Raw genomic sequence first — 144,179 nt, 5'->3', positions numbered from 1 at the left:
AGAATAGTAACATTGTCTTTATACATTTCTGATTTGGCGAGTGATTTTCTCTCAAGAATGTAACCTCCTCCTACAGTCATTACACTGATATGGAGGGCCATTTGGTGCAGAGAGGTTTGTTGCTCCACGATACTTCCTAGTATTTGTGAAAGAGTAAAACATATTTATTAGAACATGTATCATTAAACAAGAATTACAAATAAACTAAAATGTGCACATCCTTATTGGTATTTTTTTTCTTTCTGGGTCCCCTGATCACGGGTTAATCTTTCTGAAGGTGGTGCAAACCACTTTCTAATTTTTGCGATGAAAGGTTTCAATTTTTTTATGAGTACTATTTTTGCTTTTGAAGCTGAAGACCTTTTAATTTCAAATTTTGAGGATTTCCTTTTGATTTTAGCAGGGTTGAAAAGTAAAACTATCTCCTTGAGAAAAAGAACGGCTATTAGATTTTAGGTCATACTTCTTTTCTGACAGTCAATGGCTTTAAGCAAGTTTTCACGGGCTATTTCATGCATGGTCCAAATTTCAGTCAAAAGGTCTTGTGTGTAATCGGTCACTACCTGACTCTATGAATAAAGAGAATCGACAAGCAAAATAGGTTCACGTTTAAACAACATAACCTGTATGTAAAACAGAAACTTAAGCACATGTATCAATTGAGGTAACTCCCTGCTTTCTATTTTATCTAAGAAATTCTGTTAAAATTTTGTTTTCTCTACAGAAACACATCCCAACAAAAGAAAAAAAAACAAAGAAAATGGGGAATAATCAAATTTATTTCACTAAACCAGCTGCCCATCATTGAACAAATAGGCATACCCACTGTTCTATGTTGACTGTCTTTGAGCAATCTCACTATCGTGAGATATCATGAAAAATACTGTAAAACAGGATATATATTTTTTTAAAAAATGTGCATTTAATGAAACCAGCAATTATCTACATGATCGACCGCTATTGATCCAAATTTATGTATCATTAAGTGTTGCAGTTGCACCCTTTAATAATAAAAAAAAAATTAAAAATGGCTGCCTGTCTGTAAGAGACACAGATGTGTCAGACTCTGTATTGTCCTTTATTTCGAGTTTAAAGGGATATATCAACCAACGCAAGAATGAATATGAATATTGCTTATAATAGACAAATCGTCGTCGATTTATCTAAATGTCAAAAAGAAGGCCACAGCATGAAACTCCTTCTAGTAACATTAAATGGCAATTTACATGTAATTTTCAATCAACAACCTTTTCTTCGGTAAAATTTTGTATAATCTGAGAAACAGTATGACAAGGTATTATTTATTATATGACAATGGACATGTTCGGAGACAATTCTGTGCAACAAGTACATCTTGTCAAACTACTGAAGTAAGTTCTGTTTGTTATATATTCTTCTAAAAAATTTCTTTAAGTATTTAATATTATTATTTATAAACCAAATGAACCCATTTTCTCTTATATTTATAGATTTTTCCCTTCTTACTTCGAATTAATCAAATCAGTCTTCTATTTTTCAGGAAGGTATGCAGAATTCATTTTATTTGTTATTTACATAAGAAATATCGCAATTTAAGTTTTTGATCAAAAAAATATAAAATAAAAAATACTAATGACATTTCAATAATATTGAAAGTTGTTTTTTTTTTATTCGGTAATATATTTTTTAATTGTTTCTTTCTCCCTCAGAAACACAATGTAATTAGGCTGAATACATTTAATAAAATATTAAAATATTTAAAGAGAACGGTGATTAATCTAAAAAATAAAAACATACAAATCTGAGAACAGGGCATAAAACACAGATCCGTGGAACTTCCAGATGTGTGATCAGGTGCCCAGGAGGATTTTTTACTTTCCCGGGCGTAGAAAATCAACACAACATTTGTTTTCTTTGGGAATAATTTGGTTAAAACCTACAGATGTAATGCAATTTCAAGAAGCTGGTTTCATTTTCTGCTATTACTGATATTGAATAAACTGCATTTTTCGAAAAAAGACGGAGCCTCTCACAACGAATCTTTTGAACATGGGCGAAAAGGCGTGGAAAATGACTATAATTTCCAATGTATAAAAATCAAATTTTATTTGTGAGTTTATTATTAAGAGTCACGTTCTTTTTATGAGAGGTATGAAATTATGACACAAAATTCATTTCTGGGGAGAATTCTTTCTTAAAAATTCATTTGATGGTTTAAAACAGTGCGATTTTCATTGGGTTTGAGCCCAAACAATAAAAATCCCAAGCATAAGTTTTTCCTCAGAGATTGATACGTTAACCACTATACAACAAAACTTGTATCAGAAAATGTATTTAAATATTTTTGTGATACGACCCTTGATGAACTGGATTTCAAATATTTCTTAGAAAGATCAGGATGTTCTGTCATAAAAGTATATTTTCAAGATATAATGGGCCCTTTCTCAATGTTTTTGTTAAAGATATATACGCTATAACTTGTGTTAGTTAAAAATAAAGTTAAAAATTTATTTATTTTGTTACCGAATAAAGTTACGAAAATACTGTAAATTACACAATTGAAAATGATTGCGTTATAAAGTTGTCAAATTATAATTATTTATTTTCCTGCCAGGAAAGTAATGCTTCTATTTGTATTAATGCATCACATGACACCGTCGCTACTTTTTGATTGATAAACAAAAATGGCATCAGGAAATCGAGGTAGGCCGTAACTTTGGACGTGGATGGCAAACGTCTAACACTTAAAGATACTTATCTTTTAAAGCAACCAGTGTTAACCATCTACTCTGTAATGACAGATATAAACCTTTTTATTCATAATCGTAGTCAAAATACAACGTACCTCGTTGTCTATGATTTCCCGCGGACATCAGTGTCTATATGTTGTTTATGCTCTTCCTTCATCAATATTCATAAAAAGCTGAATTCTCAATTGCACATTTTGCTTAATTGTTTTGTAATTACAACGACTTATTTAGTTAAACTTTGTAGAAAGTTTCATTTTTTCATTACACATCATATTTTTCAAATCATTTAATCATTTTGTTTCAAATCAAAAAAATCTGCGTTTATATTGCGTGTATATCTGTAACCAAAAAATGTAGTTTTCACGCATACTTTGACGATGTTCTTTATGAAAATGACCCACTCATAACAAAAAAATAGTGTCCAATTTTGACGAATTGATCATTTTTGGTGTTACACGCTATTTCATAGTCGAATAAGTTCAATACTTGTGAAGTTTTTTGCAAATTGTAGAGATTTTACGTAAAGCAAACTTCAATGTTAACTGACATTTCAAAGAAAAGATTTAAAATTTCTCTTTCTTCTTTCAACATGAGTATATTTTAGGCTTAATAGTATATCTCCTTAAATTAACAGTTTTATTTGCAGAGTACGATATTACAAAGTTAAAAAAAAAAGATGCTTGGCGAAAACATTTTCACAAAACTTCTCTCTCTCTCTCTCTCTCTCTCTCTCTCTCTCTCTCTCTCTCTCTCTCTCTCTCTCTCTCTCGTAAATGGTCATGAGAGAAAATAGACCCTACACAATTGCATTTCTTTTCTTATTTTTTAAATTTATTATCAATCCATTGATAAACTTCAGAAGCCTGCATATCACATATAGTAAAAAATAATTTATAAAATTAATATCTTGAAATGTAGCATTTTGAAAAAATATTTGTTACATTTCCATTATCTTTCTAATGCTGAGGGAAATGTCTTGCATATTGTGATTCCATTTGTAGCATCAACACCTCTCTTTCTAGAAGATACAAGTATAAGATTCAGTACAGAAGAACTCTCTAGCTAAGTTAAGCTGCAATAATAATCGACAAAGACTGTGTTTATGTCTATCATTTTTTAATTATAATTCAGACTGGTATAATTTCGTGGTTTTGGCACAGTTTTCTATTTCGTTGACCTTTGTGGTCAGTTTCGTTCTATTTATAATTCGTAAAACTTTGTAAATCTTTGATCATTTTATTTCGTGATCACTCTCATTTCCTATCATTTAAGACCTCTATATGATGTTAGTTTCAAACACACTCGGAATGGAACACCCCATCTCATGCAATCATGCTGACATCGTTGTGACCAGGAAAGACCAAGGATCTCCTCACATTTTCCACACACGGAATGACAATGTATCCCACTTCTTTTGCTCATCTGGGTCATGTTCGTTTGGTGGGAGTTAGTCAATTTTGACATATGTTTAAAACTTGATTTTTGTACTTCTTTTCTATCAGAAAATCTATGTTCTTTAAAAAACAACGTTTTGGAGGAACATATTTGAATAAATAGTGTAAGCATCATTGCCATTGCCGAATATTTCATTTTGCTTCAAGGCAAGCTTCTATATTACTGCAGCGTCAACTTCTGAAATTAAAGTAAATAAGAAGGTATATTTAATTCATCTAATAAAAACACCAATATCAAACATTAAAAAAACACTTTCAGTCATATATACTTACGATTGATATGATATGGTAGAGGTGTTTTTCTCAATTGTAAAATTCTTTGGCGAGAACACATAGTTTTATACCTGCGTAAAGGTGTAAGGAGATGAAGTGAATACAATTAATGGCATAAAAGGGTGTTAATGAAGATAGAAAGTTGAAACCACCCACATGTTTTAATGATTCACCAATAATTATTGTCCATGGTTCAAAATATTTATGTGGCACTTGGAGAATGCTACACGTCAGAAAGCTGAATAACTAATCAGATAAGTTTTATCGATGGATCTTATATTTTAAAGTAAAATTGTAAAAGTGAAAAAAGAAGCTCTCAGTCATACTAAGTAGGTAAAAGTAAATTAAAACGTGGTAGAAAACTTGTGTGGAACATTTTTTGCTTTGCAAATAAATCATAATGGATTTAATGCTTTATTTTGTAAGATTTTTACCATAACTTTAAGTATATATAATAGCAATTACAAGTAATTTACAAACATAAAGTCAAATGCTGACTGACGTTTTTCATACTCATTGTTAGGCCATTATGTACACACTGAATTGCCGACGGATTTTTCCGTAATTACCCGTTCATGACAAGGAGTACACGTTGGGTGTGACCGGTCAGCAGGGGATGCTCACTCCTCCATGGCACCTGATCCCACCTCTGATGTTTTGGCGGTCTGCATTTGCTGTGCTCCAAAATTTGTATTGTTTAATGGACTTCTGAGCTTGAATACTGTTCGTTATCACCATACATTTCACTCACCAACACACTTTCACAATGCACTTTCTTTGTAATACAATAATGTACATGCCCGGGTGGCGCAATGGTTAGAGCGTTTGCTCTAGAGTCGCGATGTAAGGAGTTAATCCTTACGTCGCAGGTTTGAATCCACTGCTGGACGTGAAGGCCGGTCCTTCAGATGAGACCGTATAAACCAAGGTCCCGTGTCGCAGTAGGTGCTGGCACTAAAAAGATCCCTCACCGCTCAATGGCCCTGAGTGCCCAGTATAGGTCAAAATGTGCAGCCCTCCAACGGCATCTCCATATGAGTGTAATATTCTCGAGAGGGACGTTAAACAATAAACAAACAAACAACAATGTACATGTAAGCTAAATATTTGACAGCCAATCATATAATTTATCAACAAACTAAGAAATCTAAAAAAAAAAAAAAAACTCAAAATAAAAGAGGAAATGTTTGATTTATCATCACTTGTATACAAATATAATATTAAGTCCCGATGTACTGAGTATTTTGTCCCTATACTGAATAACATTTTCATAATACTTCTCTCTTTTTTCTGTAATACATAAATAGATTCAGTGCATTAATAAATTTGGCTAAAAGGTTGTGATCTGGATTAATATATAAATGTTTTGGTAAGTTATATGAGGAAATTCTAAACAACTTTCCTCTGTATTACTAAGTAAAACATTTTTTTAGATTCTGTGTAATTGCATTGAAGCATTGTAAAATTAATTCAAAAATTAGGTCAGATATACACAGTCATAGAATAAGTGAAGTATTCTCTCAGTTTCACTTGGACAAAATGTACGTTAACTACCACGTATTTTCTGAGAACATAATGGTACTAGATTCGCATGAAACTCTTCAAGCAGCTGAATGAGAGACAGTGTAGGAATGCAGTTGGGTATTGGAATGCTTCAGATTCAGATCAGTGAACTCGAAATGAGATAAATTGCAGTGTCTGCCACTTTCGTTTCTTATTTAGATTTATTGCTGATTGAAGACATTGAACGCTTGATTATTATTTTTTAAAACGAAGCTGGCGAATGACAAATGAAATATGGAGATAACGAAAAGTATTAAATCATAAAGTCCATTATAACAATACAAATCGGGAGCAGAGCAAACACAGACCTCCAAAAAACATTACAGGTGGGGTCAGGTGCCATGGAGGAGTGAGCATCCCCTGCCGACAGGTCACACCCGCCTTGTGCTCCTTGTCATGATCGGGAAGTAACGGAAAAATCCGTCGACAATTCAGTGTGTAAATAATGGCCTAACAATTAGTCTGAAAAATGTCAGTTAGCATTTGACTAAATGATAGATTGTATTTGCTGACAAGGTGACAAGGTGATTATATCGACCATAGAACTTACGAAACGATGACCTTAAACGAGACTGTTGATATTCTTGTTTCATCAACGTGTTTGTCAATAACTTACCTCGTTTTAGAAATTGTTCATAAGTAGAGCATGCTCGAATCAACTGAGAGATACACACCCCATATGCAGGTGATAAGGGTATATTGCTGCATAAGTAAGGGAAGTTGACGATTGAAAAGTTAAAGTCATCACGTTTATCATAAAGCTTTTTTAAAATCTTTTTTTTAGTAAAATATCCAAATATTAAACAGATGTGTCGGACTCTGTGGCATCTTTTATTTTAAGTTCACTGGGATATATCAAGTCGACATATTAATGAAAGTGCATGCAACTATTGTTAATTAATAATAAGTCGTCGATATATTTAAATGCCGAGTTGAAGTGTTTTCTTCTTCTTGTATAGAAGTTTTTGAATAAATTCTGCTTCCTATGAATATAGAAATAGGTCTGCTATCAATGGGGTGCAATTGGTACACATTGTAATTCCAACAGATTGTTGAAAGACCTGGCTTCGGGGCCACCAACGTATAAAAATCTCAATTCAAATCTCAACCTCAAATCTTAGATTTCTGCCTCACCTGAGATTTTCCTAAAACACCGTGCCACCAACATTTCTGAGATTCGTCTCACGTAAGCTGAGATTTGAGAAAAATCTTAGATTTATTCTCGTTGTTATATGAGACCTTTTTTCTTATAACGCACGAAATTGTTGAATCAATGATAGAATTTACCTTTCCGTTAGTTGTTTATGCAATATATTTTGGTGTATATAATCACGAAAATACACAGTCTCCACTTCCTTTTATTAGCTGTTTCGTGCCATTCACGCAAAGGATTCCATTACGATCTTTGCGACAATAAATAGTCACAGAGTCCCAAAAAATATCCCTACAGAAGAATAACACAAAAATATCCGAACTTTATAGTCTTGGCTCGTCTGTCGACATAAACACACAAAAATATACACCGAGGCGTCACTTCCGCCATTGTGACGTTACGTGTCGAAAGATTAGGCCTACATAGAGTAAATAGGCGGATCAAGACTATAGGCCTATTTACAGGCCGATTACACATTTTTTTCTTTTATTTTGTTTTGTAAACTGTCAGATATATCTATTACATTTTACTCTCCATGGCAAAAATATTTTAGATATATAGGGAGTTTTTGTCCCTATTTAGAATAATTAAAAAAAAAAATCATTTAAGGGGTCAAAGATAATACCGCCGAAATGATGCTTTTAATACTTCAAACTAGGCATTAACAGTGATTAAGAAAACTCCGAGTAATTTTTTTTTTCTAGCTGATTAAATGCTAATTTTCTCACATCATAATTTTCTTGAGTGTTCCGTAAATTTTGAACATAATTAAGACAGAAAAAATGTCCAAGGCGAGTACCCTAAACATGCACATATATGCTTGGTTAAATTTTACATGAACCCAATTTATCAAGAAAATTTCGATACAAATTGTTCAATTGTCAGGTAATTTCAGGTTCACACCCCATCCCTTGAAGAAACACAAACCTGAAATTGAACTACGGACATGTATGTAGGGACGAGGCTAAATGTAACTGGTCGTATTAAAAAAAAATACTTTAAGTTCTTGAGGTGATTTATACATGTACTTTAGAATGGTAATAAGTCAGGCTTATTCTTACAAAAAAATAAAATATAAACGGTCAGGGATTTTTGTGTGCGATGCATAGTGAGTATAAAGTAGATCACGCGGATCTAGAGGGGGGTCGCCCCCTGGAATTTGCGGAGTTATTAAAAGTATATATTGAATCAAATAAAAATTGATTTTGGACCCTTTGAAAACGTGGACCCCACCACCACGACAACGAAATAGGTTTTATCGCGATTTTGAAACGGATATTATTATTATTATTATTATTTTTTTTTTTTTTTTTTTTTTTTTTTTTTTTTTTTTTGCTTCTCAAGAAATTTTTTGGGGTGTGATACGTTTGGGAAAGCAGTTTTGCTAGTCAATAAATTTCTGGGTTGGATTTTTTTTTTTGACTTGGATTGAACCCCCCACCCCACCACCACGACTTGAGAGAATTCCTGGATCCCTATTCTCAATAAAGAATTTTATAGATTTAGTGAAGAACCAAATTGAAGAGATTGCTATCATCAGTGATTAATAAATGGTGATTTATAAATTATTTCGAAAGCATAGTACGGAAGCCGGTAGGTGCCAGGTAGAAAAAAATTTTATCTGGCGGCCGCCAGATAAGATATATTTTCTACCTGGCACCAACCGGCTTCCGTAGCATAGCTTTATTTGTACACAGAATTTTACACAGTGTTCTTTTAATATTTGCGTATAACGTATATTGTACAAGTAAAAATAAATACCGGAGAAAGATCAAAGAAGAGGCCATGGAGGTTTAATACTATCTAGTCATATTTCCTTTTCTGATATACATGTATATTGTGAATTAATAAATTTTCCTGACCATAAATAGCACACTTAAATATGAATTTAATCAATAAATTAAAATAATTCATATATGAATGAAGAAATACATGTTTATAAAACGTGTCACAGGAATATTGCTTTTATTCTTTATTTTCTTTTGATATAATAGTTTCAAGTTCAATATTTCAATGCGTGGACAATATTATAATATTTTTAACATGTCCGTAAGAATCCATCCCCCCTTTCTTAAAAACGTATATCACAGGATGATCTTGTTTTGGGGGAAATTAACATACTATCTGTGCTTGCATGTTAATTTCGTGTACTCATGGATTAAAGTATGCACTGTCATAAAATTTGCAACCATTTTAACTTAAAATAAATTCCGTGAGATTTTATTTGAGACTACTATGTACAAATCTCAGGATTTTCGAGAAATCTCAGGATTTTTTTCTCCGCTGAGTCGGAAAAAAAGTTGCTGGCACGCATTTTAGAGAAAAGTCTCAGATTTGAGAAAAATCTCAGATTTGAGACAAAACTCAAAAGATAAGTCTGAGTTTGAGAAAATATTTATTTGGTGGCACAGTTTGGTGAGAAAAACTCAGATTTTCTGAGAAATCTCAGATTTGAGAAAATCTCAGCGTTGGTGACCCCGAAGCCTGATCTCCAAAAACTACATAGATATTGTCAATCAGAAACTCATCTTTTTAATATCAACTTCAGAGTACTTGTGTGTACAATCAGAATGTTTTTTAACAAAATAATTTTGCAAATGACCAGTGACAAGGTAAGAAATTTTACGGGTTCCATTTTTATTGAAAAAGCAGCTGTCAATGATGTCAAAAAGCCTTGACTTTAATTTATCGTAGGGAATGGTTGTATAAAGTGTTGAAAAGTCGTACGTTTTGATGTTATTGATTTGGATTTTGATTTTGATATGGCAGTAGCATACATGTGCTGATATTTGGATAATTGAATATAAATAAAAGCAAAGCTTCATTTAGCTGTTTATGCTTACCTCAACACTTTATTAAGAACCACTTTTCGTATTGCCTTGACATCATATTTAGATTTTAAATATAACTATTTGTGTGAATATTCTCTCTTTTATAAGTCGAGTTTTATAAAGAAATGACATGATTATGTTCTTCAGTCTCTCCCCAACAAAAAAATTGTCTTCATTGTCCGACCTTTCTGTATTGTGCAGTCTTCAATAAATAGCGGTCGCGTCATCAAGATAAGCTAACTTTCATCCTAAAGATTTCCACATATGGAAATCAATAATGGTTTAATTGCTAAAATAGATTTCCAAGGGAGCAAAGAATTAAAACAAACTGGGGATTTTCTAAAATGATACTCTGCAAACAAAAATCAAATGAATTTTTTTGGAAAAAAAGGACATTTTTCACAATTTTACCGTGTAAATAATTATAGAATTTACGCATTTTGCTCATGTTAATGACTTTGAATCCTTGAAAATGTCGAATGACTTAATTATGATCACCGATCAAAAGAAAAACATTTCATTTGAATAAGCATACTGTTACAATCTCTTAATAAAGACGTAAAACTTATTACTTACTCAAATTTTACAATTATACGTCTTTTTCTCATAATCAAAGTTCTGCCCTAAAATTTTAACCCCTTTTTCTTGAAGATGACAAAATATTCCGATTAAATATCAGACTGGAAATAAATATTATATTACGATTCAGATTATCTTCAGTTAAATCTTTTTTAACATATCTTTCAATGAAATATATGGAGATAACGAACAGTATTCAAGCTCAAAAGTCCATTAAACAATACAAATTTTGGAGCAGAGCAAACACGGACCTCTAAAACATCAGAGGTGGGATCAGTGCCATGAGGAGTGAGCATCCCCGCCGACCGGTCACACCCGCCGTGTGCTCCTTGTCATGATAAAAAAAAACGGAAAAATCAATAGACAATTCAGTGTGAATATAATAGCCCGTATTCAAGCAACGTCGCAGTGAAACATGTCTATTTTTTATATTGCGTATTTAAAATCTATTTGCTGACAAGGTCATTGTATCGACCATAGAACTTACGAAATGATGACTTTTAACGAGACTGCTGATACTATTGTGTCATCAACTAATAATTAGTTAATAGGTTAATAATAAGTTAATAACTTACCTCGTTTTAGAAATTGTAGAGCATGTTCTTGCGTATCGAATCAACTGAGAGATATAAACCCTCTGTGCAGAAAATGATTGATTGATTGATTGTATGTTGTTTAACGTCCCTTCCGAGAATTTTTCACTCATATGGAGACGCCACCACTTGCCGGTGGAGAGCTGCAAATTTTGTCCTATACTCGGCACTTACGGCCATTGAGCAGTGAGGGATCTTTTTCGTGCCAGCACCTACTGCGACACGGGACCTCGGTTTATACGGTCTCATCCGAAGGACCGGTCTCCACGTCCCACAGTGGGATTCGAACCCGCGACGTAAGGATCAACTCCTTACTTCGCGACTCTAGAGCAGACGCTCTAACCACTGCGCCACGCGGGCGACTGTGCAGAAAATGAAAGTATAATCCTGCATAAGATTGGTTGTTAGATTACCATTAACGTCTTTTTCTAGTAAATTATCCAAATATGAAACAAATGTGTCAGACTCTTTGGTATCTGTTTCGGCACGATAAAGAATTTTCTGAGTACGATCAATTTTTAAACTGAAACAATTTACTTACAAATAAGTTGATGTTACAAGGATTTAAACAATTTAGCTTGAAGTCAGCAAATTCTATGGTCTTCCTTTCTTAGGAGGAAATTCTTCAAAATCATTCGTCAGTTTTGAATATGTTTAATAATCCCCACAAACACATTGAATTTGAATTACCATACTTATACTGCATTCCTAGACTGTATTAATATCCTTTCAACAAAGACACATAAGTGGTTCTAGTAAAAAATCTTTCTTTACTCCTCACAAAAATATTAAAAGCAGTGAAGAGGAAACTTCAGGGGTACATTTAAACAATATATTCGAGAAGTGGTGTCTTAATCAGATGTGGATACCTCGAATCACAAAGGAACGTTTTAAAAATTTGAAATTACAAAACTTTACCAAATAGAGTAGTATCAAAACAGATGACCTTTCAACACTTTACACAAGAATCCCCCACTTTAAATGAAACACAATTACATACTATGTCACTGGTCATCTACAAACAGACAATGTATTTTGTTTTTAAAAATTCTGATTCTACACACAAGTACTCTGAAATTATCAAAAAGATGCCCAAGTGTCTGAGTGACATTATCTATTTTTTTTTTTTTTTTTTTTTTTTTTTTTTTTTTTTTTTTGATGAAGCAGAATATATTCAAAACTTCGACAGGAAGTTTTTTTTGCCCTACATTTAGATACTAGTATATCGACAACAGTTTATTAATTAACAATATTCATTTTCATCCCTACGTCGATTCGATATATCCCTTTGAACTCGAAATAAAGACAAAAGAAGGAAATTTCCCTAGAGAACGACATAAATAGCAAAATATTTTCTAAACTCTTTGATAAACGTGATGCATTTAACTGTTCAATGGTCAACTTCCCTTAAATATGAAGCAATATATCATTATTACCTGCATATGGAGTGCATATGACTCCCAGTTGATTCGATACACAAAAACATGTTCTACATACGAACAATTTCTAAAAGGAGGCAAGCTGTTGACAAATAAGTTGATGATAAACGGATATCAGCTCTCTCCTTTTAAATCAATATTTCGTAAATCTATGGTCAACAAAATGACCTTGTTAGGCCTGCGAATTTACTCCGCTATATCCGTAATTCGTTATATCCGTATAACGAATTTCTAAAGTATACATACAGTGTAGCAAATTCGCAAAATAGATTTTTTTCATCATGACTACCACAAATGTATTTAGGCAAGTATAAAATATAAAATTTACATATATATGTACCATGGAGTTCAATTTTTTTTTTCGGATGATTTCAGTTTCATATATAAATACTTACAAAATGAACGTCAGTTCAACAATTCAAAAATTTAGATCTTTGAAAATTCGCTATAAAAGATGTAATTTCCGTTATTTTAAACTTCTAGGGAACAAAAAAATCAGTTCGCTATAATCGTAAATTCGCTATATATCCGAGTTTGTTATATCCGTAAAATTTTGCAGTGAATTGTTAAGAATTTCGCCAGGGATTGCAATCGACTTTGCTATATGCGTAAATTCATTATATCCATGTTCGTAATAAACGAGTTTTACTGTAAATACATCTAAAAGAATTAGATCTGCAGTTGAACTTTAGTATTTCGAAAAGTGATATCTCGAATAACCAAGCAATATGTCGAAGTGATTTGGAAGTCTTAACTATTTTTTTCTCTCTATGTATTTTAACCTTAATATTTTTCCCCTGTTTCTGAGTTTAATTATAAACTGTATTCGCCTTGGTCAATATTGATATTTTTCTTTTGAATAACACACCATAATCACCACCGAAAGAGTCCATAACTGTATATGAATTTGCAAGTGACATTAAACTTGCCAATCAGATTTATTGAATTACACAGCAAAATTAATTCACATTTGAATAGTAAAATAAATCCAATCAGTAAATACATCACTATATTACATTGCCACATTATTTGCGTTTGAACTTACGTCTACCCATGATATAAAGAGGATGTGCTAGGTTTGCTTGTTTGTTTTTTTAAATAGTCGAATATATTTTTGTATGATACGTTTCAGACTTCAATATATCGATGGGTTCTATCATTATAAAAAAGGAAAAAAAATATTTTGCATAATATATCTTTTGCTGCAATTTTTATGTAGTGTCTAGAGCTAGGTGCTAGACAGATTCATTGAATGTCCTGACTCACCCTTGACGTATAATATAGGATTGCCACAATGTAGTGTAGGTGTGATCATTACCCGTCAACTAATTTTCTCCATATAAGATTAATTTGTTAATATTTTCAAAATTTCAAGAAGTAATTTGAATTAATCCCCCCTTTTAAACCATTGATTCAATGTCCAAGATTAACTTTTTACCGATGGGACCAACACAGATGGAATTTGGTCATCATTTTAAACGGCAGTTAGTAGACGTCAATTGTAACTTATCATGAAAAGGGCCCGTATAGTCAAATGTGCATACCAACAGTCTCATTTAAAATCAACATTTTGCAAATTCTGTGGTCGATGCAGTGGCCTTTTCGTGAATTTAATCTTAAGTAGAATGCTGACTGACGTTTTCATACAAATTTCATAGACCATTATTTTCACACTGAACTGTCTACGGATTTTCCCGTTTACCCGATCGTAGCAGGGAGCGCATGGCACGGTCGAGAGGGGATGCTTTCTCCTGCATCGCACCTGATCCCACCTCTTATATTTTTTAAAGTCCCTATCTGCTCTGCTCCAACTTGTATTGTTTCAATGGACTTTTACTGTTCGTAATCTTCGTATTTCACTTGAAAAGAAATCAGTGTAAAGGTTTGCGAAATTTGAATTTATTGAGAATTTATTGGTAAAGGATTCGGATTTCTTTTTGGGTTTTCTTTATTGGTAAACGGTTTTGGTTTCTTTGATTTATTCAGTACTTCTAGTGCTGTCCGGGAATACCATACACTGCATATAAAATCAAGGAATAATTTTTCATTTCAATGATCTATTATTTTGTGGATAGTGTACCTACCCAGCACAGTCTCAAAATCATGTGTTGGAACTCTGCAGCTAATGCAAACTAAGTCTTTATTGCCCCAGTGAATGTATGAATAAGTATGTAATCACGTACACATTCATAAACTCATCATATTTGGATCTTTTCCTGGCTTTTTTTTTAAGGTTTGATTTCGATTATAACTATGAATATCGTTATGATTTTTCATCATGTTAAAGAAATCTGATTATGACGAAAAATGAATTTTGATGTCAAAGCGGAGCAGCGGACAAACAATAATTTCTGTACTGAGGTGAGTAAAAATGTTCAGCCAAAAGACTTACTTAAACAAACACAATGCAGAGGATACGTGTCTAGGATTTTAGTTTATAGTTGATTTTAGCGTCTTTCTGACAAATCATTTAAATTTAACTATAGTGAAAACAAAAGTGTTAAACAACCATCATTTATTTTAAGGACGAATTAACCTCCCCAGTCCTAAAGTTACCAATTGACGCACGTCCGATTGTAATAGAAGGCATTGGGGTTGTAAGAGCACGAACGTTTGTAAAAGACGGTTTAAGAATAAAGAGAATTTTTGCCTTTTTACTTTCTAGAATAACACCAACTGATGACAAAAGAGAAACAGTTGACTTTCCGATCGCTTTAATGTGCGAAAAGTAACTCTGAAGTGACGTTAAAATGACGTTATTATCTCTGCGGAATGCTCCAGGTCAATGGACATATGCAAGTTTATAATTTTACCAGGATTAATCTAATAAAACTATCATCAAGAGATATTGCAGAGTAGTATCATATGTTCTTGATAAAATTCTGGTGAACTTTCACCAAAAAGTTAAAGTAAAAGTCTCAATAATTTCCGAACAGTCTTCTTAAAAAAAGGTCTCAATTAAGTTAACACACATCAAATTTAGTGAACTATAAACATTTGTAAAAGAGTTTAAGAACATTTGCAGAAGGAATGTGGAGTCTTTAATTCGATAAATAGTCAAAATAAAACAGACATAATTCTCATTGAAAAGAAATTATTTTCTTTCTATTTAAACATGATTTTTAAGTTCTGTATTAATCAGACCAAAGAAATACACTTTATCAAAAAAATAAGAATGTTAAATATTTTATCATAAACTAATTATAAAGTGTATGTTAAATATCTCAAATAGCTATAGATAAAAAAAACAAAAAATAAATGTATCTTCGCAAAAAAAAGATCATTTCAAATTATACAAATTAGATTATTTTGTGTAATGACAAAGGAGAATAAATTGAAAAGTCAAGCTATGATTTAATTCAATTTTTACCCCCCCCCCTCCCATTCGACCATTTCATCTGTTGAGTGTTTCAAATGCTTAATCGCCTGTGAAAGTTTTATCGAAAAACTCACAAATAAACAAAAAAAAACTATTGTGTCAATAATTTCAATTGTGTGTTGCGAGCATTTCCAATTGTGTGTTGCGAGCATTTCCAACAAAAAAAAAAAAAACAAAAACAATTGTAACTTATAACGTAAATTAAATAAATTATATTAAAGCATAGACGCATGCCTTCTATGCCTAACCAACAATTTTAATGGAAAAATTAGGTTGATAATTTATCATGTCATGCAAGCAATAAAAATGGGTAATAAAAAATGGGAATGGATACTTTAAAACAAGATATCATATATATTGGTTACGGAAATATCGGTAATGTATATATTTTTACGAGCTTTATCCTATCGTTTAATGTTTTGTTTAATTACTTCACTGTTAATTAAAGACATATTCTATTGCTTTAGTGTATGTCAATTTGATCCAAAACTGTTCTCTTACTTAATCTGTGAATAAATACTAACACGTAAATATAAATGAAATCTATAATCACTGGATTTATAATAAAAGGGGTGCTATGTTTGATAAATGATGAAAAACAGTCTTTTGTAACATTCCATATAATAGCATAGATGTTCCTCTTGTTAACAAATTACAACTTAATCATATTGCATCATTTCAGTAAATTTCAGTACTCAGATTACCTCTGATGTTTTAGAGGTCTGTGTTTGCTCTGCTCCTGACTTGTATTGTTTGAATAGATTTTTGAGCTTGAATATTGTTCGTTATCTTCATGCTCCATTTGTTTTGTTGAACATCAAATTTTAATGTTACATTATTTTTTTTTTATTTGTGACACATATGTGTGAAGGGTGTGATGTTCAGATAATATAGCTAAAATGTAAGAAAATGTTTCTAAGAAAAAGATCTGTATATAATTTCAAGCTTCTCAATTCAAAATAAAAACTACACAATTATCTGAGAGGAAAAAAGTAAATATCGATTTATGCTTTAAAATGTTATCTTCTTCTCATACAATTACAACAAGCAAATGTTGTATTTTAATCAACAACCAACAATGGTTTATATGATTGGCAGAAAATAAAAATCCTTTGAATGAAATATGAAGATAACGAACAGTGATCAATCCAAACGTCCATAGAAACAATACAAATTTGGAACAGAACAAACAGACCTCTAAATATATTAGAGGTGGGATCAGCTACCATGGAGGAGTATGCCTCCCCTGTCGATCGATCACTCTGGTGCTCCTTGTCATAATCGGACAAACAGAAAAATCCGTAGTCAATTCAGTGTGAAAATATTGGCCTAACAATTTATAAGAAAAACGTTAGTCAACTACAGGTAAATGAAAGATCGTTGTCTACAAGGCCAATGTATCGACCATAATAATTTGCGAAATGTTAACTTTGAAAGAGATTATTGATATTCTTGTTTCATCAACTTATTTGTCAATAGCTTGCCTCGTTTTAGAAACTGTTCGTACGTAGAGATTGTTCTTGCCTATCTCATCAACTGGGAGACATAACTCAATATGAAGGTGATAATATTCAATTCAAATGTTTTATTCCTTAAAACACTGTACATTAATTAAAGCGTATTGAGACTATACTTTGAGAATCTGCGGACTATATATGATTTGTAAGCATTAAACTCAATTTGACCCACATGGTGTAAAACTCAATATGTCAAGGTAACAATTCATATTCCAGAATAAAGCATATCACTGGCAGCAGGGATGTTAACAGAGTTTCATGAATATCTAGAATTCTGTTCAAGTTACACATGTATTTGACTAGTCTTTTTCTTTTCTGCAGACTGCAGAGGAAGTTCAGCTGAAGCACACTGTTAATCAACAAGTACCTGGCTTAGTTTATCATTTAAATTTTCAAAGTAGAAGGGTATCCAGAGAAATAATTGACAAGTAAATAAAAACGGGGAAATCGGCAGTTTCACATAAATCCAATTCTTATATCGGGGAAAGGACTGCAGAGGGTTAGTATTATTAAATCGGGAAAAAGACTTAAAAGAGCTTAAACTCAAATTTTGTCGCCAGGAATGAGCCTCAGAATGAAAACTGCTCACCCTCCTCTGCGGAGTGTTCGGAATGGAGTTTTCCGTCTCAACTTCATTTTGATACAAGTGGATCTCATGATTCTGTGATATAAGTATTTATTCTATTCCATTTCTCATGCCTTTTGTTTAAATATACCCAAATCACTCAGAAATCGAATGTGAAAACATAGCTATGGATTTCATCAAAATAAAAGAAAGCATGCAGAATTATTTGCACCGTTAAATGAAATGAGATGACGATACTGCCTCACAAAAAATGAAAGAGAATGCAAAAAATAGTAATTGTAAACGGTTTATTAATGCAAACACTATTACAATTTAGCAAATACCATTCCTTTGAAGCCATTTCAGGAAGCCATTCTGTTTTTCACTTCTTTTTGATACTTTGAATTCTTATCATTTTGTTTTTAAACTGAATTTGACTAGGAATGTTCCGTCTACTTGATCAATACATAGGGCATACGGCGGCTGTTTCAGGTCCACAGGGGATGCTTACTCCTCCTAGGCACCTGATTCCATCTCTGGAATTTCCAGGGGTCTGTGTTCTATACCCTCTTAACAGAATTGTATTGTTTGTAGATTTTTTGAGATCGATCACTGTTCGTTATCTTCACCTTGTCGTTTTTTAAGTAGTAGTAATATTGTTATTTGCGATGAGAAAAGCAATACAGCAGAAATTCATGAACTTTTGGTATTTGTATTTTTATCCACACATCAAATAATAAAAAAAGAAAATCAAGTCGGAAGTGTTTCGTGAATTCAAGTAAAGAATCTCAATTATGCATACATCTATTAACTATTATGGTTGCAGCCTTGAGCATGGACATGTGACCAGTATCCAGCAGTATTGGAATGCCTACAGCCAGCTGGTCCACCATTATGAATTCTCGCGTAACTCTCGCACGAGTGAGAGCAACCACTGAAGCCGATATATCGAGACATGTAAGCTTGAACGCATTTCGATGCGCAAGCCAAGTCGTTGGCACATGATCTCCAGCCTGAAGGAAAGAAGATATTAAGTAAAAATTTAAACATCACTGTATAAAATATATTCACAGAAAGAACATTCCTGTAAAAAAAATTAATTTCAACATTCTTAAATTCAATTGAAAAAGAGGATAAAAAGAAAACCACGATTCAGCAGGATATACCAAAAACGAATCTATGTTCATTTCAAATACTTATAAATTAAAATATAAGGTAACTTTCGGTGTTGCCTGTATGTCTCAGATCGAAAGCGAACTATGATTTAGCTAAAATTAAAAAAACACATATAATTGAAAACGGGGCAAACACGCCCCCCCCCCCCCCGAAACACCATTGGTTGGATCAAGTAAGATATTATTTCTGTTATTTAATCTTATCAGTATATTGTTAACTCATGTATTTAAGTTTACTCGATCCTATTAATTAACTCTTAAAACCCAAATACATGTAGTTATGTTTACTTTAACCTATCTGTTCATTGTTAAAGGTAAAGTTTACTTGATCCTATTAGTGTAAATAATAATGTTTCCTTGTTCCCATCATTTAATTGTAAATAACTTTGTTAACATGTTCCTATCATTTAATTGTAAATAACTTTGTTAACATGTTCCTATCATTTAATTGTAAATAACTTTGTTAACTTGTTCCTATCATTTTGTTAAAAACATTCTGATAGTACACACAACTACTCCAAAAGTGACATTAAAAGATATTTGAGTTGCTTATTGACAATATCTATGTAGTTTTTGGAGATCAAGTCTCCCGACAATCTGTCGTAATTCCCATGGGTACCCATTGCTCCCCGTTATATATTAACAGACCTATTTTCTGACCTATTTTTCTATTTTTTCATATGAAGCCAGATTTATTCAAAAACTTCTACATGAAAAAAGGAAGCCTCTTGCTGTCACCTTCAATTCAATATTTAGATATATCTACAACATTTTATTTATTTACAATTCCTACGTTGATTCGATATGATATACCCATTTGAACTCGAAATAATACACCGTTATCACCTGCATATGGAATTTATGTCTCCCAGTTAATTCGATACTTGAAAGCATGTTCTTATCATTGAACTGTTAACAGTTTATTTGGTCAAATCAGTACTTAACTTGATCCTATCGGTTAATTGTAAATAATTAAGTTTACTTGACCTTTTCAGGGAATTAATTGATTGTATGTTGTTTTACGTCCTGTTCGAGAATTTTTCGCCTAATAGAGACATCACCATATACTGGTAAAGGGCTTCAAATTTAGACTTTTACTCGGCACTCAGGGCCATTTAGCAGTTAGGGATCTTCATCGTGCCAACGCCTGTCGTGACACGGGGACTCGGTTTTTAAGTCTCATCCGAAGGATCCGCAACTTTCACTTCAAAGTTCCGGCCGCTTGGCGAAGGAACAGTTGCTACCTATTTTTTATCGACTTAGGACAGTCGTGGCCGGGGCTCGAACCCCGACCTTCCGATCACCGAGCGAACGCTCTACCGAATGAGTTACCGTGTACCAAGTTTCAGGGAATTGTAAATTATTAAAATAAACGATTCTATCAGTGTTTTTAAATACTTAAGCTTATCTGAATCTACTGTGAATTTTAATTAGATAATTTCTTTGTCATATCAGTTAATAGTGAATAATTACGGTTATGGTTGATGCTATCAGTAAATTGTGAATAGTTTACTTTGTCCTATCAATTAATTGTAAATAACTTTGTTTACTTGATCCTTTCAGTTAATTGATTTCATCAGTTAATTGTGAATTTATTATTTTTACTCAGTCCTTTGAATTATTTCTGAATGATTTTGATCACTTGATCTTATCAGTTAATTAAGAATAGTTTACTTGATCCTATCAGTCAATTATGAAAAGCATTTTCTTCCAATCATTTAATTGAGTTAATCATGTTAACTTGGCATATCACCGAGTGGTGAATTATTATGATCACTTGGTCATATCATTTAACTTTGAATAGTTTACTTGATCTAATTAGATAAATTAGGGTCTCCCATGGTTTGTGGTTGGATACGTTTTTTTATCCAACTAGTTGTGTGTTTTTATCTCCGAGCTTACTTGATCCTATCAATGAAGTGAGAATAATTAACTTGATTTTCTCAGTCAATTGTAAATAATTATAATTTTTAATTTTATCAGCTAATTATCAATAATTATATTTACCTAATACTATCAGCAAATATTAAAGAGTATACCAGATCCTATCAGATACTAGTAACTGAATAGTTCAATTTGTGGTCAGTAAATTGTGAATGGACTACTTGATCTACTTTCAGTGATATTGTAAATCATAAACGGTACCAATTTTGATGCACCAGATGTTCATTTCGACAATTTATGTCTCTTCAGTGATGCTCACTCTGATATGTGATATGAAATGTAAATGGATTACTTGATCCTATCTGTGAATCGTTAATAATTATGTTTACTTGATCCTGGAGAACCACAGTCGTGCCAGTAGCCCTCTTTTATCTGGAAATAACCACAGGAATCTGAGTTGACGTCAAAGTGACAACCGATGGCCTTGCACCCGGATTCCACCTAAAACGTTTGTAGAATAAAAATATATAAAAACATAGCTAAAACATTTTTTCTCATATAGAATAAGAATTTATAGAGATAAAAATATATATAGGGAACCTTATATCTACAGAACAGTTTTAATCATAACACATATGTAGTAGGTTAACATATTCCAGAATTGGCGGATCGCAGATCCTCGCATAAGCTTAAGCCCCGCCCACCATGACAACGGTAAATATGAATTGAAATGCCGACATTCGATGTAAACAATAGCGAATGCAGTACTATGTAATGACATTCAAGACGACTTTTCTATGTTTTATTTATTAAACACAATGTTCCTTTACCTGAAAAAAAGCTTACCTTCAGAAGATGTGTGTAAACCGAGCGTTCTGATCGGCTAATGTTCCTGTCAATCAAAAATTGGCGATCCGCCAATCGCTTGAGCGGAATGGTAATACAATTTTATAAATTTTGCAAATTTTTTTTAATGCAATGCTTAAGCTTTTAAAAGTCAATTCACATCCAGTTCAATTCCATTTACATATCCAAGGCTTTTAATTCAACAATGAACCCAAGACCCTGTTTTGTAAAATGAAATAGGGATGTGCCCTTGCGCCGAAGCTGTTTGTTGATGTAATTTATTACCAAGAGTAGTAAAGAACAGTGAAGTCATAGTATGACGTCAGTGACGTATGACGTCAGTGACGTCATAGTGTGACGTCATAATGTGCACTGGCTATAACAAGTATGTATAATAAGTGAATTTTAACCTCTCTGTATAATAGATATACCTCTTATGTGTTTTTATTAGTTTATTTGCATAAAAACTCCTATACATTGCCTTAACTCACTTGCAAAAGCATTCTGATCTTATATAACTTCTTTGAACCACTTATAAACATAATCAATTCAATCTTTAGAAGGCGTGATGAAGAAGTTAAGCACAGAGTCCATCAAAAGCAATACCATTTCAAAATTTGAAATATTAAATCTTTCCAGCCTTTCCAGCCTTTCACAACGCTATGCGACGTTCAATAGGACCTGCAATCAACATTCTCGAGCATGCTTAGAAACGTTTATAACTTGTTATCATAGACATTTTTCTGAATAATAAGCAATCAGTTCCTACTGTCGAATAATAATGCCAAAGAGTTTAAAACAAATTCTGAGTTAATATTTACTCAATGTTTGGATTATTCGCTGCTCTATATCACTACATTTTTGTAGCCTCATTGTGACGTCACTTTAGCACGAGTTTCACCGTGTATATTTCTACGCGTGAGAATACACAAAAATGACTTTCAAATCAATTTCACAGTTGGCTTAGTAGAAAAACACAGCAAATGTAAATATTAGGTAATGAAACTTGTACGTAATTCTAAAACTTTTTTTTTCTATAAACTTCTTTAATACAATTATCTTTGCCTTCCTGTGCTAAATAAACTTCTTTATAACAATTATCTTTGCCTTCCTGTGCTAAATTTCGAATCCTATTTAGGATTTTATTTGGGCTTAGAACTATAGCAAAAGAATCTGATAATTATAGGATCTCCTATGGTTTGTGGTTGAATATGATTTTTTTTTTATCCAACGGGTTATGTGTTTTTCTTCCCGAGCCTTGGCAAGGGGATAAAATCACACGAGGATCTGGATAAAAAAATCATATCTAGCCACAAACCATTAGAGATTTTTTTTATCACATGTTCTACACATAGCTATTTCATGTTTTACATTGTCTTATACATGTTAGTCCACAAATTCACGCAAAAACCATTGTGACGTCACAATCGTGGATATGAAAACGATATCCTATGAGCTATATCCACTGTATAAAGGCGTAAACATGTGATAATTAAATTTAAACAACGTTAACATGTATATGTTTGACAATTATGTAAAGGAGATGGACGAACAAGGAGTGCAGAATGCCTATAGCTTCAGATATATAAAAATCATATTCAATCTGTGAATATAGCATTTAGAGTAAAGTTCTTATTATTGAAATCTATGAAATTATGATAAACAGAACTTTTCTGAGGAAAAATTACTTGGCAAAAATTATTGTTATTATTAAAATGTGGTATTCGTGGGATTCGAACCTTTGCAATAAATATCCTGAGTATCATTTTCTTCAAGACTAACATGCTAATCACTACGCAACGCAGCTCCTGATGAATAGTGACATTTAAATCATGTTTGTGATATGACCCTTGACTAAATGGACTTAAGAATTCCTCGGAAAGACGCAAATGTTTTATCATAAAAGTGTATTTTTAAGGTATAGTTGACCTTTGCTCCATGTTCTTAACCAAAACATGTATATTTTGAGGATAATCCTTCAAAAAAAAAATGGAGAGAAGACCCACTCACATGGAAAAATTGTGCTATAATATGAGAGAATGATCCTTTTTGTCCTCATTAGTGTGTATATGCAGTTTCTTAGGCCAATAATTTCAATCTTTGTGAGATTTTTGCAAATTGTGGAGATTTTGCATAAAGTATACTTTAATGTTAGATGAAATATCAAAGAAAATTTTGTTATAATTGAAATTTAATTTTTCACCTTCATGTTTGTCGCATTATAGGCATTTCGCTCACCTTGTTCGCCCATCTTCTTTACATTTATTTCGGTTTTACTTTGATTTTTGGTCAAGCGGTACGTTACTTCCAATAAAGATACTTACATTACAAATGCACTGCAAGCAATGTTGTGAAACGATACCTGGAAGGGAACAGACGCTAGAAGGAATCACGGGCAACAGAAACACATTGATTTGAACCTTTTTTTCAGGTAAATTATATTACATATGATTAACTTTATTAAACCCAGAAAATTCACTTTTAAAAAGAATAAACGAACCTACGGTTAAAATTTGAAGTGGAATCCTGAAAGAGTTTAAGTAATTTTCAGTCGAATTCTTTTTTCAACGATATTTTTATCAGACTTACCAGAGGAGAATGATCCAGTGTGTGAGGCACTGGTCAAGCAACATCTTCGGTGTGTCCCTCCTGAACACATCCCGCTCTGATAGTGACCATTATGACAGGCCAGATGGTCATCTTGGCAGTGACCACCTGAGTTAGTGCAAGGGGCATCGCTTCCTAATGACCACAACAGACGGGATAAAGTAGCCATGATAGTGGATAATATCACCATTTACATTGCTCTCTCTCTCTCTCTCTCTCTCTCTCTCTCTCTCTCTCTCTCTCTCTCTGGAGTAATTTATCTATATGTTATATTATTACTATAACTTCTCTATTTACTTACCGTAAACTACACCGACTAACAGTGCAATACCACACAAGAGGGTTTTACTGTCCATTGCTCACAGTTCTGTTACAAAACTAGAATACAATGACTCATATCACTTATCTCTATATATATAACAATAAACGTGACATTCCTTATAATTCCCATATCAGCTTGTTAGGAAGTATTTCAGTTCAAATAAGATTCTTTTCTTATTCACTTATTCCTATCTAAATACTCCTGTCTTTATGTAGTGATCTGGGAAGAATATAGAAATCTATTCATTGTGAAATTCGTATTCGTCACATTTTTTCCTCTCTTTATAATTATATCATGTTTATTTTTTTTTTATTTTCACCCACCTAGGTATATTCATAAATTTATAGATCCATAGTTACATGAAATAGGCTCAGTAAATACAAATTTTATTTAGATATAATAAATTTTTCGGTAAATTGTCCTTAAAAAGCATTTACTTTCGTATAACTTAGAAGATATTTGGTTAAGTCATTTCACACTGAGACAGTTTAAAATTTCAAATTTTATATATTCGTCTCAATAATTATTAAATTTATCAAATTTTTAGTTGTCAGTAAATAGAAATTTTTTGCTTAATTTTTAAGAATTTTATTTCATTACTTTTTTTTATTTGTTCGAAAAAGAGATTTTAGAAAGATTTAAAAGGAAAGATTATAGAAAACTTTTCTTACGAAATACAAAGGACAACGGAACTAATGTTAATAGAAAGATTAGCTTTCTTAAGCATCCTGTAACAAAAATAAACAGTTACAGACACAAAGAAACAAGCCTTTAGATTAGATGTTAGTTAGGTCATAAAAACAAAAACAAAAAGTCAAGGTTTTTTGCACAATTTGTGGATTTTAGTCAAAAAATCTGGATTGGGTGGGGGGGGGGGTGGTCATATTTTTGGATAATTTTATTTATTTCTATTTATGCCATTTTGACTACAGACTACTCCATTAACTTGATCAGTACTGAGGACTCAAGGCGGCTGTGACCGGTGAACAGGGGATGATTACTCCTCAAAGGCACCAGATTCTACGTCTTGTGTTTTCTGGGCTCTGTGTTTTTGCCTTGTTCATGGTTCGTATTCTTTGATTTATTTATGAGATTGATCACTGTTCGTCTTCTTCACTCTTGTATGTTATTTCTTTCTTTATTTTGTTTCTTATTTTATAGACTATTCTTCCGAATTAACTCCTGAGATATTGATTTATAAGAACCTTCGATACATCCGTATCATAGTAAAGTTTCTGCATTATGTTTATAATTTCATTCCCATGGAAACAGATATTTTATAACCATCATATCTCCATCTCTTGTAATATCATATAATTGGAACAGAAACCTTCATTTTAAAACATGTTACTTCCCATTTATTCATGATTTATCAAAACATGGTACAGAGGTCTACATGATTTATCAAAACATGGTACAAAGGTCTACATGATTTATCAAAACATGGTACAAAGGTCTACATGATTTATCAAAACATGGTACAGAGGTCTACATGATTTATCAAAACATGGTACAAAGGTCTACATGATTTATTAAAACATGGTACAAAGGTCTACATGATTTATCAAAACATGGTACAGAGGTCTACATGATTTATCAAAACAAGGTACAGAGGTCTACATGATTTATCAAAACATGGTACAAAGGTCTACATGATTTATCAAAACATGGTACAAAGGTCTACATGATTTATCAAAACATGGTACAAAGGTCTACAAAAATCTTTAATGAAACGTAGTTTTTGACAAAAAAGTAACCATCGGGGAGACTGACAGACTTCATCCATTGAAAAACTTATTACTTTGAGGAATTAATTTACTCAAGTGGAAAGCATGATAAAATAGACAAGATATTCTGGTTAAGTTGTCCTTGGTAATGGTAACCTTACACGTGCCTCACTGATAAACGAAATAGAGGACAATGCTAGCAGTGAGTAGATTAAGAAACAAAAATAGCCGAATCTTACATATCCTGTTTAATGATTGTTTCTATAAAATAAGAAAGTCCTCCTCCTGGAAATTCAGCACGTCACAATTTAACATCCATGAAATAAAGTTTCCCAGTTAGAAATATGAATTTCAAAGTTTATGAATACGCAGTACATGTACTATGCATATTAATAGTTTGACTTGATTTTTAAGAGTATATGTTTGTTTGTTTGTATGTTGTTTAACGTCCCTCTCGAGAATTTTTGACTCATATGGAGACGCCGCCACTTGCCGGTGGAGAGCTGCAAATTTTGTCTTATACTCGGCACTTAGGGCCATTGAGCAGTGAGGGATCTTTTTCGTGCCAGCAACTACTGCGACACGGAACCTCGGTATATACGGTCTAATCCGAAGGACCGGTCTCCACGTCCCACACTGGGATTCGAACCCTCGACGTAAGGATCAACTCCTTACTTCGCGGCTCTAGAGCAGACGCTCTAACCACTGCGCCACGCGTTAAGAGTATGTGGGGAGGGGATTAAATCATGTAAGTTCAATGGTGACTTCATTTCGCTAAATATGGTAGTAAAATTTTGCATAGATAAGTAATTCTAGCTTACTTCTAACAGGTTTTTTTTTTTGCAGAAAGCTTACTCTTGAAGCACAAAAATCAAAAAATGATTTTCCTCAGGAAAGGAGCCCTGGAATGTTATACAGATGTATTTCCTTTTTCAACCTTTTCAGTTAAGAAGTGCAGATAATTGTACACGATTATCTGAACCTAGTGAACAAATGAACTTTTTTCGATATATTTTTATTCATAGGGTTTTTGCTATAAATAAATGGAAAAAAAACTAATCACTTTTTACAAATTAAAGTTAAGCGCAACAATCTTAAAGTATTATATGTTTGGGAGCCCGTGGGTTCAAACCACGGCCGCGTCTGACCTAAGTCAACAAAAAAGGTAGCAACTGTTCCTTCGCAAAGCGCTCTGCACATTGAAGTGAATGTTGTGGGTCTTTAGGATTAGACCTTAAAATGTGAGGCCCCGTGTCACAGCAGGCGTTGCCTCGATAAAGATCTCATATTGCTCGATTGCCCTGAGTGCCGTGTAGAGGTGTAAAGAAGCCCTGAATCAAAATATGGAAAGACGTCATGGCTATATGGCATGAGTGAAAGAATTCTCGAATGGAATGTAAAACAACCTACAACCAATCCAACAATCATCAGTAGTATTAAAGGAAAATTATTGCAAAAGGACAAAGAAACTTGACAAAGTTAAGGCATTAAACAACAAGTTTCGTTATAGTTATACAACTACATAGACCTAAATATTACAAACTAGAATATCTCTCACGTCATGAGCGCTAATATGGTAATATTCTCCCTCTCATTTCTAAACTAACATATCTTTGAAGTTTAAACGTATACATGAAAATGCGATAAAGATAACGAAAAGTATTCGAGCTCAAAAGTCCATTAAATATTACAAAATAGGAGCAGAGCAAACACGGACCTCTAAATATCAAAGGTGGGATCAGGTGCCATGGAGGAGTGAGCATCCCCTGCCGACTGGTCTCACCCGCCGTGTGTTAATAGCATTCATCGAGCAATGAAATATTTTATGCTTTATTAAGCAATTTTGGTTGGAACTCCTTTTGACACACTCCTCTTTACCTTTACTTAGTGCACGTATTTAAAGATTTGTTATTGTCAGCTACTTTAAGTCAGATTGTTTTTATGTTTAAAAGCTTTGTAAAACTACAGATAAGGGATTTTAAAATTGTTACGTATAGGCTTGTTTAATTTTCATTTGCAACCCCCCCCCTCCTTAAAATTATCATCTAATCCTGTTTGGTAGCATTCAACCAGTCCAATCTCTGCTAATTACGAAGTCTCTTAAATGATATCTTAAGATAAGTTTGTAATTACCAAATTATTTATTCTTGACACCAATTCCAACAAAAATCAAGAAATTAGTAAAAAATCAGATTTCAGTGAATATTTATTAGTCCAGTATACTTATTCTTATTACACTATTTGTATCAAAGTTTTATCCATAAAATAAGTCTTTTAGGAGACATACGATTGATTTCAATATTACTGTCGTATCGTTTCAAATGACAGTTTGCCGAAATTTCATTTCTAAAACAACATTATTAAGATTCATACATGTATTATAAAGTTTAGAGTTTACAGATATTGTGATATGTAAACTAATACAACGTTAAAGAGCTATTTAAAAAATCCAGACCTTTCCCTGAAGACTTCTTCACAAGGACAGAAGTCCTGATTCAGCAAGCACCAATCAAATGGGGGGTCTCATTAGTTTACATTAAAAAGAGGGAAAATCAAATGACATATGAATTCATGTATATAAAATACAAGATTTCAAGATTTGTAATTTCCAGAACGACGTCGCTACAATCAAACTGTAAAATCAAATAAAAAAGTTTGTTAGGGGTGCAAAGGCCAAGAGTGGACTCAGAACCCGTGACGTTGCAGAGGATACATTGGAAATGTTTTTAATAAAATCAGTGTATTTCAAAAGCTTACTCTATTTAAGCAGACATAAAGATCAATGAAAAACAAGATAACATAACATGAAATATTCACAATTGTATGGGTATTTTCTTTGCATATTCGACTTTGACATAATTAAGCATCGAATCACTGCAAGTCTTCATTCCTTTTCTGCATAGATTTTTAACATGTATATGATCTTGTTTCAAAGTCTTGCCTCTATAGTCATAAACCAATGTGATGTTAGTATTATATCCCATGTCCAGTCTGAGGTTTATGTTAGTTCCTTTTGCTATTCGAAGCTATTGAAAATTTCGAATTGCATTTTCCTTGGCATACAAATTTGTTGTGGACTTGTTTCAAGGTTGAGTCACCGAGGTCTATTTTATGGGTTCAGGGTAGAAAGAGAAATTTCTGGTTTTGATAAAGCATTGTTCACATGTTAACCTTACAACAAAGCTTTATGATAAACATGATGACTTTAACCTTTCAACCGTCAACTTCCCTTACTTATGTAGCAATATACCCTTATCACCTGCATATGAGGTTTATGTCTCTCAGTTGATTCGATACGCAAGTGCATGCTCTCCGTATGAACAATTTTCTAAAACGAGGCAAACTATTGACAAACAAGTTGATGAAACAGGGATATCAACAGTCTCGTTTGAAGTCATCATTTCGCAAGTTTTATGGTCGATACAATGATCTTGTCAGCACATACAACCTATCATTAAGTCAAATGCTGACTGATGTTTTTCAATTCAAACTAATTGTTAGGCCATTACTTATGCACTGAACTATCTACGGATTTTTCCGGGGGGGGGGGGGGGGTCCCGATCATAACAAAGAGCACACGGCGGGTGTCACCGGTCGGCAGGGGATGCTTAGTCCTCCATGGCACCTGATTCCACCTCTAATTTTTGAGGTCCGTGTTTGTTCTGCTTCAAATTTGTATCGTTTCATTGGACTTTCGGGATTGAATACTGGTCGTTATCTTCATATTTCATGTTAGTAACCATAACTGTGTATGGAAACTGTTTATCGAAACTTGAATAAGTAGGTTTATTATACCTCATTATAATTATTCTACACAACGCGTTATCTGATTGGTTCTAGATTATCACGTGATCGGGCCATAAAACTTCATATTTCACGGTCGTCGGCATGCTTTGCATCATATTCCTCCTCTTCGGAAACCTAGTGCATTTTCCCGCAATAGTTTACCGTTCGTTGAAAGAAAACTCCCGAGAGTAGTAGACGTCACAATAGCCTGGTTTACGTCACAAAATTGATGATTAGTGATGTGTCAAAGGGTTTCAGTAACTTTACGTTAAAAATGAAAGTGAATTTTCGAGCGGTTCCGAATTTGAAAGTTTATGTTTATTTCAAAGTTTTTGCTTGTTTCGGTATAATAAACAATTCATTGCATGAATGTTCGGGAAACATGAAGATTTATTCAGCCAAGAAATATCATATTTCCCTCGGGCGAAGCCCTCGGGGAATATGATATTTCTTGGCTGAATAAATCTTCATATTTCCCTCACTATCATGCAATAAATATATGTATAATATCAGACAGGTGACATAATGAGTCGCCAATTAGAAATCTGCAAAGGTGACTAAAATAACAACATTAATAGCCCCAATCCCTTATACAAAGGCTACAATTCAGTCAACATTATTAGCCCCAGTTACGCAATCATAGGTGACCGTACTATGTTTTTTACGTCAAATTTAACAATTAACATATATATGTATGTTTTAAAACTTTAAATTCCGATGGGTGTGCCTTATATTGATTTGCTGGAAATAAATGAAGGTACTTAATGCTTTTAATGCTTACACATTAGTTTTCCCTTTATAGTCTGATCCCTTGATCTACTGACTATGTGTGATTCTATTCTGGAAACTCGTCCTATCCCTTGATCTTCTGACTATGTGATTCTATTCTGGAAACTTGTCCTCTATTTTGATGGACGACTTCTTTCCTGTTAACTTACCTAAGTTTAGAATAGATAGCAATTAAGAGAATGCACACTTTCATGTATATCCTTAATCTTTCCAGTATCATGTGTGCGGAACTTCTGTCAGTTTCCCTTTCGAAATCGCTGGTTCCGATTCATAATCGAATTTTTTAAGGAGGTTTTTCCTTGCTGTCCTTAAAATAAAAGAAAACTTTGATATCAAAAATTCGAATCTTTGATGTCACTTTTAATTTTTTTTATTTTATTATCTTTTAGTACTTCAAATATAATAAAACTTGGTAACAAAAATTTGAATCTTTGGATATCATGAAATTCCTAAAACATAAAAATGCTAAGAGAGTGTTACACCTATAAATGTCCACAGAAAGATAACAGTTCAAATGTCTATCCTGGGTATGCATTATGTTTTGGGAATATCATCCTATGATTGCTTTCAATATTATATTATATTTGAAGTATTCATACATTTCATTTTTTTAATTAAAAAAATGTTATAAATAATATTTGATATTTGAAATTAGGTTGTTGTTTTTTTTTTTTTTTTTTTTTTTTTTTTTTTTTTTTTTTTGTTTTGTTTTGTTTTGTTTTGTTTTTTTTGATTTGTTTGTTTTTGTTTTTGTTTTTTATTTTGTTTCTATTATTTTTTAAACAGAATAGAGTTTAATTCTTAATATAAAAAAAAAATTACTTCCTCATATCATAATAGATAGTCTAGCTAAAAGTACTTGTAATAAAGTGAATGGCTAATGCAAAATCAAATTGGTGATATCGCCTATCAAATCAAATAGGCGACATCACTAATTCGAATAGATGATATCATCAATTCAAAAGCTAATAGGTGATAACATCAATTCAAAAGATGATTAGGTGATTTCACCAATTCAAAAGCTAATAGATGATATCACCTATTCAAAAGCTAATAGATTATATCACTAATTCAAAAGCCGATTAGGTGATATCACCAATTTCAATAGGTGGTATCACCTAATCGTAACGTTATTTATATTAATATATTGAATATCTCCATTTTATGTGGCTTCAAGATTTATTATGTCAAGACTCCTTTGACCTTAGAAGGGACAGTGTAATGTGGTAAAAATTTCTTATAAAGAAAGTCTGGATCATGATTACTCATGTCTCTTGTCAATCGTAAACATATAAATTCTATGCAACGGAAATCTGAAAGCAGCAGTATATTTTTATTAAACAATTATGACACAAGATTACTTTGTCAGGTCTAGAGAAAAAATGTTATAAATCCTTGCAGCTTATTTGGAATTCCTGATATTAAAATTATTCTTTGGAATTTTTCTTACTGAATTTCTTATAAAGGACAACATTTTGATATTCGAAAGTTGATTTTTTCGATTTGAAAAAAATGCTTAAATATATTAAAAACAGTTTTGTTTCCTGGTATCAACGTTCTCTTTCTTAGACATGAAAACCATTTTCGTATATCATGAATTCTAAAAGAATTGAATTCGAATTTTTACAGGAAAAAAAATTGTTTAAGGCATTTTGAAATATGAAATGACAATTTTTTCTTATTATAATGAAAAAATTCAGTGTTTTGTTTAAATGAGTTTCTTCACCAAATACTATTTATTGTTTTGAAATTTCAATTTGCACATCACGCAAAAATGTTTAATTTCATAAATGCTTATCATATACTTTGAGAATTTTTTATTTATCAACAAAGGCTAATGCGTTCCCAAACTTTTCTTCTTCGTTATACGCAAAATATGTTTATACATGTATCTCTTGAATTATTATACAAAGTATATTTTTACTGATCTTAAAAAACAGACCAGGAACATAACCTAAAAAGCTATCCGTTTTTTTTTTAATGGGTTGTATATTTAGATCTTGAATTCTCACAATTTCCTTATTCCAAAATTACGATTGACACAAGTAGTGCTTTATCTTTGTTCTTACATCGTTCCTATACTGTCATTTAAAAAGGTGGGTTTTAGATTCTGTATAGCTATGATTATTACCAAAGTTAGATTTTTATTACTTATTTGAATAAAATTAATTTTTGTAAATGCATTGAAATACACTTTTGAAATTGTACATGTAACATACGATCTATAACAGTGTTATAGAAGAAAATTAAAGCTATATATGGCGTATCTGAGCTAAACAATAAAAATACGAGATTGAGTCTAGATAAACATGATATATGTTTTTTTTTTTTTAAGTTCAAATTAAATTTTTTACCGAATTTGAACTTGAATAACCTCATGTTTCCATAGTTATATTGACTTTAACTGTGTCTGTTATCTAAATGCGGAGTCGATAAATAAATCGGTTATTGTTTTTAAATTTCTAATATCTTTGAAACTTGATTGATTTAAATTGTGTAATTTACAGGAAAGTCCTAACTTTATGCAAAGTAATAAAACAAATAGAAAGATCTTTTTAATTTTAGTTAGTCTGAACTTTAAAAAAAAATACGCCATATGTGACTTTAAGGAATGAATAGTCACCCAATTTATACGGTATAAAGTGGGTTGGGGCAGTTTACGCTGTATAAATCGCTAAGCGGTTTATGAAAAAGCGTAAACTGTTCAAACCCAGTTAATGTCGTATAGATTTGGAAGCTATTCAATCCATTCCTTGTAATTTAATTTTCATTCATTTAATGTTAGAAAATACGACGATTATCCTTATAAAATGACGTCAAATTATACACAATTTTAATGTAACGTCAGGCGATTGATACGTTTTTGACGCACGTCATTGTGACGAAGGCATCACAGTTAATTCGATATAAAATAATTTTTTTATACTATCAAATGGCGCGTTACAATAGGAATTAGATTATTTGTTAATAACATAATTACTGATTTATTTTGAGTATACAGTGTATATTAGTTTATTAGTTTATTTCCTACCCTTTTTTATAGGGTAAGGTATGAATGGTACATCAGTACAACAATTGGCTGAAAACTGTACACGGTGCATGTCAAAAAGGAAGCATGAATTGTCACCTGATGATAGGATTTTGGAGCTGGATCAAAAAATGGCTTTGACCTTACTTCCGGTCGTCGTATATGTGACAATTTTAATGATACTAGGAATTGTGGGTAATCTTGTCGTGTGTTACATTTATTTCTTCAGATGGAAGAAGAAAACCGTTAAATATTTTATTGGATTCTTAGCAGCATACGACTTGATAACTTCAGTCACTTGCATGCCCATTGAAATAGCAATGCTTCAAAATCCAATTACTCTAGATGACCCATATCTCTGTAGTTTCCAAAGATTTTCTCGTTCAATGACATCATTGGGAGCCGGATTAATGTTAGTCGTCATTGCAGTGGACCGATATATGAAAATTTGCAGATATGCAAGAAGTCATATTCAAATTCCATTAGCAATGAAATTATGTGTATCGACAGCAGTAGTTGCGTTACTATTTTCTTGGCCATGTCTAATCATATTTGGACAGTTCAATAGAAGTGAATGGCCCATTGCAGAGACATCATGTACCATCGACAGAGAATATCGAGATACGCTTTATCCGACAGTGTACTATGGCATGGTTTCTGTCCTCTTTTTGATAGTATCACTGTGTCTTCTCACATTATACTCATTTGTTTTGATCAAATTGTGTAAATTTTCAGCTACAGGAAGAGGAAAGAAAACAAACAAATTTATCAACGAGAAAAATAGTAATAATACATCATCTTCTCCAGAAATTCTGCACGATGACTCCACCAATCTCAACACAAACAATCTAAATAGTTCGGAACACAATCTTTCAACTGTTAATCCTAAATCTGCAAAATCCACCATTTTAAATGAAAATAAGTTAATAGTTTCTGCACATAAGCGACCTTCCATTCAAATACGAATGAAAAGAACAACTTTAATGCTGTTGTTAATTACACTCATACAGTGGACGAGTTACTTCCCTTACTTTGGTTTACTTTTTGGTAGGACACTAAACAAGGATTTCGTACGAAATATGTCAGAAGATGCGCAGATACTCTATAACATAGGGGTGAGATCCCATTTCCTCAGTAGTGGAGTCAATCCCTTTATGTATGGATTTTTCAGTCAAGACTTTCGTAAAGAGCTTCAAAACGCTTTTCGGTCAATGAAGATTAAAATAGTGAATTAGATTCTTTCGAGCAATTTTGGGGGTTGTATTCATGATATTCAATCGGATTTAATCGGATGAACATATCTAAAATCTATAAATAATATGTTGAAAATGTTTGCAAAACTATTTGTACGTGCTTTATTATTGCAAAACACATTTCGGAAGGTTTCCCTTGAAACCATCCATACAAGTATCTAGAAACATACTTGAAAACTCACATTAAGTGTTACTTTTTATGTGAGTACTCTGTATTATGTATTGTTTGTATGTGACCACTCAACAATTTGAATCAATTATAGGTAATACAGTAATATCCATAAAATCTATAAGGACATTTCAGGGGAATTTCATTTTCAATTATTCAAGGTATGGATTTCTGGATTGTGAAAGAAAAGGGTAGTTTGAAGATTCATCTTTATGTCAAATTTGTGTTTTCGGGCAATATAAAGTCCGTACAAATTGGTTGGCATATTTCTATAACATATCTTTATTCTGAGTATTCTGAAAGTGATTGTAATAGACAAATGAAATATGGAGATAACGAAAAGTATTCAAACTCAAATCCGTTAAAATAATACAAAAGGGAGCAGAGCAAACACGGACCTCTAAAAATATCAGAGGTGGGATCAGGTGCCATGGAGGAGTGAGCATCCCCTGCCGACCGGTGACACTCGCCGTGTGCTCCCTGTCATTATCGGGAAAAACGAAAAAAACGTAGAAAATTCAGTGTGTAAATAATGGCCTAACAATTAGTATAAAAAACGTCAATCAGTATTTGACTTAATGATAGGTTGTACTTGCTGACAAGGTCATTGTATCGACCATAAAACTTGCGAAATGATGTCTTCAAACGAGACTGTTGCTATCCTTGTTTCATCAATGTCTGTCAATACCTAGCCTCATTTTACAAATTGTTCTTCCGTAGAGCATGTTCTTGCGTATCGAATCAACTGGGTGACAAAAACCCCATATGCAATTGATAAGGGTACATTGCTACATAAGTAAGGGAAGTTGGCGATTGAAAAATTGAAGTCATCATGTTTATCATAAAGCTTTGTTGTTAGGTTACCATTAATGTCTTTTCTAGTAAAATATCCAAATATGAAACATCTGTGTCAGACTATGTGGTTAAAAAATTCTATAATTTCAGGAACATTATGATTGGCCAAAGGTGTGTCAGTGCGTTATATTTATTTTTTGTTTGTGCTCAAAGGAGCGTCATATGACCGATAAAGAAAGCAATGTTCATAAGAGAGTTCATTATCAAAGTAAACATACAAATAAAGCAAGAACACCTGTGTAGTGTTCAATGCATTTCACACTTTACCTGATCAGTACAGAGTGTTTACGGCGGGTGTGACCGATCAGCAGAGGTCACTTACTCCTTCTAGGCTCCTGATCCCACCTCTGGTGTTTCCGGAGGTCTGTGCTTTTGCCCTGTTCACGTTTCGTATTGTTTAAAAGATTAATGAGGATGATCACATCTCGTTTTCTTCACTTTTTCCACACATGTTTAGTTTGTAACTTCTGTGATAGATAAGTGCTCTTTATCTAAAAGGAAGATTAGTGGAGTTTTAAAGGGGACTGGGGGATTCTTTAAATCAGGGATTAGATTTGTGAATTCGTCATAAGTGCTGTGTGTATTATCTTTTAAAAAGATACTAACTAAAATTAAAAGCTATATGGTGTTTTATTCCTTCTTGTCAACAATATTGACTCTTTGGATGAATCATCGGGAAAAATATAGTAGAATAATAAAATTATTTTGTAAGGTATTTAATAAAGAAAGGACACTTTAGCAATATATTATATTCAAATTTCCCAATCCCAACCTAAAATAAAACATGTCTACAAGGCTCCGTCATCAATCTATTCAGATTATATTCTATTCAGATTGATGACAGATCTTTTTTAATTGCAGAAGCTAAACAAAATTAAATTTAAAAGCATTTTAAGATTACATATATAAGTACAAATAGTTAGGCCTAGCGTAATCAATTCAGAACTTCTTTCATACTTTTTGTAGTTTTCAGAAACAATATTCTATCTGATTCGCTGACGACCAATATATAAAATTACTAAGAAAAAACGGTTAAAGTATGAAAAATTCTTATTGTGTTGGGGGAGTGAATGTCCTATACATAGAACATATTAATGAAAGTGCATTTGGGATACATTTATTTGTATGAAGAAATTGAAAATAGCAGAATATCACCAATATGCTGAAAATAGTAGGTAAAAAATACATTTGAAATTATTAATCTGAAATACTCGCAACATACTCGTTTATCATAGCATTTCTAGGTCATTATATTATCATAAATCACTTACTTCCACCTTTCTAAGAAAAAAATGTTAGATTTATTAGATTAGTTACATGTTTCATTTCATTTTTTTAACTGGTGATGAAGTTTCGCAAAAACAATTCATTCTAGCTGACATCGGACAGCTTACATTTGTAGAACTAAAACAAATATTCATTGTAAAGAAAATTACTTGGAAGCCTATGAAAGATGTATTTCCTCCTTTTCAACTTTTCTAAATCGAAATATACCACAGAATATTACTCAAATATTCAGAGCCTTATGAACGAATGAATTTTCCACTTAAAACCCGCATACAACTTATATTTATCCCTAAACACTGAATAGCAAATTTACTTGACTTTTTTATATTTGCAAATTTAAACGCACTTTTCCCTTCAGAATGAACAGAAGAATCTTGCAAACATAAAGAAAACTTAACGTTGAGTTCAGCCTGTTACTTAGATTCTATAGAGAAAATTTGCTGAAAAATTCTATTTCGTTTAATGGAAATCAAGAGCCCACACCTCCTCCATCCCTCAAGACAGTATTTTGATGTCAATTCAGTCACTTTTCTAACAATATTTTCACACACATAACTTAGAATGGCTTTTTTATTCCACGTACTTATTTTACGTACTTTCAAATATGCGTATTTTTAAACATGTTAGAACGGCTCTTTCATCAATATATTCAGAGTAAGTTCAGCAGTATTTTTTAATGATAATTAATAAAAAAAAAATTTCATATAGACAAATTTAATAAAATGTACTGTGAAATCACTAGGTGATTCTCCTTCAACCATACATTCAAACCCCCCAAACCAGTAATTTTTCTTGATATTCTTTAATCCTTCTATATAGTAACACGGAAGTACATACATGTTAATTACATAGAGGCCTAGCGTGAATAATGCAGAACTTCCTTTATACTTTTTAAGGTTATTATACAACTCTTCATCTGTTTAGGTAAGCACCAATTGTAGTGATTACCAGGAAGAAAATATAACTGTTAAAATATGCAGTTATTGAACTGGGGAGTTAATGCTCTATATACAGAACAAAATAGAGTGCATTCGTCACATTATATAATTGTACGAAGAATTTGAAAAAAGCAGAATATCAGTCATATATGGGAAAAGTAAAAAAAGATGTTGATGAGATTTTTGTTAACGACTTTTTTTAAAATCAACATTTATTTTCATTCCTAAGTTGATTCGATATATCCCTTTAAACTCGAAAGAAAAGACAACACAGAGTCTGGCACAAATGTTTCATATTTCGGTACATGGAAGGCAAATTCACAAAACTAAATTTAAAAAAAAACATCTTGCAAATGCAGTGAAAAGTTGACATTGAGTCCATGCACCTTGCAAGTTATATATGTTGAAAATTCTCTTCCGTACATTTAATAAGTTTATAATTAATGATTATGAAAACAAATACAAGAACCTGTATAGTGGATCCCTTGTATGGGATTAACTGTGATCAACCTCATCGAACTAAAAGAAAAATCATTCAATGAATAAAATGTTATAAGTATAAGAAGTTTTGACTCATTTCTTTGGTGCATATCATTGATTTAAAAAACAAAACTGTATAGTGGATCCCTTGGATGGAATAAACTGTGATCGACCACAACGAACTAATATCGCATATCATTGGTTTAAAAAACAAAACTTTTCATGTTTTATTCAGCAGTTTCATTTAAAAGTACTCGAGAGGCGGAAGAAACATTGCTTTTACTTTGTTTTTCTATTCGTCAATTATAAATACGCGTCCTTTTTTAGAATTATTTTTAACTGAGTATAGTCCAACGATAATAAATGTTGCTATATCACGTGACGATAATGATTAATATCATAGGCAACTAACACAGCGAAGTGAAATTGCGAATTTTTTTTTTAATTCGTTGTACGTTTGCGGTTACAAATGACTTTTTTTTTCACTTCTCGCTTTTCTTTTCACCGTGACATGCACTGATAAGAAACAAAACTGTCGCACAATTCACAAGTGAAATAAATCTTGTTGGTCTTTAATTCATAGGATGTACCATTAAGAGTTCCAAAAATCATTAAAAAGAAAAGATTATTCAGGTCTGCAAAATATCCTTTTTTGCCTAGCGAATGAATGTACTTAGCAGTACAGTACACCTGAACGAATATTTTACATCATATAGCTTGTTCACTCGATCTTCTGACCCATGATTATTTTCTGCAAACTCATCTTCTGTTGTAATGCACATTTCGCCCATATGAACTCACTTTAGTTTAAAATGATTGAAACACACGCCCATTTCCTTGTACTTATCACTATTACGTGACAAAAAAAGCATGTACGTTTCCCTTTCCATCTCGCAGTGGTGCTTGATTTCGTGTTCCAGGTTTTGCCCTACTTTCAACAATATATTAAACATTGAGAGTCTTTTCTTGAACTTAATCTTAGATATCAAAGAAAGAAAATAGAGTTTTTTTTATACAAGAAAATATTTTAAAAACACTAAAACGGCACATGTCTCAACTACCAATAACCACATAGAGAAAAACAGCACAAACCGATACTTATTATATGTAGTTATTAGTGGTGTGATGTGAAAGCTTCCACATTCTGATATCAATTATTTCATATTTGATTTATAAGTTTAATATCATAGAATTATTTTTTGATATCAAGGATCTACAATATCTTATAAGAGATTCATTTTTTATCCACAAGCAAAATATCTGATATGAGAAATTAACTTTCTTTTCATTATTACATGTATAACAAACTGAATTATTGATATTAAAAAGTTATATTAAAATCTCAACAGCAAATTAATGCTCCAGAATTAATTAAACAAATATTTAGATTTTGAAAAATATAAGTAACTAAAATGCAACTAATACAATATATATTATGCGCACTTGGATGTTTCTCTTGCGTATTTGTAGCATGAAACCCTTGTGTTGATGACTTTGGCCAAACACAAAGATTGATTGATTGACTGTTGTTTAACGTCCCATTCAAGAATTTTTAACTCATATAGAGAGGTAGCCGTATGCCGGTAGAAGGCTTCAAATTTAGACCTTTACTCGGCACTCAGAGTTATTGAGCAGTGTGGGTTCTTTATCGTGCCAAAGCCTACCGTGACACGGAACCTCAGTTTTTAAGGTCTCATCAGAAAGACCTATAACTTTCACGTGAAATATTATACAGTGAAAGTATATCATTGAGGGAGTTAGCAAGATTCCAGTTCCCCAAGGCCAGGACTATTTCCCGAGGCGAAGCATTAAATCATTTAATATAATTTCTATTAAAAGAAATTCAATTTTATTTTCTGATATCGAAACAACTACCAACTGATATCAAAAACGTTATTTTCTTATGTCGTAAATTCGAAATATTTAGTAAAATTCAATCTTTTGTATCATACTTTAAGCAAGGACCCATGGTGTAAAAAGGGTTTTTGGGCTACAATCCGTGAAAAATATTCTTTATTATAAAGGGGGATGCATTTATGATTCATTGATTGCGTAGTACTTGTATACAGACAAATAATAATTTCTCTCAGATTGTGCACTTCACATTCATTTCATAAAATAGTATCATTCACAATATTAATAAGTACTTTGGAGGGTTTTTTTTACTACGCTGACTAATACCTTGTCGACCTTTACTTCCTCCTTAAACATAAAAATATTTATATATCTAATGGACTATGAATCATTTATCTGATGCTGCATTATCAGGAATTCCAAAACTTTTTAAAAAAAAAAACAAAACGTGTCTTTTTAAAATTTAGTAATATATGTAGCGATCATTCAAATCTAAAATCATTTTTAATAAGTGACAATTTAAGGGTTAATACCTAAACACTCTTGACACGGAAAACAGTCTTTGTTCAGTCTTTGTGGGATTTTGCTTGAAAAGGTAGGTTTCGGTATTTAAATGTTCATACTGAATTATTGAATTTTAAAAAATGTTCGAAAATTATCAAAATAAAATTGAATTTTAGATGTGTTTTACAACATTCATATTTGCACTTCTGAAAAAGTAACATACAAGATCAACTCAATTTTATAGAAAAATAAACATCCTTCCTTACTATACAGCATATTTTGCCCATATAATTGCTTTTAACTTCCTATTCTTATTATAGGATTAGATATGAATGATTCCTTAGTGCAACGGCATTTTCTAATGGCTGTTAACCATACTCAGAATTTGTCCAAGGGGGAGCAGGAATTGCCCTTTGATAGTAAGAAGAATTTGGAGCTGGACCAGAACATGGCTTTGACCTTACTTCCGGTCGTCGTATATGTGACAATTTTAATGATACTAGGAATTATGGGTAATCTTGTCGTGTGTTACATTTATTTCTTCAGATGGAAGAAGAAAACTGTTAAATATTTTATTGGATTCTTAGCAGCATTCGACTTGATAACTTCTGTCACTTGCATGCCCATTGAGATAGCAATGCTTCTAAATCCCGTGACGCTGGATGACCCCCACCTTTGCAGATTCCTAAGATTTACTCGTTCTATGACGTCATTAGGAGCCGGATTAATGTTAGTCGTCATTGCAGTGGACCGATATCTCAAAATATGCAAGTTGGCAAAAAGTCATATTCATGTTCCACTGGCAAAGAAACTATGTATATCAACAGTGGTAGTTGCGTTACTATTTTCTTGGCCATGTCTTATCATATTTGGCCAGTTCAACAGAAATGATTCGCCCATTGCAGAGACATCTTGTTCTGTCGACAGGGAATATCGGGATACATTTTATCCGATATTATACTATGGCATGGTTTCTGTTCTCTTTTTGATAATTTCATTGTGTCTTCTAACATTATACTCATTAGTTCTGAAAACATTGTGCAAACTTTCAGCTAAAAGAAGGAGGAAGAAAACAGACAAGTTTACCGATGAGAGAAATAGTAATAATATATCATCCTCTCCAGAAAGTTTACCCTATGATTCCGCTAACCTCAACTCAGAAACTAAAGATTGCACGGAACAGAAACCCTCTCCTGTTTACCCAAAATCTGAAAATTCCCCGGTTTCAAAATTGAAAGTCTTTAATGCTAAGGTGTCTTCTCTAAGGGGACCTTCCACTCAAATTCGAATGAAAAGAACTACCCTAATGTTGTTATTAATTACACTCATACAGTGGATGAGTTACTTCCCCTATTTTGGTTTGCTTTTTGGTAAGACACTTAATATTCATTTCTTTAAAAATATGTCAAGAAATGAGCAAGTGCTCTACAATATCGGCATACTGTCTCATTTTCTCAGTAGTGGAATCAACCCTTTTATATATGGATTTTTTAGCCGAGATTTTCGTAAAGAGCTTCAAAATGCTATTTTTTCAATCATAGATTTCATACATGTAGTACATTAGATCCCTTCGGCAAAAAATTCGGAGGGGGTGTTATAAACATTCAATCAGATGAACGTTTCTGAAAGTTTGTATAAAATACATGAAATATGGAGATAAAGAAAAAAAATCGAGCTCAAAGGTCCATTGAAACAAAACAAACTGTTGCAGAGCAAAACCCAGAGGTGGGATCAGTTGACATGGAGGATTGGGCATCCCCTGTCGATCGGTCTTGAACATATCGTTGTAGAGTACTCTATAAGATTCTTTCGGTTGTTTTACTTTTGTACGTGTAACAGATCAATTATATGCATGTCAGTGCATAAAAAAGTATAACAACAAATACTGAAATATCTCCAATAAATATGTCTCTTAAAGGTAAAAGGTGAAGATGATGAACAGCGATTAAGTGGAATAGTATTTGCTGGACCAGGCAATGTATCTTTGTTTGTAAGGATTATGTGAAGATCGTGTTCTCTATCTTTTCGATATGTGAATTATTTCTCATTTTTTAGATTTTTTGGCAATTAACTTGTGTAAATAAGCAATATTTCTACGGCTTGAAATGCAGTTTTAACTTTCTGTAAATCAGAACTGATTAGCTAGAAGAATTTAGTTCAGAAGATGCTGACAGGACAAAAGACCTTTCAGTCCTCGTTCCAAAGCCATAAGTGCCGAACACGAATACAGATCTTAATCTGCAGCCATCCAGCGGCAATTGGTGGAGCCCCAACATTAATGAAATATTCTCAAACAGACGTAACCAACCATTTAAATATATGAATTTATATTATACGTTTAAAAATAAGGATTAACTATTCTTGGTATCCAATAAAATTTACTTTTATAAATAAGCTATTGTTAATTAAAAATTGTTTTGTTTTTTATAGACTTTTATAGTAACAAACTTTTGTAAAAGCTTTAAGAAAAGTTTTATAACCAAACCGGATTCCGGTAATTTTCATGAGCCTTCTATTATTCATCACTGTAAGTACAGTATTAAACTCAGGTCAAGGTCATGTATTTACTGTGTCTGAAATATAATCATAGAAAAATTATCTCATGTGAATTTAGACAGGGAATGAATTGTCTTTAGCCGCCGTTTACACTTACTCCATTTGACTGATTGTGAACGACTCTCTAGTTGAGGAGCTTTAGATGAGTAGCTTTAGATGTCTCATTACATTAATCCCTATCAGCTCAATGACTTCATCATTGTACCAGTGAAGAGTCTTCTCGTGAAATTATTTAAAAGAAACATATGGCTTCAATTCGGAAAACTAATCTCTTAAAAAAATATGAAGTAATGGGTCTTACGTACATTTATTTTCAACAACTTAATATTTACTGAAATTTTTGAATAAATGATTGATGGATTATTTGGTACTCCAGACTCTAAGTTATAATCGATATTGCATCTGATTTCAAGTAGTCTTTAGAATGTCCTTCATTCTTCAGAGGTTTCATTGAAATAAATGTTAGATATTTACCGCCCATTGTATATTGTCAGCTCACTAGGGACAGGATTAATGTTATTTATTCGATTGTAATAGAACAATAAAATGTAAATGAAAAACTCACATTCAAGTTTCTCAGTTAAGCAAAGAGCATCAGTATAAATTGAGTTTACTTATATTTGGACAGATCAACAGAAGTGAATCGCCAATTGCAAAGACATTATATAGCCTATACCGTGACACATTTATCCGTCATTATATAGTGTTTTATCAAATTTTCAACAGTGAAATACTGTGATTTATTTATTGAATAAAAGAGATATTCTGCCACAGTGTGAAAGGATAGTAAAGTGATATTCCGGAGATATTCTGTCACAGTGTGAAAGGATAGTAAAGTGATATTCCGACTTTGTGTGATAGAATATCAAAGTAAAAAATATTTTTGGCATTTCATAAGATATACATGTATAGATAGTATTTAAACTAAACCGTCTTTATTGATAGAGACTACAACTGCCAATGCTAAAATCCATGTAACAATGTTTTCAATCTCCCAATTGCTAAGCTATATGACGTCTCAACGCTCAACTATGACGTCAAAGCCTATGACACTGTGGTAAGAAAAGACAGAAGCAAAGGGAAAATCAAAGAAAATGCAATAAACAGAAAATTCAAATGTTTTGTAGTTGGATATGGAATTTAGTTCACTCGTGAGACAGGACTTTTTTTTTTATATTTTCATATTAAAAAATTCTGTCCCACTCGTGAAATAAATCCCATATCCAACTACAAAACATTGAATATCCTCTATATACACTATAGTGAGTAAAACTATGGAGTTATTTCTATTGTACGCCGTCCATCAGTGAATTACCGTCAGACTCTGGACTGAACATGCTGTATGGTTTTCCTTACCCTGAAAACATTCGGGTTACTCTGTAATCTAAGGATTTCAGTTGACAGATTTCTCATTTAAATAGGATTACAATTTCCAGTAAAAAAAATTATTTAAAAAAGGCCAAAAAATGATGTTGTAAAAAGTCACGTAGCAGCGACTTGCTATAGAATTCTGAAATGCTTTCGGAGAAAAATTCCATAATTAACTCTTTAAAAGGTGGCGGAAGCAGGAAATATCAAAAGTCCGTTATGTAACAGGTTTTTTTTTTTTTTTTTTGATAGAAACTCTGTACCAGACGATGGAAGGACTGTGAGGAAACAGAATATCGGTAAAAATCTTACCAAAAGAGTAATGTCCTGGAATGAGAGGGGCGCTTCTAAGTCCCTGGAATGAGAGGGGCGCTTCTAAGTCCCTGGAATGAGAGGGGCGCTTCTAAGACGTGGATCTTGTGAAAGCAGAGCTACCGCTTTAAAAATTGAGAAAATTGACAAACAAACATGCTACAGGTACCATTACTGGCAAACTAATTCTCAAGAGGTATAGAAAAGTATTAAATAAGTGGGCATGGCTCCAGAATGGGTGAAATGTATAGGGAGAGTAATTTTGAAACTTATGATGTCATGTTTTTGACGTTACAATGCTGCTCAGAGTTCTCCGTGGTAACAAAACATCTTGATTTTAGAATCAAGTAACTTGAGTTCCATTAATTAACATGGAATAAAATTTTGCATGTCAACAAAATAAATATTTTTACTTATGATAATGCATCTTCACAACGACAAGGGTTCCGTGTCAACTCGTTGCCGTGGGACCCTTGATAAATTTCATTTGGTTTTATTTGCGCTTGCTTCTCTCATGACGAAGCACCTATTAAATTGAATTAGACAGATAATGTAAACAGAAAGTCATAATATGATTAGCTTAATTTCTTGAAGAAAAAAAAAAGTAAACTGACAATACCCGCAAACTTGCCAAAAGAAAAAATACGTTAGGATGCTAGTACATGATCATGTGTCTATTATGCAAAAAACTTTTAAAATATACTTTTGTAAAAAAAAAAAAAAAAAAAAAAAAAACTGGAAGGAAGGAACATAACAATAACGTGAAATGGAGATTAATGATGATATATCATATAAATCATTTAATGTCAACATTTCATGGGAGAAGAATCAACATGAAAAATATTCAATTTAACCGAAAAAAGAAAAGTCGCCATTTTACAAGAGAGAACAATAAACTAGAATTCCTACCATCGGCGTTTAATTTAATGCCTACCAAATAACCAACAGGTATCCTTATATACATAACGATTTATTTCCGTTCCCAAATTGTTAAAAAGATAAGTTATGAGCTTTTACTCTTTCAAGTTCTTTTATGTTCCTGGGGATATAAGACAGAAAGTGAATTAGAAATGAAAAGGTATGGTGGCGACATATAAGGATACCGGACAGATGGTGATCACATTTAAGGACGCTGACAGTGTTTAACATGTTTAAAGTTCACTAAAGTATCTCCTCCTCGTCATAGCACTTTCAGTGAATGAGAATGTCCCGAGTACAAGTAACATTTAAAAAATACTTAGTTTTCTGAAGGGATGTAAACGCCTCCTTCTTGAGTACGTTGTAACTCGGTGCATGAATACTTGATGAAAATAAAATGTAAAATACATGCGTTATTTAGCGAAAATAAAATCATCTACGCTTACTGACCTTCCTCTTTAATCTATCTCTAAGTTTGTTTAAAATCTGATAAACTCAAACTGGTACTGATCTACAGCAAATTTTGAATGCTTGTATTTGTGTGTGAAAAGATACCGTCTCTAAAGATAGTGACTCTTCTGCTTAACTTAAATTACATGCATTTACTTTTCAGGTTATCTTAAATATCCACTGTTTTTTATTTAATTTCGTGTTATTTTAATTTTGGAATTCATATCAAAAACTGCCATCTCTGTTAATTAGAAACTTCAGACATACTGTGCTATAGCATATTCTAGAAGTTGTGTAAATCATATGTTGATCCTCAAAAGCTCTCAAGAACCTTTCTAAAATCACCAAATTTTTCAAAAGTCTGTAACATCAAAACCTTTTTACACTTTATGCAACTATTTCTCACGATAAATTAAAAACTAGGCTTTTTGATATCATAGACAAGTGTTTCTTTAAGAAAAATGGAACTCGGAAATTTTCCTATCTTGTGGTTGGTCATATTACAAAATCTCTTTAATTGTTAAAAATCATTCTGATTTACACAGAAGAACTCTGAGCTAGATTGATATAAAAAGAAGATCCCGGAGTTCCTTTTTGACCATATCTATGTAGTCTTTGGAGACCACGTCTTCCAACAATCTGTTGGAATTTCGATGGGAACTAGGTGTGCTAATTTATTAGCCGACTTGTGTTTATATTCCTTTGAAGCAGACTTTATTCAAAAACTTCTATATATGATAACAAGAAAAATCCTGCAGTGACCTTCAACTCCTCATTCAGATATGCTGAGACGTTTAATCAATTAACAATATTTACTTTCACGGCCTTTCTATATGGATGCAATGACAATGTCGATAGTGTTGGGAATCTTTCCAGTCCACAGTGTAGCAATGTAAATGTGATGGGACTTTATAACAATACACAGAGACGTTAGCGTAGTCATGGACTTATATCTTACAATAAACATTTTATACAGGACGTTTCCTTTGATTTTGATTTCTACCTTATGTAAATAAACAATTGGGCCTTCATCATATTTGCACTAAACTTTACGCTGTCCCTTTGAAAGTTTTAAAATAGTCTACTTAAAAAGCTTACGGAAAGTCTATATTTGGATTCCTCTACATCAGAATACAGACTCAAGTCTGTAGTTACGGAGATTGCAAATCACAGGCGTTTTGAACCGCCAAGTTTTCCGGAAGAAAATACAGCTAAAAACCCGTTTTTTCCTTGAACTCCAATATGCCAACAAAAGAATTGATGCGGTTAATATAAGTAATATTCTTAATCACAAAAGGGTCCAGTTTTGTTTTCCACCATATATCATGTTGAAGACTACACAAATATACATCGACTATTGCTTCTAAACTTTTTGATTACAAGAAAACTTTACAGAGCCTAGATATCGAACATCTGAAACATAATCCTCCATCGTGTTCATGTTTTTTTTTTCATCCTATAACTATAGTCCTGCTGGACACGTTATTACTGGTGACGTACATAGAGATAATTAATAAATTGGAATAAGAATTGAATTTTATTTTGAATACACTGAATTTGCAAGTGACAATGACTTTTTTGTACTTCTCAAATTCATATATTTCACAACACTGATCGGCATTATCAGTGACAAATCCAGGGTATCAGCATGTGAGTTTGTCAGTTTTCCTTTTTGTCAGCATTCAGACATTCATGAACATTTTAGATATTTATTGCATTTGTTCTTGAATCAAATATTTTGATGATAACATATTTCTTTCCTTTATCTCAGTCCGATTTTCATATCAATGAATTTATTTTCTTTGGATAAATCTTTAACAATTGATCACTGAAAATTAAAGCTTAAAAATTGCACAAAGTACAGCAAGTATAAAAATTGTTTCATATACTTTTTCTACTCGGATTTTTTTTCTTTGGACTCTTTCTTGTGGAAATACTTAAAAATGATTAATATATTTTTGCAGCCGATTTGATGCTAGCTTGTGAATTCTGTAGAAGATTAAGCAAGGCGGTGGGCCAGACATGAAAAAGAAGACCTTGACACTTAGTCAGAATGGATTAAATGTATCAGATGTATGTTAAAATCTCGCATTAAGCGATTGAGGGGCAATATAAAAACCATCTATCCTACTTTGTTCAATAATTCAGAAATGAAAAAAATAAGATAGATTACACGACCAGTATGTACTGGCCCCAGCTGACAAAGCAGGTAACAACATTTTCTTTGTTTGTAAGGCTCATTATTTTAATTGTATTTTAGAGGAACTGGGATTTAAATCTACAAATGGTAATCCAACTTATACCCATATAGCCCCCTTTCTGAGGAGGAAGTTCTTCAAAATCATATGTCACTTTTGGAATATTTTTAATATTCACAACAACCAAAATGAATTTGAATTACCATATCTATATTGGATTCCCAAACTTCATAAAAATCCTTACAAACAAAGATACATAGTGGGTTCCAATAAATGTTCTACCAAGCTTCTTTCTTTACTCATCACTAAAATATTAACAGCAATATAGGAGAAACGTCAGTAGTTCTGTGCAACAATATATTCGAGAAGTGGTGTAAATCAGATGTGAATACTTTAAAATTCAAAGGAACTTTTGGGAAATTTGAAATCATAAGATTTTACGAAAATCAACAGCTTAAAAACTTACGACTTTTCAACTTTATACACCAATCCCCACGATAAATTTAAGTCCAGGCTTTTTGATATCATTGACAGCTGCTTTTTCAATAAAAATGGAACTTGTAAATTTACTTACCTTGTCATTGGTCATTTGCAAAATTATTTTGTTAAAAAACATTCTGATTGTACACACAAGTACTCTGAAGTTGACATTAAAAAGATGCTTGAGTTTCTGATTGACAATATCTAAGTGGTTTTTGGAGACAAAGTCTTCCAACAATCTATTGGAATTCCCATGGGTACCAATTGCACCATGGGTACCAATTCCACCCCGTTATTAGCAGACCTTTTTTGTATTCATATGAAGCAGAATTTGTTTAAAATCTTATACGTGAAAAGAAGAAAACATTTGCTGTGGCCTTCAACTCGACATTTAGATATGCCGACGACGTATTGTCAATTAACAATGGTTATTTCCATTCTTATGTCGATACGATATATCACGGTGAACTTGAGATAAAAAATACCACAGAGTCTGACACATCTGTTTCATATTTTTGATATTTTACTTGAAAAAGATGTTAATGGCAATTTAACAACCAAGCTTTATGATAAACGTGATGACTTTAACTTTTCAATCGTCAACTTCCCTTACCTATGCAGCAATATACCTTCATCACCTGCATACGGGGTTTATATCTCTCAGTTGATTTGATACGCAAGAGCATGCTCTACGTATGTACAATTTCTAAAAAGAAGTGAATTATTGACAAACAAGTTGATGAAACAAGAATATCAGCAGTCTCGTTTAAAGTCATCTTTCGTAAGTTCTATGGTCGATTCAATGACTTTTTAGCAAATACAATTTATCATTGAGTCAAATGCTGACTGACGTTTATCATACTAATTGTTAGGCCATTATTTACACACTGCATGAATTGTCGACGGATTCCCGTTCATGACAAGGAGCACACGGCGGATGTGATCGGTCGGCAGGGGATGCTCACTCCTCCATGGCACCTAATCCCACCTCTGATGTTTTGGAGGTCTGTGTTTGCTCTGCTCCTATTTTGTATTGTTTAATGGACTTTTGAGCTTGAATACTGTTCGTTTTCTCCATATATTTCATACAACCATTCCCCATGATAAATTTAAGTCCAGGCTTTTTGACAGCTGCTTTTTCAATAAAAATGGAACTTGTAAATTTACTTACCTTGTCATTGGTCATCTGCAAAATTAGTTTGTTAAAAAAACATATGATTGTACACATAAGCACTCTGAAGTTGATATTAAAAAAATGCGTGAGTTTCTGATGACAATATCTAAGTGGTTTCTGGAGACAAAGTCTTCCAAAAATCTGTTGGAATTCTCATGGGTATCAATTGCGCCCCGTTATTAGCAGACATATTTTTGTATTCATTTGAAGCAGAATTTATTCAAAATCTTATATATTAGAAAAAGAAATACTTTCTGTGGCCTTAAACTCGACATTTAGATATATCGACGACGTATTATCAATTAACAATAGTTATTTGCATTCATATGTAGACACGATATATCCCACTGAGCTTGAAATAAAAGATACCACAGAATCTGACACATCTGTTCATATTTAGATATTTTACTAGAACAAGACGTTAATGGTAACCTAACAACAAAGCTTTATGATAAACGTTATGACTTTAACTTTTCAATTGTCAACTTCCCTTACTTATGCAGCAATATACCTTCATCACCTGCATATGGGATGTATATCTCTCAGTTGTTTCGGTACGCAAGAGCATGCTCTACGTATGAACAATTTCTAAAACGAGGTAAGTTATTGACAAACAAGTTAATGAAACAAGAATATCAAAAGTCATCTTTCCGTAAGTTCCATGGTCGATATAATGACTTTGTCAGCAAATACATCATTAGGTCAAATGCTGTCTTACATATTTCATATTAACTGTTACTGTAAGGCCATTATTTACACACTGAATTGTCGACGGATTTTCCCGTTATCTCTACATTATGACAAGGAGCAAACGGCGTGTGTGACCGGTTGGCAGGGGATGCTCACTCCTCCATGGCACCTGATCCCACCTCTGGTGTTTTAGAGGCCCGTGTTTGCTCTGCTCCTGACTTGTATGCCTTTAAAGCTTGAATACTGTTCGTTATCTCCATATATTTCATTTCATTTATATCTCGACTTGATCCCAGTAAACTCGATATAAAAGACACCACAAGTCCACAAAATCTGTTTCATGATTGGATGTTTTACTGACTATAGACGAAATTGGCCTAATAACAACAAAAGTGACAAACGAGATGACTTCAACTTTTCCATGAATGTGAAGATAGCAAACAGTAATAATGTTGAAAAGTCCAACAAAACAATACAGATTAAGAGCAGAGCAATTACTGACTTATAAAACATCGCAGAGGTGGGATCAGGTGTCATGGTGGTGTAAGAGTCCCCGTCGCGTGCCCTTTGCCATGACTAGGTAAACGGAAAAATCCTTAGTGAAATAACAATTTGCATGAAAGCCATCAGTCAACAATCGATAGAACTACAGAATGTATTTGTAAACAAGGTAATTGTAGAATTTGCAAAATCACGACTTTAAGCGATGCAAAGTGTCTGTAAAAGTCATTATACAAAATTGCATGGTTCTAATAAACATCATTCATCAGTTATTATTATTAATATTCGTAGATCGTGACGTTTGCATTGAAAAAAAATTATGACATTGTAACTTCTATCTACACAAGGAACACTATTCAATGCATTTTTACCCTTTTGGTAAAAGTCACAACGGTAATCGGTGACATCAGGAGGGGTTTCCTTTTCAATAGTAAAGCCAATCTGATTGTGAAAATATAGTTACTGTATTACACTCTAAGCAAAAATTTATTTTAATAAAATTCTTAATTTATTCACGTAGTTCAATAAAATAAAATAAAAAATATCGGAAAATATGCTTGCGAGAATATTCCTGTAAAGTAATAGCAAATCAATTCAGTAACTGTGTTCAGTTTTGGTTGTTAATGAACTTGTGTCATTACTAGCTGCACGGGCCATATCATCCTCTAAACTGTTACTTGTGTAATGTGCGCCTTCAAGCGAAATGGTTTTTCCTGTTGTACTAATCTCAGCGAGATTTCGTCGAGACTAAAAACCTTGGAAGATACGTCTGTCCAATTTTAGTCTCGACGAATCTCGCTGAGATTAGATCAACTCCTTACTCCGCGACTCGAGAGCAAACGTCGTTTATATGTTGTTTTTTTTAATCGCTTCAATGATTTAGAAAATCGTTTGTACTATTCATCAGATTTAGACATTAGACATTCATTTACAATTTGAACGATTTAGAAAATCGTTTGTACGATTTTGAAAATAGTTTGAACGATTTGAAGAAATTTACAAAAACAAAAGAAAATGAACGATTTGAAGAAATCATTTATAGATTTACAAAAACAAAAGAAAATACTTTGATATACACATGAAAATGCTATTCTCAAACGATTATTTTGAAACATTTGATCATAATGATATAGACAGAACACCTTATTGGCCAACTATGATTAATCCCCAAATGGGAGGTTTTGAAGACCCCCCCCCCCCCATCAACACAACGTTTATTGAGATCAGCTTCTCAAAATGTTATAAGATTAAAATCAGAGCAGCTGGAGTATAAAGTCAGATTATCTAATCTATTCAAATGTAAGCGAAATGCAGCACGACTGGCTCCTATTACATTACATTGGTGGTTTTTTTTTTCCCTAATTGTTTGTTTGGGATTTTTTGGTGTAGTTTTGATCCCCCCCCCCGTTTTTAAATACTTTTTATACTTTTGTCAAAACTTGCAGTTTTGTGTCTCAACGAAATTACGCTTCACCAACCATACCATCATTAAACCTCACTAAGACACGAAAGAAATAAGTAAAAGTCATGTAAATAAAAAGATGATATAATGACTTGTAAAAATATGCATGATAGTCAAGTACGGGCATTCATTCTTCATTTGCAATGCGTTCAAAACATTGATATGAGTGTCCAGGCACGAAGCATCATTTTCAAAGTGAGAAAAGGGTGTGTGTGGAGCTGGTGCGGATCCAGGAATTTTTTTTTTCAATGCATGTTGTTCCACCCCAGTCCCAAAAAAAATGAAATCCAGTCAATAAATCTTGACAAGCAAAAAAAACAAAAACAAAAAACAAAACAAAAAACAAAAACAGTAGTATAAGCGTCTGTCCACCCCTCAAATATACATAATTAATGACTATTAATTTGCATAATTAATGAATTAATTAAGGTGAATTATCGGAAAATCGATTAATGGTACTCATATTCATTGTTATTTGTTTGAATAATTAATGAAGTTAATTAAAGGTAATTATCGGACAGGTGTTAATTAGAACAGCTGGTAAATGGATATTGTTTTTTTTTAAATGTAAATAATTGATGAAGATGATGAGTGATAATAATAAGAATTCCTTTACATAGAAGACGAAGAAAAAATGGCTGACCGATCCAATCGATAAAAAAGAGTGGGTAATATAACACCATACGACAATTGAGGTCTTTTTTTTTTAAATTAATGATAATTAAAGATTTGTTTTTCCTAATTATTGGGATTGTCATACTCATACGAGAGTAAGAAAGAAGATCTGATAAATACGACTTGAGTTTTTTTTTTTCGGTTTTTGTTGGTTTTGTTTTCCTTTTAAAAAGAAATGACTCCAGTTTTTAAGAACAAACAAATTCTCTTTGTCTTTTCTTTCATTTTTTTTTTTAAAAGAAAAAATATTCTTGAATGATCATCACTAGGTTTTAAATATTTCCTCTTGTACTAATACACTTTTGTCCATGTTTTCAGGTCCTTTTAAGGATCATTATATATGAATATGACATAAAACAGATTTTCCATTTTATTTTTTTTATTTATATGAAAAGAACGTTACATTTATAGCACACACACAAAAAAAATTAAATTCTATTAACTTAGATAAAACTATACATCAGTAAAGGTTCACTAAAAATTACAAACAGACATACAGATACACAAACACAAAATAAGCTAGGAATTTTTGTCATTTATATTATTTCAAAATCACATTTTTTTTCACACGAAGAAATGTCAAAGAAGGTTATATAAAATTACATCAGTAAAAGTTGATTAAAAAAAAAAATTTTAAACAGACAGGCAAACACAAAAACACAAATCACTCCTGACAAAACAAAAGTTGATGGCTCGAAAAATGTTCCAGGCGAGACACAGTATAAACGAGACTTTTGAAAAACATCATTCCAATTAATCCTACCAGTTCATGTATTCGTCCGGATTACAGATGCTACAACGCAACATTCCCATCTGATTTTGGTGGTCATCACGATCGATGCACAATTCCACATCTTTCATTTCTGGTAAATGTTTTTCGATGTCTGGTAACATATCTCGAAAGAGTGTATACTCGGTGGGTCTAAGACAGAGACCCTTTTTTGTAGGTACAATGTCTATATCTTTACTGGGTTTCCAATGTTGCCGTATATCCACACATGGATTGTTTTCCCTTACGTGTACATAAACGTTGTAGCCCAGATGCCAACTCTGTGTTTCGTTCTTCTGAAGTGCTTCTTGAATGTTCTCTATCTTGAATAAGAGATTCTTAAATTGAATCATCTTTAAACTAATACCCTTTTTCGTTGGTATTTCACGTCCGTTGCATAGTTCGTATTGTCTAAGATCCACTCTGGGTTCGCCCTTCCACTCTGATACCTTAACGTATCGTCCATTTACCAGAGGATGAACTGAACGAGTAGACATTGTATTTCTTTCTTCTCAAGTAAGAGTTGAACTGATGAGACGTGATGCTCTGTCGTTTGATTTTATCATAGGAAGAAATTGACGTCATGGAAAATTATTGTGGTTGGACCAAATTGAAAAATAAACATGATGTGATTGGTGGAAAACCCAAAACGAGGTTTTAATGAATTATTAATTATAGAAAATATAGACATAGCCTACCAGATGTTAACTATAAGAAATTTTAATAATTAATGTTCCAATCTTACGAAAGTGTTCTTGTTGAGTAACAAATAAAAGCTGTTTTGTCCTGTGTCCTCCTGTTTTTCCAAATCTATTGAAGAATGTATGGATTCTTAAATCCTTCTGTAGTATCGGGTTCCTCGTAATGAGGAGTCTCATCCACATCGAAATTTATTCTGTAATATAATATATCATGAAAGTATTCACTGTCAGCCTGTTGCCACGTCTCTATCGAGATACTTTCGGTCCTAGCAAGTTTAAGAACTTCCTGTATGCTCAAAGCTTTACCTTTTCTCATTTCTTGGTCGAAAAAAATGTCTTGGGCCATAATCCAAAATCTAGTCATTTTCTTGTCGTCCAGTTCACTTTCCAAGTTCAGACGCACAACGCAATCTTTCTCGTGAACCAAATGGTTTCGTAAATTATATTGTTTTTGACAAAAACGACAGGATGTTTCATCGGAATGATGAAGGATATAGTCATCGATAAGTTTTTTTACACAGGCACCTCGTTGTAGAAATCGAAAAGTATTCATTTCATAACGATCTGTTGGGTCTGGAAAGTCTCCCATGATGTTTTTTTTTAACACTGTTATATCCTAAAGAGAGTGATGCTTGTACCCACTACTAATTACAATTTAAAGACGATATACTCACGTGACCTTCAAAACCACGCCCACAATTGAACATCTGATTCTAACGGACGATGATTGAAATCACCCCAACTACCACAAGCCCCATCAACTTGATTTTGATTGGTTATCATCAGCATTGTAAAAAAAAAACAAGAAGAAAGAAAAGATATTTTTGAGACATGAAATAAAATAAACAATTCTCTTATTTTTTTTTTTTTTTACCATTTAAACCTCACCGAGACAAAATAGATTAGTTCGTCATTTTATTCTGGGAGTTCAGTGCGAGAAGATGTCATCTTTAAACAATAGTCTCAGTTTCCAGGAAACAGACGCCAGTCCCAACATCACATGGAGTGTCAATGTTACGAAATCATTCACTTGTTTACCACCATCATCTTGGGAAATCAATCCTATGTCTACACTGATGTTTTCTATCTTTATATTTATATCGTTAACTCTACAATATCTCAATAAGAGGTATCTCAAGCGTCGAGAGGTACGAGAGCCTACCATTTCTTTAGAAGAGATAGAAGCGGACGCCATTCCAATGTCGGTCTGTACATTACAGACTCCTTGTGAGAGGAGTCATGAATCACTTCTTACCTAACTAAAAAAAAAACGATGAATATATTTTATTTCTTTTATTTTGATTATCACTATCATAATTAAGAATGAAAGTTTCTTTTTTTCATGATTATTAAATAAGATACTATTTGTTTTTTTTTTTTTTTTTCATATTACTCCTGACTCTCATTGTAGCAAGATGTCATCTCTAGACGACCGATCGAATCTTCTAGGAACGGATTCTGATCTGTATAATATCTGGAAGGTTAACGATACGGATTTCTTTGAATGTACACCACCATCTTGGGAAATAGATTCTAATGCTAATTTCAGTTGGAATGTTTCGAATTCCATGAAAAAAACCCACTGAAAGGGGAAAAGACCGAACGGTTCAGATCCAAATGTTCAACTCGATCCGTTAAAGACATAACACCTACTTTTTTATCACCGACAGAAGGTGGGGAATGTAATCACCCAGAATATGTTCATTTTACGGATCGACTTACAACTTTCTTTGACTGGCCAAAGTTTTTAAAAGGACCGAGCAAAGGGGACTTGGCACGAGCAGGTTTCATTTATACTCGAATCGGAGATAAAGTCACCTGTTTTTACTGTGGAATAATTCTGAAGAACTGGGAACCTTTACACGATGCTTACAAGGAACATCTTCGGTGGTCAAAAAATTGTATCTATGCCAAGATGGTGGGAGATGAAAAAGAACTGCAGTGAGACTTTATCGCTTTCAGTTTCATTCTGTTGTGACTCTTATAAATATGATTTGTCTGTCTATTTTTTTTCTTTATTACATGTAACATGACAAAGTTGAAATACAAATAAAGTCGACGAATCTTAAATATACAGTTGTTTTTCATTGTTTGAGAGATTTATTATGTTCGTATATTACAAAAGGGGGTGAAAAAAAAAACAAACAAAGCGAGACATTTCGAGTATAAAAAGAATGAACACGATAATAATTGATCAGAATCGATTTGACACTGGTAATGACTAAAACGATGGAAGAATACTTAAAAGGAATATGGTACGATCCACGTCACCCAGGATCTTTTGCCGGTCCTTCCAAGTTGTATGAAATAGTTAAAAGAGAGGGAAAATTTAAAATTGGTTTACATCGAATCAAGAAATTTCTACAAAACCAAGACGCTTATTCATTGCAAAAAAGAGTAAGACGAAGAGGATTTAAAAGAAGACGAGTGATAGTACAAGGTATAGACTACCAATGGGAAGCTGACTTGGCCGACGTACAAAATCTATCAAAGCACAACGACGGAATCAAATATCTGTTGGTAATAGTGGACGTATTTTCTCGATTTTTATGGGTGAGAACATTGAAAGATAAGAAAGCCAAAACAGTCATTGGCGCTTTTAAAGACATATTGGCAGGTTCACGTCGTCCCAAAGCCCTACGCACCGACAAGGGTACGGAATTCTATAACAGGTACCTGAAACAGTATTTAAAAGAGAAAAGCATCAAGATATTTTATGCATTGAACGAGACCAAGGCTAATTTTGCCGAGCGGTACATACAGACTTTAAAAAAGAGGTTGTACAGACATTTTACTTTCAAACAAAGACATGAGTATATGAACGTTCTACAAGACGTGGTCACGTCTATAAATAATACACCGAATCGTTCCTTGAACGGAAGAACTCCTGCCTCTGTCAATAAAGAAAATGAAGCCGAAGTGAGACTGGACGCTTACCTGGCCAGACAAAACACGCAACATAAGAGAACAAAGATCAAGAAGTCTTCTAAACGAAAGCGTACCCCCTTTACTTTTAAGGTGGGTGATCAAGTACGTATTACTCATCTGAGACGTCAGTTTCAACGCGATTACGATCAGACTTACACCGAAGAAATCTTTGTCGTCGATCAACGTTTCGTCTCACAAGGTATTCCCATTTACAAGATAAAGGATATGATGGACGAGCCTATTAAAGGTAGTTTTTATGCGAGTGAACTACAGAAAGTGTCAAAGAACGAACAGACCACTTGGAGAATCGAAAAGATTCTTAAAAAGCGAAAAATTCGCGGAAAATCGGAAGTGTTAATCCGATGGCTGGGATGGCCAAAGAAATTTGACAGTTGGATTCCAGAGACTGACGTAAAAGACACTTGAATGACAAAGTTCTTTCATTAACGAGAGAGATGTCGCTGAGGATGGTTCTCAAATCTTCGGACAGTAAGTCCATCCAACCCGATAATAAACCCTCGAATTTTAGAGTTCGTCTTCCCAGATCTTTACCTCTGACGGGGGAGTGGTCAGTAGAGATGACGGAATTTTGCAACGACGATATTGGCAATGAATCAAATAAGGAAATATTCGTCTATTGTTCGATTTGTGACGATACGATAGTCGGTGAGCGCCAATTACCACTTCTAAGACGCATTTATGTAGAGGATACAAAAAATATTATTTTTCTTCGACCTTATCGAGTGCCTTTGCGCATCAATGATCTTACAGATCTCCATGTCTATATAAAGGATAAAAACGATCGAGACGCTTCATTTTTAGTTGGAGAATCAACGTTGACGCTCGTGTTTCGACGAATGTGAAAATAATGTCTGGACCGACTTATATTTCTAATCCGGCTGTGTGGGAGCAATTTCAGCACACCGATAAAGGTGAAAACTTCATCCCCTTAATTCGACGAAAAACGCAGAGGGGTGGTGGCATACTAAACAGAAGAAGGGCGTACATGATCCCCGTCCGACCTACCTCTTTGTCACCAAAACAAGAAGTTCAAGAGGTGTCGCCAGTAGCGGCCGAACAAGAGAGGGCCCTGTCTGAATTGAAAGAAACCATGCGTAACGACGAACCTCACATGCCAGTCAAGACGGGTATAAATAGGAAAAAGAAACAGAAATCTGCCAGACGCTCAGCAACCTCAAAACGAAAAGGACGCTTTAAGAAAAAAAAGAAGCAAGGTCGAGAAAGGATCAAGAAGTTAAAAAAGAAACTAAAGAGTTCCAAAAAGAAAACATTGAAAAAGAAGTCCAAGGCTTCTAACAAGAAAAAAGCAAAACAAAAGGGGACACCGATCTTTTAGGAATCATGGCTTACTTAAGTGAACTGAATACGACAATGGCTGAACCTTCCGAACTGGCTCTCTTTTCTGATCCTCCCAATCAAGTGGCGGTTCACAAAATTTATTTCCAGGAAACACGTCCCATCTCGTCTTTTGATTCGGAATTCGCGCCCCTGGAATTTTCCGTTCCTGGAAATGGTGGAGAATACCTAGATCTCAGAAAGAGTCGACTTTACCTCAAAGCCAAAATCACTAAGGCGGATGGTACGGCTCTGGCCGCTTCGGAAAAGACGGGTATCGTCAATTTACCTCTTCAAGCTCTGTTCTCTCAAATCGATGTCTACATGAATGGAAAATGCGTCTCTCACAATGCCAACAATTACCCATGGAAAGCTTACCTTAAAGTACTGCTGTCTACTGGAATAGAAACATCGAAATCTCAGATGCAGACTCAGTTATTCTGGCCCGACGGAGAAGGTTTGGGGGACCCGGATGCTAAGACGAAAGTCTTATCATCGATCGAGAGAGATTTGCAGAGGGTTATGCCATATACGCCTTTGATCTCGTCCCCACCGACCTCGGAGACGGGTATATAAACCTAGTGCATCAAGGGAACGTCGGAGTTTATGCACGCTTTTCAAAGCCCACTACAGTGACTATTAGTGCCATTGCCTACTGTGAATGTCCCGGACTCCTCTTGATCGATCATACCAGAGAGATTAGACAGCTGTAAAAAAAAAAAAAAACTTTGAACGAAGAAACCATTTAATTGTCTAATAATTAGAAACAAAATTTCGTGGAATCTATGCTTCAAACACCTTACCGATGAAAGTCTCACAGTTTCCCTCCGCTTTCATCTGCAACACCGACCCCATGGAAGAAAAAGGTTCTCACTGGATTGCATTTTGGTTTAAAAACGAAACTGAATGTGAATTTTATGACAGTTTTGGAAAATTACCTGGAGATTATGACATTCGTCTGAGGGAATTTATTGATAAAAATACCTTTGTTTGTCTATACAATAACGTTCAGGTTCAGTCGGATTGGTCCTCTACCTGTGGTTTTCATGTTTTATTTTATCTTTATCGTCGTGTGCAAGGGTTTTCCATGTTAAATAGTCTTCAAATGTTAAATGAATATTCTCCTGATGATTTTGTACGTGATTATGTTTTTGCGAAAATGAAGGGAAAAAAATTCTTGTCAAAAATATGAAATGAATAATGTAGTAATGAAAGAAATCTTTGATTCTGGACACCGACGTTTCCGGAGATGAGGAACCGGAGACCTGTGTCTCCGGGGATCTTAGTCTCCGGGGACCTTAGTCTCCGGAGACTTGGATACCGGAAACCTACGTCTCCGGGGACCAAGGTCTCCGGAGGACATGGTTCCCGCGCGCGCGCCCCCTCCTCGGGGAAGGATTCATATGTAAGAATTTTTTTTCATATTTAAAAAGAAAAATTGAAAATATATGTGTTGTGATTATTGATGTTGTAAAATGTAGATGATAGATATGTATGTGTCTTATGAATAAAATTACGTGTAAAATTAAAAATCAAATTCTGTCATGCGTGATGATTCCTCATAAATTCAATCTGTTTGATTCAAAAATCATCATTTCATCACCTGACGTCGATTGGTTAAGAATGAAGTTTAAGACTCCGACCTCATTTGCAGTCATAGGTGGAACCATGTCTGGAAAGACACATTTGGTATGGAAAATATTGAAAAATGGTTCTGAAATGTTTGATATTCCACCTAAAAAAATAATGTATTGTTACATGGAAGATCAAGAAATCGTGGAAGACATGAAATCTTCCTTACCCGACTTCGACACGTATAAAGGCCTACCTAGCAGAGAGGAAGTCAAAGAGTGGTCTGAGGAGTGTCCTCACACGGCCATCATTCTAGACGACATGATTCATTTAGTGACAAAGAGTTCAGATGCCCTTCATCTCTTTCAGACAATGGTGTCACATTCCAAATTGACGGTATTTTTACTGTCTCAGAACCTGTACCCTCCTGGGGTTTATGCCAAGAGTATTTTACTAAATTGTCAACATGTTATTTTATTTAAAAACATGTATTTTTTTTAATAACATCTTGAATAAATATATGATGTTACAGTTGTAGTCTGAATTTCTTCTCTTTTTTATTTCACTTATCAAAGAGCATCAAGTTTGTTACCAAAAAAAATATTCAGGATTGAAATTAATCTATTTTTTCCGTTTGGTTAAAATGTCAACCATGCGGCTTTCTTCTTATTGGATGTACGCATGCCCGGTGGTGATAATGCCTTCCGCTTTCTACTTCCCACGTAAATTAAACCAGATCCAGTTTGTTGAGTCTCGTTATTTTCTTCCTTTTCTTTCGGTATTACGGAGAGCGTCTCTTCGGTATTAACACCTTGATCACGAGTCATTTTTTTCTCTTCTTCATTCTGTTTCTCCTTCATCCGTTCGTAAGTCGTCTTTTTCACGAGAGATATTCCTCCGCCATCCTCTTTAAAGTATGGCTTGAGAATCAAAGGTATCACTTGATCGTTTTTCTGTAGTAACCGTTTGATATGGTTGTTGTTCAATCCACGATCACAGAGAGACTGTATGATATTCTTGTGAATGAACAGTTTTGTTCGATAATAACCGGAAATGACAATCTGTCCCATGTAGAGATTAAGAGTTATTTCCCTGAAGGCATTCATTTGCTCTTCGGTGGCCAACTCGATGATCTTTTTCCTTTGCGTTTTTTCGGCAGTAAATAAAAATTGAAGAAAAGCCTTTTGACGTCTGATTCTTTGTGACATGATGACGTAAATGACAGAGACTCCCAATCGCCTCAAGTATTTATTTCGGTCGATAAACTACAGTTTCCCCTTCCTCTGGTAAGATATTGGTTCGAACTCGTCTCTCCTCTGGACAGTGATTGGTCAAATCTATCAAAATATAACCGTAAGGACGGCCCACGGCTTTTGCATAAGCGTCCATCCAAAACTTTGAACGACCCGTAAATACTTGACTTCCAAAGGTAATAATCTGTCGATTATCCCTCACGTTTTTAAATAAAATAACATGTTGACAATTTAGTAAAATACTCTTGGCATAAACCCCAGGAGGGTACAGGTTCTGAGACAGTAAAAATACCGTCAATTTGGAATGTGACACCATTGTCTGAAAGAGATGAAGGGCATCTGAACTCTTGGTCACTAAATGAATCATGTCGTCTAGAATGATGGCCGTGTGAGGACACTCCTCAGACCACTCTTTGACTTCCTCTCTGCTAGGTAGGCCTTTATACGTGTCGAAGTCGGGTAAAGAAGATTTCATGTCTTCCACGATTTCTTGATCTTCCATGTAACAATACATTATTTTTTTAGGTGGAATATCAAACATTTCAGAACCATTTTTCAATATTTTCCATACCAAATGTGTCTTTCCAGACATGGTTCCACCTATGACTGCAAATGAGGTCGGAGTCTTAAACTTCATTCTTAACCAATCGACGTCAGGTGATGAAATGATGATTTTTGAATCAAACAGATTGAATTTATGAGGAATCATCACGCATGACAGAATTTGATTTTTAATTTTACACGTAATTTTATTCATAAGACACATACATATCTATCATCTACATTTTACAACATCAATAATCACAACACATATATTTTCAATTTTTCTTTTTAAATATGAAAAAAAAATTCTTACATATGAATCCTCCCCCGAGGAGGGGGCGCGCGCGCGGGAACCATGTCCTCCGGAGACTTTGGTCCCCGGAGACGTAGGTTTCCGGTATCCAAGTCTCCGGAGACTAAGGTCCCCGGAGACTAAGATCCCCGGAGACACAGGTCTCCGGTTCCTCATCTCCGGAAACGTCGGTGTCCAGAATCAAAGATTTCTTTCATTACTACATTATTCATTTCATATTTTTCGCAAAAACATAATCACGTACAAAATCATCAGGAGAATATTCATTTAACATTTGAAGACTATTTAACATGGAAAACCCTTGCACACGACGATAAAGATAAAATAAAACATGAAAACCACAGGTAGAGGACCAATCCGACTGAACCTGAACGTTATTGTATAGACAAACAAAGGTATTTTTATCAATAAATTCCCTCAGACGAATGTCATAATCTCCAGGTAATTTTCCAAAACTGTCATAAAATTCACATTCAGTTTCGTTTTTAAACCAAAATGCAATCCAGTGAGAACCTTTTTCTTCCATGGGGTCGGTGTTGCAGATGAAAGCGGAGGGAAACTGTGAGACTTTCATCGGTAAGGTGTTTGAAGCATAGATTCCACGAAATTTTGTTTCTAATTATTAGACAATTAAATGGTTTCTTCGTTCAAAGTTTTTTTTTTTTTTACAGCTGTCTAATCTCTCTGGTATGATCGATCAAGAGGAGTCCGGGACATTCACAGTAGGCAATGGCACTAATAGTCACTGTAGTGGGCTTTGAAAAGCGTGCATAAACTCCGACGTTCCCTTGATGCACTAGGTTTATATACCCGTCTCCGAGGTCGGTGGGGACGAGATCAAAGGCGTATATGGCATAACCCTCTGCAAATCTCTCTCGATCGATGATAAGACTTTCGTCTTAGCATCCGGGTCCCCCAAACCTTCTCCGTCGGGCCAGAATAACTGAGTCTGCATCTGAGATTTCGATGTTTCTATTCCAGTAGACAGCAGTACTTTAAGGTAAGCTTTCCATGGGTAATTGTTGGCATTGTGAGAGACGCATTTTCCATTCATGTAGACATCGATTTGAGAGAACAGAGCTTGAAGAGGTAAATTGACGATACCCGTCTTTTCCGAAGCGGCCAGAGCCGTACCATCCGCCTTAGTGATTTTGGCTTTGAGGTAAAGTCGACTCTTTCTGAGATCTAGGTATTCTCCACCATTTCCAGGAACGGAAAATTCCAGGGGCGCGAATTCCGAATCAAAAGACGAGATGGGACGTGTTTCCTGGAAATAAATTTTGTGAACCGCCACTTGATTGGGAGGATCAGAAAAGAGAGCCAGTTCGGAAGGTTCAGCCATTGTCGTATTCAGTTCACTTAAGTAAGCCATGATTCCTAAAAGATCGGTGTCCCCTTTTGTTTTGCTTTTTTCTTGTTAGAAGCCTTGGACTTCTTTTTCAATGTTTTCTTTTTGGAACTCTTTAGTTTCTTTTTTAACTTCTTGATCCTTTCTCGACCTTGCTTCTTTTTTTTCTTAAAGCGTCCTTTTCGTTTTGAGGTTGCTGAGCGTCTGGCAGATTTCTGTTTCTTTTTCCTATTTATACCCGTCTTGACTGGCATGTGAGGTTCGTCGTTACGCATGGTTTCTTTCAATTCAGACAGGGCCCTCTCTTGTTCGGCCGCTACTGGCGACACCTCTTGAACTTCTTGTTTTGGTGACAAAGAGGTAGGTCGGACGGGGATCATGTACGCCCTTCTTCTGTTTAGTATGCCACCACCCCTCTGCGTTTTTCGTCGAATTAAGGGGATGAAGTTTTCACCTTTATCGGTGTGCTGAAATTGCTCCCACACAGCCGGATTAGAAATATAAGTCGGTCCAGACATTATTTTCACATTCGTCGAAACACGAGCGTCAACGTTGATTCTCCAACTAAAAATGAAGCGTCTCGATCGTTTTTATCCTTTATATAGACATGGAGATCTGTAAGATCATTGATGCGCAAAGGCACTCGATAAGGTCGAAGAAAAATAATATTTTTTGTATCCTCTACATAAATGCGTCTTAGAAGTGGTAATTGGCGCTCACCGACTATCGTATCGTCACAAATCGAACAATAGACGAATATTTCCTTATTTGATTCATTGCCAATATCGTCGTTGCAAAATTCCGTCATCTCTACTGACCACTCCCCCGTCAGAGGTAAAGATCTGGGAAGACGAACTCTAAAATTCGAGGGTTTATTATCGGGTTGGATGGACTTACTGTCCGAAGATTTGAGAACCATCCTCAGCGACATCTCTCTTGTTAATGAAAGAACTTTGTCATTCAAGTGTCTTTTACGTCAGTCTCTGGAATCCAACTGTCAAATTTCTTTGGCCATCCCAGCCATCGGATTAACACTTCCGATTTTCCGCGAATTTTTCGCTTTTTAAGAATCTTTTCGATTCTCCAAGTGGTCTGTTCGTTCTTTGACACTTTCTGTAGTTCACTCGCATAAAAACTACCTTTAATAGGCTCGTCCATCATATCCTTTATCTTGTAAATGGGAATACCTTGTGAGACGAAACGTTGATCGACGACAAAGATTTCTTCGGTGTAAGTCTGATCGTAATCGCGTTGAAACTGACGTCTCAGATGAGTAATACGTACTTGATCACCCACCTTAAAAGTAAAGGGGGTACGCTTTCGTTTAGAAGACTTCTTGATCTTTGTTCTCTTATGTTGCGTGTTTTGTCTGGCCAGGTAAGCGTCCAGTCTCACTTCGGCTTCATTTTCTTTATTGACAGAGGCAGGAGTTCTTCCGTTCAAGGAACGATTCGGTGTATTATTTATAGACGTGACCACGTCTTGTAGAACGTTCATATACTCATGTCTTTGTTTGAAAGTAAAATGTCTGTACAACCTCTTTTTTAAAGTCTGTATGTACCGCTCGGCAAAATTAGCCTTGGTCTCGTTCAATGCATAAAATATCTTGATGCTTTTCTCTTTTAAATACTGTTTCAGGTACCTGTTATAGAATTCCGTACCCTTGTCGGTGCGTAGGGCTTTGGGACGACGTGAACCTGCCAATATGTCTTTAAAAGCGTCAATGACTGTTTTGGCTTTCTTATCTTTCAATGTTCTCACCCATAAAAATCGAGAAAATACGTCCACTATTACCAACAGATATTTGATTCCGTCGTTGTGCTTTGATAGATTTTGTACGTCGGCCAAGTCAGCTTCCCATTGGTAGTCTATACCTTGTACTATCACTCGTCTTCTTTTAAATCCTCTTCGTCTTACTCTTTTTTGCAATGAATAAGCGTCTTGGTTTTGTAGAAATTTCTTGATTCGATGTAAACCAATTTTAAATTTTCCCTCTCTTTTAACTATTTCATACAACTTGGAAGGACCGGCAAAAGATCCTGGGTGACGTGGATCGTACCATATTCCTTTTAAGTATTCTTCCATCGTTTTAGTCATTACCAGTGTCAAATCGATTCTGATCAATTATTATCGTGTTCATTCTTTTTATACTCGAAATGTCTCGCTTTGTTTCTTTTTTTTTCACCCCCTTTTGTAATATACGAACATAATAAATCTCTCAAACAATGAAAAACAACTGTATTTAAGATTCGTCGACTTTATTTGTATTTCAACTTTGTCATGTTACGTGTAATAAAGAAAAAAATAGACAGACAAATCATATTTATAAGAGTCACAACAGAATGAAACTGAAAGCGATAAAGTCTCACTGCAGTTCTTTTTCATCTCCCACCATCTTGGCATAGATACAATTTTTTGACCACCGAAGATGTTCCTTGTAAGCATCGTGTAAAGGTTCCCAGTTCTTCAGAATTATTCCACAGTAAAAACAGGTGACTTTATCTCCGATTCGAGTATAAATGAAACCTGCTCGTGCCAAGTCCCCTTTGCTCGGTCCTTTTAAAAACTTTGGCCAGTCAAAGAAAGTTGTAAGTCGATCCGTAAAATGAACATATTCTGGGTGATTACATTCCCCACCTTCTGTCGGTGATAAAAAAGTAGGTGTTATGTCTTTAACGGATCGAGTTGAACATTTGGATCTGAACCGTTCGGTCTTTTCCCCTTTCAGTGGGTTTTTTTCATGGAATTCGAAACATTCCAACTGAAATTAGCATTAGAATCTATTTCCCAAGATGGTGGTGTACATTCAAAGAAATCCGTATCGTTAACCTTCCAGATATTATACAGATCAGAATCCGTTCCTAGAAGATTCGATCGGTCGTCTAGAGATGACATCTTGCTACAATGAGAGTCAGGAGTAATATGAAAAAAAAAAAACAAATAGTATCTTATTTAATAATCATGAAAAAAAGAAACTTTCATTCTTAATTATGATAGTGATAATCAAAATAAAAGAAATAAAATATATTCATCGTTTTTTTTTTTTTTAGTTAGGTAAGAAGTGATTCATGACTCCTCTCACAAGGAGTCTGTAATGTACAGACCGACATTGGAATGGCGTCCGCTTCTATCTCTTCTAAAGAAATGGTAGGCTCTCGTACCTCTCGACGCTTGAGATACCTCTTATTGAGATATTGTAGAGTTAACGATATAAATATAAAGATAGAAAACATCAGTGTAGACATAGGATTGATTTCCCAAGATGATGGTGGTAAACAAGTGAATGATTTCGTAACATTGACACTCCATGTGATGTTGGGACTGGCGTCTGTTTCCTGGAAACTGAGACTATTGTTTAAAGATGACATCTTCTCGCACTGAACTCCCAGAATAAAATGACGAACTAATCTATTTTGTCTCGGTGAGGTTTAAATGGTAAAAAAAAAAAAAATAAGAGAATTGTTTATTTTATTTCATGTCTCAAAAATATCTTTTCTTTCTTCTTGTTTTTTTTTTACAATGCTGATGATAACCAATCAAAATCAAGTTGATGGGGCTTGTGGTAGTTGGGGTGATTTCAATCATCGTCCGTTAGAATCAGATGTTCAATTGTGGGCGTGGTTTTGAAGGTCACGTGAGTATATCGTCTTTAAATTGTAATTAGTAGTGGGTACAAGCATCACTCTCTTTAGGATATAACAGTGTTAAAAAAAACATCATGGGAGACTTTCCAGACCCAACAGATCGTTATGAAATGAATACTTTTCGATTTCTACAACGAGGTGCCTGTGTAAAAAAACTTATCGATGACTATATCCTTCATCATTCCGATGAAACATCCTGTCGTTTTTGTCAAAAACAATATAATTTACGAAACCATTTGGTTCACGAGAAAGATTGCGTTGTGCGTCTGAACTTGGAAAGTGAACTGGACGACAAGAAAATGACTAGATTTTGGATTATGGCCCAAGACATTTTTTTCGACCAAGAAATGAGAAAAGGTAAAGCTTTGAGCATACAGGAAGTTCTTAAACTTGCTAGGACCGAAAGTATCTCGATAGAGACGTGGCAACAGGCTGACAGTGAATACTTTCATGATATATTATATTACAGAATAAATTTCGATGTGGATGAGACTCCTTATTACGAGGAACCCGATACTACAGAAGGATTTAAGAATCCATACATTCTTCAATAGATTTGGAAAAACAGGAGGACACAGGACAAAACAGCTTTTATTTGTTACTCAACAAGAACACTTTCGTAAGATTGGAACATTAATTATTAAAATTTCTTATAGTTAACATCTGGTAGGCTATGTCTATATTTTCTATAATTAATAATTCATTAAAACCTCGTTTTGGGTTTTCCACCAATCACATCATGTTTATTTTTCAATTTGGTCCAACCACAATAATTTTCCATGACGTCAATTTCTTCCTATGATAAAATCAAACGACAGAGCATCACGTCTCATCAGTTCAACTCTTACTTGAGAAGAAAGAAATACAATGTCTACTCGTTCAGTTCATCCTCTGGTAAATGGACGATACGTTAAGGTATCAGAGTGGAAGGGCGAACCCAGAGTGGATCTTAGACAATACGAACTATGCAACGGACGTGAAATACCAACGAAAAAGGGTATTAGTTTAAAGATGATTCAATTTAAGAATCTCTTATTCAAGATAGAGAACATTCAAGAAGCACTTCAGAAGAACGAAACACAGAGTTGGCATCTGGGCTACAACGTTTATGTACACGTAAGGGAAAACAATCCATGTGTGGATATACGGCAACATTGGAAACCCAGTAAAGATATAGACATTGTACCTACAAAAAAAGGTCTCTGTCTTAGACCCACCGAGTATACACTCTTTCGAGATATGTTACCAGACATCGAAAAACATTTACCAGAAATGAAAGATGTGGAATTGTGCATCGATCGTGATGACCACCAAAATCAGATGGGAATGTTGCGTTGTAGCATCTGTAATCCGGACGAATACATGAACTGGTAGGATTAATTGGAATGATGTTTTTCAAAAGTCTCGTTTATACTGTGTCTCGCCTGGAACATTTTTCGAGCCATCAACTTTTGTTTTGTCAGGAGTGATTTGTGTTTTTGTGTTTGCCTGTCTGTTTAAAAATTTTTTTTTTAATCAACTTTTACTGATGTAATTTTATATAACCTTCTTTGACATTTCTTCGTGTGAAAAAAAATGTGATTTTGAAATAATATAAATGACAAAAATTCCTAGCTTATTTTGTGTTTGTGTATCTGTATGTCTGTTTGTAATTTTTAGTGAACCTTTACTGATGTATAGTTTTATCTAAGTTAATAGAATTTAATTTTTTTTGTGTGTGTGCTATAAATGTAACGTTCTTTTCATATAAATAAAAAAAATAAAATGGAAAATCTGTTTTATGTCATATTCATATACAATGATCCTTAAAAGGACCTGAAAACATGGACAAAAGTGTATAAGTACAAGAGGAAATATTTAAAACCTAGTGATGATCATTCAAGAATATTTTTTCTTTAAAAAAAAAATGAAAGAAAAGACAAAGAGAATTTGTTTGTTCTTAAAAACTGGAGTCATTTCTTTTTAAAAGGAAAACAAATCAACAAAAACCGAAAAAAAAAAAACTCAAGTCGTATTTATCAGATCTTCTTTCTTACTCTCGTATGAGTATAACAATCCCAATAATTAGGAAAAACAAATCTTTAATTATCATTAATTTAAAAAAAAAAGACCTCAATTGTCGTATGGTGTTATATTACCCACTCTTTTTTATCGATTGGATCGGTCAGCCATTTTTTCTTCGTCTTCTATGTATAGGAATTCTTATTATTATCACTCATCTTCTTCATCAATTATTTACATTTAAAAAAAAAAAAAATATCCATTTACCAGCTGTTCTAATTAACACCTGTCCGATAATTACCTTTAATTAACTTCATTAATTATTCAAACAAATAACAATGAATATGAGTACCATTAATCGATTTTCCGATAATTCACCTTAATTAATTCATTAATTATGCAAATTAATAGTCATTAATTATGTATATTTGAGGGGTGGACAGACGCTTATACTACTAAAAACAAAAAACAAAAAATTTCCAAATGTGTAAAACCTTTGTCGGGAGGGGGGTTCCACCTCTTAAACATCATATATATGACGCTTCCTTTCAACTTACTAGGGACCCACGTTTTCGGGGGAGGGGGTGTCCAAAGTTTTTTTTTTTGGTTACCTATGCACATTCAATAACTGCAAATTCCGGACCCCCTCCTTCGACCCCCTCCATGTGCAGCCAGAAAATAAACACGCAAAAAGAAAAAAAATTCTCTGAAAAAATTTAAAATGCAAAGAAAGGGGGGGGGGTTACTTACCAAACTCAGCAATTCTCGAATGTGTGTGTGTGTGGGGGGGGGGGGGGGGGGGGTAGGAAGCGACTCGATCTCCTTTCAATTCAATTTATTGATTCACCAAACTTGTTGGTTCACAACTATATTATATACAGAATGAAAAGTACAATGTGTTATCAGATTACTAAAACACACACTAAAGTACATACGTAAGTATACAATTCGGTGAAGTCAACTATGTTTACAACTTTAAGTTTATACATAATCATTTGGCAAGCAGTATAATACGAACAGAGATAAATTGATCATATAATGTATTAGATAAGTTTAGAACGCAATTCAAAATATTTATGTAAAAAATTCACGTAGCCTTCTGGAATGCATGGAATGGACTGCATTGCCAGGATTACAAAATACTTTACAATGATTTTCCTTCAACATGATATCATCTAAATTACAGATGCTCAACAGCTCAAAGGATAATACTTTTTTCGTAAATCTTTATATGTAGGACATTCATACATGAAATGTATTTCATTTTCTACAACATTGACAGAAACGAGATTCTTCTGGGATACAATGCTTTGAATATCTGCCTTTTTCAATTTTACGGGTTTGCAGAAATTCTCAGTTTTGTTAATTTAGAACGTACAGGTTTAATAAGTAGTCCTGTAATTTCAACCAATTTGTAACATTTTTTGTGTATTAACTGATTAACGTGGGACAGTTTGACAGTACTGCAATAAAAAATGGCAAAGATGGGACAAACCGGTCTTTCATTGAAAATTTCCATCATAAATCGAGAGAAAAAGAATATACTAGGGGGAAATTGGGAACTTATATAATTACATTATAATTTGATGATTATTCAGTCGATCAGATTTATCTGAATAAAATAATCAGATAATGATAAAAATAAATTAATCGGGTGGGGGCTGATATGGGAGTTTCTTCCAATAGTTTAAATACATCAAGAAGGCAAAAATTGGATAGAAAATCAACAAAAATGAATCGAACAAATCTTAATTTAAAAAAGTATGCATGTATACGTATTGATAAATATCCATGTTGGTAAATATCTGTCGTATCAATTATTTATCATCTTCCATGGGATAGAATGTGTAGAAATTGCTTTCCTTATTCATTTAATTAAGAACATACTGTATATACGTACTTAACATAGAAGAAAAGTTTTTAAATATTTTAGATTGTACAAACAGATCTGGCTAGTACTTTCTTTACACCGGATAGGCCTCTTCGATTCTTGAAAGTTACCGCGCTCTTGTGGGTCTTCCTCTATAACCTTATTGTCATCTCCCTCGGGAGATGACACATTAAGTTTGAATCACCGGAAGTAAAGTCCTAGTGTAAGCTGCCATTGATAAACTGGTGGTCTGGCAAAGGAACTGACGATGACACGATTTCTAAATATAGAGATGTAAACAAAATTGACCAAAGTCTGTCTTATTATTATCAAACAAAATGGTCCATCTTAAAGTTAAAGTAAAACTACACCAGGGTTCATTAAGAGTAATAGAGGTAGGATCACTTGGGTGGTGGTGGGTCTTCATTAACGGCTTATATATATATACATAAACATTGTATCTAGGCTTTTGCGTAAAACGATGGTCAGCGCGCAGGGATCAAAATACACAAAACATGGCATATTGAATGTATAAGCCAAGGCGTGGATCCAAGATTTACTGACGAAAGAAAACAGTGAAAACATTTCAATAACAACTCACATTAAATGCATACATACAATGGCAAAAACTTTACTTTTATGTGCACTTTAGTCAATCGATAATTAATGCCGTATATATGAAAAATAAAACAAAACTTATTCAAAAAATAAATAAATAAATAAATAAATTTCGAAGAAAAGAAATTTTACCTAAAAGCACAATTTAGGCAGAAACATAAATGTCTCTGATTTAAGTAACTCGGTGCTGCAGGCATTGGAATAAAGATCATAAAGAATCATTATGAGTATATTCTCGGATGTGTGCACTATATTCTTTTTTATTTAAATTTACCCCTGTAGAAAAGTTTTAGGAAAAGATACAGTTTTCTTTTCCTGGCTCAGATTTTAAGAATTAATAAACAAAGCAACTGTTATCATTTTTCTTTATGCAATTCTAAAGGTAAAAAAAAATAACTCCTCGTATTCTTGAAATAAAGCTAAAATTATAAAATGTGTGTCTCATGGAACAGCCTATAATATCGATGTTGGTAGATTGGGGTTCTTTTCAGTGTGTAAATACTTAATTTTAAATGGCAACGTTTCAATTTTATTACCTTTCTATGCATGATTTTTTTTTCCCAGGAGCGTATACATGTACATGTACTTATATTATACACAATATAGCGTTAGAACATGAATCTGCATGGGCAGCAGAAGGGCATGAAGCAGGAGTTTTTCCCTTGATATTCCCAGTGGCTCGATGGCCAAGTCACTGCAGAGGATACGAATAAGGAAAATAAGGAGAGTCTTGGGAATTAATTCAGGTTCAGATTAATCTAAGTTGGCGCTTTAAAACTTCTTTGCTGCCGTAGTATGCGGCTAAGAACTAAAGTCAAAAGGAACGCTAATTTTTTATCCATCTTCTTTCGGAATAATTGTTAAAGCTATATATGGCGTATCTGAGCTAAAAAATAAAAATACGAGATTGGGTGTAGCTAAACATGATATATGTTATTTACGTTGAAATTAAATTTTTCACCGATTTTGAACTTGAATAACCTCATGTTTCCATAGTTCGACTGATTCAAAAAAATTTAAAACTGTGTCTGTTAATTAAAATCTGAATCGGTAAATAAATCGGTTATTGTTTTAAATTTCTAATATCTTTGAAACGTGATTGATTTAAATTGTGAAATTTACAGGAAAGTCCTATTTTTATATAAAGTAATAAAACAAATAGAAAGATCTTTTTAATTTAGGTAGTCTGAACTTATTAAAAAAAAAAAAACGCAATATTTGACTTCAAATAATTCTTACGAATATTTCTCAGTGGTTAGAATTTTTTTACAGACATTATACAAAATATATTTAAACTGAATAAAGCATATTTACAACAGGTAAAATAATACAGGCACATAGCACCAGGAGGGTCGTCCCCTTCCACTTTTTTCCCAAACATTGAAAAGGCGCACCCTTGACCCCTCTTCCACCTTTTGTTGCAGTATGGTACGTCAAATCATCCCATAAGAATGTATTATAATATAAAATATGGTTGTCGGAAAAGTTGTAATCCCTCCTTCCAAGAAATGAAAATGTTGAGTTTGGAAAGCCCCTTTTTCCCCTTGTCAAAGATTGTTCAGATAAATCGTCGATTTTTTCTTCGGTCCTCCACCCCCCATTTTTTTCAAAAGCGATACTACTGCCTGCATGTAATAGCTGAGAAAATAATATAACATTCCACTGTTTATTCTGTGACATTAATGAAGCCAAAGAGATGACATTTCAGGCTTTCTGGAAAGCCAAACTTGTATTCATTTTTATACAACAGTAATAGATCTATCTATGATAGCTTTGCGCCTTAGTGAAGTTTTCCACTTCCTGAAGTTTTCCACTTCACGAGCCTTCACATTCAAAGCAACACACTTTTACGTTTGGTTTTAAAATTTTCTTTCCTTATCAACTTCCGTTTGGCAAGCGGTAAATCTAGTCTTCCCGACTCCCGATGCCCGACTCCCGACTCTCCCGGATTTTGGTTTTTTGGTGATTTCTTTTTTATCGATGCACAGAAATTCTTTAAACTTTTCAGGCACCTTTTATAAATTTAAATGAATTCATTAATACATAAAAACCTTAATAAATTTACGTATTTAATACTGGATCAGCAGTATCACCTGCCAAAAAGCGGTAAATCTAGTACTCTGTTATAAATGCGAAAACCAAAGACGGACATTGCTGTTCTCGTAGAATCTCGATTAAATACAACAAATTGAAGCATAAATTTTTAAAGAAATAAGAAGAAAACCTCATTTACATGCCACTTAATTTGCATGTACAAAAAACCCACATTCCCCCCCCCTTTTTTTTCTTGTAGAACTTTGCCACAACATGTTTGTGTTCCCAGGCTCTACGACGTGAACGTGGTTCTACCTCAGAGCCCCCCCCCCTTTTTATTTTGATTTTTTTCTCTTCTTTTTCTTTCAAATGTGAATTAACTTTTTATTTAACTATTTTAAGTTTTTCCTTTCTTTTTTTTAACTATAGTTAATAATACAATCGTTTCTTTCTAAATTTAAAAGCTTTGTATCGGAAGAAATTTGTTACATGTATCTAGAACATTTTTTATGCAATATTCTATAATTTTCAATCTAATCAAAATATATTTTATATTTCATTTTAGCCACATCTTTTGGAAATAGTTTGCTTTTAAATTAATTATATGTTTACCTTAACGAAATGCAATAGATTTAAAAAAAAAAAAAAAAAAAAAACATGCATACGATTTATGAATCATCCAGCGGTATTCCCTGGCACAACCAAGTTACTATAAGCTTGGACTGTATATCTCTTCACTATGAACTGTATCAGATGATTAGGAATTTAATTATTTTTACCCAAGCTGACACTGCTAAAATATAGCTTTAGTTACTTAAGTGATAATTGTATTAAATAAATTTTCTATGATTAAAAATGTCTTAAGGAACCTGACTTTAAAATCACTTTGATGTTATGGATTATTATAGAATTAAAATGGGTTTTTTTTTAAATTGATAACACCATGCAATTATTCCCGCATGCACTGAAATACTAAATTCATCTTTTAGAGAAAAAATATCGTCCCAATTAATATCAATATTTTTTTGATTATCTATAATAATATCTACGAAACCTCACGTCTCCGTTATGTATCGATGTCCGTCTTTGGTTTTCGCATTTATAACAGAGTACTAGATTTACCGCTTTTTGGCAGGTGATACTGCTGATTCAGTATTAAATACGTAAATTTGTAAAGATTTTTATGTATTAATGAATTTATTTAAACTTAAAAAAAGTGCCTGGAAAGTTTGAAGAATTTCTGTGCATGATTAAAAAAGAAATCACCAAAAAACAAAAATCCGGGAGAGTCGGGAGTCGGGCGTCGGGAGTCGGGAAGACTAGATTTACCGCTTGCCCTTCCGTTTTAAGTTGGCGCGAAATGGACGTAAACAAATGTGTATATTTCAGCTTTATTTGACACACAAAATCTTCCTACATTATGGTAAGATGACAGATGTTGTAATTTATATATTGTACCGAGACAGCATTTTGTCACCCGATTAAGGTAGAGCGTGTTTTTGTTTCTAAATCAAATCACTCCTCACGAGAAAAAAAATCGAGTAAATTCGAACCAGTGTAATGTCGAAAGCAAAAATCGTCGATCGTCCAGTGACATTGACTTTAACAGGTCTGGTACAAATCACTACATTTTGCTAAGTATCCTGAATACTACCTGAAAAGCTTTATTTGCCTACCTGAAATAGCAGGGGTTGAAATTTTCCTGGAAAACCCACTAACCCAGGGGCTTTTGACAGGTCCAGCACAATCTCTTGATTTAGCTATATAGCTTGAAATGGTAACGGGATGTTTCGCACCTATGCATGGTTCGCCCCCCGATATTTCGCGCCAATTCTGTTTCGCGCTGAGATGGTTCGCCCCACGATGTTTCACAAATAAATGTGCTACTGAGTTTATAGTTCATTTAACAACATTTTAGATTTTAAATATATGTAAATATAGATATTTTTGGAACATTTTTTTTTAAATTTAAGAAGATTTTATTTGAAGCAGAGACGTAAATTATTTATGTCTGTGTTTGAGGTATACATACATAGCATAATTATGAATTATTATAACACCGTGCTAATTACGTATAAGTAGATAATATATTATAATACCGCCATCTAATTAAGTAATTATTGCTGGCTTGGACAACCCACACATCAACTTAAATTCTCTCTTTTTGATTTCCAACTTATTACAATTAAATCCTCATTGAAACACTGTTGAATTGTTGAACAGACACGCTGAGCAAACGGGCACCGTACGATCCTTAACTTTAGCAGACGTTATTAAGTCATGAATCTGAGCACACAAAATATTTATATCCTATTTGAGATAAATAATTTAAAACGGATGAAAATGTGATGAAATGTTTAAAATAAAACGTGAGATGTTTCGCGCCCAAATCGGCGCGAATCATCCTGGCGCGAACCATCTCAGTGCGAAATAGAATCGGCGCGAAACATCCCGGATTCCTTGAAATGGCTATATAGCTTTATTAAGCTATTCAAAATAGCTTGAAAAAGCTATTTATATGCAGTTTTTCAGGAAAATGTTTTTTGTAAGAAATAGACAAAAAGTCGCATGTATTTGACTATTCATATGTGTACTATGGGCTATCAAGACAACATGCAAAATCAAAGATAGCACTAATATTGCAGCATATGAATACTTTTAAGCAAAAGATGAATTTCCATTGTTTGGGTAACTGTACACTGCCTTGTGTGCGGTGAGGCATGGATAAGTATGATTGCCTCTCATTGTACTGAATTATTACCAGTCACTTATCTTGTTGACCATAATTGGCCTCCTTTAAAATTTCATTGAAGAAGTAACTGTATCAGTATTGCTTTACATAGCCCCAAAACTTTTAGAACTTTGAGTACAAAGTCTCTTAAGGAGACGCAATTTGATGACTGATTTTTACATGCATTATTTTCAGAAGAGTTCAAGGTTGAATATTATCACTGCACCAAGGTGCGACTTTTTATGCATGCTGAGAAAATATCACATTTAAGAAAAAGGTGTGATAAAATAGCTAAATCAAGCTATTCTGAAGAGCTTAATAAAGCTATAAAGCTGAATCAAGCTATATAGCTAAATCAAGAGATTGTGCCGGTCCTGTTTGATGAGCAAAAAATTGCACGCTCAATCCTCAAACTAACCAACAATTTGTTTATGCAAAATGAAAACATAACAAGTTAAAGTGTCAAATGCTTTGGTGACAGGAACAAATTAAAGTAGTTCTCAGTCACTAAAAACAGAATATATCATGTATATAGAAAAGTAAAATAAACTGTCAATCAAGAGTTTTTTTTTTCCATTCTGCTAGTCTGACGGACTGTCATTACATTTAAATTAGCTAGCCTGTCAATGAGTCTTAAAATGACTAGCCCCGGGCATCAGGCTACTGTATATTTCAACCCCTGAATAGTGTCAAGGATAGTTAGAATAATCTAACTGTGTCTTGGGACAAGCCCTCACCACAGTTAGAATACTTCCCATATACTTGCAATGTAGCAAATCAGAGTGGATCCACTCCGAAATGATTTTGAAGAATACAAAAGGAGTTGCACTGAAAATAACTACTAAATTAAACATGACAAACTTTTTTGAGATTGTATATGCCTTTTAACCTAAAAATTAATCCATATAAATACGAAAACTCAACTCCTTTTCTCAAAGTTTTTTCCTCGCTTCAAATTTAACGCCATGTTGACATTCGGAATTCTCTGGACTGTTCATAGAAAATGCACGGAGTTCAAGTTATCGCCCGTGTTTATTTTGCAACATTGCCAATACATGGAATGAATTCTATCGTTAAACTGGGTCCGTAGGACAATATCATTTTAATGATAGAACATTCTATCTATGTCAAGGTGACAAGGTCAGAAATATATCCTAGAGTACCCATAAATTGTTCCCTTACAACATTTAACGTCATAAAGCGCATGCAATTATTATTGCATATTATTTCTTAAAAACAAACTTTTTTTATTGCTAGCCATAGAATGGAAATGCTGATTAAATGTTAAAAATCATATTTTCATATCACTGTGTAGTGTACAAGATTTTTAGAGCTTTAAATATTTCTTCAAAATCAAACTTATTCCCAACACACTATTTTCATCCTTCAGATATAAAAACGGCCGTGACCGATTGGTTTATTTGTTTTTCTTGATTTGTGATTTAAAGAAAAGTTGAAAATTAAATCATTAAAATTTATTGTAAATCAAGTTCCATGCGAAAGTTTGTTTTTTTTTTTTTCAAAAAAAAATATCATCGATTTTAAAACACAATGCATTGCTATTACTGACTCCGCTTTCTTTTTTTAGAAATACAAATTTGCTTTCAGGTTTACATTGTCAACGATGTCATTACAATACATGCTCATTAAATTACTTTATATCAGTCTATGCGAAAGTCTAAAAAAAATTTACAGGACATAAGGTCTGGTAAAAATATATATTTTACCAGACCAAGCATTTACTTACCAGACCGACTTTATACATCATTATGATACAGAGATTGAAAGGGGGTATTCTAACTGATTATTAAATCAAACCGTAAATAGATCTAGAGTTGAGATTATAAAAAATGATTTTATTGAAATGAACAAACTTACTGTTAATATTTTTCCTTTTTGAAAGGTAGTACATGTATACAATTGCATACAATTTTCTCTTTTTCTGGTTATTTGACATATACAAACGAAATACACAGTGTCAAAGATTTTTTAAACTTAAAATGCTCTTTAAAATGTATTTTTTTCTTTTCTGAAGTAACTCATAAGGGTTACTTTTATTTAATAATGAAAAAAATTTTCCCTAACCGAATCTACATATGAGCTATCTAGAGATCTATATTCCATGACAGAGGAAATTGGAATTAGAAATAAACGATCATTACAGGGTTGTTATAGATTAAAATAAATCATGCATTACTGCTAAATGGATCGAGTAAAGGATATTTGTGGACAATAAGACCATATGTACATGTAAATTAAGATTTTTAGGCCTTATTTTTTCATCGGACAATCGGTCCTGAATCCTGAATTTTTTACCGGCCCGACCCAAATTTTACCGGTAAAAACCGACGGTCCATTGACTTTCGCATAGACTGTAATATGAGAATTATACAGTGTCATATTTCAGATTTTCCAAAATTCATCGGCCTTAATGCCCTTACTGGCAAAAACCAAAGAAAATCAAAAAATATTTAAACAGTGCAAGTCTGATTGACACAGTCTGGAAGAAAAAGAAAACTTTAATGGTTGGGGTTACATGTACAACATAGACTTGAATCACCTAATTAAAATGTGTGAAATATTCACGTCACATGAATATGGCCGAAGCATATAGAGTTTGTTATGTCTATCCTTCCATCCCGCTTTGCGTATAGCTCAGTTCAAAGTTAAATTTCGAAGAAACTATTCCAGATATTTTTATCAAACTTCATATCTAACAGGTATTGGTGAAGGCTATTCAACTGCATCAACATTTTTGTCCTTGACCTTTCCTTTGACCTTTTGACATCACTTTTCTTAAATTAGTGTCAAACTTCATATGCTGATACATACTGATGTAAGCTATTCAACTGGAATTTGACCTTGACCTTTCCTTTGACCTTGACTTCACTTTTCTCAATTTGTTTAGCAGTTTTAAAGAAACATTTTATGATATTTTTATCAAACTTCATATACTAATACATTCTGATGTAAGCTTTTCAACTGCATCAACATCTTAACTTGACCTTTCCTTTTACCTTAACTTCATTTTACTTAAATTAGTGTTTAGCTCAGTTTTACATAAACCATTCAAAATATTTTTATCAAACTTCATATGCTGATACGTATTAGTGAGAGTTATTCATCTGCATCAAAATAGTTTGACCTTGAACTTTCCTGTGACTTTGACCTCACTTTTTCTTAAATTTGCATTTTGCTTAGTTTTAAAGAAACCATTTAAGATAGTTTTATGTAAGCTAATGCACTTATACATAATTTGGTGAGAATTTATCATCTACCGATATATCCACTTTTTAGATTTCACTTTCAATTTTAAAGAAACTATTCAAGATATTCTCATCAAATTTCATACACTAATACAAATTTTCATGTTGCATTACGAATATACCCTTGGCGGGGCATTCATGTCCTATGGACATACAGTTAAGATATAATTAAAGGACAACCAAAGTACAATCTAATTAAAATTAGATCTTTGATCTACTCCAACTAGATCGCTATTATACACAAAGCGATCTAGTTGGAGCGGATCAAAGATCTAATTTTAATTAGATTGACCAAGGTAGAAAATAAAAACTTCAGTAAGCTGGTATGCAAATAAAGCTTATATTAAAACTGCATTTACAAAGAAAAAGGCTGTGTGTTACTTTCATTTTTGAAGTGATGCAAATATGTAACTTTTCAAACATCTTTTTTACATTACTGCACTAAGCAAGGGAAAATCAAAGTCACATCCATTTTCAACATTGTTTGGGTGTGATTTATACATTAGGACTGCAATTTTCAATGGGTGTCACACCAGGGATTTATCAGTACCTTCTCAGGGGCCGAAATTCGGCCCCATTCCCAATTGAAAATGAGTTCAGTTTTTCCCAATTTGGCAGTATTTTTTCCCAATTGGTGAACAATGCTTTTATTAGCTCACCTGAGCCGAAGGCTCAAGTGAGCTTTTCTGATCACATTTTGTCCGTCGTCCGTCCGTCCGTCTGTCCGTCTGTCTGTCTGTCTGTCCATCCGTCTGTAAACTTTTCACATTTTTGACTTCTTCTCAAGAACCACTGGGCCAATTTTGACCAAACTTGGTACAAAGCATCCTTGGGTGAAGGGGAATTTAAATTGTTAAAATGAAGGGCCAAGTCCCCTCACAAGGGGAGATAATCAAGAGAAGACAAAAATAGGGTGGGGTCATTAAAAAATCTTCTTCTCAAGAACCACAGGGCCAGTAAAGCTGAAACTTATATGGAAGCATCCTGGGGTAGTGTAAATTCTAAATTGTTCAAATCATGACCCCCAGGGGTAGGGCGGGGCCACAATGTGGAATCAATGTTTTACATAGAAATATATAGGAAAAATCTTTAAAAATCTTCTTCTCAAGAACCACTAGGCCAGAAAAGCTGAAACTTATGTGGAAGCATCCTGGGATAGTGTAGATTCTAAATTGTAAAAATCATGACCCCCGGGGGTAGGATGGGGCCACAATAGGGAATCCAAGTTTTACATTGAAATATATAGGAAAAATCTTTAAAAATCTTCTTCTCAAGAACCACTGGGCCAGAAAAGCTGAAACTTATGTGGAAGCATCCTGGGGTAGTGTAGATTCTAAATTGTTCAAATCATGACCCCCGGGGGTAGGGCGGGGCCACAATAGGGAATCCAAGTTTTACATTGAAATATATAGGAAAAATCTTTAAAAATCTTCTTCTCAAGAACCACTGGGCCAGAAAAGCTGAAACCTATGTGGAAGCATCCTGGGGTAGTGTAGATTCTAAATTGTTCAAATCATGACCCCCGGGGGTAGGGCGGGGCCACAATAGGAAATACAAGTTTTACATTGAAATATATAGGAAAAATCTTTAAAAAACTTCTTCTCAAGAACCACTGGGCCAGAAAAGCTGAAACTTATGTGGAAGCATCCTCAAGTAGTGTACACTTTAAATTGTTCAAATCATGACCCAGGGGATAGGGCGGGGCCACAATAGGGGGAATCCCAAGTTTTACATTGAAATATATAGGAAAAATCTTTAAAAATCTTCTCAAGAACCACTGGACCAGAAAAACTGAACCTTATGTGGAAGTATCCTGGGGTAGTGTAGATTCTAAATTGTTCAAATCATGGCCCCTGGGGGGAGGGTGGGGCCACAATAGGTATTACAAGGGGGGAGTCTGTTAATGAACAGCATGGCCAAAGTTACTCAGGTGAGCGATGTGGCCCATGGGCCTCTTGTATTTAATTATCTTGGAAAAACACAAGGAAAATTGTCAGATTGTCTGTAATTTTCATCTATTTAAGTTATTTAGCAAAGATACAGTCATAACACATTTAAAAACACTGTAAAAACATGGCCAACTTTTAATCCGAATTTCCTCCGTTTTTCTGAAAATGGTGATATTGTGTAATTATATAGATTTATTAAGTTATTTCTACATACTCAATTGATCTGCGAGTGAATGGTAAGGACTGTAGGCATTATTTCAAATAGAAAAATGTATTTATAATGCATTAATACATATTAAAAGAGGACTTTGAGAAAATATATACTTGCAGGAGATATATACTTTATATTTTCCAGGAACAGATTCTGTAATGACCTAAATTGGAATCTAATACACACATGTACTACCCTAAGTTGTATAAACACTTTATACTCATTGAAGTCATTTTTATTTTTATTAGTCTGTTATTCACAATTGATCTTGTATTAAGTTGGATCATATATAATTGTCTGTTTGATTGCCCAAATTAGAGTTCATGCTGAAATATTAAATGAATTACACCGAATACATGATTTAAGCAACATTTTTTATTTTTCCCAATTTCATCAAAAAGCCGATATTTTTTTCCCAATTCCCCAAAAATGGCGTTTCCCAAAATAGGCTGATAAATCCCTGGTGTCCCCCCCCCCCCCAACTTTTGGGGGTTACTTTACAACATTATGCACTTTACACATAACTTTATGGTGATATCATACAATTTTGATATGAAATAAAAATATTTTGCATGGGGTAATAGTTAATTTTGCTAAGTTTCTTTGATTGCAAAATTTACCAAATAGGAAGACTTACATGTTGGCATAAATCCTCCAGATATAAAGCAATTTGAGTGTACGTTAGGTTTTTTTTGTGCCTTTACAACATGTAGCAATAAACATAAACAAATTATTATGAGAAACTACTGTAAATTCCTAAATATACGCGAGGAATAAATTATTGCGTAATTACGCGAGAAGCACCACTTGCGAAATAAAATTACTCGCTTTTATTTTTATGGTGCTTTAATGTATGAAAAATCTCTAGATAAATCACCCATTCGCGAATTATTGTTCACGCGATTTGACGCCCTTGAACCATTTCGTGATATTAAGTACTCGCGTAAAATAAGGAATCTACAGTAATTACTTTTGAATTTTTTCTCTTAGATAAATTTGGATATTTGATCAATTTATGTCAATTTGTTCCATTGAATAGGGGAAAAATCCTCTATCAGTCATTTGTTTGCCAATGAATTTTTAAAATGTTGTACTGGTTTTATTTTGTTTTTGTAGGACATAAGAAGTTTTTTCACTGCAAAATCTAGCAAGAAATCAGATGGTGGTAAAGAAACCTTGACAAAACAAGTGGAGGAGTCCAAAAGCAAAGAGACACCTAAAAAGAAAGAGAATACCAAGTCAACAAAGAAAGAAAAGAGTAGTAAAGTAGACAAAAACAGTTCCAATAAAAAACAGTCTCCCAAAAAATCCAACGCTCAAAAAGATACGGGGAAAAAGAAAATCTATGTGCTAGACAGTGATTCCGAGACAGAATTTAATGAAACCTCACAGAGAGGTTCTGGTAAAAATTCTAAAGACAACAAAGCAAGTAGTAAGACGGGAAAGAAGCTTAAATCTGAAGAAAGCGATGAAGAGGAAGTTCAGACAAAAAAAGGCAAAAGAAAACGTCATCAGGTAAAGTGAAAGTTGTGCATGATCGATTGATCATCTTGTTTAATGAACATGTAGGCACTAAATTACCAGGTATTACTGGCATCTATACAGAAGCTGTCAGACATGAAAATTTTGTTAATCATATTGTGGGAAGTTTGCACAAATTTAGATATCCTTATATTCATCCATATCAGTCGCCTACATAAGTTGGTTATCCAGTGTATAATATTAAAGTCAGCTTTCATGCTCAAGACTTACTTAATTGAGAGCTAAGGCCAAAGTTTTTATTTTTTTTTTTTGGTTTACGATTTTCTGTCTCAAAAAAATGCATTGGGTGGTCTAAAAATAAAAATAATTTAGGATTCAACAGTTTATTTTAATAAAAATAATACACGTCAATAGTACTTTTAAGTTTTATTGTCTAGATCACATAACTCTTTATTTAATTTTGATTCATTTCTAACTTAAGACTGAATGTCATTTTCATTTACATATAGTTCTGATTTTTGTTTGTCAATCAGTGCTTGGTTCATGATGTTCAACTTCTTTTTGTGCTCTTCAGTGATATGTGATGTGTTATAAACCTCGGTATCCCCACAAACTAAAAATAAGGATCCAAATTTAAGTTAAATTTAGATTGAAGAAAAATACAATTAAAATTGTTTAACAATATCAAAAGTAATTGACATTGAAATAAAGGTTATAATAATTTGATCATGCAGCTATCAAATTTAATGTTCAACCTGCGGCACAATAGCCTAATAATTTCTCCACCAAGTCCTTCTTTAAATTTTTGTTATGTACCTGCACGGTAGGAAATGCTCATTATTTACTTAGTAATTCAAAGGGCTTTGATCTCAATTGAGTATGAAATTTGCAAAGATTTGTATATTGAATATACTTCTATATAAAAATAACAAATGTTTTATACGCATTTGAATTTATCCAGTGAAATACCGGTCAGCGTTACTTCAACTAAGATGTATCTCTCAACACTAAATTGGCCTAACTATTATCAATGGATTTATCAGCCTATTTTGGGAAACACCATTTTTGGGGAATTGGGAATAAATTATCAGCTATTTGATGAAATTGGAAAAAATTTAAATCCTGTATTCAAGGGTAATTCATTTAACATTTCAGCATGAACTCTAATTTGGGCAACCATACGACAATTAAATATGATCCATCTTCATCATACAAGATCAGTTATGAATAAAAGCTAATAAAAGTAAATAGGACTTCAATGAGTGTAAAGCATTTATACAACTTAGGGTAGTACATGTGTGTATGAGATTTCAATTTAGGTCATATAGTATACGTTTCTGGAGATTATAAACCTCCTGCAAAAAATTATACCAAGTACACATTTTCTAAAAGTCCTCTTTTAATATGTATTAATGCATTGAAAATATATTTTTCTATCTGAAATAATGCCTAAAGTCTTTACCATTCACTCGCAGGTCAATTGAGTAGGTGGAAATAACTATCTTGAAAAAACACAAAGTAAAATTGTCAGACTGTCTGTAATTTTCATCTATTTAACTCATTTAGCAAAGCTACAGTCATAACACATGTTTAAAAACACTGTAAAAACATTGCCAACTTTTAATCCGAATTTCCTCCATTTTTCTAAAAAAGATGATATTGTGTAATTATATAGATTTATTTAGTTAAAAATAAAAGCATTGTTCACCAATTGGCAAAAAATACTGCCAAATTGGGAAAAACTGAACTCATTTTCAATTGGAAATGGGGCCGAATTTCAGCCCCTGAGAAGGCATTGATAAATCCTTGTTATCTATAGGTGTAACCATGTCTGCTAGGTCGATCAGGGTTGGGCATAAACTCTCCAATATTACAGTATGAATTTAGCCAATTCTGACATTGCAGTTGGAGAAAGGGATCATGCATCCAATATTTTATTCACTTTTTCATGCAGGAAAAGTTCTTTAAGTGTGTGTCATTGCTTTGAGTGAGGAATTACCTTGTTACATGACAGAACCGCCATTTTTGGTTTGCACATGTTTATTTACGGTCACCTAAATGTTTGTAAAGGTCTCATATATTTATAAGTGCTTATTCGACTAAGATGCATTCTAAAATTTAAAACCCACCAGTTCAGCTGAGAAAAATCCGGAAAAATATGTCGGAAAAAGACATTATTTTTATTTTCATGATTGGTGAAAATTAGGGTCAACGGAATCGTAAACCAAAAGAAAAAAAAAACTTTGGCCTAAGGTACATATTTTTCTCATCAGCTGGCTTGGATGCACTCATTTTACCCTGTTCCCTCTATTTATGCACTATGACTAAATAATTTCAACCTTTATCATCGATCATGATGCAGGGCATAATTCCTTCAAACACGTGATAGTTGTGAAATATCTTTTTATCATGTATCCCTGTAAAATAAAATACAAAGAAATAGCTATTAAAAAAAAGGTGTTTATTGGATGAACTATATGATATATACAAGAAGTTTTTGCTTCAAAATGTTTCAGACAAATGACATCTAAAATCACCGATTTTTGTAAACATCAGAATTTTCTCATTAACAAGGACGTGTCCATCCTTGAGTCTGCTGAAGCACATGCAGTTTTTAGCAGCATGGTATCCCAAATAATTTTGCTGTGTCCATTACACTTTTATTTGCATTAATGAGAACCCTGAATAAGTGCATAACCCATTATCAACATTGGAAAATACATATCCCTTGTAACCATGCAGTGATCACGCCCGAGGGTTGGACTAAGTTGGTCATATAATAATAAAGAAGATAAGTACATAAATATAATAAAGCATTATTGAAAAGCTTTGCCTTTTCTCATGGATCTCTAGCAGACAAACTGTTTATGTGATGTTATAATAAACACTAGATCTCTACCAAAATTGTTTAATTAATGACACCTTCATATCCTTGATTTACCATTCAGAAAGGAGCTAAGATGGACACATATTATACTCATGGACATGCATCAGACAGACTGTTTGCATGATTGAAATTATAACCCAAGCCAAAATTAAAGAACTGATGACTATGGGGTCTAGGGTTTTGCCCCGGGGGGGGGGGGGGGGGGGGGGGGGGGGCTAATTATAAATTGGTTATATTTTGAAAGTAAATTATATACTGTAGAAGCAGAAATATTCGTTAGGGATTTAATTTTGTTTATTTTGTTGTTAAGAATTATCAACGAAATTAAATCCCATATGAAATTTTTATATTACTATGTATAGAATAGGGTTACTCTTGAAACAATGAAATTTAATGCCCATGAAACCTTCTTAGATGACAAACCAACCAAATTTTATCCCCACTAAATATTTGCTTTCACAGTATGTATCTATATCTTTAGAAATCTCCATTACTCAATACTCATGGATATTTTAAAGCTGGCAATTTATTTGCTTGATTATAATTGGCCCTTGAGTCAATCATATATTGAAATTCATCATAAAGTATTTGATTGTACATATAAACTGTAAAATTTTTGTCACGAAAGTCCAGACCAGATCTACTGCGAGGCAAAAGTGGTCAGTTAGCCTGAGAACCTCATTATCAGTGATTGGGAAGAGTTTGCGCCATGAGCCATAGTCGCATTGAAGTGAAAAATGGCACATTAAATAAAGCATTGGCAGCACCAATGTGTTATTTCTTAAAATGGCCATTCATAATATATAGATGGCCCTTTCATTTTCAAAACGGCCAGTGAAAAATTTTCATAGTAGAGCCATAGTCCCCTTGACTTTCTTGGCCTTTCAAATTACTGCAACAGTGCATTATGCTCAAGTGACTGATCAGGGCCCAAGGAGCTCTCGTAAATGTTTTGAGAATGAATAACATGCATTTTACTTTTAAACAGAAGGTGTATCACCACGACATGTATGTTTTTTTTTTTTTTTTGGACAGGTGAGTAGTGAGGATGAAGAAGTGGCAGTCTCAAAACAAAAATGGAAGTCGAAGAGAAGACTCGACTCCGATTCCGAGGAAGACGTCAAAGAAATCAAAAGGAAGGCTGGTAAAAAGTCCAAAGCACTTCATGTAGATTCAGGTAAGCTGTAGATAGTACTTAAAAATTTTGTGGGTTTCCATTTTTAGCTCACCTTGACGAAGTCGAGATGAGCTTATGCTATATCCCTGGCGTTGGTGTCGGCGTCCCAGTTAAAGTTTTAGGAGCAAGTCCATTCCCAAGTAACTATAAGCCCTACCTGGACCAAACTCATGGATGATGCATCTAGGGATGGACCCTACCACACTTGCTTCAGATGCTGGATCTGACCTAGATTTTCCAGATGAGTGACCAGGTTCAGATTTTGGAGCAGGTCCATTCCCAAGTAACTATAAACCCTACCTGGACCAAACAAGTTGCAGTTATTTTACAGCTTGATTTGGCTATTAGTATTTGGATCATAAGGAAGTTTATACATGTTAAACATGTTAAATGTCATATTTGAATGGGATAGCATTTAGACTTATGAGGTCAAAAGGTGTATGGTTTCTGTTTCTAAATAAAATTTATTTTCAATGACTTAAGAATGGGGGTATTCAACTATTCATAAAACCTTGCCAAAATTTATTTTAGATAGTTCCTCAAATTACTCACAAGAAAAAGAGCCTTTAAAAACAATGAATTCCAATATTGCATCTGGCAGGACATTGTACTACATATAGTTTACTCTGAATAATATATATATATATATATATATATATATATATATATTATATATATATAAAATATGTCCTCATTAAACACAAATCTTTCATTTTTGAATTCTTGACAAAAACCTACAGATGAGGAAAAGCATGTGAAAACCACACTTGATGCATTTTTAAAGACACCGAGTCCCAAGAAACACACGAGTGACAATGGAAGGACGGAGTCTAAAAGTGTGACAAAAACACCAGTCAGTGTACAGGATTTCTTTGGAGGAGAATCCGTGAAGCGTTCAGACAAAAAGGTTGCAGCCAAACGCACAGTGGTCAGTTCACTTAAGTTGATATCCATATAGTAATAAATTGAATAGAAGTATTTTGAATTACAAAATAATATACTTTAGTTTTTTATCCTGAAATATAACAGTGTACATGTATAAGTTTACAGTGTATGAATTCTTTGTAATTTATTACAGTATTTACTTTTTACACTTTTTGAATACTCTATAATGTATTAACTGTGTACAGTATTGACTTGTCAACTCTGCAATGTATGATTGAATACTTTATATTTATACAACATTTAGCCTATTTACAGCCTATTTACAGCATGTTTTCTTCTTACACAGGGCAAATCAGAAGACCCAGTGGTATATGATGTAGAAATGCATGAAGACGACGATTTCCAGAAAACTCTAGACATGGCAGATGAAAGGAAACCAAAGCGAGTAAGGATGATTTTTATGACATCGAGCTCTTGGAGCTCGAATGTCATCTAGCAAGCGCCCAGTTGAAATTGCAACTGGATATGTACACGACCGAATGTGTCAGTTAATGCATCCGCAATAGAAAATAGCAATAGCTATAAACCAATTTCTTTGAAAACGCTCAAAATGAATAATAGCTTGAAAATAAAATTGCATCAATTATATCTGCAATTAATTCTATTGCAAAACAACAATATTATGAGTATTCTCACACAAGAAAAACGTGATGGTTGATGCGGATGAATTTCTACAGAAAGGGTGCATTGAATGACATGAATAACATTTCAGAACGATAACCGTGTAACATAAACAACACAACAGGAGGTAAAATAATTACAAAATTACATAAACACAAATACTACAAGACAAAAAAGATTGAATTTCTAAATCTTAGCTTTAGTTATACAATCTTCTAACCAACTCTATCCTAAAAACTGGTGATATTGACCAGTATTGCTGTATTTCTCCATTTCCTCCATTTCCCAGTAAATCGTATACCACGCCCAATCGTAACTCGATCGTAATTGTAACAGAACAGAGTCTTGGTTGTAATTTAGATGCAATCACTAATACAATGCTTTGACATTGGCAATTAGAAAAAATATTATATTAATTCATGAAATCCTTCATAGCTCTTCAACTGACTGAAAAGAATTTAGCATGAAGGTGTTCGACGGTGTCTGGTCAATTCGAACCCTGTTCCATTCGGACCATGACATAAGGCCCCAGACTGTAATTGTGATATTTTGTTTAAACTATATTTTTTATTATGTCTCCTGAGTCACTCACTTGACTTACTGCTATCTTCAAATTCAAAATGATCTTTTGAAATTGTTTTTCTTCTTCAACGTCATTGAAGCCTTTTAGGCTTTTGATTTTTAAAATCTAAGTGTTAGCTCACCTGAGCTGAAAGCTCAGGTGAGCTTTTCTGATCACATTCTGTCTGTAGTCTGTCTAGCTGTCCGTCCGTCCATACATCCATCTGTCTGTAAACTTTTCGCATTTTTGACTGTCTATAAACTTTTCCCATTTTTGACTGTCTGTAAACTTTTCCCATTTTTGACTTCTTCTCTAGAACCACTGGTCCAATTCCAACCAAACTTGGCACAAAGTATCCTTGAGTGAAAGGGATTCAAGTTTGTTCAAATAAAGGGCCATGCCCTCATTCAGAAATAGTGAGAATTTGGTTGCATGTATTAAAAATCTTCTTCTTAAGAACCACTGGGCAAAAAAAGTTGAAACTTATAGGAAACCTTCTTCACATGGTGTAGATTTAAGTTTGTGCAAGTCATGACCCCCAGGGATAGGATGGGGCCACAATGGGGGATCAAAGTTTTACATAGGAATATATAGGAAAAAACTTTTAAGAACAGAAAAGCCATGTTTCGTCATTTTGAAATAGAAGCATCCTCAGATAATGTAGATTCATGTTTATTCAAATCATGACCCGGGGGTAGGGATGGGCCACAATGGGGGATCAAAGTTTTACATAGGAATATATAGGAAAAAACTTTTAAGAACAGAAAAGCCATGTTTCGTCATTTTGAAATAGAAGCATCCTCAGATAATGTAGATTCATGTTTATTCAAATCATGACCCGGGGGTAGGGATGGGCCACAATGGGGGATCAAAGTTTTAGATAGGAATACATAGGAAAAAATCTTCTCAAGAAAAGAAAAGCCATGTTTAGACATATTGATATGGAAGCATCCTCAGGTAGTGTAGATTCAAGTTTATTCAAATGATGTCCCCTGGGGGAAGGGAGGGGTTACAATGGGGGATAATTTTTTTCAAAGGAATATGTAGGAAAAAATCTTTAAAAATCTGCTGCTCAAGAACAGCAAAACCTTTTGTTATATTGATATAGAAGCATCCTCGGGTAGTTTAAAATTCAAGCCCCCCCCCCCCCCCCCATGTAAACTTTTCAATACTGAACTGATTTGTTCTTTTTTCCTACCCAATGTGCTTAGGTGAGCATTGTGGCCCATGGGCCTCTTGTTTTATTAAAACTATTACATTTTTGAGAGGATTAATATATTACAGAGTTCTGTATCTCTATAACAGGTGTTTGTTTAACACAAGTACAATAGGGTTATACACTTCAGTCAAAGTGGTTCCTATATTTTCCTGCAGCACCATGAAGATGTTTTAAGGTATTAGGGGTGTAATGGTCATGACTTTGAATATGACTAAATTCAGTTTAGTTATAATGGACAACACTTCTGGCAATATTTCCCAAAGTTTCAAGCAATTCTGTCCAAACATAATTTTTCTATACCTATTTCCATGCCTGTACCCTCTAACCACTAATGCACCTTTAATAGATAAAAGGTACAGATGTAATTTTTACCTCTACTCTAGTTAGTCGCAAACAGTTGAATGTTTCATGTATTCAGCTGCAACACTAAGAAGTACAGATTGCATATATGCATTCTTTTTAGTTCAGATTCATCAGGTATGATATATGAATACTTGTAATCGAGAGAACTTGTCTACTTTGAGTGACAATTTTGGCGATTTTTTTCATAAAACGTTTGTAATATTCTGTCAAAGAAAAATGTGGTAGGAGAGATCAATAAACATGATAAAAGAACAATATCAATTTTGTGTAAGGTGTGTTTGTGATAATATAACAACAACAAAACTTTATTCCATCCACAATATTTATCTATATTCTGTATCATAGCGATGTACCCCTAAAAATTTCAGCCATCATTTTTTGTAAATGTCATGAAATATGTGATAATTAATGAGATAATGAACATATATAAACAACAGGTTATTGTCATATTGAATACACTTCACTTTAGTCAGATTCATTTGTTCAGAAGATTGACCTCGTCACAGTGACCTTGTCCCAGACAAAGATTTGCAAAATGACCTACATTTTTGCAGTTTCCGTGCGCATGAAGTTTTTTTGAAGTTGTAAACATATTTACATTCTATTTTTTACTGATATATTTTGAACATCTCAGATATTTTACGTATGAACATTGAACGTCACTTATAAATTGCAGATTCTACAATGCACGCAATGCTACCTATTACGTACATTTTTCCCCTCAAATTGTTTGCTGATATTGAGAGAATCACAAGAAATCGCGATGCGAATGTAAAGTTTTTGAAGAAAGGTACACTTCGTTCGTTCTTCGAAAAGGGTGCTATTTTTAGAAGTTGGAAAAACCCATGAAGTGTGTATTTGAAGGTATCATCGTTTTGACTGCATATTTTGTCTAACAAAATATATTAACGTGTTTTCTACGTAATATCATATTTATTCTCTCCTCCGCTAAGTTATATTCATTTTCTTTGGTGTATGTTTTATGTTAGCGTCCTAGGCCGTCTTGACGACACGCCATTTTTGTTTACGAAGTACAGTGTTCCGAAAACTACCGATGTCAGACACCTCGGTAAATGCCGTCATTTTTACCGGAAATGGCGTATTACACCTCTAATACCTTAATCAAGGAAACCCAACTTTTTGCAGTATGATAATGAACATAAATTCATTACTTGGGTCCAGAGTTCCAGGTGGGGCTGAGTTGGTCATAGCATGAGAAACTCGAGATACCAAGGTGACTGACAAGGCCCATGGGCCTCTTGTTTTATTGGCCTTTTATGGCTAATGTCTGATATTGACGATAGTGTTAATTAAATTCCAGATAAAAACAGATACCAAGCAGGAGTCATCAAGTGCAAGTAAGTTATAAAAATTAATCGTCTTCAAGGTACTTCTAAACAGACCAACCAGTCATTCAAGAACAGTGTGATTTGTTCTTTAGATTTGTTTCTTTGGTTAAGTGAGGTTTTATCACATATTTTTTTGTGTATGGAGATATTGAGAGAGACTGAATTAAAGAGTTATTTTATGCAGTATTTGGTTTGTCAGTCTGTTTCATGAAATGGATACTCTGTAAATCTCATAACAATTAAAGATCAGTTATAATTTTATAAATATAATTGATAACTTTTCTTAAAAAAATTAATTATTGTACTTCAAAGCTGGTCCAAAATTACAATTGTTATTAACTGTACATACTCTTCCCAAATAATAAGTTGTACACCAAACTAGACCCTACAGGCCAAAAAACTGATTGCTGATAGTCATAATATTACACTACTGTAGGTAAGCAGAGTCTGTCGAGTAAGTTAGCTGCCAGGATTCAGGCCAGCGATGAAAGTGATGTCATTCCTGATACACCCACCACAGACAGGGTAAGAACTGATACACCCACCTCACACAGGATAAGAACGGAACACATCCAACTCAGTGTAAGAACTGAACACACCCACCTCACACAGGGTAAGAACTGATACACCCACCTCACACAGTGTAAGAACTGATACACCCACCTCACACAGGATAAGAACTGAACACATCCAACTCAGTGTAAGAACTGATACACCCACCTCACACAGGGTAAAAACTAACACCCCCACCTCACACAGGGTAAGAACTGAACACACCCACCTCAGTCAGGGTAAGAACTCGTACAATCACCTCACACAAGGTAAGAACCCCTACACCCACCTCACACAGGGTAAGAACTGATGCATCCACCTCACACAGGGTAAGAAGTCGTACAACCACCTCACACAGGGTAAGAACTGACACAACCACCTCACACGGGGTAAGAACTGACACACCCACCTCACACGGGATAAGAACTGACACACCCACCTCAGTCAAACTAAGAACTGACACATCAACCTCCTATGCTTAATTCGCATGAGTAAGAAAGGACTGCCATACTTCCCAATGGTCATAGTAAAAACACTGAAACACTCATCTGAGCCAGTTTAGATATGATTTGACACACCCACTTCAAAGAATAAAACACCAATTTCATCCAAACTTGCCACAAGCATCCTTGGGTGAAGGGGATTTAAGTTTGTTCAAATGAAACATCCTCTTTATAGGGGAAATAATTTTCAAATTTAAAAGTGAAAATTTAATGGCATCTTTAAAAAAAAAATCTTTTCAAGAGCCACTGGGCCAGAAAAGTTGAAACTTTTGTGAAAGTTTCACTATGTAGTGTAGATTCAGGGGGTAGGTTGAGGCCACAATAGTGATCAAAGTTTTACTAGGAATATACAGGGAAAAATGTCTAAAAATCTTCTTCTCCAGCACAGCAAAGGTATGTCATATTGCAATAGTAGCTTTCTCAAGTAGTATAGATTCAAATTTTAAATATTGACACCTGGTGGTAGGGTGATGTCACAATAGAGATTGAAGTTTTATTTTGGATTATATAGGGATTATTTTTGTAAAAATCTTTCCAAGAACAGTAGGGCCATGATTATTAGTGATATTTATATATGCAAGCATTCACAGGTAGGGCAGATTCAAGTTTGTTCAAATCATGGAATCCAGTGGTATGGTGGGGCCACAATAGAGGATCAATATTTTAAAAGGAAAATAAGAATTTTATTAATACCCTCTTCAATCAAAGCTTGGGGAGTGTATAGGAATCACCTTGTCTGTTTGTCTATGCAATCTTTTCTGTGCTATAACCCTGTAATTGAGAATCATCGGAAGCTTTTGCTTGGAACAAAGATTGTATATAACCTGAGAAATGAGAATGTGTCATGACCTTGACCCAATGCAAGGTCATTCCAACAAGCTAAAGATCACTTGCAGAAAAGTATAAAATTCTTGTCTGGGTTATAACTTTGACTGTATTGGAGAATCATTGGAAGCTCTTATTTAGTATAAAGATTGTTTATGATCTGGAGGGTGTGTCATAACCTTGACTTAAGGTATGTCACTCGTCAGCCTTTTAGAAAAGAATCTGGGGGGATAAGACGAGCCATGTGCCCATGCCCATTTTTCGGCTATGCAAGAACATTTATTGAAAAAAATCTCTCAATTGTTCGAGTTTACTTAAGCATTTTAATGTTTACCGTAGTTTTCAAAATGATATTTATATTCTAAACAAGCTAAACAGTTGACTTTCATTTACTGTCACAAATGTCTAACATGGGTAAGGACTTCTATTAATTAATCTGCATATTGAGTGTTTACACTTATTGTGGAGATATTATAAAAATGTTAACATCGTATATAATGATAATGGTGATCTAGAAGCGCTTTTATTTAAAATAAATAAAAACGGGAATAAAAGTATTCAAATATCTATTATAATTTTTATCCGGCATTTTAAATAATTTACTGTAAATAAGTTCATTACTACATGTATATATTTTATTTCCAGTGAAAAATATGTTATTCCTATAGACATTTTTTTATGAAGTAAAACAAAATTAAAACCAAAGAAAACAAAAACAAAAAAAAAACAAAAAACAAAACAAAAAACAAAATCAAAAAATCAGAGCATGACTCGAACACTTTCCTCAATAAACGTCCCTTTAAAGAGCTCCTCGCTAACCACTGTACCACGGAGTCACACATACATACCCATTTAAATAGCATACAGTTCTCTATATTTAGCAAGCGTATTTGGACTTAGAATTTTTTAAGACCACGGTGAAAATTTAAGTAAGTTAACTTAATTTTTTATGTAGAGTGGGTCTTCGTACCAAATATTTGCAATTGTAAAAAGCAACATCTTTCCATTGCCTTTCATTAATCGTTCTCAAAAAAATGGTACGATGACCCACTCTATTTAAAAAATGTAGTTATATCATCCAATTTATGTCAGTTTTTGTGAAAATTGAGCGTGATGCCATTTTTTTGTGTTAATCAGAATCATTTTCGCTGTTACAGTATTCAGGTTTTGTCAAATTTGTATGCAAATGGTAATAAGCATTACATTAATTCAACAAAAAGTGAAATTTTTGTAAAATGAATTTATTGATTTTTTATCGATCGTTATGTAGGCATATGGCTCGGCTTATCCCCCCAGTTTCTTTCAGTCAGAACCTCTTACTTAAAAACTATTTATTACAATTCAATCTTTATAACATATTTAAATTAAACAATGTAAAATGTTCAACATTCAATTAAAAAAATGCTCAAAAATTCACAAAGAAGCAAGATTTATAAGGGACTATTTCTTGTGGCGGAAGGATATTTAGCAGAAAATTCTGCAAATCTACACATTTATTAAATTTAATATCTTGGAACTTCAGCCTCACATACTTTTACTCAGAGAATATTTTCCGTTATGATATGCCTGGAATATTAAATATAGGTCTCAATTTATATTTTTATAACAAAATTTACACCTTCGCTCAACAAACATTGCCAAGAAATGAAGATATATCAAGGAGGTCGAGATAAAATTTACACAGTTTTTTGCCTGAAAATCGCATATTTTGACCAATATTGACCCCAACTTTTTCTTTCATTATTTTAAACTACTCGATACTTTTGACCGATCAGCACTTAAGTTGTAAAAAGTTTGATACAAGAAAATATTCTATTGCCTATTTAAATTTTTAATACCCCAAATATGAGATTTTCTAGTGCAAAAAGGTCACACAATAATTTATGCGCATTAATTTGCTTGATTTGTTCAATGATAAATATTATTCAAACTATTTTACGTAAAATAAGATTATGTTTATTGCCATGGTTACATCTTATAAAATATGATAACGGTTAAAGTGATTAACCAAAGAGTTACAATTTAAGTGCAAAAAGGTCAACTTAATTGTACCGTAGCTCAGTTAGATGCACACTGACCCCCCATTTTCTCTGCGATTATGAGTACTTATCCAAAATATACTTCTCAAAAAATCTTTGATATAACAAATTTCACGAGTGACATACCTTAAGGTCATTGTGACAAGTCCATTGTCGCTGGTAAATTAAAATTCATGACAGGTCCATAATTTTCTATTGGAGAAACATTAGGTGTCCATATTTCACTCAAAGATTACTTATGATCAGGGCATGTTTACTTCTGCAAAACAGAAAAATCATGTTAGTGAATAAAGATGGAATTTTTATGACGTCGAGCTCTTGGAGCTCGAACGTCATCTAGCAAGCGCCCAGTATGAAATCGCGACCGGATATGTACGCGACCGAATGTGTCAGTCGATGCATCCGCAATAGAAAATAGCAATAGCTATAAACCAATTTCTTTGAAAACGCTCACAATGAATAATAGCTTGAAAATAAAATTGCATCAATTATATCTGCAATTAATTCTATTGCAAAACAACAATATTATGTTTTATTCTCACTCAAGAAAAACGTGATGGTTGTTGCGGATGAATTTCTACAGAAAGGGTGCGTTAAATGACATGAATAACATTTCGGAACGATAACCGTGTAACATAAACAACACAACGGAGGTAAAATAATTACAAAATTACATAAACACGAATACTACAAGACTAAAAAGATTGAATTTCTAAATCTTAGCTTTACTTATACAATCTTCTAACCAACTCTATCCTAAAAACCGATGATATTGACCAGTATTACTGTATTTCTCTATTTCCTCCATTTCCCAGTATACCGTATACCACGCCCGATCGTAACTCGATCGTAATTGTAACAGGACAGTCTTGGTTGTAGTTTAGATGCAATTACTAATACAACGCTTTGACATTGGCAATTAGAAAAAATATTATATAAATTCATGAAATCCTTCATAGTTCTTCAGCTGACTGAAAAGAATTTTGCATGAACATGTTCGACGGTGTCTGGTCAATTCGAACCCTGCTTCATTCGGACCATGACATAAGGCCCCAGACTGTAATTCTGATATTTTGTTTAAAACTATTTTTTTATTATTTCTCCTGAGTCACTCACTTGACTTATTGCTATCTTCAAATTCAAAATGATCTTTTGAAATTGTTTTTCTTCTTCGACGTCATTGAAGCCTTTCAGGCTTTTGATTTAGATCTTGTGATAATGATGAACAGCAGGCCAGAATGACTCATGTGAGCAATGTGGCCCATTGACCTCTTGATTGTAAAATGTTTCCCTTCTGAAGCATACATTTAAGATATTCTCATGTTTTTCTTGTAGAGTCAGTTTACAAAGATCTCGGAGAAAAAGGGCTCACCAAAGAAAACTGAGCAGAAGAAAGTCCCTCCCAAAAAGGCAACCCCTAAAAAGGCCTCTCCTGTCAAATTCACTCCTAAGAAATCCCCTCCCGTTGTGAGTGAGACTGCAGCCACTCCAAGGTCTGAAACAACTAGCAAACCAGGGGCAAAAGCTAGTCCTACCAAAGTAGTAAGTAAATACTGCAGCCACAAGTCAAAGCAAACCAGGCATAAAATCAAGTCCTACCAAAATACCATGAAATCACTGAATTTCGTGGGGGTTCAATTTTCATTGTTTTGTGGTATGGAGAGACCCACAAATTCATGCTCTACGTGAAATGTAAAATTTCGTGTACTGTAGATTCCTACATGTAAATATAAGCAAGGAATTAATTATCGCGTAATTTCATGAGAAGCAACACTCACGAAATAGAATTACTTGCGTTTATTTTTATGGTGCTGAAATCCATGTAATATCTCTTGATCAACCGTCCACTTGCGGATTATTATTCTCAGGATTTGACGTTAAAGAGCCATTTCGCGAAAATAAGTACTCGCAAAAAATAAGGAATCTACAGTAAACAACAACTCAACACTTCCACAACCAAGAAATCAAGTCCCCACAAACCAATATTTTTCCTTCAAACCCCTTGAAAATTAGAGAGGTTAAGCAGATGACCATGTATGTGTAGCTAGGGAATTCCCTTAAATTACTGCGATTTACGTCATCAGTTTTGCATACCATGTAATTCTTCAAGTTGTACACAACGTGTAGATTCATAAGTACACGAAGGTAAGAACTTGTAGCTTCTTAAACTCAAATTATAGAATATATATTTTTCAGGCAGTGTTTGTTGTGATGTTGAGAGTTTATTACGTACATCTATGTATCTGTTTTAATCAAAGTCATAAAATTATTTGATAAAAAATGGATTGTAAAGTGACTTGTTGAAATTATGTTTTACACGTACAGGTACACGCACAGTTTGATAAACAAAACACGGTGTTAGTTGCGCGTACTTGTAAAAAACACTTCTAGGTTTACATGTACACGTAGACGCACATGGTCAAATGCTTAACCTCTCTATTATGTGATTTTACAGTAGTAAATACTTCAGCCAGGCCTAAATCAGAAGAAACCAGCAAACCAGGGGCAAAAGCTAGTCCTGCAAAATACATGTAGTTAAAAGTAATTACTGCAGCAAGGCCTAAAGCAGAAGAAACTAGCAAACCTGGGGCAAAAGTTAGTCCTGCAAATTAAACAGTACTAAGTAATTACTGCATCTAGGCATAAGTCTTAAGAAACTAGCAAACCTGGGGCTAATGCTAGTCCTTCAAATTTAGTACTAGGTAAATTCTGCTTACATCTAACCTACCTATATAATAGACATAAAAGTAAAGCTGGTCAGGGGGAATGGAATCCCATGCTATTTACATGTGCCAAATAGGAGTCTAAAAATATGGGGTTTCCTTTTGATTGATACAACAACTTGCTGTTTAAAGTGATAGGTTTTGAGCTATGACTGTTTACTTCTGAATGGTGTTTATTTACATACTAGAAACTGACACAGTCAGGCCCTGCTAAGTGTTGTCTTTTTGTTTTTTCAGTCTCCAGATACGCCTTCTCTAGCAAAGAAGGGCAGCATGTATAGGAGTTATCTCAACAGGGAAGGCCCACAAGCATTAGGATCAAAGGAAATACCTGAGGTGTGTTATTTACTTTAATACCTTGTATGGAATCAATGCAATAATTAATATCATCTTTTGTAGAATTTTAGTGCTTTAAATACAGCAAGAATGTACAGTATATATTCACTGAACATGGTGGATGAGGAGAACACAGTACAGCTCACAGCTATTCCCGTTGAAACAGAAAAGAAGAAAAATGTGACAAACCAGACCAGGATTTGAACCCAGGTCCTCTGGATCATTAGTCAGGTGCTCTTCCAACAGCTATCTGGCCACCAGCAATCAAACCTTTCTGACCGCCAGATCCTGAAAGCACAGGGCTCTTGGACTAAAAATCTTCTACATGGAAGTGCACTGAAAAATGTTGGCATATTTGATGTTTTGGCTTCTGTGCTGGCCTTAAATCTTGAAGCCATCTGTGTAACATGGTGTTTACAAAGAGCATCATTGTGCACCATTACAATGTAATGTATGGGTTTCTAAGAGTGTTACAGTGAATTGTATGTACTAGACAAGATGGAACAGTTTCTCTTGTATTTCCATTTCATGGTGTAACAGAGATCATTACTCCTTGTGTTTCCCCTGTGCAGTGGGAATTAAATACTAGTGCAATGTACTTCAGACCTGTTTACTCTTAAGATTTCGCCGTATTTTGTACGGATTTTGAGTCCAAAATACGTCTCAGGTTTTGCTATAATGAAAATACGGAAATCTGTCGTTTGGATTTCGGCAGTTAGTTTTTGTTATGATCTGTCGCAGTTTAACGCTTTTTAATCGCTAACAAAGAGAAGGATTTCAAACACTTCAGTGATGTCGGGTTGCCAAAACGTGGTGGTTTAAAAAATGAAAGAAAGCAAGGTATAATGGTATTGAACCATGTTTTGGTAATCGGAAATTTAGCTGTTCTCTAGTAATATATGTAAAATCGATGGAAAGTGAATCTTAAGGGCAAATGCCAAATCTCACTGACAAATCTAAATAATAATACTGAGAGACAACAATATGGGTAAACAGATCTGGTACTTTCAATTGATGGAAAAAATATTTAAATGATCTTAAAGAATTCTATTTCTAAAAAAAGAAATTTCTTTGAAATACTGTATAGGTGGACATTTTAGCGAGATGCAAATTTAGCGATTTGTCCTTAAAAATCAGTATTTAATTTTAACGAGAAGTAATTTTAGCGATTTTATGGTACATAGAAAGATAACGGTAACCTCTTATGCGCAATGAATTGTTAGCGATATTTATTTTTAGCAATCTCATCACCCTCGCTAAAAATGCCAAAATTAAATCCTTGCTAAAATATCTGCTTATACAGTACATTTAAAATGCTACTCCTCCTTCTGTTTTGGTCTGATTTCAATATAACTTGGTGCACAAGTAGACTACACTAAGTTAGGTAATTCTGTTTATCTATTGTTGATTCCAATGAACAATGTTGCCATGGTTACTAAAAGTAGAAATTTCTGTAAAATTCTCCCAAAAGGCTTCTCCTCCCACAGTTTTAGTGTGATTGCAATAAATCTTGCCACAAAAAGAGATTAAACCAAGGATCATTATTCTATATATCGCTGTTGCAAAGTTTCAAGTCCAAGTGTTAATTTTCTCTTCCATTGTATCAAGTACAAACCAGTAGAGTTACTGTCTTGTCAGAGACTTCTGGTTCTTGTTTTCATTAAATTTCTGCTTTAAAATAAAATTACATGTATGATTTTTTTTTTAGGGTGGAGAAAACTGTTTAGAGTCCTTGACCTTTGTCATAACTGGTGTATTAGAGTCAATGGAGCGTGACGAGGCCAAAAGTCTTATAGAAAGATATGGTGGGAAAGTGACTGGTAGTGTTAGTAAGAAGACAAGCTACTTGGTGGCGGGACGTGATTGCGGAGAAAGCAAACTGGCCAAGGTTTGATAAAAGAATTAATGAATTGTGCGGGTACAATGCATTTGTCTTATTATGACATTTTTAGCTCTACTGGTCAGAGACCAGAAGAGCTTATGCGATAGTAAGGTGTCCGTCCGTCTGTCTGTCTGGCCGTCCATCCGTCTGTAAACAATTTTTCAAAACGCTACTCCTCCTACAGTTTTGGTCTGATTTCAATATTACTTGGCACATAAGTAGACTACAATACATAATTCTGTGTATTGGTTTTTGATTTCAATGAACGGTGTTGCCATGGTTACTAAAAATAGAAATTTCTGTGAAAAACTTTCAAAATGCTACTCTTCCTACAGTTTTTATCTGATTTCAATATAACTTGGCATACAAGTAGACTACACTAAGAAACATAATTCTGTGTATTGGATTTTGATTTCAATGAACAGTGTTGCCATGGTTACTAAAAATAGAGATTTCTTTGAAATACTGTCAAAATGCTACTCCTACAGCTTTGGTCTGATTTCAGTATAACTTGGCACACAGTCAAGTAGACTACACTTGGATACATAATTATCTATACATGTACCAGTTTTGGATTTCAATGAACAGTGTTGCCATGGTTACTAAAAATAGAAATTTCTGTGAAACTCTTTTAAAAACCTACTCCTCCTACAGTTTTGGTCTGATTTCAATATAACTTGGCACGCGAAGTAGACTCTACTAAGATACATAATTCTGTGTATCGGTTTTTGATTTTGATGAACGGTGTTGCCATTGCTACTATAAATAGAAATTTCCTTGAAATACTTTCAAAATGCTACTCTTCCTAAAGTTTTGATCTGATTTCAGTGCAACTTGGCACACAAGTAGACTATACTATGATACAAAATTGTCTTTATTGTTTGTTTAATGATGCTGTCATGGTTGCTTAAATTGAAATTTCTGTAAAATTCTTTTAAAAGGCTACTCCTTCTACAGATTTAGTCTGATTGCATTAAATCTTAATTATACAAAAATCTCAATAAAACAAAAAAAGACTACACCAAGGATCATTATTCTATGTATTGCTGTTGCAAAGTTTCATCCAAGTGCCACTTTTAAGTACAAACCAGTAGAGCTACAGTCTCGTCAGAGACTTCTGGTTTGTCTCGCATTATGTATGATAATTAGATGCCTAATATAAAAGTTATTGTTGGTTCAGGTGCTTCTGGACAGGACTTCACTCCACTAAGTAGTAAATAACCCATTGCTGAAATCAGAGATGGGAAAAATAATATGGAGTGTGGATATATACAATATCAAAATAATTCAAAGGGTTACTCCAGGAAAAAATGTAAAGGGGGGGGGGGGGGTAAAACACTTTTTTGACCTCACCACCCTTATATTTTTCATTACCTTTTCCCCACCAACCATCAAATTCAAAAAAAACTTTATGTACAACCACCCTTCTTCATTTTTTTCTTTTTAAATTATTCATTTTTTTAAAAAAAAATTTTATCACTCTTCAAATGAAATTAAATTCTGGTGCCACCCCACCATATTTCTTTCAAGAATAGTCTTTTAGCAGTAATTAAGTATGAAAATTTTCATTGAAAGGCCTATTGTTGCCTTTGCTTGTCAATAATTCCCCCGCTCCCCCACCCCCACCCCCTGTTTGAAAAATGATGCTACTTTTCTGTTGAAATTTAATTGTATTATTTTTATTTCTTGTTATATTTTGTGAAAGGGGTGGGGGTACACTCTACACTTACTTTAGTTATATAAGGCAATGTTTTATAATGGAAGAATCTACTGAGTAAAAATTAAACCAAATTAAAAAAAATATCTAAAGGAAATCCAGCTAAACAGCTTTAAACATTGGGTACATGATATGTTAAACATGATAGGTTCCCAGGTTAAGGAGTATAATGTAACTGACGTCATACTTTATTGTATCAATAGCCATATACTCACATGGAACGTTAAACATGATAGGTTCCCAGGTTAAGGGGTATAATGTAACTGACGTCATACTTTATTGTTTCAATAGCCATATACTCCATGGAACATTAAACATGATAGGTTCCCAGGTTAAGCGGTATAATGTAACTGACGTCATACTTTATTGTTTCACTAGCCATATACTCACATGGAATGTTTAACATGATAGGTTCCCAGGTTAAGGGGTATAATGTAACTGAAGTCATACTTTATTGTTTCAATAGCCATATACTCACATGGAACCTAAAACATGATAGGTACCCAGATTAAGGGGTATTATGTAACTGACGTCATACTTTATTGTTTCAATAGCCATATACTCACATGGAACCTTAAACATGATAGGTTCCCAGATTAAGGGGTATTATGTAACTGACGTCATACTTTATTGTATCAATAGCCATATACTCACATGGAACATTAAACATGATAGGTTCCCAGGTTAAGGGGTATAATGAAACTAACGTCATACTTTATTGTTTCACTAGCCATATACTCACATGGAACATTAAACATGATAGGTTCCCAGGTTAAGGGGTATTATGAAACTGACGTCATACTTTATTGTTTCAGTAGCCATATACTCACATGGAACGTTAAACATGATAGGTTCCCAGGTTAAGGGGTATAATGTAACTGACGTCATACTTTATTGTATCAATAGCCATATACTCACATGGAACCTTAAACATGATAGGTTCCCAGGTTAAGGGGTATAATGTAACTGACGTCATACTTTATTGTTTCAATAGCCGTATACTCCATGGAACATTAAACATGATAGGTTCCCAGGTTAAGGGGTATAATGTAATGACGTCATACTTTATTGTTTCACTAGCCATATACTCACATGGAATGTTTAACATGATAGGTTCCCAGGTTAAGGGGTATAATGTAACTGACGTCATACTTTATTGTTTCAATAGCCATATACTCCATGGAACCTTAAACATGATAGGTTCCCAGGTTAAGGGGTATAATGTAACTGACGTCATACTTTATTGTTTCAATAGCCATATACTCACATGGAACATTAAACATGATAGGTTCCCAGATTAAGGGGTATTATGTAACTGACGTCATACTTTATTGTATCAATAGCCATATACTCACATGGAACATTAAACATGATAGGTTCTCAGGTTAAGGGGTATTATGTAACTGACGTCATACTTTATTGTTTCAATAGCCATATACAGTGAACCTTCAGATATCCGGACGCTTCAGTTTCCGGACGTTGTTTCACGGGAACGGAATTTTTTAATGTTATTTTGTCATGTTTATCCTGAATTCCGCGTTCCGTATCCAGACGGTCTTTTTTTCACCACAAAATGAATTTTTACGTTTTATTTTGGTTCATTTATCCGGATGGTCCTTTTGTAATTGGTATGTCAACTCTGCTAAAATTTCCTAATAAGGGTATCAATTGTTGTAAAAACACTTACCTGGCTGTTTGTTTTTAAAGATGATCACCTGCGACCTGTTATCAATGGCTTGCGACAAGGTTAATTATAGGTACGCACAAAACTCTCGCTTCTCAAACATATATTTGATACGTATTAATTAAGGAAAATAATTTTATAAGTCTATAATTTTTCGTAGTCGGCAAATATATTTCTTTTACCAGAGCTCCAGATAAGGTGCGTATTTGCAGAAATACGCATTGAATTTTACAAAATACGCATTGAAAATTAAAAGTGGGCATACAGTTACGCATTAGCAATCGCAGATAAGCATTTCACCACTAAAGTATTGCGTACTACGGGTTGAATAATAAAAGTACGACTTAGCTAACGATATGAATTGAGGTAAACTCAGTGTTTGATTTTTCTTAAAACGAAATACTGATTTAAAAGCGTTTTAATAACCAGGAATATTCTAGTTATGGCGACAACGATGATTTCCATTTATGGAGAAATAATCAAAGATATAGATTAAAATCGATTTCTTTGAATAGTAAGACTATGTACTAAGCATAGTAACGTGTTTTTAAGCACACAAAAGCTTGTGTCGTCTACATAAGATGATAGTGTAATACAAATGTTATGTGTACCTAGAAAACAAACGGTAATTGGAGGGAAAAAGTCTTAGCTGGAGAATAAAGTTTAAACTGCAATGTTATCGAAGAAGACATGATGTGTAAGAAAAAAAACCCTGTGAAGACCATATTAAAACCATATATAAAAAACCAGCTCTGTTTAATTTCAAGACCAATTAAATAAATAAATTGCTGTAGTGAGACATTACGCATAACATGTATTTGAATTTACCGATCAAGAGTTCTCTGAGATTCTCTAGAGTTTTCTGTTTAGTAAGACGGTTATACATGGTTTGTACGTAGCTTTTTTTATGATGGGTTCATTGCCAATTTCTGATTTCTCTCAACTTGCCGTTTTTAATGAAGATTTTTTTCTCTCGGTTTACTCTTGTTACCATATAATCTTAAATGGAGGAAAAGTTTTAAGTGCCTATGGTTATTTTACCCACAATATGCTCTTCCTTGTCAAAAACTATTTCAATGAATGCAGGAACTGTCCTTTGTAGTTTTTTTTTTCCTTTCCTCTTCTAAAACTCTCATATTTCGATAACAAGCTCAAAATCAAAATAGATGTCAAAACATTTATATATTAACACAATACTCTTAAATCATTTTGATAAAAATCAAAATCTGCATTGATTTGAAAATCAGAGAGTAAATACACTTTGGGGTAAAAAATTATCTGGAGCTCTGTTTACTGTTAGAATACAGTAGTAACATGGTTTTATGTATTGCTACGTATAGGCATGACATCGGAGTTTTTCCTTATGCACAGTATTTTGTCCGCAAACCGGATTCTGTGATTTGATGACATTTATAAAATCACTTTCATTATTACACAATTGTTAATTAATGCGATCTTGCTTGGGATGATAATGATAAGCATACGTATATATGTGCAGTTAATTTCACATTTAATGATAGGCCTATAGCATTGATGGGCGTTCGTATTAAATAAGACTTGTGCGACAGTTTTTTTCTCTACCAGTTCTACAGACACTTGGCTAGGAGAAGTTGATTCATAGACACTGGGAAGTAGAAATAATTAATGTTTTCACATAAACGACGTTTCATCCAATGTACTTTTTTATTTTATTTAAACAAGTACTGAGTACTGATGTATATTAAAGTATATAAACAATAAAACAAATTTACTATTGCCAATGATATTACATGCCATATGAATAAAATCAAGGCAATTCAAGTATCCGGACGCTTCACATATCCGGACAAATTGACTGGGAACCGAAGCGTCCGGATAAATGAGGCTGTACTGTACTCACATGGAACGTTAAACATGATAGGTTCCCAGGTTAAGGGGTATAAGGTAACTGACATGATACTTTGTTGTATCAATAGCCATATACTCCATTTCCTGGTAGAATGTACGATATTTTGACTTAAGGACCCTCTCTACACCAGTGCAAAATATTTTTTGGACATTGAGAAAAATATATTATATAAAGGTGTTAAAATTGAGCTTTTCTATTTAATTATCACTATATGGTACCTGGCATTTACCCCCAGGAAAAATGTTCAAACTCAACACAGTATCATTGAATAGAAATCACTGTTGTTTACCCCCATAGAGAAAATACATGTAAATAAAATGTTCAATTAATTTATCTTGGCCTTTTAAAATGTTAAGAATACTTGAATTGATTACAAATTGAGTAATATACTGTAAATTTCTATTTTTTAGAATTTAAATCTAAGGGCAGATCATTCTAACTGTAGAAAAACACCATAGAATCAGAACTCTTTAGTGTGCAGTGTAGAGAGGGTTGTTAAATGGAGTATATTCAGTAGCCATGCTAAATGCATTCTTGTCTCTTAGCTACTGGAATTTTTTCTACTTTTGGTTTTAAAAGATTATGATTCTTATACTATTTAATTTGCCAATGCTATAATCATATTATAGATTTGATTAATTTGGTGCGGGGCAGCTCAAGCACTGAGCCAAAGGCACATGGCAACCATTTCTCCCTGTCCTCCACTGCTTATCGCATGCGTTGTTATCTGCCCTTTTTTCCAGTTTGTTCGAAACTACTTTCTTTTTCAGTGGAAACATGAATTATCTTGCAATTGATTATTTTTAACATGTTTAAGAAAAAATACAATAACCCATCTAAAACTTCATCAGGCAAGGACATTACCCATAACTCACCAGCCCCCACTAAATGTAAAAATATATAAAGTGGCATTCAGCCCTCCTGTATAGATTTTCCTGGAATAGCCCTGAGTTCGGTTTGCACAGAAACACAAAAAAAACTACCCAAGACAATTGTTCTCTGCATAGTTTTGGGGGATTGTTGATGGGAAGTACTGCAATGTAAGAGTCTTTTCAGCTGTTTTTATAAGTTGATATTAAGGGCATACACAACATACTTTACCTAATGATAATTTTTCAAGATATTCTTAAATTAGAATTATAGTGCCATCAAATGTTCGTAGACAAAAAATCAGCATGCATTACCAGGAGTTTTGAAAAGATATCAATTCATTATTGATGAAAATTCTGGTATAATTCGAAGAAAAATATACAAAAATTACTAAACATATATTCTAGATGTTTTGTTTATCCAAACTTGTTTTAGAAGAAGTGTACAACAGCATATATAGACATTAAAATGTAGCACACAGTTCCTTTAAGTATCGGAACTCTACAAATCCAGGGGAAAAAGGAAATAAAGTTCAGACTACGTTGCGTATGTCCTTAAAGTATATGTACTTTTGAGTGAAATTAACATTATGCTTTAGTTCTGTAAATTTGGCTTGATGTCAGACACTATGAAGTCATAAATGTAATCCTATGTACTTTGTGGAGTATTACTGGAAAAATCATGTCCATAGAATTTACATCTGAGAAAACACAAATTATCACATCTGTCAGCCTGACAGACTGCGTGAGTTGTTAATCTTCAGGATATTAAGCAAACACCTGTTGTGTAGAAATTGGTGGAAACATCTTTATATTTGTCAGCTTCAAATTGTCTCTTTTGTCATGTTTGTACCTGGAAATCGTGCCTCTCTCCACATGTTTCTCTCTCAATATCAGCTTTGTGATGTTTATTTTCCTCGGGTTAACCATAAAATCATCTGGTTTAGCCCATGAAGAATTCTTCATGAAAGATTTTTTTCCTTACCATTTGGTCCACTTAAAGCATATTTTTCTAATAGATGTACTTTGGTAAAGGGTAAGCTGGAGGTTTCTAACTCAATCATTCATCAAAAATAGGTCAAGGACAACACAAATCAATTTGCAAAAATGCCTTCATGGAGAATACCTTTCAGTGTAGAATTTCATGCATCTGTCTCTCTCTCCTCCCCCCCTCTCTCTCTCTCTTTCTCTCTCTCTCTCTCTCTCGTGTTCTGTACAAAATTATTAAAGTCAAGTTGCACTGGATCTTCATGTACCATATATACTCACCTATTGGTCGGTCCACCTATAAGTCGATTGTATTTTTGAGGTTGTTTTGGAGGGATTTGCCATTGACCAACCTATAAGTCAGTACTATTTTTTGCCAGAATTGGATGACAATTTCAAATCAATGCTCTGATCTTTTAACCTGATTTCAATCAATATTTTGAAAAATAATGCCAATATTTAATTTTAAATCATTAAACAATTATGTAATACACACTTAATCTAAAAATAAAATTATTAAAATGTGTAAATACTTTTACTTTAATGTATATAATCTTTGAATACATAATGATATATCCAGACTTTGTTAAACAATAATCATCAGAAATGTTCATAAAATATTTTATTTCACCATCCAGATAAGTGCAAATTTTTTTATGACTCGCCTTTAAGTCAGACATAGAGTTTTGGACCAAAACTTAACTCCCAAAAAAATGACTTATAGGCGAGTATATATAATGGTAGATTCCATGATGAGTTATATAAGTACGCAAGTTGTCAGGTAAAATCATGGACATTGCATTTTTATAAAAAAAAAAATTATCCATACCTGTGCACTAAGCTGAAATTTCTAGCAAATGTTCATCTATCATACTGTATACAAGGAAATTTTTACCCCTGTTTTGTTTTTGCCCCTTTCGCCTACTCAGATGCGGGCGAATTAAAAACGGGGCAAATTCCAAAAAATACAGTATAATTTCTTAAACAACGGTGATTGGGCGAATTTAAAACAGGGCAAAATTCTTTACAAGTGTGAAAGGTTGAAAATAACATGGGGTGAAAATAACCTTGTATACAGTAATCAAGTATATCTTCAATTTTTTGATAAAATATATATCAAAAAAATAAAGACTTTATTTTACTTGAATATGCTTGTAGGGTTAGTCCTATGGTGCATGATTAAAGAATCTGAGTTTCATCAGAGAATATAGGAGTATTATTTCTTAACAGAAGTATTACTTAGATAATATTTGGGTAAAAGTTGTCATATTTAAGTCACTATTATGTTGTCATTTTGAAAATTTCGAGGCATTTAATTTTCGACACTTTCTGGGTCATTTGAAATGGAAGATGGTAAACACAGCAGACAAAAAATTGCGATGTTTGACAATGTTATGGCACACAGAGAGCTGTTTAGTTTGATGTAGATTTAGTAATGAGGCCCTTACAGTCTTTAGATAATGTCAGATGATTAAAATATATACTCATCTGACACAAAGAAGAAATAAAACATGCAGTTATAGAAACAAATATCTAAATATTTTGATTTAATGATATTAACAGCTTAAGACAGATTTTAACAGTAATAAGAAAAAACTTTTAAGAAAAAAGTTTTTAGTTTTATAACATTCATGATTGATAAAAAATGTTGGATAACATTTTGGTGTTTAGGGGTATCTTGTTATATCCATAATGCATGTATGTATATTGTTTCTGTGATCAGTATTACATTAAAGTGTCTTAGTTACTTTTATAACTAATTACAAATTTAAACATCATTGTTTCTAATTAAGATACACTCCTATGTTAAATCCTGTTGAGATTTTCAGAACTGTTGCTATGAAAATGGCTCTATGGGAGACTATTTATTACACTCTCTTCTCTAACTAATTTAAGAATTCAAAGATGATTTTATGACAATAAATGAAAACTAGAAGGTGACTAAAACCTCTCTGTCTTGAAAAGCTTGTGAAGTTGGCAACTATTTCACCCAAGTCTCTTTTGCATGGATCAAAAGCATGGAAAAAATTAAGGTCAGCGCTGTTAATTAAGGTTGGTTGGAAAAGCCAAAACAAACTTTTTTTTTTATTCTTAGTCTTGGAAAGATGTAGGAAGGAATCCTTTAAATCTTCTTCTCAAGAACAGCAGGACCATCATTAGTCATATTAATATGAAACCATTCCCAGGTAGTGCAGATTCAGATTTGTTCAAATTATGACCCTTGGGGATTGTGTGGGGCCACAGTGGGTGATCAGTTTTACATAAGAATATATAGGGAAAATTTTAAAAATCTTCTCAAGAACAGCAAAGTCATTATGTCACATTTATATAGAAACATCTTCAGGAAGTGTAGATTCAAGTTCTCAAATCATGCACCCTGGGAATAGGGTTGGGCCATAATACGGTATCAAGGTTTCACATGAGAATATATTTTTAAAATAAGCATTTCAAAATCTTCCCCTCAAGAACCTCAGGACCAGATGAAACTTGCATGAAAGTTTTCTTTCTCCCAGGGGTAGTGTTGGCCCAAAATAGAGGATGAAAGTTTTACATAGGACTTAACAAGAAAAACAAATAAAATCTTCTCAAGAACCAAAGTACACCCATTCATTTTCAAACATTCCCAAGTTGTGTTAATTCATATTTTTTTTAAATTGTGGACCCCTTGGTAAGAGTTGGCTGAAAAAGGTATCAAAATATGGGTGGACTTAAGTGTCCAGAAAAAATGCCACAAATTAAAGTGTTATAAATAAAATGTTTTTTTCTTGCCATCATATAAATCCCCAATATTTTAACCATATATTCTTGGTACAGATGAGAATTTAAAACGCTCTTTTTGATAAAAACTAAATAAATATTGAAGGCATGGGACCAGAAGATTTCTTGAATATCAATAGATATTCAGGGTCACACGATTTTTATCATCTGAATACATAGCGCATGTTTGTCGCATGTTCTTAAGAAAACTGTAGTTGTATATTGAACAAAATAATGTCACATTAAAAGGAGAAGAGCCGACAAACTTGCGCTCATACTTAATTCAAAAAAAAAAAACATGTTCAAAATAAACTTCAGATCTGTTACTTTTGTGCAATGAATTATACAAAAAGAGATAATGAGAATATTTTCTTTGCTTACAGGCCAGAAGTTTTGGAACTAAACAAATTGATGAGGATGGATTACTGGACCTGATCAGAACACTTCCTGGGAAACGATCCAAGTATGAAGTTCAAGCAGCTGAACAGGTGAAAAAGGTATAAAGTTCAAGCAGATGACAGGTGATAAAGGTATGAAGTATAAGCAGATTACAGGTGATAAAGGTATGAAGTTCAAGCTGCTGAACAGGTGATAAAGGTACGAAGTATAAGCAGATTACAGGTGATAAAGGTATGAAGTTCAAGCAGATGACAGGTGATAAAGGAATGAAGTATAAGCAGATTACAGGTGATAAAGGTATGAAGTTCAAGCTGCTGAACAGGTGATAAAGGTATGAAGTTCAAGCTGCTGAACAGGTGATAAAGGTATGAAGTTCAAGCTGCTGAACAGGTGATAAAGGTATGAAGTTCAAGCAGCGGAACAGGTGATAAAGGTATGAAGTTCAAGCAGGTGATAAAGGTATGAAGTTCAAGCAGCTGAACAGGTGATAAAGGTATGAAGTATAAGCAGATTACAGGTGATAAAGGTATGAAGTTCAAGCAGCTGAACAGGTGATAAAGGTATGAAGTTCAAGCTGCTGAACAGGTGATAAAGGTATGAAGTTCAAGCAGCTGAACAGGTGATAAAGATATGAAGTTCAAGCAGCTGAACAGGTGATAAAGGTATGAAGTTCAAGCAGCTGAACAGGTGATAAAGGTATGAAGTTCAAGCAGCTGAACAGGTGATAAAGGTATGAAGTTCAAGCAGCTGAACAGGTGATAAAGGTATGAAGTATAAGCAGATTACAGGTGATACAGGTATGAAGTTCAAGCAGCTGAACAGGTGATAAAGGTATGAAGTTCAAGCAGCTGAACAGGTGATAAAGATATGAAGTTCAATCTGCTGAACAGGTGATAAAGGTATGAAGTTCAAGCAGATTACAGGTGATAAAGGTATGAAGTTCAAGCTGCTGAACAGGTGATAAAGATATGAAGTTCAAGCAGATGACAATTGATAAAGGTATGAAGTATAAGCAGATTACAGGTGAAAAAGGTATGAAGTTCAAGCTGCTGAACAGGTGATATAGGTATGAAGTTCAAGCTGCTGAACAGGTGATAAAGGTATGAAGTTCAAGCAGATTACAGGTGATAAAGGAATGAAGTCTAAGCAGATGACAGGTGATAAAGATATGAAGTTCAAGCAGCTGAACAGGTGATAAAGGTATGAAGTTCAAGCAGGTGATAAAGGTATGAAGTTCAAGCTGCTGAACAGGTGATAAAGGTATGAAGTTCAAGCTGCTGAACAGGTGATAAAGGTATGAAGTTCAAGCAGATTACAGGTGATAAAGGAATGAAGTATAAGCAGATTACAGGTGATAAAGGTATGAAGTTCAAGCAGCTGAACAGGTGATAAAGGTATGAAGTTCAAGCAGCGAACAGGTGATAAAGATAATGAAGTTCAAGCAGCTGAACAGGTGATAAAGGTATGAAGTTCAAGCAGCTGAACAGGTGATAAAGGTATGAAGTTTAAGCAGCTGAACAGGTGATAAAGGTATGAAGTTCAAGCTGCTGAATGGATGAAAAATGTTAAAAATTCAAGCAGCTGAACAGGTGAAAAAGTATGAAGTTCAAGCAGCTGACAGGTGAAAAAAGGTGGGCTGCACAGAGTGAAAATTCTTTAATTTGCACAGTACAGCATGTTTACAATGAACAAGAGTACTGTGTATAGGACCTGTTAAAATAAATCGCTCTTAATTGAATATCAGATACAATGTAATATTGTTTATCAACATGCAAGTTTAATTCTAGAACATTAAGTTAAGAAAATATATTTATTTCAAATTTTCCCTCATATTCCTCTCGACATTGCTTGGTTGTTCAGAGACAACAGACGTCTTTTCCAGAGCATGGAATCCCGATTTTCATAAGTTATGTAAATGAAGAGCTTATATAACAAATTTTTGACTATTTTTGCTATATTTTTCATAATTCCCAAGGTGATTCTATCTTCTTTCTTCTAACACGTTAGTAAACACCCATTATGACATCATGTTGTGCTACATAATATTGGTTTGTGAGAGCTTTTTGGAGTAATAATGTACAGATAGTTTGAAGAATTTAAGTAAAGGGAGAAAAAGGTTCCATAAAGTGTGCTTGTGTATTTAACTTGCACAGGTTATAGAACCTGTATATTATTAAAAAATTTGCTTTGTTCAAAATTCATTATTTTCAATGATACTTTTAGAAATTTTGTCCACAAACTTGCCATTTTACCCTGGATATATTCTCAAGAAATTGTTAGAGATTTCTAATTGATGTATTTCGATGCAGTTCTTGGCATTTAAATATTGTGCACATTTTTGGAGGTTTGTCAATTACTTGTATGATGTAAGCCAATAAACATGAAAAAAAAAATTATTTGTTATTAAGGACATTGGCAAGGTTTCTGGCTTTCAGATAGAATTTTTCAAAAACTCTTGAGTAGGTGTAATGGTACTAAACAAGTTACATTCTGGTACATTTAACCCACCAAGCCACCTTTCCTTTTTAGATTTTGTCAAATCAATGTTTTTACAATATTCAATGCTTTTCCTATGTTCATTGTTGATAAAAAGGATATTTACATATTTCACATTAAGTTTTCTCCAAAACCCATTTATTTCACAAAGTTTTTGTATTATATACACTATTGTATCCTCATTTCCTATGACATCTAGATATTTTGGCTGAAAATGTAAATATAGAAACAAGATACATGTACTTCGAAACTTTTGAAACTTTGAAACTTTTATTTTCACTAAAGCCCCCACATGGGGTATGCTAGTACAATAAGAGTGTAACAAATGAACAAACCAACATGTGAACAGTTAACATAATGAACCACAAAAAGAACTTTGATATGGACAGTACTGACAGTTGTATAAAAAAAAAAATCGTTTAATGTTTACATTGTAGGAAGTTCAGGCATGAAATAATTTAAGAACAGTTTTACAAAACTTAGCTAAACCTATTAGTTCATATATATCAGAAGTATTCATGAAATTATAAAAAGATATTGTGTTTGGATTTGTGTAAATATTGCCAGGTATAAATTTCTGTCTTTCATTCTTAAAAAAAGGACACTTAAATAAAAAATGAAACTCATCACCAAGTTCATTGTTATTGCAGAGGTTACAATGTCTCTCAGATCTATCAATACTATAAAATCTACCAGCTTCAATTGGCAAATTATGACTGACACAACGAAATTTACATAAATATAATCTAAGATCATTTGGTAACGTTTAGATAATTTTCGAAACAGATATGCCAGCACCGTTCTTTATTTATGAGTTACTTCCGTTAGAATCTATTATTATTCCTAATGGTAAAGAGGCTGATTTACTGTTTCTATAATGTTATCAACTTTATTGGAAACAAAATTTTTATAAAAATATTGGCGTGGATTTTTGTTCGAAATTACCACATAAGTAGTGGCTCCCTCACAAGACCTAGAAACTGTTCTAAACGTTTAATTGTCAAAACTTTGCCCTTCCCAGTAAATAATCTGTTGACTGTCCGTCCCTTGAGTACAATGTCCAACAAACCATTACTGCTTTTATTTTATGCTGTAGAAATGATTCTTATGGTTGAAGGAAGCATACATGCTTTTGTTTATCTCCATAACATTCACTTTATTGGTTGAATTCTACATGGGAGATCACTCTCAATCAGTTTTATAAGTGAAAAAAAACCATGAATTAAACCTTTTTTCTCTGGATAACTGGGACTTACCAATGTCCTTAAAATGAAATTTATTATTTTTTCAGATGTAAGACTAAACAAGAGGCCCTTGGGCCACAGAGTTCACCTGAGCTCTCTCTTGGCCCACCTGTTCTTCATCACAAAATTTAAGGGAAAAAAATCCATCTTTATTTACACAAAAAATCTTACTCCCATATTCTGGCCCCTCCCTAGCCCCAAAAGATCATGAAATAACCTAACTTGAATCAACTTATCCTGGGGATATTACTAACATGGCCTTGATGTTATTCTAAAGATATAAACATGCAGCAAGTGAATATTGCTCCCTGATTTTAGTCTAACTTAGCTAACCCCAGGAATTTATTATTTGAAGAAACTTTGGAATATTTTATATTAATGTGATTTATTGTTACCATGCTATTTTTTAAAAAAACATTTTGAAAATTAAAACCGTTATTAATTTCCTTTTAAATTGATCCCAATTGTGGCCCCATATAACAAGTGTGTTGGGGGGATGATTTGAAAAACTGGGATCTGCACTACTTATGAATGCTTGCATATTAAGATTAGTAATCATGGCTTGTTGTTCATGAGAAGATTATGAAACACCTTTTTCTTGTATATATTCCCATGTAAAAATTTGTTCCCCGATTGTGGCACTGCCCCACCCCTGAAGGTCATGATTTGAACAAATTATAATCTCCCCTAACTGAGTATGACTGCAGTTTAATATCACCAATCACAGTCCTGCTGTTCTTGATTGTTCCTGTTTTTTAAGACTTTATCCCCAATATTCCCATATTAAACTTTGATCCCCTAAATGTGCCTTCACCCTTCTCCCTGGGCCATGATTTGAACAAACTTGAATCTGCTTTAACAGAGGTGAATGCAATTTAAGGGGAAGAAGGACCTTGAGCTGAAAAAAATACTTGTCATTCAATTTTTTTTATATTTTGTATATTTCTAATTAAGTATGTCCCACATATCTTGAAGCAGAAATATCATTAGGTTTCTGACCTTATTTTCGAGATATTGATTGACAAATACTATGTCCTACAGTATCTAAGTGGAGTTTTAATTCTCCATGTTTCCGGACTCATTACTCTGTCCACAATAGGATTTTTTAAACATTTATAAAAAATATGTAAGTGGACATGTATCTTTTGAAATATTTCAGAGTATGAATAGGGTTTAAAATTCGAAAAAGCAAGTTTCTTCTATCACTCTGCATCTGGATAGGGAAAATTACGTACTTTTTAAGACAACTTAAACAACATAAAACGTAATTTACAAAAAATTCTATCATTCAATATTTTTCAATTTATCTTGAAATGCAAGTCCTTCGTATTATTGATTAACTGTAAAAATTTCGAATGGTGAAGCTGACCTCAATATTGCACAGGACATTGTGAAAGAAGGCATAAGCATGACAAAACCGTGTCATGTTTATATTTCTCGAGTACGGGAAAAACCAACTATGACGTCACGCGTAAGCTAAATAAGCGAAATAAGATATACCTACATCAGATTTCCGTCATCAGCAATGCAAAAATAATTTTTGTGTTCCCATTTCTCAAAATATTTCATCACATACTGATTATGACCTGTTTTTACATAATAATACCGCCCCTGTATTCACCGAGTATGATCTTGCTGTACTAACAGATCGTGTATAACATCACCAACTTGTTGGACGCGCAGTTTAGGGAAACAGAGGAGTGGATCAAACAATTTCATAATTTGTTAATGTTTACAAGAATGTTAAAACTTTTTATTTTTTATACATAAGATGGAAATCAAAGTAAACAAATTGTCAAATATTAATACAAGAACTGATGGTTTACACGTTTTGCACTTATATAAACGGAGACTATGACGTAGTTAAACAGAGTCATGTGACCATGTGTCCTTCATCCCCTTAATATTACTCTTCATGGCCCTGCTTTCTTGAGAAAAAGATTTTTAAACATTTTTTCCTGTATATTCTCAGGTATGATTTTAGGGGGATTCAAGATTGTTCAAATGAAAAGCCATCCCTTTTTCAAGGGGTGATAATTAAGAATTATTGAAAATGTGAAGAAAAAAATCAATCTTCTTCTGAAGAAAAAATGAAACATATATGAAAGTTTCTTGACATTAAGTGTAGATTCTAGCTTGTTTAAATCATGGTCCCTGGGTTTTGGTGGGGCCACAATAGGAGATCAACTTCTTACATGCTGATAATTATATCCAGGGGAAAAATCTTCAAAAATCTTCCTCTGAAGAACAGCAGGGCCAAGGTGACTCAGATGAGTGTTGTGGCCTGTGTACTTCTTGTTTTTTTTCTTTTTTTTCCAACCAATTAAATTTACCTTTGTAAGTCTGTATTTGTCTGAGAAATTTTGGACAGAATATTTTAATCTTTAAAAGAATCAAATCATTAGCTCATATGAGTCGAAAGCTCATGTAACCTTTTCTGATCCAAATTTTTTTGTTGTCTGTCGTTTTGTTGTCGTCGTGGTCTATATTATCTGAAAGAAAATGCCATTGAAAATGGATGTCTTCAACTTCTTAAGAAAATAACAGCACTATGACTATAGATTTTTTTGACTATATATTCCTAGTGTAAATTTTGTCATTTACACTAGGAATATATAGAGAAAATCAGCTGATGAAGAACAGCAAAGCCATAATGACTCAGGTGAGCATCGTGGCCCATCGTACGGTTTGGGCTTTATTGTGCCCTTAATATGTAATGTTTTCAAAGAGTTATGAAATTGGCTTAAATATGACTTGAGTAAATGAATGTGATAAATCATGAGAGAATATGGCATGAAGGAGGACCATTCTGGAATTATGACTTCATTAATTTTGTACATTTCTAAGTTTTTAGCAGAAAAAGCCTCAAAATGACTCATTTCCAGGGTTATTTCTTTCAAGGAAACAATGTCTACAGCCCTCACCCACTTCAATTTTCAGATATCGTATGTAAAATCCTTTGAAAAATCACATTTCTCAAAATCTTTGTGGGCGATGCATGTGCTCTGTATTATCTGAAAGAAAATGCCATTGAAAATTGATGTCTTCGGCAACTTTTTAAGAAAATATGGTAAACTGCTCAAGTTCATGACGCCACAGTCAGCAATTAGGAAGTCATATGAGAAAATGGAGTTGTATGTTCTTACTGCATGGAGTTTCAATAATTCAGAAAGGATGGGTTTTAATATCTTACATCATTTTCATATTTTAGAAAAATACAGGGCCAGATTTGTATTGAAACTGTACCTTGTTCTTGGTATATAGCAATGCAATTCTGCAATTCAACAATAAAAAAAAAATGGGATCATATTGAAAGGTATAAAAATACTTCTTTTCTAAAAAAAATTATGGAAGTGACCCAAAATTTAAATTTGTGAAAAATGAAATAAAATTTTGACATCAGAATTATGTGGTTGCACAGGTAATGAAAGAGAGGAGTATTGAATTTGAATAAAGTGACAAAAGAGAAATGTCTTAAGTTCAAATGAGCATTTCCTTTCTTAATTTCAGTTCAATAAAGCCCCAGTCTAGTCCTGCTTTATTTCTGATTTTAGGAGTCATCATTCTCAAAAAAGACAATACCATCCACACCCCCAGTGAAGTCTATGAAGTCCGAATCTTCATTATCTAAACCCAAACTGGAATCCACCGACTCCGTGTCCCTCCCAAACAATCAATCAAATGGAACTAGTAAATCTACGGAGGACAGTCTGATGTGGGTAGATAAGTACAAACCTACTCAGCTGAAACAGATCATTGGTCAAACAGGGGATAAAAGTAATGCCAAGAAACTACTGCACTGGTTAACCAACTGGCATAGAAATCAGGCAGTGGGAACCAAACCACAAGGTGGGTCAAGTCCAACCAAAAATATCAATGAAATTATACAATATAGAGCGAAAAATGCCTCTAAAAGAGGAGTATATATATAGAGAATATTCAATGTTTTGTACATGGATATGGAATTTATTTCACGAGTGGGACAGGATTTTTTTTTTATTTTCACGAGTGCTAAGCATGAGTGAAAATATCAGAAAATTCTGTCTCACGAGTGAAATAAATTCCATATTCATCTATGAAACATTGAATTTTTAGGTCACCTGAGTCGCTCAGGTGACCTATTGCTATCCGTTTTTGTCCGTCGGCGTGCGTCGTGCGATGTGCGTTAACATTTGAACATTTTTAGCTTCTTCTCTGAAACCGCTCAACCAATTTCAACTAAATTTGGCATATAGCATCTATGGGTGAAGGGGAACAAAAATTGTGAATTTCATGGTCCCTTCCCCCCTGGGGCCTGTGGGGTGGGGCTAAAATCACCAAAATTAATGCAATCTTTAAAAATCTTCTTCTTTTTACTCCTGGACATCAAGCAGTCAAACTGTTGGCATCATTGTAATAAGCATTGAGTCCTCTACCAAAATTGTGAAATTCATGGCCCCAGGGTCAGGGGTTCTGGTGCTAGGGCGTGGCTATATAGATCATATAGTGAAAGTGCATTATTTCTTTGAAAATCTTCTTCTCTGCTCCTGGGTATTAAATAAACTAACTAAGTATATAGTTATGATGAGTAAGAGTGCCTCTTCCAAAATTGTGAAATTCATGGCCCCAGGGGCAGGGGTTCTGGTGTTAGGGCGGGGCTCTATTGATTATATAGTGAAAATGCATTAATTCATTGAAAATCTTCTTCTGTGCTCCTGGGTATTAAATAAACTAACTAAGTACATAGTTAGGATGAGCAAGAGTGTCTCTTCCAGAATTGTGAATTTCATGGCCCCTGGGTCAGGGGTTCTGGTGTTAGGGTGGGACTCTATTGATTATATAGTAAAAATGCATTAATCCTTTGAAAATCTTCTTCTCTGCTCTTGGGTATTAAATTCAGTAACTAAGTACATAGTTATGATGAGCAAGAGTAGCTCTTTCAAAATTGTGAATTTCATGGCCCCTGGGTCAGGGGTTCTGGTGTTAGGGTGGGGCTCTATTGATTATATAGTGAAAATGCATTAATTCTTTGAAAATCTTCTTCTCTACTCCTGGGTATTATTTAAACAAACTAAGTACATTGTTATGATAAGCAAGGATGCCTCTTCCAAAATTGTGAAATTCATGGCCCCGGGGACAGGAGTTCTGGTGCTAGGGCGGGGCTATATAGATCCTATAGTGAAGGTGAATTATTTCTTTGAAAATCTTCTTCTCTGCCCCTGGGTATTGCTTAAACAGACTAAAGTACATTGTTATGATACACAAGGATGCCTCTTCCAAAATTGTGAATTTTATGACCCCAGGTTTAAGGGTTCTGGTGAAAAGGGGGGGGGGGGGGGGGGGCTTCTATTGATTATAAAGTGAAAAAGCAAAATTTCTTTGAAAATATTCTTTTCTTCTTCTGGTTAAAAAAGCAAAGAAGCTAAGTGTATAGTTATGATGAGCAAGTGTGCTTCTTCCAGAGTAGTGAATTTCATGACCCCTGGGTCAGATGTGCTGGTGTGAGGGTGGGGCTCTTGATAATTTAGTGAAAATGCATTAATTCTATTAAATAATCCTGTTTGCTCCTTAGTGTTAAGCAGATAAACAAAGTGATGATGACCAAACATATGGTCCCAGGGTCAGAAGCTCTGGTGTTTTGGGGGGTTGGGGGGGCTCTATTGATAATATAGTGAATCTGTAGTAAAAATGCATTATTTATTTAAAAATCTTCTCCGCACCTGGGCATATCTGAGGCAAACAGAGTAAAAGTTTTTATAAGGAAGGGAATTTTTACCAGATTTTTGAACATCTGGACCATTTGGTCAAGTGTTGTGGTCCTGGCCAGGGCTCTATTAGTTTGTATTCTACTGAGAGGAGTTATTCCCCTTTGCCATTTACTTTTGATAATTTATCACTGTAAATAATGTACTTGAAAGGTAAATAGAATAAGAGAATTATGCAAAAACTTTTATTGTATAATACAAAAAGTACTTTCATAGTTTTAATGATCAGATAGACTTGTAAGTAATAGATAAATAAAAATGAGACAAAAATAACTTGTCTTATTAAATATTCATCAAAGACCAAGAGATGCCAATGTAAGAGATTTCAACAAAGGATTAAAATAGTACAGAAGCATTGATAATTTGTTAATATACTGTATAGTGATAGTGATAAATGAGGAACAGATTAGAACCTAATTTATGAACTGTTAATGAATATTAAGACCAATTATTTTGTTGATCATGATCACCCTATTTTTCTTGCTTTTGGGCAACAAAGCTTCACCTTTCAGTTCATTTTATACTCTATGCATCCTTGAAATTGTTGTATCATACTCAGGTGACCGTTAAGGCCCTTGGGCCTCTTGTCTGTTTATTACATTTTCTTTGATTTTCCCTTTGCCTCTGTCTTTTGGTAACACTAGGCTGTGACGTCATAATTGAGCGGTTGAGACGTCATTGCGATTGCGAGATTGAAAAATGCTATTAACATGGATTTTTAGCAACATAATTGGAAAAACTTTGGCAGAATAACTATAAGTCTCTGTCAGGATGGCTCATTTACTCTATCTTATAAAAGGCCAGGGATTTTTTAAAAAAGACTCTTTGTTAAGGGAAGGAAAATCATAAGTTTTGCCCCACTTCTGATATTCTCACACTGTGAGAATGCCATTTTGGTATTCTTTCACACTGTGTCTGAATATCACTTTTATTCAGTAAATAAATTACAGTTTTTCTCTGTTGAAAATGTAATAAATTGTATTTTATGTGAGGAAAATTAAGTTTGAGAAGTTATTTGACATGTACAGTTTTCAACATAGGTAGTTAACACAAATGTAAATGCATTAATTTGGAGAGTGGTTAGTTAAAAGAATATGTTTGGTTTCAGGTAAATTTTTTGGTAAGAATGATGATGGGTCTGGATTCAAAGCTGCCCTGCTATCAGGTCCTCCAGGGATCGGAAAAACCACCACAGCTACATTAGTGTGCCAGGTTAGTTAAGAAATGAATTTAATTTTTGAGAATTCATGAGGACATGAACTACGAAGCTTCATGCCAGCATATTTCATGATTTCACAATTGCTTGATAGGTGTCTTATGTATCTTGGCTTAGGATGGAGTAGGGGGTTCATTTTTCCTTTCTTTTTAAAGTTTAAGATTCAAATGAGGTTTCTGAATACAGTTTGTCTTGGTTTTTTAATTTTCATGTATTTGTGTATACACTTCAAACTTATTTGACTTTTCCAAAACATATGCTTAATTTCAGCCTTTCAAACTTAGTACAGAGTTCTCATTCCTGAACTTTGATTTTATTTGTAAATTATGCTTGCATTCTCATCAACTTAAAAAGTCAAATGAATCTCATGATTTATTTGGTTAGCACCACAAAAGATGTCCAAAGTTAACCGAGGTATTAGCTGACAATTTATATGTGGAGAAATTCCCCAGCCCCCGGGTCTTAGGGACAACCCTGCTGATATATTTATAGTTATGTTCTTTTTTAGGAGGCAGGTTTCTCCTATGTAGAGTTAAATGCATCAGACACACGATCAAAGAAGAGTTTGAAGGAAGTCGTCGCAGAATCACTTGACAATACAACTATAGTGGATTATCTAGGTCTGTGAAATTTGACTGCCTAAAACCTTATTTCTTCTTGGCTGATTAGTTTCAAATTATCAAAGGGGAGATAGCATGCCAAGATGTTTATTATGATACATATACTTATTCCAAGTAAAAATCTGCAACAAATGAAGTACTGAAGTCACAAATTTAAGTTAGCTTTGTAAAGATGACTTTAATGCAAGATAAAAGTTTTAAAATTTATTTTACAGGAGTTACTAAGAGCACAACACATGGACATAAGCATTGTCTGGTAATGGATGAGGTGGACGGGATGGCAGGAAATGAAGATCGCGGAGGTCTGCAGGAGTTAGTGTCCCTGATCAAGTCATCGCATATCCCAATCATCTGTATGTGTAACGACAGAAATAGTCCCAAGATGAGGACCCTCTCCAACTACTGCTTTGATCTCCGCTTCCAGAGGCCTCGATTGGAGCAAATCAAGGTCAAAAATTAACAATTACTGATCAGAATGTTGACTACTGTAATATAACTTTTGTTTTTCATCTTCATTTTGTCAATATGAACAAGTATCAATTGGTATCTTTGAAGGAAGGAGAATTTTGAACTGAAAATCTGTCAAAGAAAATTATGAAATTTGTATCCCTGGGCTTAGACCTTGGAGTGGGGTTAGGTTGATCATATTTTTAAATTGAATTATAACATTTAAAATCATTTTAAATTGAGCATTGATGCAATGTAATGTTGGAAATTATTGTTCTGTACAAATTGTAAAAATCATGTTGCATGGGTACATGACCCTCTTGTTCCCAGTGGAGTGGCAGCTGTAGCAATAACCATAAATAACTTGGATGTTTATCGCTTTCTCATTTTTGACTTGAATAATTTTTCTTTACCTGCACATCATTTCATAAAAATAAATCTGAGATCACACACCAGTGAAAGAAATGTTCATCAAGATGAGATCTGTTTTCAGGGAGCTATGATGTCTGTAGCATTTAAAGAGGGCTTAAAAATTCCACCACCAGCACTGAATGAAATCATTATGGCAGCCAATCAAGACATTAGACAGGTAAGACCTTAGCGAATAGATGTCAAATTAACACTGATTCTAACAAAATAATGTAGATTTAGGATGAAATGAAATGAGGTAAAGATAAGATTAATGATTACGTCTCACTGAGAGAAACATCCAGGGGCTGACGAATAAAAATTTTTAGGCACTTGTCCAAGGGCAAGTGCATGGTCAAAATTCACTTGCCTTGCATCAATTTTTGCTTGCCCCACCATAAACTAATACTGTATTTATATATTTTCAAAAAATAGGGAGACAATTACTGAGTAGATCATGCAAGCCCCTAAGCCCAGCTTTAAATCTGTGACATCCATATTGAATTTTTTATGCCCCCGGATCGAAAGATCCCGGGGATATATTGTTTTTGTCCTGTCTGTCTGTTTGTCTGTTTATCTGTTTGTCCGTTTGTCTGTTTGTCTGTCTGTCTGTTGTCAACTTTAACCTTGCCCATAACTTTTGATTGGTTGGAGCTATGACTTTCATATTTCACTTGTGTATTCCTTGTGACAAGACCTTTCTTTGGGTACCATCATATTTGACCTTTTGACCTTGACCTTGGTGTTTGACCCACTTTTGCAAAATTTTATGAGACTTTAACCTTGGCCATAACTTCTGAACAGTTGGTGCTTGGGGTTTCAAACTTCACATGTGTATTCTTTGTGACAAGGCCTTCCTTTGGATATCAACAACTTTGACCTTTTGACCTTGACCTTGGAGTTTGACCTACTTTTGAAAAACTTTAACCTTGGCCATAACTTTTGAATGGTTAGAGTTAGGGCTTTCATACTTCACATATGTAATCCTTGCGACAAGACCTTCCTTTGGATACCAATTATCACTTTGACCCTTTGACCTTGACCTAGGAGTTTGACCTACTTTTGAAAAACTTTAACCTTGGCCATAACTTTTGAATGGTTGGTGCTGGGGCTTTCATACTTCACATATGTAATCCTTGTGACAAGATCTTCCTTTGGATACCAACCACTTTGACCTTGACCTTGACGTTTGACTTTTATTTTAAAAACTTTAACCTTTGCCATAACTTTTGAACAGTTGTATCTAGGTCTTTCAAATTTCACAGCTGTATTCCTCGAGACAAGACCTTTCTTTGGGTATCAACATTTTTTATCTTTTAGCCTGGATTTTGACTTGCATTTGAAGAAACTTTAACCTTTGCCATAAGCTGCCATACGGGGGCATCAGTGTTTCACAAACACATCTTGTTTTTTTTTCAACCACTTGCCCACGGGCAAATGGTTGATAAAGTTTCACTTGCCAATCCCTAAAATCCACTAGCCCCGGGCGTCAGGCAGTGGGATTTGTCAGCCCCTAAACATTTGAGCATTTTGCTGAAGCTGAATTCTTTTATTGTTAGGTTCTACATAATTTATTGATGTGGACAGCTGGAGAAAAAAGTTTGACCTATGATCAGGCCAAGAAAGACTCCAGTAATGCCAAAAAGGACTTCAAATTGGTGAGTAGAATTGTGTTGTCAGGGCTCAGTGTTCACATTTCTCCGATTGTCCTTGTGTCCAGTTAATTTGTAACTCAAACAAGACAAAGTCCTCTAACATTTGCCTAACAAGTTAGAATTCTGAAGACACAGATATCTATGAGAGGAGATGTATTACACGTATATACCTCAAAAACAACAGTCAGATGCTTGAAAATACATTTTTATTAAATTAAAAGGAAATTTTTTTCAAATAAAAAAAATATCAGTGAGTAAATTTATTTGTAGGGTCCTTTTGATGTTTGTCGTAAGGTGTTTGTGGGTGGAGAGGAAACAGCAGGCATGACCATCAACGACAAGTCTGATCTGTATTTCCAAGACTACAACATTGGTCCACTGTTTGTACAGGAAAACTACATCCATGTTATTCCATATGCTGCAAAGTAAAATTTTATTACTGCATTATTTATATAAATTTCTCTTAAAAATGCCAATACTTGAGGTTCATTATGCTGACTTTTAGTCCTATTTCAGCTCTTTTAGAAAAAGCCCTTTTAATGATTCCACAAATCAAAGAAAAAGATAATCAGTAGAATATATAAAGTGAGTTAAAAAGTTATCTTAGGCTTTCGGTATTCAGTTTCTTGAAATTGATAATTAAGAGACAAACTTTATTTGTTCTCTCCAAAGATTTATCATCGGTAGCTTCAGTTTATATTTCAAGAAAAAATAGCCCACAAGAATCCAAAGTTAGATATATTTTGACAATTTAATTTGAGCAAAAGTTCTTTAGTGTCCTCCATTTGTATGGTTGTGGAAGTAATAAACAAAAGACAAACAATATATCATTAAGGATTGTCTCCATTTTTGTGAATCCATGCTTTAATAACTACAGTCACTTGAGATTATTTGAACTTTGATCTTTTGAAGTTCACAATCTGCTGAAGTCAGGCCCTGGTCCTGATTTTTTCCTTAACAAGCAAATTTATTCTGGATCTTGAACCTTGGATCTTGAATCTCTGAAAACTCTTGATCTCAAGAAGTATTTTTGAAGTTCTATTTTTTACTTGTGATCACTCAGTCTATAGGTGATGATGACAGCAAGCTTTCTCACAGGTGTGTTAATTATAGTGACATGTGAACCCCTACGCTTATGTTAAATTGGTTAATTGGATGTTGGCATTAATTACATGTCACGTAGCTTGTAAATACACCCATAGATTGTTCAAGACCTGAAGTTTACGGAGTAGCTCCTCAGAACCAAAGGATTAAAGACCTAATGCTGTGGTCATTTGTGCAGTGTGCATCAACTTTTTGGAATATGGGCCATATTTTAAAAAACCCCTGACCAATTTGTGGCAAATTTGTGGCAGAGTATCCTTGCTCCAAGGGCTTTCATTTATATTAAAGATAGAGATTTAACCCTCAAACAAGGGGAGATAATTAGGGAAATAAAATAAAAAGTAGTGGTTGATAAAAAAAATCTTAAATCATAAACACATACAAAGGTATGCATCTCAGGAAACAAAATGTTTTTTTTGCTCAATGAGCTGAAAGCTCAAGTGAGTTTTTTAGGTCACCTGACCTTTTTGCTATCTATTTTCATCCTTTATCGTACGTTGTTTGTCGTCAATCGGTCATGAACTTTGGAACATGTTTAGGTTCCTCTCTAGAACCACTGAACCAATTTCAACCAATTTTGGCATATAACATCTATGGGTGAAGGGGAGTAAATATTGTGAAAGTCATGGCCCCTAGATCAGGGGTTCCTTGAGGTGGGGGTTTATGTATTATATAGTGAAAATAAATTAATGCTATGAAAATCTTCTCCCTTGTCCCTTGGTATTAAGCAAACAAACTAAATACATGTACATAGTTATTATCAAAAAGGGTGCCTCTTCAGGGGTTCTTGTGCTTGGGTGGGGCTCTATTGATTAATTGGCAATATTAATTGTAAATTATTATAATTATCAATAGTAATTATGCAATAATATCAATGTAAATGTATTAAATATAATTATAAGTAAATTTGCCTTTTCTTTGTTCCTGGGTACCTAGGAGGCAAACAGAGTACACAATTGTAATAAGTGAAGCAAATGAGAGTTACTCCCCTTTCCTAGATGTTGTTAATCTAGGAATGTTGTTAAACAAGAAATCCTTGTATAGAATTTAATTAATAGGTTATTTGATTGAATGAGAATACAAGAAAGAATGTTATATATATATATATATATATATATATATATATATATATATATATATATATATATAGAAACAAAATATAATTGAATGGTTAAAATGAGCATGCTCAAAGTCAGATTCTTGCCAGGAAATCAATATAAAAGATTGACATGAAAAGATTATTTATATATTTAGCAAAAGTTGTAATTGTAGACAGTATATTTATACTGTGGTGATCTGTTTGACAGTAGATGAGATTTTATCACTGGTACAGTCAAAGTTGACAAGAGACTGGATGTTGTCTTATACTTTATCAAAGTGAACAAAGAATCACATAGAGTCAGGGTGACTTATTGTAATTAGTGACAAGTGGTAAATAGCCACGTTGTATACCCAAGTCTGTGTGTACTGAATTGTAGCACTAGGCAAATGACATATCTGTATATATTGAATACCTTACACAATAGGCAAGTGTCCATTGGATTTGTATATTTTGCATTCATTATCATCCCTGTAAGACTTGGGAAAACCAAGTATGATCCTAAGGAGATCACTCAGGTCTAACACATTACAATAAGCTAGGGTATTTTTACCAGATTTTTGAAATTCTCGGGCAACATTGCTTGGTGTTTCAGTTAATTTTGTTTTATACTTGTATGGATCCTTTACAGTGTTGTATTATACTCAGGTGACCGTTAAGACCCTTGGGCACCTGATGTCTGGCATCCATCCGTTCCATTTTTCACACTATTGTTTTTGTCTCCAGCAAATATAATCACTCATAGTGTGTTGTGTAATAAAACGTCATAATTATATTTCAACAGTTTAACAACTGTTTAGAAAGTGGAAAACAATATATATTTTAAAAACAATAAATACTTAACTAATAACTGATAAAGGAGTTTTGCCTCTTCGATACTAGCGTCTGTTGTGTTAAGGTTCATCCTTTAAATTGTGTGATTTGATTTGTTGATAAAGATGTTAGCTAATATATGGTTTGTCAAGATGGAAAATGTGAATAAACCTCCAGGTACTTTATTTTGAGGTGAACTTGAGGTGAGGAACACCCAAGGAAAGACAGTCTAGACCAATCAGAGAGCATTAAAATTTCATATGGTTTAATAACGAAAAAAGTGTGAATTACATGTACTAATCAACTACCTCTATGATGTTAAATGCATTTTATGTGCAATAAATGTTATATTTTTAGTGAAAAAAGTTAGTCATCACTGTAAATTTTTTACAAATATTTTTAAAAGAATGAAAAATATGATTGTGAAAATGATTTTACACATGCTCCGTGAAATCACAAATTTTTGCAGGAGTCTAATTTTCATTGCTTTCATGATATGAAGAGACTCCTGAATTCATGTCCTCCACGAAATGATCAAATTTAAAACAGAGAGAAACTGTACAATACATCTACAATATCAAATTCCTGGAAAGAAAATTCTGTAGACTTCATCTACAAATCAAATCCCTGGAAAGAAACTCTATACACTTCATTTACAAAATCAATTAAATCCCTGAAAGGAAACTCTACACACTTCATTTACAAAATCAAATCCCTGAAAGGAAACTCTATACACCTCATCTACAATATCAAATCCCTAAAAAAGAAATGCTATACACTTCATTTACAAAATCAAATCCCTGGGAACCATAATTTTTTTCCTCAAATCACAAAAAATATGACCCAAGGCAAATAAAGGGATTTTATTATGCATTATAACCAATTGGAAAAATGCAAATTTTTTAACACTTAATCAAAGTTTTTCAGCAATCTCTTGAAATTTGAGCTTCATGAGTTACCTGTATTTTTTTTAATCTCTATACTTTTGAAATATCCTGTTTTGTAGAGGTAATGTAACTCGACATTTGTCTCTGCTGGCCAGGGCTGCTGACAGCCTGTGTGATGGGGATACATTAGACAGCTGTATCCGCGGGAACCAGTCTTGGAGTCTGCTACCTACAGCGGTGAGAGATGTTCTATTATTACAAACCATCTTGTACTTAAATTTAAAAAAAAATTTTACAGCTTTCTGTTTTATTTGAATATTGAATGTAATTGCCCATGAAGGCTCTTAGATATCTTTTGATATAATGCTTCATTTATCACAACTTTTCTACTGATTCAGGCAATGTATGCTAGTGTGATACCGGGGGAGTATATGAGAGGAAGCTTACAGCAGATGGTCAGTTTTCCAAGCTGGTTGGGCAAAAATTCCACCACCAGCAAAACTGACCGCATTTTACAAGAGTTGAGAACACACATGTCACTACCGTAAGTATTACATGTAATGTAAATTACATTATAATGGTTCATGTGATGTCATCCCCATTTGTTTACATGTAATGTTCCGTTAGTATTATATGTAATGTAAATTCCATTATTTTTACATGTAATGTCATATCCATTTGTATTACACTTTGGTATTACATGTAATGTTCTATTAGTATTACATGTAGTGTCAGTTCCATTGATATTACATTTAATGTCCCACTACTATTACATGTAATGTAAATTACATTTATTTATAATTGTTACATGTAAAGTCAGCCCCATTTGTTTACATGTAATGTTCCCCTAGTATTACATGTAATGTAAATTCCATTATTGTTACATGTAATGTGATCCCCATTTCTATTACACTTTGGTATTACATGTAATGTTCCCCTAGTATTACATGTAATGCAAGTTCCATGGGTAATGCATATAATGTCCCATTTGTATTACATGTAGTGTTAGTTCCATTGGTATTACATTTAATGTCCCATTAGTATTACATGTTATGTCCAGGGTTGCAAATAACATTTTAAACTTAGGGGGCCGTGTGGACCCCCAACTTCACAGGTTTTACTAGTAGCCCACATTGATATTTTGGGGCCTACAATTTATTGTTCACTTGGTAACAAAAAATTATTTCTTACGATAATCTCAAATAATTTCCTGTCCGCAGTCTTTCATTTCATTTGCCTGGGGATTTTGATTTACCAATTGTATAGAATTCCATGTTTTCATTCTCTTCAAGATATGTATTTTGAATTCAATGTTGTTATCATAAAATTTGCAGGAAGAGTACTTTACTGACAGAAAGCATACTTTACCAACTTTCAAAGTTCATAATGTGAAATATTTTTACCCAAGGTGGCAACAAAAAATCAAAAAACATTTTATTTTAATTCAGAAGGAAAATTAATGAATATAAAGCTTGTTGTGAATAATACACAGTGTGCATCTTAATTGGACTAAAACCCGCTACTGTTGATACATAAATGAATTTTCATTCTTTGAAGGACACGATTCTGGGTCTTGAAAACGTTTTATAGGAAGAACACAGTGAAACTGAAAGTGCAATTAATAGTGGAACCAGACCACATAAGGTTCTGGAAAATATCCGATAAAAATCTTACTCGCCATGTGGGTAATAATATCCTCGCCCACAGGCAAAATTGCTCGCATTTGCAAGTGGGTGAGTGGTTATTTGCAACCCTGATGTCAGTTTCATTGGTATTACATGTAATATCAGTTCCTTTAGTATGACATGTAATGTTAGCCACAAGTCAGGAAATAATTCCATTTGTTAGGAAATTGTCAGTTTTAATGTGTATGTCAGTCACATGAGAAAATAATCCCATTAGTAAAGAGTTTGTAGAGAAGCAGTAGATTTTTAAAAGAAGGAGGCGAGAGATGGAGTAAAAAAGCTAAATACTTTTGTATAAACCAGTAGAGTTAATGTATATGCAAGTCAGGAAATAATCCCATTTGTAAAGAATTCTTTAGTATAACATGTATGGTATTCATTTTGTAGAACATCAGCTAATAAACTGAGCTTGAATCTTGATTATCTCCCCTACATGAGGAAGTTTCTGACATCACCATTAGTGATCAAGGAGAATGATGGGATACCAGATGTCATAGATCTAATGGACAAGTATGACATCATCAAAGAGGACTTTGACAATATTCTGGAAGTCACGAAATGGCCAAACAGTGCAGATCCAATGTCATTACTTAGCTCCAAGGTCAGTGTGTAACAGTAAGGGGAGAGGCCATGAATACTGTAGATTCCGAAATATACACAAGGAATTAATAATCACGTAATTTCTTGAGATACACAATGTGCGAAATAAAATTTTATTTTTATGGTGCTAAAATCCGTGTAAAATCTCTTGATCAACTGTCTGCTCGCGAATTATTGTTCACGCGATTTGATATTAAAGAACCATCTCATGATAATAAATACTAGCAAAAAATAAGGAATCTACAGTAATCATAAATTGTCAGATGATGTTTTCAAATTAAGACAAATTCCAGAGCAAAACAACCTTGTCATTCTCTGTATGAAGGTATCAGATTCAGCTATAGGAGAGTAAATATAATCTCTGAGTCAGCATATTTATCTTGTCATGTTGACATAATTACAAGTACCGGTAAAGATGCTAACCCCCCCCCCCCCCCCCCCCCCCCATCACCCTTTTCTCCCATTGCATTATACATATTCCATTTCATGTCCAAGTTTTTGGCCCATAATCATCCTTTGATATACAGATACTAAGTCCTTCCTATAGAAGACCCTCTCCTTCACAAAGTTAAGTTTTGTTTTGAGGAACTGTTGTGACATCTGAGGGTATCTCTAATTCTTAAGATGCTTTAACTTTAATTTGATATATTAATTAATATTTGCATAATGTTTTTATTAAGTAGAAATTCCTGCTAAAATTTGTGAGTTATTTCTATCTCAAACCTTTTTTTAGACAAAAGCAGCCTTTACAAGAACTTATAATAAGGAGGTCCATTTGACCCCATATGTTACTGGTGCCCTGACCAAGAAGGGCCGAGGGGGAGGGGCAGCTTCTACAGAGGATTACGGTCTAGAGGGTGAGGGTGAAGGAGAGGAGCCAGTGACCGCCCCAGACAGTGACAAGGAGGAAACAGATGACGTAGAAATGGACTCCATGATTAAGGTTTCAATCTTGCATTTTATTTCATTTAGTAAACATTTTGATAAAGAAAGCTTTTAGAAATTTTGTGCCTTTCATTTACAAAAATGAATGAATCAGTTGAACCATGTCTTTTCTAAGCTTTTAAGTGGAAGCAGTAAATTTAAAGAAGATCACAAATCTCATGAATTGTTTTTTTATTAAACCTGAAACAAGAACAATCCATCACACACACACACAATTCCGCACGTTACACAAATGATCAGGATTCTACACATAAGACAAACGATCACGATTCTATACGTTACACAAACGATCACGATTCTATACGTTACACAAATGATCACGATTCTATATGTTACACAAATGATTACAATTCTATACGTTACACAAACGATCATGATTCTATACTCTACACAAACGATCATGATTCTATACGTTACACAAATGATCACGATTCTATATGTTACACAAATGATTACAATTCTATACGTTACACAAACGATCATGATTCTATACTCTACACAAACGATCACGATTCTATACGTTACACAATGATCATAATTCTATACATTACACAAACGATCATGATTCTATACGTTACACAAACGATCACAATTCTATAATCTACACAAACGATCATGATTCTATACGTTACACAAATGATCATGATTCTACACCTACTCAGACAATCATGATTCTATACATTACACAAACAATCACGATTATATACGTTACACAAATGCTCACGATTCTACAGGTTACACAAATGATCATGATTCTATATGTTACACAAACGATCACAATTCTATACGTTACACAAACGATCATGATTCTATACATTACACAAACAATAAGGATTCTATACATTACACAAACAATCACGATTCTGTACTTTACACAAACAATCATGATTCTATAAGTTACTCAAACAATCACGATTCTATACGTTATACAAATGATCATGGTTCTATACGTTACACAAATGATCATGATTCTATACATTATACAAACGATCACGATTCTATATGTTACACAAACAATCAGGATTCTATACGTTACACAATTAGGATTTTATATGTTACACAAACAATCACGATTCTATACGTTACACAAACTATCACAATTCTACACATTATACAAATTAAAAGATATAAAACAGATCACCAACACTTCGTGAGAATGCAGCAGTAAATTTATTTGGTTGACCGGTTTCGACCAGAGATGGTCGTCATCAGAACAAATATACATGAAATGATTATACATGAAGTAAAAATTGCGGACTACGTTACTATGTAAATAAAAAATGCGGACGTCATAACAACTTGCGGACTAGAATCTTTACATTAATAATTTAACAACCATAATCGTGTGAAATTGTCACAAAACTTTACATTACATTATTTATCCTAAATGATTTTTTTTTTTATTGTTTTGTATTTTACATTATACAAATGATCAGGATTCTATATGCTACACAAACCATCACGATTCTATATGTTACGAAAATGATCACAATTCCTAAAGCAAACACAATTTTTCATGCAAAATAGTTAAAAGGGGAGGATGGGATTTAAAATAATGATGAACATCACTGATGAAATTTTAATTAACATCTTAAATGCTTGTTTACTACTATAAATTAATAATTTCATGTCTTGATGGATATAAAGAAAGGGAATGTAAAAGTGTAATAAACAATTATAAGAGCTTATGATTAGACAAAACATTATATAAATAATTAACTAATTAAATGAGTAAACTATATGACATAAATAAATAAATAAACAGCAATTTCAGATCATCCAACAGACTGCATGACTTGCCTCATAAGTATTAGAAGAATTAAATATGTATATATTCTATAAAATGATTGTCTTTTATTTCGATATTAAAATAGTTAATAGACAAGAAAAGATTTGTTCTACTATTTATATTCTGATATAAACTGACAAAACCAAATTTGCATGGTTCATGGCACACAATCGCGCACGATTCAAACCGCTAACGATTGAACCTGATTCACACATGATCTCTCACTTTACAAAAACGATCACACATGTTACAGGAACAACTTCGCATGTCCTTGTTTGGTTTGTCAACAATAACGTTGCAGCCCCTGTATGTTTAAATTTAATTTTTTCATCTTTACTGTATACAAAGCTTGAAGAAGAATTTTTTTCTTTGAAAATTTCCTTTGTCATTGTAGCAAACAAAAAAGCCTAAAGGAAAGGAAAAGGAACCAAAATCAACTTCCTCTAAGGGAAAAGGGAAAGGAAAGGGAAAAGGGAAAAGCTGACATGACATTCTCTTAATAAGAAAAGATTCATCTGTTAGACAGGTGTTGTGATACATCTATTTCTCTACCACTGTTGACAATACTGTACTATGACATTCAAGGAAAAATGGTAATGATACCATGTAAAAACATTTAGAAGATGTATGTCTTTGATTAGGCTGTTATCTTTACTAAATTAAGTACAATGTGATTCAAATCTTTATCAATAAATGATTTGGAACGTTAAATAAACTGCTGATGATTTCTTATGTTCATCTAATTGAGACTTGATACAGACTTATAGGTTATAGCTTTGTAATCTCCAGTATTAAGATTTCATCATAATGAAGGTTATTTACATAGAAAAAAGCTAAAAAGTGACATGGGTTGATTAGTGGATGGAAAAGTTGTTCACTCTTGGTGTGGTTTAAATCAGCTGTTTCTTTTGAACACTTAAAAAAAATCCAGAAAACTCTGATGAGACTGAAGCTTTACTTGTTTGAAATAGTGTAATTGATAAGTTCTACTTGTATGAACATTTGTTATTCAAGTTTAACATCACTGTGGCAAACTATGGGTTTTGTGCCCATTCTATTTCCAGAAACACATTTTTTACTACTTTTGGGCTTTTTGGTTCTCTTTTATGTTTATATATACTTATTTAGCTCACCTGAGCTAAAAGCTCAAGTGAGTTGTTCTGATCACCTGGTGTCCAGCATCCGTCCATCTGTAAACTTTTCACATTCTCAACTTCTCAAGAACCAAAGGGCTAATTTTAACCAAAGTTGGTTCAAAACGTCCCTGGGTGAAGGGGTTTGTAAATTGGTAAAATGAAGGGCCAGGCCCCCTTCCAAGGGGAGATAATCAAGAAAAGGCAAAAATAAAGCAAGGTCATTAAAAAATCTTCTCAGGAACCACTTGACCATTAAAGCTGAAACTTATATGGAAGCTTCCTAAAGTAGTTTAGATACTTAATTGTTCAAACCATGGTCCCAAAGGGGTAGGGTGGGCCACAATAGGGAATCAAAGTTTTACATTGAAATATATACCAAAAATCTGCAAAAATCTTCTAAAGAACCACTTGACTAGGAAAGCTGAAACTTATGTGGAAGCTTCCTGAGGTATTGTAGATTCTAAATTGTTCAAATCATGGCCAACAGGGGAAGAGTAGGGCCATTATATGGAATCAAAAGTTTTACATTGAAATATATAGGAAAAATCTTCTTATTAAAAAACCACTGATCCAGAAAAGCTGAAACTTAGCTAGAATCTTCCTGAGGTAGTGGAGAGTTATTCAATACGTGGCCCCCAGGGGTAGGGTGGGGTTGTAACAGGTAATCAAAGTTTTGAATTGAAATATTTAGGAAAATCTGTAAAAATCCACTGGACCAGGAAAACTGAAACTGATGTGGAAGCTTCCTGAGGTAGTATAGATTGTAAATTTTTCGGTGGGGCTATAGTAGGGGTTATATACGGAAAAATCTTTTAAACTCCTTAAGAGCAAATCCATGATGGTGTGGAAGCATGTTCTGGTAGTGTAGATCCATTTTTGTTCAAATCACGGCCCCTGTGTAGAGGATGGGGCCACAAAAGGTGAATAAAAATAATGCTAAGACCACACAAAATCATATAACCAAAATATGTGCCCAGGGGCTAGGGTTGGGCAAAAATCAGATATTTGTAATGCTACTGTACAGGAAAAAGTCTTCTATAGAACAGCAAGGTGATGTTGATCATGCTGATATCGAAGCATCTCAGTTTGTGTGGATTCTACTTTTATTAAATCATAGCTCCTAAGTAGATTTTTGTCCACAATAATGAGTCAAAATTTTAATAGAATTGGAGAGGGAAATTTATATGAACAGGAGGGCCAAAGTGACTCAGGTGAGCATTGTGGCCTATAGGACTCTCGTTAAATAATGTGTTTACAGTTTAATTACATTGATAAATTATCAGTTTTAAGATTTTCTGGTCAAAGACGGAAGAGTTGATAGTTTATTCACATGAAGTAGGTGTTTTTCTCTTTTCTGAATATATTATCATATAATGAATACATTGACTTTTTTTCTATTTTCGATTAAAATGTTTCAAACAAAGACGGCAAAAGGGGGTGCGACCGTAACACCCCCCCCCCTCCTCTCCTTTTATTAAAAAAGCTTTAAATTATTAAGTTGAAACAAAATAAATTCGTAAAATGATGATTATATCTCTGTTCAGAGTAATACTGCATGCTTTATTTTGCTCAATTAATATTTGAAGAAATAACTTGAAGAATGCGCTAGAAACCACCATAATGGCACTAATTTATATTTTTAAAAAAATCCAAACTCTCGAGAGGAGATAAGCTTCCTAGACCCTCCCCTGCACCCTCTTTTCAAAAACTTGACGACGGCCCAATAAAGTGTGTATTTAAGGTCTGACAACACGTTCCTTGAAAATCTGATTTTGTATTTCTTAGCAGTTTGCCAAAATATTTCTAATTTTTGACATCTTTTTATTTTTTAACTGTTTTCAAGACTGTCTTTAATGATATTAACACCAAAAATTGTTATATCAGAGATTCAAGTAATTTTCTACATGATTATGTAAGAAATCCCATCCTCTGGTATCTAGGACAAATACCTGGTAAGGTACCTTAATTTTTAGCAAGAAAACTTCCTAAAGTAGCAATACGTTTATCACAGATTCTTTTAAAATTTATATATCTGAATACTGAGTGTCACCCATCCAAGGGTTATACAGGCTCGCCGTTGCTTAACTTGCCTGAAATAGAGGGAGACCCTACCGCATATTATCTCTTAGCTTTCTTACAATATACAGTTATTGATTGGGTATGGGGAAGGTGAAAATGTTGCCAGAGGCCGCAGGCCAAGAGCAACATTTTCACCTTCAGGTCCAACAAATCATATGTTGCCCCATACCCAGTCAATAACTGTTTTGTTATACCCTTCACTTCAGATAGAACAATTAAAATGAAAACATTTGAACAGATTTAATAAATATATAATCAATTACCTTATTTGGAAAATTTTGATCAAGAAAAATAAAAAAAAAAAAATGGGAGAGAATGGAAAAAATTTAAAATAAAATTATTATATTGTATCATAAAAATTATTTATCACAAAACATACTCTTTCATATAGCAAACGACAACGCTTGCAGCTCTAAACTTCGGCTATTTCCGTGTCGCCGATATTGAACGACGATTTATTATTTGTGACGTTGCAGTCTAAAATTCTTATGTTGGACTGGCAGGCTGGTCAACAATAAAATTGTTAGACCGATGCAATAAACATTTCTTTTGTTGGACTTTTTATTAGTATAAATAAATATATACAAAGATATTTATAAGGCTATAATGTGTATAGATTGCATGCAGTGACTGCAAGCAAAGATTTATTTTAATTAAGTAAAAGAATAAGGCGTGCACCTATTTTGAAGCATGCATGTATTTATCTCAATTCGTTTACAGTTGACGACAAATGACTTTACATTCTGACAAACATTTTTAAAAACGGGTCGACAGTCAGACTGCTCTGTCATTGACCAAGAGAGCTTAAATTTCCAGGAGCGTAAATTTATATATTCATTCCTTCATGTTTTGTAGGTGATATAATTTTTAAGACGTCAGCCAGGAAGGTGAATAAACAATTTCTCATTAACATTTAACACTTCATAATATATTGAACCTGCAATTATTGTAATGTTGTTGTTTTTAATTACAAACCGTTTACACATTCTTTGTCGGCAGTATTTTTAAACTCTTGTACTTTTGTAAATCTTTTAAAGAGAAAAGTACTTTGTAACTTTTACTACTTAAGTAACAATGTTTTTTTACATTTTCTATCAAGTAACATTGTTTCAGTCGTTGGTTGTGTATTTATCCATCATTTAGGTACGAAACATTAATTCATTTTAGGTTCTTTGACAGGTCGCCCCGAGTTTCTATTGTTGTATTGTCAAATGTAAATGTATTCAAATATTTTCGTAGAAAAAGTTAAATTGGACCTTGCCTTGAAAAGTTCTGTTTGTTTGTTTGTTTTTATTGTTTAGCGTGAAAAGTTATGAGAATGGTTTGATAAAATATTAACCGTTTAACAGAAGTAAATGATTTTGATATCAATGAAAAGAGGAGGAAAATATGCAAATATTATTTCTTTTTTTATTTTATGTGACGTAATTGCTCCGAAAATGACGTCAGTATCCCCCGTGATAAGTGTACTGACAATAAAAATGACGTAGTGGTTTATGTCTCTCCGTTGATTCGATACGCAGGAGCATGCTCTACATACGAACAATTTCTAAAACTGGCAAACTATTGACAAACAAGTTGATGAAACAAGAATATCAACATTCTCGTTTAGTCATCATTTTGCAAGAGGTATGCTCGATACAATGACCTTGTCAGCAAATACAACCTATCATTAAGTTAAATGCTGACTGATGTTTTCAATACTAATTGTTAGGCTATTATTTACACACTGAATTGTTTACGGATTTTTCCGTTTTTCCGATCATGACAAGGAGCTCACGGCGGGTGTGACCGGTCGACGGAGGATGGCTACTCCTCCATGGCACCTGATCCCACCTCTGAATGGCTCTGATGTTTTTTAGAAGTCCGTGTTTGCTCGCTCCCGATATGTATTGTTTCAATGGACTTTTGGGCTTGAGTACTGAAATAGAGGTATTCTAAAAAAAAAAAAATCATGCTTAGCGTCTGTCGCTTGAAGCTCATATAGGTAGACTTATTTATAAAAGAAATATTCTTAAAATTTAGTTTTATAAGTAATGAAATAAATGTTTCATTATAGAAAAAAAGTATAATGTTTCATAAAAGCGAAATTATTTATTTTCAGTCTGGATCAAAGTTTAGAAAATTTTCTAAACAATAAATTCTTATTGGAAAGAAAGAAGTTCATTATCAACGGGCATTTGCATTACATAAACAATTGATTCATTTACAGATCTGAAAATGCACTTCTGATGTAACATAAGGTGCGAAAATAATTTAAAAGATTGGTTTTAACAGATTTTGTTTACTGTTTTCCTAACTTGAAAACGTGCAATATCAGCACCATATTTGGAAAGTCGTTTGACACCTCGCTTTATATGCAAAATAAAGGGGGCGTTCAATAACATGCTGAGAAATTGCATACTTAAGAATGATTGCACTCGTGGACTTGGAACTAGTAGTCCTGCTGTTAATTAAAAAAAAGTAAACTTTGAAAATGGCAAAAGAAGGAAAAGGTTAATAAAACAATTTTGTAATGTCTTAATCTTTTACGACTGAATTGGATATTACATTTCGATACCTAGCTATCCAAACATAGCTTTCATTTTTTTTAACTTCTGCATTTCATTTTGAAAAATCCCAAATATGAATTCCACGCTTACTCTGCATTAAATATCTCTAAATCTCAAATTGGACAAACTTAAGAATTCCGTACTCAACACTCACTTACTAGTTATAGTTAGTAGCATTAATAAAATCTTACAACACTACATCATATTTTATTAATGTAAAAGTTTTACAATTATTGTATAAGGCAGATGTCAAAGTAAGGGATGCAAATAATAGAATTTGAATCGATTTTATTTGGACGTGTGTGACCGGTCGACAAGGGATGTTTTCTCTTCCATGGTAGTTGATCCCACTTCTATTTTCTGAGGTTTAAACTTATGAGCATGATCACTAACTTCACAGTTCATTTATTGTATCAGAGGGGGTCGGAAAGGGGTGGCAGTACCTTCTTATGTTCCGTTACATCCTCAATGTTAAGGGTACATACCACAAACAAATCTCATCTTCCACACAGAAGAGTTACACTGGTATTTTTTCACTATTTTTTTTTTAAATGGAAATGTAATTAATAAATTTTAATTGTGTAGAATGTAAAAATACACTCTTGAAAATGTCCTCAGAAACTTTGAAGCAGGAAAACTAAATGCATTTTATAAATTTTTCAAAAACATATTGAACTGTTAAGTTGCATTTTCCTACTTTTTGCCAAATTATGTGCCGTGGCCAAACATTGTTTACAGAAAACTCTGATGAGACTGTAGCTTTACTTGTTTACAGAAAACTCTGATGAGACTGAAGCTGTATTTGTTTGAAATAGTATGATTGAAAAGTTCCACTTGTATGAACATTTATTATTTAAGGTTAACATCATTGTGGCAAGCTATAGGTTTTGTGCCCATTCAATTTCCAAGAATGCATTTTTTACTACTTTTGGGCTTTTTTGGTTGACTCTCTTTTGTTTATATATACTCATTTAGCTCAACTGAGCTAAAAGCTCTTTAGCTCATGTGAGTTTTTCTGATCACCTGGTGTGCAGTGTCCATCCGTCTCTCTGTTCATCCATCTGTAAACTTTTCACATTCTCAACTTCTTCTCAAGAACCAAAGAACCAATTTTAACCAAAGTTCGTTAAAAACATTCTTGGGTGAAGGTGATTCTAAATTGGTAAAATGAAAGGCCAAGCCCTTTTCCAAGGGGAGATAATCAAGAAAATGCAAAAATAAAGTGATTCCATTAAAAATCTTCTCAAGAACCACTGGACCATTAAAGCTTAAACTTATTTGGAAGCTTCCTTAGGTATTGTAGAATCTAAATTGTTCAAATCATGGTCCTCAGGGGTAGGGTGGGGCCACAATAGGGAATCAAAGTTTTACATTGAAATATATATGAAAAATCTGTAAAAATCTTCTTGAGAACCACTTGATTAGGAAAGCTGAAACTTATGGGGAAAACTTCCTGAGGTATTGTAGATTCTAAATTGTTCAAATCATGGCCCATCGGGGAAGAGTAGGGCCATTATATGGAATCAAAAGTTTTACATTAAAATATTTAGGAAAAATCTTCTTATAAAAAAAAACACTGGTCCAGAAAAGCTGAAACATAGGTAGAATCTTCTTGAGGTAGTGAAAAGTTATTCAATATATGGCCCCCAGGGGTAGGGTGGGGCTGTAACTGGTAATCAAAGTTTTGCATTGAAATATATAGGAAAAAATCTGTAAAAATCCACTGGACCAAGAAAGCTGAAACTGATATGGAAGCTTCCTGAGGTAGTATAGATTGTGAAATTAATTTCTGACAACACGTTCCTTGAATTTCTGATTTTAGATTTCTTTGCAGTTTACCAAAATATTTATAATTATTGACATCTTTTTATATTTTTAACTGTTTTCAAAACTGTCTTTAATGATATTAACAGCAAAAATTGTTATATCAGCATTTCAAGTAATTTTCTACAGGATTTTATAAGAAATCCCATCCTCTGGTATCTAGGACAAAAACCTGGTAATGTATCTCAATTTATAGCAAGGAAACTTCCTAAAGCAGCAATACTTTAATCACAGATTCTTGGGAAAATTTATATATCTGAATACTGAGTGTCACCCATCCAAGGGTTATACAGACTCGCCGTTGCTTAAGGTTTTGCCAAAGGTGAACGTGTCCAAAAATTTATTTTTACAATAGCTCCAAAACTATGTGGTTTATAATGTTCAAACTTTTACAGTTTATAAATATACCATTGATTAACAGATAGAAAGTATCACTTGATAACAAATACTGAAAGAAAATATTTATCGAGAAAAATTCTTTTTAAAAAATGCATATATTTTTTTTAAAAATACACCTAATTAATTCCGTACTTTTAGTGAAAGCCATCATTGCAGAAACAATATATGTTTATCAATGAAAGGCAAGTTGGACTTCGATAG

The 144,179-nt window shown here is 33.6% G+C and overlaps 6 protein-coding genes across 6 annotated transcripts; 4 read left to right on the top strand and 2 right to left on the bottom strand.

The window, feature by feature from the left end:
• Positions 1–18,796: 18,796 nt before the first annotated feature.
• Positions 18,797–24,943, bottom strand: LOC133186949 (lysozyme 3). The gene is made up of 5 exons (XM_061322332.1): positions 24,889–24,943; positions 24,570–24,722; positions 24,305–24,342; positions 21,524–21,635; positions 18,797–19,088 (listed from the first exon to the last, which is right to left on the bottom strand). The coding sequence occupies exons 1-5, from the start codon at positions 24,941–24,943 to the stop codon at positions 18,883–18,885; spliced, it is 564 nt and encodes a 187-aa protein (XP_061178316.1). The 3' UTR covers positions 18,797–18,882.
• A 9,319-nt stretch (positions 24,944–34,262) lies between these two features.
• Positions 34,263–35,474, top strand: LOC133186948 (alpha-2 adrenergic receptor-like). The gene has a single exon (XM_061322331.1). It carries the CDS (start codon positions 34,263–34,265, stop codon positions 35,472–35,474), a length of 1,212 nt encoding a protein of 403 aa, XP_061178315.1.
• Positions 35,475–41,907: 6,433 nt separating this feature from the next.
• LOC133187326 (C-C chemokine receptor type 7-like) lies at positions 41,908–43,166 on the top strand. The gene has a single exon (XM_061322685.1). It carries the CDS (start codon positions 41,908–41,910, stop codon positions 43,141–43,143), a length of 1,236 nt encoding a protein of 411 aa, XP_061178669.1. The 3' UTR covers positions 43,144–43,166.
• Positions 43,167–58,062: 14,896 nt separating this feature from the next.
• Positions 58,063–59,187, top strand: LOC133186562 (uncharacterized). Its single transcript, XM_061321793.1, has one exon. The coding sequence runs from the start codon at positions 58,063–58,065 to the stop codon at positions 59,185–59,187; it is 1,125 nt and encodes a 374-aa protein (XP_061177777.1).
• A 6,919-nt stretch (positions 59,188–66,106) lies between these two features.
• Positions 66,107–67,231, bottom strand: LOC133186561 (uncharacterized). The gene has a single exon (XM_061321792.1). It carries the CDS (start codon positions 67,229–67,231, stop codon positions 66,107–66,109), a length of 1,125 nt encoding a protein of 374 aa, XP_061177776.1.
• Positions 67,232–76,655: 9,424 nt separating this feature from the next.
• LOC133186900 (replication factor C subunit 1-like) lies at positions 76,656–136,720 on the top strand. The gene is made up of 23 exons (XM_061322288.1): positions 76,656–76,736; positions 84,587–84,985; positions 88,875–89,016; positions 89,757–89,944; positions 90,248–90,346; positions 94,048–94,084; positions 94,512–94,600; positions 99,330–99,536; positions 100,955–101,053; positions 102,762–102,941; positions 113,221–113,334; positions 120,531–120,825; positions 123,829–123,932; positions 124,445–124,556; positions 124,772–125,004; positions 125,497–125,592; positions 126,971–127,069; positions 127,337–127,491; positions 131,089–131,206; positions 131,368–131,513; positions 133,042–133,255; positions 133,988–134,197; positions 136,383–136,720. The coding sequence occupies exons 1-23, from the start codon at positions 76,734–76,736 to the stop codon at positions 136,470–136,472; spliced, it is 3,429 nt and encodes a 1,142-aa protein (XP_061178272.1). The 5' UTR covers positions 76,656–76,733; the 3' UTR covers positions 136,473–136,720.
• The last annotated feature ends 7,459 nt before the right edge of the window (positions 136,721–144,179 follow it).

This window comes from Saccostrea echinata, unplaced genomic scaffold, assembly GCF_033153115.1.
Source record: "Saccostrea echinata isolate AGI-Se365-2 ecotype Australia unplaced genomic scaffold, CSIRO_AGI_Sech_v1 ptg000014l, whole genome shotgun sequence".
In the NCBI taxonomy this organism is placed as follows: Eukaryota; Metazoa; Mollusca; class Bivalvia; order Ostreida; family Ostreidae; genus Saccostrea; species Saccostrea echinata.
This window is presented reverse-complemented; position numbering and strand designations above follow the sequence as displayed.

Excerpts from the sequence above, each read along its gene's own strand:
- LOC133186949 (XM_061322332.1), bottom strand. The coding sequence starts at position 24,943 with ATGGACAGTAAAACCCTCTTGTGTGGTATTGCACTGTTAGTCGGTGTA. Across the intron at positions 24,343-24,569 it reads CACTGGATCATTCTCCTCTG|GTATCGTTTCACAACATTGC; the intron begins GTAAGTCTGATA and ends GTTCCCTTCCAG. Across the intron at positions 21,636-24,304 it reads GCTTGCAGTGCATTTGTAAT|GTGGAATCCGGGTGCAAGGC; the intron begins GTAAGTATCTTT and ends CAAACGTTTTAG.
- LOC133186948 (XM_061322331.1), top strand. The coding sequence starts at position 34,263 with ATGAATGGTACATCAGTACAACAATTGGCTGAAAACTGTACACGGTGC.
- LOC133187326 (XM_061322685.1), top strand. The coding sequence starts at position 41,908 with ATGAATGATTCCTTAGTGCAACGGCATTTTCTAATGGCTGTTAACCAT.
- LOC133186562 (XM_061321793.1), top strand. The coding sequence starts at position 58,063 with ATGGAAGAATACTTAAAAGGAATATGGTACGATCCACGTCACCCAGGA.
- LOC133186561 (XM_061321792.1), bottom strand. The coding sequence starts at position 67,231 with ATGGAAGAATACTTAAAAGGAATATGGTACGATCCACGTCACCCAGGA.
- LOC133186900 (XM_061322288.1), top strand. Across the intron at positions 89,945-90,247 it reads TTGCAGCCAAACGCACAGTG|GGCAAATCAGAAGACCCAGT; the intron begins GTCAGTTCACTT and ends CTTCTTACACAG. Across the intron at positions 113,335-120,530 it reads CAGCTGAACAGGTGAAAAAG|GAGTCATCATTCTCAAAAAA; the intron begins GTATAAAGTTCA and ends TTCTGATTTTAG.